The sequence below is a fragment of the Microtus pennsylvanicus genome, chromosome 2, assembly GCF_037038515.1.
Source record: "Microtus pennsylvanicus isolate mMicPen1 chromosome 2, mMicPen1.hap1, whole genome shotgun sequence".
NCBI lineage: Eukaryota > Metazoa > Chordata > Mammalia > Rodentia > Cricetidae > Microtus > Microtus pennsylvanicus.
Window position 1 is genome coordinate 52,355,979 of NC_134580.1, and position 144,179 is coordinate 52,500,157.

Here is a 144,179-nt window from a genome sequence, read left to right on the forward strand (position 1 = left end):
TTTTTACTCTGTTAATCTTACTCATCTATGAGCGTGAGATTGTCCCATCTTCTTATATCTTTTTTTTTTTTTTTTGGTTTTTTCGAGACAGGGTTTCTCTGTGGTTTTGGAGCCTGTCCTGGAACTAGCTCTTGTAGACCAGGCTGGTCTCGAACTCACAGAGATCCGCCTGCCTCTGCCTCCCAAGTGCTGGGATTAAAGGCGTGCGCCACCACCGCCCGGCTTTCTTATATCTTTTTAAATTTCTTTGTTCAGTGTCTTGAAGATCTTATCATGCAGGTCTTTCATTAGCTGGGCCAGAGTTGCGCCTAGATATTTTATATCATCTGAGGCTGTTGTCAAGGACGTTGTCTCCCTACTTTCTCTCTCAGTCCATTTGAAGATAGCATGGCTACTGATCTTTGTGAGTTAAGTTTTCTGAAAGTGTTTATCAAATGTAGGAGTTTCTTGATAATATTTTAGGATAACTTATGTATATTAACATAGCATCTTCAAATAAAGCTACTTTGACATCTTCCTTTCCAATTTGTATCTCCCTGATCCCCTTTAGTTGTCTTATTGCTCTAGCTAAGATTTCAAGTACTATATTGACTAGCTATGGAGAAGGTGGACAACCTTGTTTTGTCCCTGATTTTAGTGGAACTGCTTTGTGTTTCTCTCCATTTAAGTTGATTTTTGCCTGTAGGCGTGCTGTAAACTGCCTTTATCATGTCTCGGTATAGCCTAATCTCTCCAAGACTTTTATCATGAAGGTCTTTTCTGCATCTAATGAAATGATTATGTTTTTTTTCAGTTTGTTTATGTGGTGAATTACATTGACTGATTTTTTTTTTTTTTGTATGTTGAACCATCCTTGCGCCTCTGGGTTGAAGCCTAGTTGATCGTGGCAGATGTTTTTTTGTGGGTTTTTTTTTGTTTGTTTGGGGTTTTTTTTTTTTTTGGTGTGTTCTTAGATTCAGCTTACGAGTATTTTGTTGAGTATTTTTGCATCTATGTTCATAAGGGAAATAAGTCTGTAATTCTTTCTTTTTTTTCGTCTTTATGTGGTTTGAGTATCAAGATAATTAATTATGGCCTTATAAAACATATTAGGCAACACTCCTTTTGTTTCTATTTTGTGGAATAACTTGAGGAGTATTGGCATTAGCTTTTCTTTAAACATCTGGTAGAATTCTGCCCTAAAACTCTCTAGCCTGGGGCTCTTTTTGGTTTGGAGATTTTTAGTGATTGCTTCTATACCTATGGGTTATATGTATGTTTAAATTGCTTATCTGATCTTGATTTAACTTTGGTAAGTGGTATGTATCAAAAATTCCATTTCTTTATGATTTTCTAATTTGGTGGAGTACAGGTATTCAAAGAAAAAAACAATAACTTAAAGAAGTAATTAGTATGAAGGTGTTATTAATATTTCCACACTTTGGTGTAGTGCAGTTGTTTTCTGGGACTGTTGAATACAGTCATCGTATGGTCTAATTTCAACACATATTTCCAAAAACTGTCAACCTTCAAGAGTAGATACTGACCATATCTTTCTGCCGGTGAACCTCTTGGGCTCTCCCAATAAAATCTGGCAAGTGACGGAACAAAGTATACTCAAGGATCAGTGCCTTACGGCAACTCAAAGGCTTCGCGCCATCCTCAGTTCACGGAGGATGCTGGAGGGTCAGCAAACCACAGCTCCACCTGGAATTCCTTCCTCTCAGTTTAACCTGAGAACAGAGGCCCGGAATTATATTAGGAATCACAGAAACAACGGCAACAAAAGTAATGTCAATGTCGCATACCTGGAATAGTACAGGTTCATAGTAAAAGTCTTGAGACGAAAACTTGTGCAGGAAAACCCAAGCGACACTGATGCATCTGGGTCTGACATTCGCAGCCCCATGCAGGGTCTGTGCTCCCCAGCGGCCTTCTTCATCTTCTGCATGCGTTTGTTATGTTCTGTTTGTTCTATCCTATTGCAATGGCTGTATCCATCTCCCCAGCTACCCTGATTCCCTTCATCTTCTTTGATTTCCTAAGTCTAAAACAGCACCTGGCTTATACAAGCTGCTTAATAAATGTTTGTTGAATTAGACTAAATTGAATCCTGGCTCTCAACATAACGTGAGAGTTTCTACTCAAGATCATGAAAATTCAACTTTCCTGATTCTGTTTTCAAAGGACTTGCTAAAGTGGAACAGTATGACATCTTGGCCAACTCTCCCCCAGGCTTTGAGCAAATATGATATTTCTTCTAAGGGGAACCTGTCAATCTCTCTTTAGGTTGAGTTTAGATTTCAAAGGGCAGAATTCAGCGGTGCCTTGAACCTCCAAATGAATTCATGATGACACACTATTCAAGTGCCCTCATTTCTCTAGCTCTACAATGATCAAGTCAGACCAGCTTGGTCTATGACAGCTCTAATCCCTTTCTCAGGATTCTCTCTGCGCATTGTGGGTGGAGGGAAAACTCCCTTCTTGCATTCTTTTTCTGTTCTCAATGTTTCAGATTGAACCCAAAGTTCGGGGGATAAAATTCAAGGTCCTGCACATGCTTAGCAAACCACCTACATTGCTAGGCAAATCCAACATGGAAGTATATCCACACACCTTCTTAAATTCTGACTCCTTTAAGGTCTAGTGACTAGTGTGGCTGGCTATAGAACCTTTAGTATGCCAAATTGTGCAAGCACTTTTATGGCTTGGAGTTTTTTGATCTGGTTTTAAATCTTATCTGTAACTTTCAGTAGCTGAGAAACACTAAGAATTTTTTATGTTTATCTGAGCTTTAATTCTATCACTTAGAAAAATGAAGATAAAATATCTATATTGGAAATGTTGTATACTTACATAAACTTCATAAGACAGTGTTTTTCTTATATGCACCAAGTATCTGAAATAAAATAGTTGCTACTGTCCCTAATAATAATAATTATGCTTATATAATATATAATAAGTTATATATTTATAAATAAGTGTTCATTTTTATTATTATTCTACATCAGTGTCTCCAGAAATGGTACAGCCTAAAATTACCCCTCCAGATAGCCAGTGTGGGTAGTTTGAATGTAATTGGCCACCATAATCTCACAGAGAGTGGCACTATTAGGAGGAGGTGTGGCCTTGGTGGAAGAAGTGTGTCCCTGTGGGAGTGGGCTTTGAGGTCTCCTTTGCTCAAGCTACTCCCAGTGTTACAGTCAACTTCCGGTTGCCTACAAGATGTAGGACTTCCAACTACCCCTCCAACACCACATCTGCCTGCATGCGGCCATGCTCCCCATCCTGATGATAATGGACTGAACCTCTGAAACTATAAGTGAGCCACACAATTAAATGTTTTCTTTATAAGAGTTGCTGTGGTCATGGTGTCTCTTCACAGCAATAAAAACTCAAACTAAGACAACTAGCTCTTCCAAATTTTGAAGATACATGTCTTCGGGTATTTTTCTGTTGTTCCGTGTAGTCCTATCTAGGATGAAACCAGCAGAGCAGATTGTTTCATTTTTCTCCCACAAAACTTTGATAAAAAGCAGCGAGATGGATAACCATGAGTTACATGTAACTTTCCTCTTTAAAAACCTGTGAAGCTGTCCTCCTTAAAAACCCAACTGTTTACTGAGCTCTTAAACTTAAGATCAGCTATTTATTAGCTGATAAATCTGAAGCTAAACGCTTTGGCTTTGTGCAGCTAGTTTGGCTTTCCTTGCAGCAATGGAGCCCCCGACATTATCAGAGGCTTCCTCCTCGCTCGCTAGTCCTGTCCTTTTCCCCATCAACACCTTAGACAAGCGGACTGTTTCTCATTGCACCTCTCCTCTTGGGTGCGTTTTACTGTTGTTGTTGCTGCTGCTGCTGTTGTTAACATCTTTCTGTCAACACACTTGAAAACTTACTTGAAGCAGACAAGAGTAACAGACCCTTCCTCAAGACAGTCTCTGCCTGCAGTAGGCCGTGAGCTACTACTCCATCTCCACGGAGACCTCCATCCCACTGCGTCTGCCTCCTTCTAAACTGCAGAGCACTGAGGGCCATGGAGGTTGGGGGACTTAGGGCAAAGGCTGAGGCTTCTCTGCGCTCCTCCTTCCTCACCAGGGGAAGTTGATCAATTGGCTGCCAAGAGCCCTCTGCGTGCTCCTTCCCTTTGAGAGCTGGAACTCTCACGGAGGGCTGAATCTTTTGAACAGCAGTGTGCAGATTTCCACCACACTGATGCTAAGGGGACCACAGGTTTCTCGCCAGCTCTTTTCTCCGATTTGCCAGCACCTGTGCGTGGAAGGATTTCGAGTACTTGCATTTCTCCCCTTGAAGTTCACTTTCTGTGTGAGTGACTTTTCTATTGCTTTGATAAAACACTACGAACAGGGAAACAGGAGGGAGCATTTATTTTGGTTTAAGGGTCCTGAGAGAAAGTTCATACTGGCGATGAAAGCATGGCAGCAGGCAGGGAGGGCAAGGAGCTGAGGGCTCTCGTCTTCAATCACAAGCACAGAGCAGAGAGAAGTAAAAACTGGAAGAAAAACACGGCTATGGACTCCTAAAACCCTCCCCAAACCCATTGCCGGTTACACGCACTGCCAGATACACGCACTTCCTCAGCAAGGGGGAACCACCTCCCAGGTAGCACCATATCTGGGGACCGAGTATTTAAATGTCTGAGCCTTTGAGGGACATCTCTAGTCTAAACCTCCACACCCTCCTACTTCTCCTTCCTGCCTTCAGCACCATTGGGAAATAGATTTTTGTGGTTTCTGTTTGTTATTTATGGTAAATTTTTAAAGTGTTATTGTTTTTTGAAGTGCACATGTACACATGAACTTGCTCCTGGCCACTTCTTTTATAGCCACTGCTATCTTGTTTTTTTACAACCGATATTAAGTTTATGTCCTCTTTCTCTACTGAAAGGAAAAGAAAACTACACGACAGCCTGAAAGAATGGGACAGAAGGAAGGACCTCATGGTCTTTCAAAACCCAGATGGGCTGGCCTTTGATGGCTTCTTTTCTTTCTTCTCCCTAATGGGAAAAAAAAAACCTTTTTCTCACTGTTACATATACAAGTTCCTTGTCTACGGTGAGACACCAGTTCTGGACAAAAGGTTACTGCAATCCAGAATGATCAGAAAACATGAGCTTCTTAAACTATGGAAGACAGAAGCTTACGGTTGGCCACTGCCAGTACTGGCTGGTATTTCAAAGGAATACTCAGTGCCACAAATAGGAACTGAAAGGTAAACTTACTAAACCCACTTGACTTGTTATTAATGATGTTTTCCTACTGTTTTCAGAAGCTAAGTACCTAAATAAATTGGGTCAGATATCAAAGTTATGTATTCATATATATGTAGGTAGATAGATATGTAGATAGAGGATAAAGATATTCATATATATATTTGTATATTATTAATTCATTGTGTGCATCTTAGCAGGACTTTTGCAGAGACTGATGAGCAGATCTGTAAGTTGTGTGTAAAGCAAAGGACTTAGAATAGTAAAAACAACTTTGAAAGAGAGAAAAATTGAAAACCCACACTATTTGTCTTCCAAAACTACTATAAAGACATAGCTATCAAGAAATACGGCATTGATGTTCAGGTAGACAAGTATATTGATAAACTATAATACAATCCAGAAATTGACCAACACATCACTTTTCAATTTGCAATAAAACATGCAAAGGAAATTTGTAGAGAAAGGATGGGCATTGGGGTGGTTTTTTGTTTTGTTTTGTTTGGGGTTTTTTGGTTATGTTTTGTTTTTATTTTTCCACCATGCATTACTTAAAGGTACTGCTGAGCTCAGTTAAAGACAATGAATTTTCTGGTGGCCACTTCTGCTGGGCAGGTAGCAACCAGGAGAACCATGGAAGTTTCTTGACTTTTCTCCCACGTACAGGGCTGCCAGGCTTCCCAGCAATCTCTTCAAGGAGGCAAGGAGAGGAAGAGCCACTGTAAAAGAGATCAGAACTCACATGTTCACAGGGAATGGGACAACTGGCATAAACCAATGAGACAAACTTAGAACCTGCGAACTGGAGAACTCTTGTCCCTTCAATAAAGTCGAATGATGAAGTATTTTTTGACAAAGCTAATTATTTCATACTTGCGTGTACCTTTTCCCAATGTTTCTTTTTTTATTTTTTAAAAGAATTTTTTTTATTTGTTATGTGAACAGTATTCTCAGTATTCTGTTTGCATGTATGCCTGCAGGCCAGAAGAGGGTACCAGATCTCATTACAGATGGTTGTGAGCCACCATGTGGTTGCTGGGAATTGAACTCAGGACCTTTGGAAGAGCAGGCAGTGCTCTTAACTGCTGAGCCATCTCTCCAGCCCCCTTCCCAATGTTTCTGTGTTGTCAATCAACACCACATGTTTTAAGTGCCACTTAAAATCGAAAGAAGACGTCAAGTGTGTTCCAAGTCACCAACCTTACTTGTTCTATGCTTGAAAGAGGCCAAGATAGAGAACAAACAGAACCTCTTGCTATTTTCTCCTTCTCTGGCTTCTCCCCTGGATCCAGTAGGCAACGGTTGGACTTCTGCTAGCCTCAGGGAAGCCTAGTGGAGTGTTTTTCCATCAGGTTGAAGGAAACCAGGTCACTTTCCTCTGAGTCATCACCTGTGTTATCTACTTAAGCAGAATTGGCTTCTCATTCTCCTCCTAACTCCTCTGTATTCTTCAGGAGTTACCGTGACTCTTCCTCAAAAAATGGTACCTGATTCTCCAGCTCAGTGCTTCTTACCCTATAGGTTATGACCCCTCTTGGGGGAAACATATTGGATATGCTGTATATCAGATATTTACACTACGATTCTTAAAAGTAGCAAAATTACCATTATAATGTAGCAATGGAGATTTTTTATGGTTGGGGGGGTCACCACAACATGAGGAACTGTATTAAAGGGTCACAGCAAAAGGAAGGTTGAGAACCATTGCTCCAACTCCAAGGCTTTTTTTTTTTTCGAGACAGGGTTTCTCTATAGCTTTGGAGCCTGTCCTGGAACTCCCTTTGTAGACCAGGCTGGCCTCAAACTCACAGAGATCCACCTGCCTCTGCCTCCCGAGTGCTGGGATTAAAGGCGTGCGCCACCACCACCCGGCTCCAACTCAGAGTCTTAATGCACACATTTATCCCAATTGCGGTAAATATGGAAGTGTGATTTATTTATTTTGTTTGGTTGTATCTAATGGTTTATTGTTCAGTGTTGGGTACTGACCTCATAAACTTCTTGATGCTAGCTCTGTGCTCTGCTCCTGATATACCCCCACCTGTCCCTATCCAGGTCCTAACAGGTGATATCTTCTGACCTTTAGCACCTCATCCAGCATCCAGCAGATACATATTTATGGACGATGGCATGAATATACATATGCCAAGCTCTTCATTTTCAGACCAGTTAAACTGTTCTGGACTTTTGCTTTTAAAAAAGTTGTAGTACTCATTTACACAATGGAGTACTACTCAGTAGTTTAAAAAAAAAACAATGACATCTTGAAATTTGCATGCAAATGGATGGAACTAGAAAAAAAAAAACATTCTGAGTGAGGTAACCCAGACCCAGAAATTGAACATGGTATGTACTCACTCACAAGCGGATACTAACTGTAAAGCAAAGGATAATGTGCTTATAGTCCACGACCCTAGAGAAGCTAAGTAACAAGGTGAACCCTAAGAAAAACATATGTAGATCCACCTGGTAAGGGGAAATAGACAAGTTCGCCTGACAAAATTGCATGGGGGTGAGGGGGAAGGGAGGGCTGAAGGGGAAGAGGAAAGGAGAAGGGGAGGGGGGAGGAGAACTTGAGGGAACAGGATAGTCGAGATGGAGGAAGGACAGAGATGAGAGCAAGGAAAGAGATATTTTGATTGAGGGAGCCATTATGGAGTAACAAGAAACCTGGCACTAAAGAAATTCCCAGGAATCCACAAGGATGACCCCAGTTAAAACCCTAAGCAATAGAGGAGAGGGTGCCTGAACTGGCCTTGCCTTGTAGTCAGATTGATGAATATCTTAAATGTCACCATAGATCCTTCATCCACCAACTGATGTGAACAGAGGCAGAGACCCGCAGCAGAGCACTGGGCTGAGCTCTCAAAGTCTAGTTGAAGAGTGGGAGGAGTGAGAATATGAGCAAAGAGGTCAAGACCATGATGGGTACACCTACTGAAACAGTCTACCTGAGCTAATGGGAGCTCACCAACTCCAGCCGAACTGGGAAGGAATGAGCATAGGACCAAACTAGACCCTCTGAATGTGGATGACAGATGTATGTCTGGGAAAGATTGCAGGACCACTGGCAGTGGCATCAGGATTTAACCCTACTGCTTGTACTGGCTTTTTGGGAACCCATTCTCGGATGGATACCTTGCTCAGCCTAGGTAGGGAGGGCCTTGGACCCTCCTCAAAGCAATGTGCCTTACCCTCTCTGAGGAGTGAATGGAGGGTGGTGGTGGGGGAGAGTGGAGGGAATGGGGGTAGGGGAGTGAGTGGGAACTGGGATTAGTATGTAAAATGAAGAAAATTGATTATTTTCTTTTTTCAAAAAAGAAAAAAATGTAGTACTTCTAAATTGCACACACATTTTTGAGGGTTTTTTTTTTTTTGCTTTTGTTTTTGTTTTGCTGTTGTTGTTGCTTGCTTTGTTTGTGAGACAGAATTTCTCTGTAACATCCCAGGTTGTCCTGGAACTCACTATGTGGACCATGCTGACGTCAGCTCACAGAGATCCACCTGCCTCTGCTTCCTGAGTGCTGGGATTAAAAGCGTGTGCCACCATGCCTGTACATACGTATTTTAACACAGTCCCATGGAAAAATAAATTTCAGGAACAGAATAGATGAAACAAAGCAAAGGACTCCTCTCCTAGCTACCCCACTGCGAACAAGTTTCTCTGTGCTTACAGACCTTCTACATGTGAGTGCACACACATGAGCGCATGTGCGGTGTTGGCCACATACTTAGGATTATGTTAGAGGATGTTCTGACATTCATTTTTTACTCCACACACCTTAAAGCTCACCCAGTAATCATGCCTGTTTCCCTGTGATGCCTCAATCACCTTTTTTGCTTTTGTGACTGTTTTCTTTTCCAGCTTTAGTTTGTTTGTTTGTGTGTTCTCGGTATAGGCCTGGGTGTACCGAGCCTGCTATGTAGTTCAAGCTGGCCTCACAGTTGCTGGCAATCCCCTCAGCTCTGCTGCTGGAGGAGGAGGGTTTGATCTTGACGGATGCAGTTCTGCAGATGGGAACTAAGCTATGTTTTATTCCACCAGTCCCTGTCAAGAATGCCGAGGACTTTAGCATACTCTTGCTTCTAAGTCGCATTACTCTGCTTCCCTGTTCTGCAAATGCGTAATTGTATTCATGCAAAACAAAAAAGGAAAGAAAGCTGAAGAAGCAAAATATTGTCTCTCAAGAGCCGGCAGCTTTGGCTGACGGCAATAACTCAGTGGTAAGGGGCTTGTCTGCAATCCCATGGCTCCAGATTCATCCCAGCCCTGAAGATAATAAAATAAAATGAGCTCACAGCCTGATCTTTCTGAAGTCCTGGAGGTGCTGCAGTGGCTGGCAATTCAATTCTTCTTTTCTATGGGTCTTCTCTCCAAGCCCCTATCCTGCAGGCATGTGAGAGCAAGGAGCCCCCTCACCCCTCAAGACTCAGCCTTCCCGGTGAGAAAGCCCCAACGCTACCTATCAATTTTAGAGCACTTAGCCTTTGGAACAACCAGACATGTCATTTGTAAAACAGGCTTAGTAACAGTTATGCAATTGAATTGTCACGTGTGGAGAAGTCCGAAGTGAAGAGCTAGCATGCTGCCCACCATCTCCCAAGGTAACTGGAAGTCACAAGAGGGAGAGGTAAGAGTCTCATTTCCTACGTTGTTCTGAATGGATTTCAAACTTCAAGGTAAATAAGAATCATCACTTAAGAGACATACACGCATGCGCGCGAGCGCGTGCACACACATCCACACACACATCATGGAAACAGGAGGTAGGGAGGTGAGGTCTAAAGTGAGAGGACAGACAAGATAGAGCAATGGGAGTATGTCAGCTGTAATCAGAAGAGACTATTTGGAGGGAGAAATGGGACCAGCAAGGGTTATTAATAGGAGGGAAGATTAATAACACTGGTCTGTGTCAAAAGAGTCTTCCCTGCTACCGTGATGCCTTGTGCCTGGCAGGGTGAGAATGTGAGAAATCCAGCTCTTATTTCATTTCTGGTTTTGTGCCTTCATAAGGAGGGGCCTGAAAACTAGCATGAAGGGGCAGTCAGTCCTGGGAAAAGACAGTCTGTAACCTGGGAAAGTGTTAAGCCCCTTCAGCAGCTGTGAAACGCTACCAGGTACTGGGGTTGGGGTTGGGGGGAGCTGAAATTACTGCTCGGGGGCATGGTGTCAGGGTTGCTGGGCACTGGTCTCTCCTGTCAAGCTGTAGGCTTGAGACACCAGGATTTATTTAACTTGTATTTGGTAGATTGTGCTGCTGTCGCTTATTCAATCGGAGAACCAGCTACAGAAAGCTGAAAGGCCTCTTCCATCAGAGCAAACATAACTTAAGCAGAATAGGGAGCGCATATAAAGGCAAAACACTGAAGATACGGGGCATAAAATAAAACCCTGATGCTTCCTATAGAGCCTTATGATACGTGCCCATAATTCCAGCCTTCTGGAGACAGGGGTAGCTCAAGCTTGAGATCAACTGGGTTACATAACGCAGACTCTGTCTCAGGGGAAGTGAAGACAAAGATTAATTCTTTCGTGGAGGTTTGAATGAAGATGTTCCTTACAGGCTCAGGTGGTGCTGTGTGGGGAGGTTTAGAAGGTGTGGCCTTTCCAGAGGAAGTCACTTCGGGGTGGACTTTGGGTTTCAAAAGATTCCCACTGCTCCCAGGGCACTCTCTCAGCTCCCAGCTTGTGATTTAAAATATGAGCTCTCAACTCGTTCTTCCTGCTGCCGTGTCTACCCCCTGCTATGAAAGACTCCTATCCCTCTGAAACCATAATCCCAAGTAACTCTTTCTTCTATAATCTGCCTTGGTCGTGGTGTTTTATCACAGCAATAGAAAAGTAGCCAATACAGCTTTCCTCCCTAATCCATTTAAGACGCACTGTTGAGTCTATCTTTGCTTTGTGCGTATTGTTATTAAATTACCTTGAAGCCTGCTTCAACATCAACTCCCCATCCAGCTTTTCGCCAAGCTCCCAAGAAGAATGATTTTTAAAAATATTCGTAAGGAAATAGGTTTATTTTCTTGTTTATGATCTCTTGCCTATCGAAACAAAGCGAGATTGATGCTGCATGTTCTATAGCCAAAGGGTTTTATGGTTGGTAGGAGTTTTGTCATAACACTAATCTAAGCATAATAAAATTCACGATTTACCTATCTGCTTTCCCAAGTGCATCACAAGCTTCATGAAAAGAGACTGTATCTTACTCATTATTGACTTCCAATACGTGTAGGTGCTCAGAAAATGAGATATACATATCTGAACAGACTCCAAGTAGGTGTTAGAGACTCGGGGAAAACGTACATTTGTCTGCAGTGCTGGCATTGTCTCGAATTCCTCCCAATTTTAAGACTAGCTTCAGAACAAGTTTTTAAAAGCACACTGGAGAACAAGAAATATTAGTGTATCTCACTCTTCCCTTTTCCCTTTAAGCAATCTTAAAGGGATTATAGATTTCTTGCTGTTATATGCAAAAATCACATTCCACCCAAACATCATGCGTCATTACCCTGAAGGTGTTAATTGCCATCTGAAGGGCCTCCATCTACTTTAAGCCTGTCCAGCCATGGAGATTCCTCTCTGCCCCTCACTCCTCTTCTGCTTCCAAACCACATTGTTTTTGAGATCTGAGTTCAAACCTCGGTTCTGCTACAAAATTCTTCCATGTGGGCAAAGTGCCTGAGTTCTCTAATCTTCAGTTTTCTCACTGAAATGGGTAGAATAAGAGTCAATGAATTCTTAGCCTCATGCTAGGCTTCCTTCGCCTCCTTATTCCCCAGGGAAAAGTGAGTGTGCTATCTGCTCTTTCCGCAGCCCTGCAATGCAGGACAATCAGACACGATAGGGAGTCAAGTCAAAGCAGGAACTCAGTTTATTACTGTGAGCATCAGCTTATATAGGATAAGTGACATCGTGTGATGTGGGGGTACCTCCAACCAATGAGAGATAGCCAAGCCCTCCCTCCGGCTGGAGGGGCATCTACCTAGATTTTTCTGTCTCATCCTCACTTGGCTCCCTCAAACTCGAGCCAGGCTTTTCTTTCCTACAAGCCTTGAGGTACAAGCCCTGAGATAATTTTGGCCCAACAACCTCATACTGAGCTTTTTATTATTTCTCAGGACAGGCTTTCCCAGTGTATCCCTGGCTGACCTGAAACTCACTAAGTAGGCCAGGTTGGCCTTGAACTCAGAGATCTTCCTGCCTCTGCTTTCCAAATGCTGGGTGGGATTAAAAGCACATGTCACCTGCCCTGCTACAGTGAGCTTTTTTATTTTTTTCTTTTGGTTTTTTGAGACAGGGTTTCTCTGTATAACAGCTTTGTCTGTCCTGGAACTCACTCTGTAGACCAGGCTGGCCTCAAACTCACAGAGCTCTTCCTGCCTCTGCCTCCAGAATGTTAGGATTAAAGGCATGCACCATCATTACCTGAGCTACTCTGAGCATGTTTTAAATTAAATTTAGTTGACATAATTTACATTATTATTTTTTATTGACAAATCATAACCTTAGACATTTATGGAATACAGGGTGGTGTTTTTGTAAATGTTTATAGTACAGCATAAATGAATCAAATTTATTAATATATACTATTTCTTATTTTTATGCTAGGTATTTAAATTCACTATTATTTTTGAAATTATAATATATTGTTATAGACAATTGTCACTCTATTGTGCATAAGCCTTAAAATCTACTCTTCCTGTTGACTGAAATTTTGTATCCTTTTATCTACACTACCATGCTCAGCACACCCTGCTGGTCTCTGGAAACCATTTAATTATGAGGTTAGCCTGTCCAGACTCCTATGTAAGATCATATGATATTTATCATTCTATGTCTGGCTGATTTCAATTAGCAAGATGTCATCCAGATCTATTCATGTTGTCACAAATGCCTGCATTCCCTCTTCTCTACATTTTAGTCAATGCTTACAATTCATGGCTTTTACTTATTATTTATTTTTTAATTCATTTGTGGAGGATATTATTGCGTGACAAGATTTTTCCTGGGGAGACACAATACACATGTCTACTCATCCCAGACAGGGAGTCTACAACAAGCCAAAGTACGGATACCACCAAAGTCCAATCTGGTGAACCAATGAGTTTCATTTGGGTTGCTTACAGGAGTATGGATGAGGGATTATTTACAGAAGTGGAAATGACTTAAAGACAGCTACATCACCAAAACCTACCCAAGCATGGATGAAAACTCACAAAAACTAGGAACCTACAGGATAGTACACAGCCTGTAGGCAGCTCAGTCCGTGGGAGAGTGTCCTTTCTGAGTGATTCAGCTGGTCTAAACCTCTTCTAGGCAGCTTGGCTGGTTTCAGGGTCTTCATCGCAGTTTGGCTTTATGGCTTACTCTGGGGGCGGGGGCTAATCAATCTGGTCAGTTTCGGGGACTTCCTGAAGATATTTTGAGTTGTTTGCCCTCTTATTTAAGGAACTTCCCTGCAGGATGAAGTGTTTCAGCCTACGAGGAAACTGTTACCCAGCAGATATACATTTCCTTCCATCATTTGGGTCCTGGAGATTGATCTGAGCTCCTCAAACCAGGCAGCTGTTACTTTTCCTAACTGAGCCATACTGTGGTCCCAGCATTCATTTTTTTTTTTGACAAAAGCCACTCTAACCGTTATGGGGTGGTATTTTACAGTTGTTTTAATTTGTATTTACCTAATGATTAGTTATGTTAGACATTTATTCTTGTACTAGTTGGCCATGTGAATAAATGTCAGCTCACAACCTTTGCCCATTTTAAAATTTTTGCTTGTTATCTCTTGTGTATGAATGTATGGCCCATATGTTTTGATGCACCACAGATGTACCTTGTGCCCAAGGAGGCCAGAGGAGGGCTCAGATGGCCTATAACTGGAGTGAGTTATTCCTGTGAGCCACCATGTGGGAGCTGGGGATTGAAATTAGATCTTGGAAGAGCACCTAATGTTCTCAACTACTGAGCCATCTCTCTAGCATACTTTGTCCATTTTTAATAGAACAATTTGTTTTCTTACTATTGAACTGAGTTTTTTTTTTTAAATATTGTAGTCCTTACGCCAGACTGTGGTTTGTCCATATTTCTCTCAGCTGAATAGTTTCCTTTGGTGTGCAGAAGTGTTTTTGTCTGTTCTTCCACTTGCCTACACTTGCTATTGTTGCTTGTGCTTTTGTGGTCATGTCCAATATTCTTGTCCAAGCCAATGAAATAGGTACTAACTCAATGAATACTGTCTAATACGGATTTAAAGTATAGTTTATACATTCATCCCTGCACACTTCCAACTCTTGCTTCTTTTGGCACATTCTTCATACAAGGCAGTGTCTACTTTACTTCCCATCACTAAGGGACCCTTCTCTTTGTATCTATTACAGACTTATAAATTGTGCCTGCAAATTCATATGCTGAGCTCAAACCCTGTGCCTCAGCATGTGGCAGTATTTGGAGATAGGGTCTCTAGCAGGGTGACTAAGTTAACGCATGGTCCTTAAAAAAAAAGATTGCAAATGCAACATGATTGGAATGTCATCATGAAAAGAAATCCAACATGACTGGTGTCCTCATGAAAGCAAATGTGACCGGACTGGTGTTTTTATGAATGGAAATTAGGGCACAGACACACAGAGGTGAAACAAAGTGAAGACCTGGGAGGAAGGTGGTCCTCTACATGCCAGGGGGAGAGGCTTCAGAAGCAACCAACAGCTGGGCAGTGGTGGCACGTGCCTTTAATCCCAGCACTCAGGAGGCAGAGGCAAGAGAACCTCTGAGTTTGAGGCCAGTCTGGTCTACAGAGTGAGTTCCAATACAGCCAGGGCTACATGAAGTCCTATCTCAAAAAAACAAACAAATGAAGAAAAAGCAGGAGGAGGAGGAGGAGAGGAGGAGGAGGAGGAGGAGGAGGAGGAGGAGGAGGAGGAGGAGGAGGAGGAGAAGAGAAGAAGAAGAAGAAGAAGAAGAAGAAGAAGAAGAAGAAGAAGAAGAAGAAGAAGAAGAAGAAGAAGAAGAAGAAGAAGAAGCCATCATTATTAACACCTTGGTGGCAAGTTTTTAATACTCAGAGTGGTGAGAAGATAAAGTTCTGTTATTTAAGCCACCACACCATCTCTGGTACCTATCGTAGCAGCTGTGGCAAACCAATTTAGTACCTCATTGTTAAGATCTCTAAGGAGTGTGAATCTCATAGGTCCATGGTGATGATCAAGATCTCTGTAGAGCCAGCCACAATTTCATTAACCCAGATGATGGGCTCTTCTGATCAAATGCCCCCCTTGTCCAGTTAGCTTTGTCTAGGGCATATGAGGGTCAGGAGGGAAGGGGCATATGTTAACTCAATGGGAGTGTATATTTAAGTGCCCATCCTTGCCAAAAGAGAAAGGACTTAGAACACCTTATATTACTAGGATTCTGGAGGCTAGATAAGCTGAAGGTTGAACCTGTTTTTAAGATTTCTTTCTATGGACCGAGGCAGAGCTAGTCAAAGACACCAGGGTGTATATATCAAGAAATAAGCAACGTCCATCACTTGTTTACGCACTATACCAGCATTCAGGTACGTGGCACCTGTGAAGCACTTAAATTGCCTGCTGAATCCATTTAATATGGCAGCAAAATCCAACCAGAGACTTTCTTAGTGTCACCAGAAACCCTGGACAAGCGGTCAGAAGATCCACACTTCAAGAAACACACTCAGAAATCTGCTCTTAACAGATTCACCTTGATTCCTCTTGGATGCGAAGTAAAAAGAAATTAAAGCAAGAAAAAAAGTTGCTCAAAGGGGATGAAGTGATTTGTAGAGGAGGCTGGAGCTCCCCCTAGGGGCAGAGATGAGGCATCTGTAAAAATGCAGTGCTGGGTTGGATAGGAAATTTCTTTTTTAAAGGCAAAAAACATTATATGGCAGTATTGTTGAAACTACATCACAGAACGACAGAATTAATGATAATCCTTTGGTTACACATTCTTCCAAAAACACATGTCTGTTGGGGGCTAGAGAAATGACTCAGAGGTTAAGAGTACTGGCTACTCTTCCAGAGGTCCTGAGTTCAATTCCCAGCAACCACAAGGTGGCTCATTACCATCCATAATAAGATCTGACGCCCCTCTTCTGACTTGCAGGCACACAAGCAGGCAAAACACTGTATAAAGAATAAATAAATAAATAAATAAACTCTTTACATATATAAATAAATAAACAAATAAACAAGCATAACAATTTAAAAAAAACAGTTAAATATCAAGATGTGGGGCTGGAGAGACAGTTCATTGGTTAAGAGCACTCCTTGCTCTCCCAAAGGTCCTGAGTTCAATTCCCAACACCTACATGGCAGCTCACAACTGTCTGATGCCCTCTTCTGGTGTGCAGATGTCCATGCTGACAAAGTACCATACACATAAAATCCATAAATAAATCTTTTAAAAATCAAGATGTAAGATACAAGGTATTTGAATATTGAAGTTGAAATTCATTAATTTTCTTACATCTATTTATTTATTCAGTAGGGGCTAGGAAAGAGGCTGCGGATGGATGCCATGGCATGGTTATGAATGTCAGTGAATATCTTGCAAGAGTAGATTTTATTCTTCTGCTAAGTGAATCCTGGGATTGAATTCAGGTTATCAGACTTTGCAGCAAGCACCTTTACCACTGCCCCACCTCTATGATGGAAATTATTTTTCTAAAAACAAGTCTTTGGCTGGGCAGTGGTGACACACGCCTTTAATCCCAGCACTCAGAAGGCAAAGGCAGGCGGATCTCTGTGAGTTTGAGGCCAGCATGATCTACAATAGCTAGTTCCAGGACAGGCTCCAAAGCAACACAGAGAAACCCAATCTTGAAAAACTAATAATAATGATGATGATGATGATGATGATGATAATGATAAAAGTAAGTCATTGGTATACACTTATATAATTTAATATTATTACATTTTTATGAGATGTTATAATTCAGTTGAGCTTCAAAGGGAATCTAGTCCTGCCATCCAAAATCCCTATACTGTGGAAATAGCTCTAACACTCAAGAACAGAAGGAGACTTTTGGTTTTGTTACTTAATTCTTATTGCATACATGTTTGTGGGTTGTTGTGGGATTTTTTTAAAATGTGCTTTAAAAATATTTTGGGGGTTCTTTGAGAATTTTATATAATGTACTTTGATCCTATTCACCCCCAATTCCTACCCTTAACTCCTCCTAGACCCACCTCTATCTACCCATACCCCCCAACTTTGTGTCCTCCTTTTAAAAAATACTTATCTATTTAGTTGATGTTCTCCATAAACTCCTCACTGTGGAGCTGTACAGTGAAGTGTGATAGACCTACCAGGAGTCACACCATTGAAGAGAAGTGACTCTCCCTCCTCCAGAAGCTGTCAGCAACTCGAGCCTTGTCTAAGGTTACTATTGCTGTGAAGAGACATCAAAACCATGGCAACCCTTATAAAAGAAAGCATTTGGGGCTTGCTTACAGTTTCAGAGGCTCAGTCCGTTATCATCACTGTGAGATGCGTCACTGTGCATGCAGGCAGATGCTATGCTGGAGAGGTAGCTGATGGTTAAACATCTTGTTTGGCAGGCAACAGGAAATGAACTGTGTCACTGGGTGCAGCTCGAGCATAGGAGACCTCAAAGCCCACCCCCTAGTGACACACTTCCTCCAACAAGACCATATCTATTCCAGCAAAGCCACACCTCCCAATAGTGCTACTCCCTTTGGGGGGAGTGGATTTTATTTCAAACCCCACGGGGCTCTTGCCACTCCATGCTAGAACGTTAACTACTGTCATCTTGCTTTGTGACCTCAGAGTTGCCTGAAAGAAAGTGAATTGTGTTTTTTGGATTTTTTTGGTTTTTTTTTTTTTTTTTTGATTTTTCGAGACAGGGTTTCTCCGTAGCTTTTTGGTTTCTGTCCTGGAACTAGCTCTTGTAGACCAGGCTGGCCTCGAACTCACAGAGATCCGCCTGCCTCTGCCTCCCGAGTGCTGGGATTAAAGGCATGCGCCACCACCGCCCGGCAAGAAAGTGAATTGTGAAGTGTTTTCTGCTCTTACAGAATTTCTCCAAATTATATCCATTTCCTGTTAATTATTTCCTAGGGCCTGAAACCAGATGAAGGGAGAAAGAATGTTGAGCAATAGATGGAGATAAATTGTGAAATTCTTTATTTAGGTGATGGGTATTATCGTAGCCCTTCTGTGTACCATAGCAAAATGTCACACACCGGGTGTCTTACAAACAACAGGAAGTCATTTCTCACAGCTCTGGGGATTGGGAAGTTCAAAACGAAGAAGCCAGCAACCCTGATGTCTGCTGAGGACTCTGTTCTGATTAGCAGGCATGCTTCTGGCTGTATCCACACAAGGCGGACGTGGGTGGCAGCTTCTGGCTGATGAATATTTGAATGTTCTCAACTTCCCATTGGCCCATGCTCAAATACCAACACATTAGTGAGTAGACTTCAACACCTGAAACGGAAGCGAAGGTGACACAAATATTCAGGTCATAGCAAGTATCATCTTCGTCTAATGTTTACAATGCTGCTGAAAGGCCAGCTAATTATACCAAGAGCGCCTTTAGAAATACTGGTAAATATGAGCATATAAAATAACCCAAATAAAATTTTATTTGGGGGGCTGGAGAGATGGCTCAGAGGTTAAGAGCAGTGCCTGCTCTTCCAAAGGTCCTGAGTTCAATTCCCAGCAACCACATGGTGGCTCACAACCATCTGTAATGAGGTCTGGTGCCCTCTTCTGGCCAGCAGGCATACACACAGACACAACATTGTATACATAATAAATAAATAAATATTTTAAAAAAATTTATTTGATTCTAATACACAGAAATAAGCAGCAGCTTCCATTCCTTAGGCAACATGGTACTTTCCCTTGTGCATTTTGGGTGGAGTCAGCTTCGCTGTTCCAGCCATAGTTCAGTGTGTAGCATGACTATAAAATTGGAGCATCAACCCCACGCTTGTAGCTTCTCAAATGGTGCAGGAGCTGTATATTCTTGGGATTTGGTGGGCAAGGAAGACAGAGGTAATCTTTTCTTTCTTGGTCTTGAAACTATAGCCTCTGTAAAAACACAGATGGAGAAAGCATACCTCAGTAAAACCAGTAAAATACAAAGCAGAAGTAAGGGATGGATTCTGAGAAATGAAACAGCTAGGTCCATCTGAGATGGAAGGAAAGTTTTTCTCTGAAGTTTTCTGCTATGTATCCCAATAAAAACTATTTTCTGCAAGCCAGCTTTCTGTCACTTGTAACCATAATCGTTCTGACGACTGGGATTTCCATTTGCCCCGGCTCTAAGTCTGGAAATTGGTTCTGTCAGTGTCACCTGAGATGTCGCCTTTTCTACTTACAACACCGATTCAAATTATAACTTAGATAATGGTATGCTTCCAAAGCACACAGATCTGTGTACAATAAGATTACTATCTTCGTGACTAAAATCTATTAGTAAATCTCTGATTACCTGAATAAATTTCACTTCTGATAATATTTTATGTGGAAATGGCAAACTAACTTGAAATGAAATTCAATTTGACTTTATGGTAGATAAAACATACGATACATAGACTGTTGTGAGAGTGCTTGGTACGGATGTGTGCGTGTGTGTGTGTGTGTGTATGTGTGTGCATGTATGTGTATGTGTGTGCACGCATGTGTGTGGGTTATTTAGAGTGAAAAGACCCACTCTCTGTGTGGGTGGCACCTTCCCCTAAGGCCCTGATAGAAGGAAGTGGAAGGAAGACTCTTTTCCTTGGTGCCTGCTCACCTTCAAGTCCTGCTGGTGAGTTCATCTGCCCTGTTTGTGTGAGCTCAGCTACTCTGTTGCTATTATCTCCTCTGCAGCTGCTGTCTTTTGCCAGCACAGAACCCAACCCCTTTGGCCTTCCAGTGTGGACGCAAAACCAGTGACTCTTAGGAACCCTCCAGGCCAGTGGTTCTTAACCTTCCTCATGCTGCAACCCTTTAATACAGTTCCTCATGTTGTGGTGACCCCTAAACCATAAAATTATTTTTGTTACTTCTTCAAAACTAATTTTGCTGCTGTTATGAATCATAATATAAATATCTCTGCTATCCGATGGTCCTAGGCAACCCTGTGAAAGGGTTATTTGACCCCCGGAGGGGGTTGTGACCCATAAATTGAGAACCACTGCTCTAGAGAACCCTGACTGATACACCAACCATCGTGAAAATAGTACAAAACTAAATTTTAGCTGTGAAGCCGAATATATGTCTGAATTTAGTTCATTTAGTTTACTATTTTTTAAATAATTTTGCTCTAAGAAAATAAAAGACCTACTGAAAATAAGTTCCATGTTCTCATCTGTATGATGTGATGGTCTTTCTTATGATTGTTCCCAGGAAGGGAAGAGGCGACATGTTGTCGCCATCAAACAATGCTTTAGGATAAACTACTGCATCTACAAAGAACTTCAATTTAACACCACTGCTGAAATCATAGCTCAGTCATTGAAATGACACTTTAGCTTAATAGAATGAGTGCGTGAGAAGAACCAAGCCCTCTGATACCAGACCAAGAAGGCCTGCCCTCATCCTCAACGTGCCTGCGGGCTAGTTACAGAGGGTGATGTGTGGATTACCAGCTAGGAACTAAGGTGTAGAGAATAGAGAGAGAGGCCTTCAAGAGAGGCAGACAAATGACAGAGATTATTTATTGCCTAAGTATTTGTGATTTTTCTTGGTTATCAAAATAATATTGAAAACAATGCAAGAAGCTCCACAGGACTCCTGGAATCTAATGCACAGATTAGATTCCTGGTTCCCATCTTGAACTCCTTTGAAAGGGGTCAAGAATGGTGTCTTATCTTCTGGTGATGGTGAGCGAGAGAGGGTCAGCTAAAGTGTAAGAAGCCACCTTTTTCCTATCTCAAACAGTGAAGAGGCAGAGGGGTGGATGGATCTTCATAACCTTGGCTCCTAGCTCCAATAACAGCCAAGGAAGAGTGAGCTCTAATTAACCAGAAAGTGGTCGGAAGACCCGGTAGATAAAGAACTCAGAAGGAGGACAAACACGTGCTCCAGTTGTCACGGGACCCTTGCATTTTGCACCTTTCACTGTTTAGTTTAGGATTTGCTTGAAAGGGAAAAGGTGCCAAACCCAAGTAAGACAGAGCAGACACGGGCCAGCAGGTGGCGCCAAATGCAAGAGTACTTGGGATTCTAAACCCGTTCTTCGTTTTGCTGTAACTTGACCTCATCGTCTGTATCATTTTATACTGATCCAAACCCCGTCTTTTCTAAGACCTTTGGACATAATGAATGCCTTTGGATAATTTTCTCGTGACTAATTACTTTCTTCCTTCGGGTAATGACTCTCTTCTTCACCTTTTTCTGCGTGGGGGTGTGGGAGGGCAAGGTTTCATATATGTCTAGGCACATGCCCATGTGCAGAGGGCACAGCAGGTGTCTTCCTCAGTCAATGTCCGCTTTATGTTTCGAGGGAGGGTCTCTTGCTGAACTTACTGATTAGGCTAGACAGGGTGACCAGCAAGCTCCGGGGAACCCCGCCCCCGCACTGGGGCTACAATCAAGCTGCAGCACCCATCTTTTACAGAGGACCTGGAAATTAAGCTCAGGTGCTCATGGTTGCCTAGCAAGCACTTTAGCAGCTGGTCATCTTCCCAGCTCATCACGGCTCTTCTAAGAATGCGTTCGCACACCCACACTATGGCTCCTAGTCTCAGAGGTGGAACCTCCCTAAGACCTGGCGGCATTTGCCATTTCTACACTTTTGCCTTTTAGGACTGAAAATACCAGGCTATTTTTCCGGCTTGTTCAGCAACCGTTCCGGCGACCCAAACTAATAAGATGATGTATGGCGGGAAGACAGGGTGTTGACCAAAAGACGCCAAAGTGGATGAAGTCACATAAAGAGGCTTGATCCAACTATTGACACAGCTCATAAGTAACATTAAAAATAAAATAAATAAAATAAGATAAAAATAGCCGGGCAGTGGTGGCGCACGCCTTTAATCCCAGCACTCGGGAGGCAGAGGCAGGCAGATCTCTGTGAGTTCGAGACCAGCCTGGTCTACAAGAGCTAGTTCCAGGACAGGAACCAAAAGCTACGGAGAAACCCTGTCTCGAAAAATCAAAAAAAAAAAAAAAAAAAGATAAAAATAAAAAAGCTTGAACCTTCTCCAAGATTCTCTTGTCTTCCTCGGAACTTTATCCTAAAGAACAGAAGGCTCTATACCCATCTCAAATTGTCACATCCCGTCCTACAATAACTGATTTCCATTTGGGGACCTGAGTGGTCACCTTTCACCACTGCAACAGTGTCCTAGTTAGACGAAACAGCTCCACTGCCCACCCCCAACTCCTACCCATACTCCTCAGAGTTGAACATATAATTTAACCCAACATTCATGTAAATTCAGTGTGCTTTCCACAGGGGTTTCCTATTGTTTACAACATGGAATAGGTCTGTCTCATCCGGGCCAATTACTTCCCATAACCTACAGATGACTTTTAGCCTTGTCAACGTGTGTCCATTCAGTGTTTTTGAACCTTGCACCTTTATTAGATTCAGTCGGGAGCTTTTAGAGTAGTCCATAACGCAGATCTCTTCCTGAAGATTCCCATTTTAACATTTTAAGAAGTTTTGGTGAGCGACAACTTTACAACCTACAGCGGAGAGCTCCTGTGACTCACCATGCCCTAGGAAGGAGGGCGGGGCCCAGATCTGCCTTAGAAATATTGGGCCCAAGCCGGGCGGTGGTGGCGCACGCCTTTAAACCCAGCACTTGGGAGGCAGAGGCAGGCGGATCTCTGTGAGTTCGAGACCAGCCTGGTCTACAAGAGCTAGTTCGAGGACAGGCTCCAAAACCACAGAGAAACCCTGTCTCGGGGCTGGAGAGATGGCTCGGAGGTTAAGAGCATTACCTGCTCTTCCAAAGGTCCTGAGTTCAATTCCCAGCAACCACATGGTGGCTCACAACCATCTGTAATGGGGTCTGGTGCCCTCTTCTGGCCTGCAGGCATACACACAGACAGAATATTGTATACATAATAAATAAATAAATATTTAAAAAAAAAAAGAAACCCTGTCTCGAAAAACCAAAAAAAAAAAAAGGTAGAAATATTGAGTCCAGGTGTGCAAGTGCCCGTAGACATTCACTGGAAGAGGTCAGTGTAAATGGAGGCTACCCCTTCGTTTCCGGCTGCCCAGACCTCAATAATGTTCCTGGTTGCCGCTTACAGGACAGGGAACTGAAGGGATGCAAAGGAATACTTTTTAGATCATTGAAACAGCCAACTAAAATGAGTTTTGATGACTGTGTATTGTTCCTGTATGATTATATGTTGGTTGTCCACGAGGAGGCGGGCCCTTTCTCATTTACAATCTGTACTAACTTTACTGTGTACTCGAGAAAACTTAAATTTGGAAGGAGTCTGACAGATGCCCAGGTTCTCCGATCTATTTCTCCGACTCAAGTTCTATATGGTCTACACCAAAGATTCCAGCCAGGCTGCCCACAGAAAATACCTGGAGAATATTTAAATTAAGCAAGTGCCTGGACCCCACCCCCAGTTTAAGGCACCTATCTCTTTTGGTTGGACACTTATTTGGTTTCCTATGATTCCTTTGTCAGGGCTAGATGCTTTATCTCTCAATATTATCCTTCTGTGGCTGATTGTGAAGGTATTTTTGTGGTTCCCAGGTGTTTCAGAAAGTCACCAGTCTGATCATCAGTAAATTCTAACAATGAAGACACTTTTTTTCATTTACTGGTACCAGGTCCTCACTAGGGACTCGAGAATTTCAGAGTGTAACCCCAAGTTACCTCAGTCAGGGATTTATAAAGGCAAAGAACACAAAGTTATATTCTCATCTAGTGCAAGCTGCAAGTCCTCTCAGGCAAAACAAGGTTTTGTTTACAGAAGCAGAAACAGCAGTTGATCTTATGACCTACTAACTCACAGAAACAATACTTTTGTTAAAACTTACAAAACCAGGCAATTACAAATATCAACCCTTAACAACCCTTAACATTTGGAAATTTAATTTTGCTTTATAGTTCTCTTAATCAGAGAAACATAAAACTTTTAAGCATGAAGTCAGCCATCAACATAATGTTAGCTATTGAAGTATGATTTCTGACTTTCTTATTTCTTGTCCATGTTTAGAGCTGTGGGATAATTTTTCTGTACACCGTAAATACATGTTGTTCTCGTTGGTTAATAAAAGCTTCTTTGGCCTATAGCAAGACACACTATAGCTAGGCAGGAAAGCCAAATAATACAGAGAGAGAGAGGGCAGAGTAAGAGATGGAAGTCAGCCACCAGAGGAGTAAGATGTATGAGAGCACTGGTAAAGCCACGAGGCACATGGCAAAAGAGCAATAGAAATGAGTTCCTTTAAAGGTAAAAGCTAGTTAGTAATAAGCCTGAGCTATTCAGCCAAGCAGTTTGTAATTAATGTAAGTTTCAGGACTGGGCGGCCAGGAAACGAAAGCACACCCTCTGTTTACAGTTTAGTTATTTCCTTATCCTTCCTTTTCCTACTTCACATCCTCCCCAAAAAATTCACAGCAGGTCCTGAAAGTAGCAGGGACAAAAATGACAGTACTTCTGGTTGAGGGGACACTAGCCCACTAGTGTATGTGGCTAGGGCAGGCCTTGCCCTTCTCCCCCATTCCCTCTGTCTTGCTAAAAAACTGTTAGATTATATTCCTAAAGCTAGCGACCAAGGTCTCTTCCCTTATTTTGCTGCTTCCTCCTCCTGAGGCTGACTACCAAAGTCCAGCATTCAGAAGCCACCTTTGGTTCATCTAATTAACATGCCCAATTAAAATTAAAATTTAGCACCTCATTGTAACATGGGGTTTCCCCTTTTACCTTTTTTTTTCTTTTTTTTTTTTTTTTTTTTTTTTTTGGTTTTTTCCAGACAGGGTTACTCTGTAGCTTTGGAGCCTTTCATGGAACTAGCTCTTGTAGACCAGGATGGCCTCGAACTCACAGAGATCCATCTGCCTCTGCCTCCCGAGTGCTGGGATTAAAGCCACCACTGCCCGACTTCCCCCTTTACCTTTATAAACTGCCATTTTCTTATGTGCCACATCTGTCTCCTCTCTATCCAGAGGTTGTCCTTTGTCCCTTTGGGACAAATATCCCTCCTCCTTTCCCTTGTCCTCTTCCCTTCCCCCTCATCCCTATCTCCTTTGCCAAGGCATCCTAGCCCATTCTGATAGAACTCCCCTTTTTCTCTGTAGAATGACACCTGCAAGGTTGTTTACTGCTGTTTTTCTGCCGGAGTCAGAAAGCAGCCACTTTAACTTTTCTTCCCTGCTTAATAAGGATTTCTGTGAAAATAGGTGTTTGGGTGTGGTTTGTGCTTAATCTGGGGTCTGGAAGGGAGCCCCTGCTGTGCGGGAGTCTCCTTCACTGGTTGGGCTGAGGAATGTGGGTTGCTGCCATTTCAAGAGGACAGAACAGGTACATGATGGAGAAAGGATAATGATGCATCTGGAGCGGTAAGAATCAAATGCTGGCTGGATAGTGGCTCACTTATCATCAGTCACTTTTGGTTGAGAGAAGAAGGAAGGACACAGCCTTCTGTCCTAGACAGAAATCTTAAATAAATAAATAAATAAATAGTAGATCAAAGTAGAGATGATCTCGCTAAACAGCTTTTAGAATTGCTGGGGCAGAGCAAGGTACAAGGGCTCCCACAAAATAATGTTTAATATGATATGGTGTTGTATTAACAGTTTCCTCTGAGACTGAAATGGTCCAGCCTTCAGTGAAGCTCCCTAAACCAGAAGGTGAACAGCTCAAAATATTTTCAGGAAGTCCCTGGAATTGACCAGATTAACTAGGCCCCTCCCTGCCAGAGCAAGCAATAAAGAGGAAAGAGAATCACTCTCAGACAAGACAAGCTGGAAAGAAGACAGCCATGCACATAACTCGAGCTACAAAGGTGATTCTCAAACTAGCAAAACTGCAAACAAGACTTTGAGACAAGTCAAATTGCCCAGAAGTAACAGACACGAGCAGAGCTGACTGGAAGAGGTTTAGACTGACTAAGGCATCTAGAAAGGACACTTTTCACCCTGTTGAGCAATTTGCGGGCTATATCGTGTGCTCCTAGGGACTCAGCTTTTGTGACTTGCCACCCATGCTGGTGATGCAGCTGTCTTTGAGTCATCTTTGCTCTTATAAGCAAGCCTCCACCATATTCCCATAAGTAACTGCAGCGGGACCCATTGGTTCACCAAGTTGGACGCTGGCGGTATCCAGCTTTAGGTGCTGTGTGGTCCTGTTAGGCACTAGCCATTGTACTGTTCCACACGTCCTTTACTCTCGCTCTACCGTCTGTCTTCTCACCTCGCGAGCAGCATTCTGGGAGGAAGAACCGGTTCAGACAGTGCCTCACACCGTGTGAAGACAACAGTGGCAGATGGGACTTTCGCCTGGCCTGTCTTCGACTGTCTTGGATGGTCCTGGTATTGGTCAACTGTCCCCTGTCCAGTCTCACTTTCCGTCATTTAGGGGGACACTGACTGCCTTACCCAAGCTCCAGAGGAGAGAAGCGGGATTGACTAATTAGAATCTCTGCATTAGGTCAAGAGGGGGGAAATCACAATACTTATGAGACAGAAGAAATAAATGACAGGAAATCCATGAGTGTTAATTAGAATTTCCCTCCCTGTGACAATCACATGAGAGAAATGACGTACAGGGAAGGTGTATTCATCCCCGCTGTTTTGCTGTTTTCCTCCTTGGATTATTTGTTCTTCTGCATCTATGTGTGTTACGGACTCATTATTTTACTGTGTTGAATATGGCGGATTCTTCGTCCTCCTTCATCTATCTATTCCTCTCATGAAATCAGCACCACAACCTCACTCAAGCATGCAACCGTGGTAGTGATCTCTACTGCTCTGCCCACGAGGGCCTGGGTTTCTATTTGCTCACCTGAGGGAAGGAGCAATCCCAACAGCTTCCACTTGACTTTCCCCACCCGAATGACCCTGAATCTATACATGAGAGACAATGGCTGGCGACGCATGCACTTTCTAAGTGTGTCCGACAGTCATAAGTGCTGGAACTGGGGGGAAATAGCAGGGAGTTCAACCTTTCACTTCAAATTTTCAGGGGCTGTTGGTGTAGTCAATTTGTCCCCTCCAAGGAGAAAATTCCCATATAATGTTCCTATAATGTAGTATTTGGGTGGCAAAACTTCAAAAAGATTAAGTTAACATTACTTGCTGGGTACTCTGAAACCAAACAGATGTATTGCAATTTAGCCAGGACTTTTTTTTTAAATCAATTTAAATTGTTTAGACAATTTTATAAATGGACAGTGGCCACTCTCTCCTTCCAGCCTCCTACCCTCCCTGCCCGCAGCCTCTCCCTTCCCACAAATCTCATTGTGACCCACAGGATTAGCCAGGTCTGTCTGTGTAACCACCTGTTTGAAGCTATCCTTTGGGGCATGGCGTCACAATGAACGTGATTCCCCCTCTCTAAGACTCTTTCACTAGCAAACGGTTTGGAAGTAAATGGTAGGACCCACAAGCCCCTCCCTGCACTGTGACTGCTAATAAGGCCTATCTTAGGTGGGCCCAGTACAGCTAATAAGTTTTGAGTTAATGATTGCACTTCACTGGCAAATTGCTGAGACCCTTTCTCAAAAAATAAAGGTAGAGTGTGACAGAGGAAGATGCCTCATGTCATCGCGCACCTACACAGACATTGTCTCTCTCTCTCTCTCTCTCTCACACACACACACACACACACACACACACATACATGCACATATGTAAACCTATACTAGAGCACACACTATACACATACATACTACTTGGGAGGTGGGAGTGGAGAAACAGGAGACAATAATTTTATAATAAAACACCTCTCAGGTGGTGGCGCACGCCTTTAATCCCAGCACTCGGGAGGCAGAGGCAGGCGGATCTCTGTGAGTTCGAGGCCAGCCTGGTCTAAAACAACTAGTTCTAGGACAGGAACCAAAAAAGCTACGGAGAAACCCTGTCTCAAAAAATCCAAACAAAAAAACAAAACAAAACAAAACACTACCTCTCAAAGCAACTGAAGATGAATGGTAATAAAGAAACCCAACCACTCTTTAATTTAGGCAAAAGTGTATGCACCAGTATTAACTTAGAAAAATAAGTTTAGTCTTTGCTGTAAACTCTTTCACAGTTTTCAAGGAAATGAGTCTCCTCATGGCCTTCCAGAGCATCCACACCACGTGTCATCCTTCCACGCCCTGCTGCTCAGGAAGTACTTTTGGGGTAGATCTGTTCCGGATTCTCTTCCGTTTCTTTTTCTTTTCTGAAGCAGGCGACTTTGTGTCCTGTGCTTTCTTCTTTTTCTTCAAGCAGCTGAGAGGATTGGGGCCGCCTACCTTCTTTTTCCTCTTCCTCCTAGGTTCCCGGCTCTTCACTAAGCCTTGCTCCTCCTTCAGCTGCTTAATACTTTGTTTCTCGTGCACTGAGACCAGCTGGCCTGACTCAACCGCTTTCACAAAGGCCACTGTTCTGGGAGAAGGCCTGTCTAAGACCATAGTGTTCTGAATAATGAACATGAGAGGAATCCCAGGAGTTTTCTTTACTTTCACAGATAAATCCTGATCCTGTTAAAAAAGAAAATGGATTTAGTTTCTCAATCAAGTTTAGGTAGTTAAAATTAAGTTTACAGGAATTTCAAGAAGGTTGTATAGAAAAGGGAGAGACTGGCTTTGTTTCCTCACCTCAGTACGCTTTACTAACACGGCATGTCTTATAATAGAGGACAAAAAACAAAAACGGTGCTGAGGACAGGTGGGCAACAACAGTCTGGGCTAGACTGCTCAATACTGGGGCCATGAACTATCAACTAATGCAAAAGAAAATGCATTAGGAAGATTCTCTTGTTTCTGTGCTGAAATATTCACTGGAAACATCAATGCGGGAGGAGGCTGAAGTGGAGAAGTGAGCTGACTCAAGACTTGCTCCAAGTATGGTTGAGCAAATCTGCATGGGAGTGTTTTGATTTCAGCCATGACACCTCCCCTTTGACCTCCCAGCCTTTAAATGCCTTCAACATTCCATGTGTTGCTGGTCTCTTTCTTTTAAGGTTCATTTGTCTTTATGTGTATAGATATTTAGCTACATGAACATCTGTACACCTCATGTATGGCCTTGGAGGCCAAAAGAGGGCGTTGGGAATTGAACCCCAGTCCTCTAAAAGAGCAGCCAGTGCTCTTACCTCCTGAGCCACCCCTCCAGCCCCACAGGATATGCACCATGACTTCTGGAGAAATTATATGAACTGAGGAACATGAAAAGAGTCATGAATACAGAATGCAGAGGCTCTGCCCTCCTCCCCACTGAAGACCTCTGCAGCAGTCAGCACTACTGCAACTATTCCTCATCCTCTCGAGGGAAACTTCTGGAAGTTTACTTAAGGTTTTCTCCTCATATGTTCCAGTAACTGCTTTTACTGGCTCCATTGAAAAGTCTGCATCTTTGGAAGTGCAAACATGAAACATGGATTATAGCTAAGTGATAGAATCCTTGTCTAACACATCACAATAAGTAAATGAATAAAACTCCAACATTGCATTATCCCTTCCACTGATTTCTTTCTGATCACGTGAAGTATACACAGCAACAGTCAGAACCGCAGTTTTCAAAGTAACATCACCTGTGTTGCCACGAAATAATGATGAGGGTTTCCCTCCTCCACCATGGACAGGAGGCATTCCGAGCCACTCACTGCACTCTTGACATGACGACAATTTCGAACCTGGCATTTCTGTGCGATCAGTTTTGCTCCATATAATTCCTTTCCCAGAGTCTCTAACTCCTTTAACACACATCTGGTGGGAAACAAAGTCGAGAGAAGCTCACGATCACAAGTGATGCATTCCTTTTGTGTATACAAAGCACGCAGAAACAATACGCAAGTGTTTACGATGCAAAACTATACCATCAAAATGTGAATTTATAGTACTGTTGCCATTTTCTTCTTAAATGAAGGGTTGAAAATTACATACTCCAAGCGGAAGGGATATCAATGCCAGAATATACTGAGTCATTATGTGTACAGGAAGCAAGGAGAACGCTCTTCACGGGTTATTGCTTAACTTCAAATGACTCCAGAAGCTAGTGATAAACTGGGATTAATTTCTAATTTATCCTCAAGTCTACATCTCTTTGAGAGGTACCAGATACAGTGACCTTCCAGATGTCTGAAGAGGCCTCCAGGTTGCTGGTACAACTTCAAAATATCCTAACACAGAATCCAAAGCAACTTGTGTATCTTATTTGAATCCTGATTTTAAAAAGGTTCTTAAAAATTGTAGGAACCGGAGGGGTTAAGGACACAAGGAGAACGCAGCCCATAGAATGAACTAAGTATGGCTCACAGGGGTTCAGAAACTACAGCAGCGATCACAGAGCCTGCATGGGTCTGTGCTGGGTCCTCTGCATTTGTTAGAGTCGCTACCTTAGTGTTTTTGTGGGACTTCTAACAGTGGGAATGGAGGTATCTCTGATTCTTTTGCCTGCTCATGGAATCCTTTTCCTTCTGCTGGGTTGCCCCGTCAGGCCCTGATATGAGGGTTTGTGCTTAGGCCAAATGTATCTTGTTATGCCACGTTTGGTTCATACCCCTTGGAGGTCTGCTCTTATCTGAAGGGAAACAGGAGGAATGGCACTAGGAAAGAGGGGAGGTAAGGGGGAACTGGGAGGAATAGAGGGAGAGGAAACTCCAGTTGGGATGTACTGTATGGGAGAAGAATGAATAAAAAAATAAAAAATAAAATGGGCAGTGGTGGCGCACGCCTTTAATCCCAGCACTTGGGAGGCAGAGGCAGGTGGATCTCTGTGAGTTCGAGGCCAGCCTGGTCCACAAGAGGTAGTTCCAGGACAGGCTCCAAAGCTACAGAGAAACCCTGTTTCAAAAAACATAAATAAATAGCTGATAAACAACAAAGAATGAAGGGGAGATGCTCTAACCTGAGTAAGAAGGTAGGGAAGGGATGGGGTCAACAAGAATGAGCATCCCAGTACCTGCAAACACTGGGTATCAAGGTTTTCCGCCATCATTCTACTTCTGTGTTGTTCGAAAAATTCCCAAAGTAGCTGGCTGGTGGTGGCGCACACCTTTAATCCCAACACTTGGGAAGCAAAGGCAGGTGGACCTCTGAGTTTGAGACCAGCCTGGTCTACAAGAATGAGTGAGTTCCAGGATAGCCAGGACTACACAGAGAAAACATGTCTTGAACAACAAAAACAAAACAAAAAAAAATGTGTGTATATGTGTGGGTGGCTGCAGAGGCCACAAGAGCAAGTTGGATCCCCTGGAGCTGGTGTTACAGTTATGAGACTCCTGACACGGATACTGGAAACCCAACTCAGGTCCTCTGCAAGAATAAGAAGGAGACTTTACCTTCACTAAGCCATCTTTCCGGCCTGGGGTTAAAGTTTTAAGGTTATTTGTGACCCAAAAGGAGCATTACTTGAGAATTCTTTCTTTTTTCCCCCCAAGACATGGTTTCTCTGTGTAACAGCCCTAGCTATTCCAGAACTAGCCCTATAGACCATGCTGGCTTTGAACTCACAGAGATCCACCTGTCTCTGCCTCCCGAGTGCTGGGATTAAAGGCGTGCATGAGAAATTCTTAATATGGAAGACTAGTCACTGCAAGACAGAACATTCCCACAGCACACAGCACAGCTAGGTTTGTGTTCACATATAAAGAACATTCAAACCAACTATTCATGAGCTGTAACAGTATGACTCATTTTAATTTACTTGCTTAAGCAACTATTCTACAATGCAAAAACCACTAAAACTCTTAAGAGTTGTTCATAGTCTAGCTTTAGTTCACCATACTTTCATATCCCACAATATTAGATACAACCTTTTCTTCTGAGGTCAACCGACTGCATTTGTTCAAAAGTTCTCTCAATCGATAGCACTACCATATCTATAATGTCAAAACAGACTTTCCCCACCTTTAGGTCTGAACAAAACTAGAGCCTCAAAATATGAAACCTTTTAAGATTACACCCCCACCCTCCCGCTCCCACAGTGTTCTGCCCTAAGGGTGCTCACTTCCATGAAGTGAGGAGGCACAGATGTGGGATGAAGACAGCCATCGAGAGTTGACTTTATACACTTTACAGCCCACGAAGGCTGGACCTCTGTCCTGGCCACTAAGTGTTCTCAGGGTCGGGAGCAGTGCTTGACATTTGGTTGGTACTTATAAATGACCTCGGGCATTAAAGTTTCCATCTCCAGTCTTGACTTCTTTTCCTAGGAACCGAAGATAATACCTTACTGGCAGTTGGAAGGCTTGAAAACCTTTGCGTTAAACTTAAAGGTAACAACCACTATAGAAAAGGGGTAGCCTTTGTATGCTGAAAAATGTCCCATGTACACTATACCTCATCTGACCTCGCAGAGACAGGAGGATCTCTGTGAGTTCGAGGCCAGCCTGGTCTACCAAGGGAGTTTCAGGACAGGCTCCAAAGCTACAGAGAAACCCTGTCTCGAAAAACCAAAAAAAAAAAAAAAAAAAAGATGTTATTCCCTTGGGGCTGGAGAGATGGCTCAGTGGTTAAGAGCATTGGCTGCTCTTCCAGAAGATCTGGGTTCAATTCCCAACACCCACATGGCAGCTCAAATGGTCTGTAACTCCAGTTCCAAGGGATCCAACACCTCATACAGGCAAACCAATGTACATAAAATAAAAACAAATAAGTCGATTTTTGAAAAAAAGGAAGAAATCATTCCCTCTACTTCACGATTAACGCCATTTCCTGCCTGAAATCACACAGGAATCAAAGCCAGGCCTGCCTGCTACAAAACACGCGTTCTGATTTCGCAGGGCTAACAGGGACTATTGGCAGGACACAGTACCAGCCGCCTGAACTATCACTCAGTTACCGAGGGCCACACCCGCGACCCCGCCCCGCAGGCCCACCTCGTGGTGCACAGCTGGGTCTCTCCCATAAGGTAGCGGGGCAGCTGGTCCCGCAGCTGGATGCGCCCCCGCAGCGCCGCCTGGCAGAACGTGCCGTCTAGAAGGATCTGGTAGGGCTCACGGACCCCGAAATTGTTACGGAAGAAGCCAAGATACTTCTTGGCGTGTTTCTGCCTGGTGATCTTCATCCCTGCTTAAGTCTCCCGTCCCGGACCCGGCGGCGCTAGCCTCGCTTCCGCACTCCTAGACGCCCGTATCCCCGGAAGCGAAGCTTCTTCGGCCCGGAAGTACACGGCCCAACTCTCTGGTTTGCGTCGCTCTCAGAGGAGCGCCTACTCCCACCTCCAAGCGCAAGCCTTAGGGGGCGGAGCTTCGCAAATTCGCGCGCGCTGGCACGTTCGCATCCCTGAGCGGGAATAAAAAATGTTGCTTTCAACAGATCAGCCCCCTTGTTTCAGTGGGTGGGTGCACCCCTCGTGGTCCTGACTTCCTTTCTCACCTTCTCCTTCCTTCCGTTCCTCATTGGGAGCTCACCAAGGCCAGCTGGACTGTGACTGAAAAAGCATGGGATAAAACCGGACTCTGAACGTGGCGCACAATGAGGGCTGATGAGAAGCCAAGGACATTGGCAGGGGGTTTTGACCCTACTTCATGTTCTGGCTTTGTGGAAGCCTAGCCAGTTTGGTTGTTCACCTTCCTAGACATGGACGGAGGGGGGCGAACCTTGGACTTTCCACAGGGCAGGGAACCCTGACTGCTCTATGGACTGGAGAAGGAGGAGGAGAGGAGTTTGGGGGAGGGGGAGAAGGGTGGGAGGAGGGGGAGGGAAATGGGAGGCTGGGAGGAAGCGGATACTTTTTTTTCCTTTTCTCCATAAAAAAAAAGAAAGAAAGAAACATAAAAAAAATGTTGCTTTGTGCAGCTTGTTGCCTGGCACTTAGGAAGTCTCTAAAACACTAGTAATATGAAAATAACCAGCGATGACGCCATTGCTCCAGGCACTCTGTAATTTGCCATTTACTGTGGTGTATCATCCCATTGAATGTTTTTAATTTTCAAGTGAGGGAGAGGAGCCAGTGTTGGACAGCCTTACCTTGGCAAGTTTGGCTGAGTGCTAGTCTATTTATTATTTATTTATTTATTTATTTTCGAGACAAGATTTCTCTGTAGCTTTTTTGGTGCCTATCCTGGAACTAGCGCTTGTAGACCAGGCTGCCCTCGAACTCACAGAGATTCGCCTGCCTCTGCCTCCAGAGTGCTGGGATTAAAGGCGTGCGCCACCACAGCCGGGGAGTAGTCTTTAAGGAAGCAAAGCGCCTTTGCTAAGGGAACATGGTTCTTCAGCGTCTGGAACCCAGCACTGACTGCCTGTTGTCCACAGGTATTTTACCACACCCCTAAAAATCAACCCCATCAAAGAGCCACGTGTCATGGTAAGAAGGTCTGTATACCCAAGTCGAGGTCACAGTCTCTACCCCATAAGCCTGTTCTGGAGAACACAATTAAAACAGCCAAATTAACAGTAAAAAGATTTAATTAATGTGGCCCAATGGAGAACAAGGCTGAAGAGGTCGACTGAGCAGCCATTTCTGCAGTCAATCTCTGAGGTCCTGAAATGAAATGGAGTGTACATAGGTAGTCATGAATACGAGCATCTAAGGCGGTGATTCTCAGCCTTCCTAATGCTGCGACCCTTCAGTACAGCTCCTCATGTTGTGGACCCCAACCCTAAAAATCTTTTCATTGCTACTTCATAACTGTAACTTTGCAACTTTTATGAATCGTAATGTAAATATCTGATATGCAGGATAGCTGATATGTGACCCCTGTGACAGGGTCATTCGACCCCCAAAGGAGTCGCAACCAATTGCGAACCACCAAAATTCTCACCAACCTAGGTTAATGAATGTTACCGCTCACCACTGACCCCTCATTTTCTAGGCTTCAGTCCTATCCTGCAAGGTGTTCAAACAAGGTGTTAGGACTATGAAATCTATTTTCCAGAAGACAAATTAAGTTTTCCCCTGGGTCCTAGGCTCTGAGACTTTTCCTTCTCAGCACAAGAATCCCCATGGAGATTCCCATTTCTTGGGGTCAGTTGTTTCAATTGAAGGAAACAAAGGAATATCTTTATTTCTGTCAGACCAGTTACAGAGCCACTATTTGTGTCTCCTCATCCTAAAGCCCCTCCTAAATGACTCAGTGTTTTAGAAGAATTCCTGAGTTTCATTTTTTTAAACAAAGTCTGTTGAGTTGGAAGCCCAGTCCTATCACTAATCTGGATCATTTGAGCTTTGTGACTCCAGGACAGCTGTGCCCAGCTTCCTCTTCAAACCAATTGGAAGGTTGATTCAATTTTATAGATGTTTTTCTGTCCATAGTTTCTGAGAGAAGAAACATACATACGGGGTTAAAAATAGGAAGACACACATCTGATTTAAATAATTTACAGGTTACTTAGTCCATTTGGTTAGATGAAGACAATGAACCAGAAGTTTTCTATTTGATTAACCACATGGGGTATCCATTGCCAGGTAAAATAATCAAAGAATGGAGAGTACGGATTTTGCATTTTTGTCTCTGCCTGGAATCTGTCCCAGATCTAGTTTTGGTCAAAAATTGAAAGAATCCTTTTTTAAGTGACTTATAATGTGATTGAAATGTATTGCCTATATTTGGCATTTTATTTCAACTTATAGATTTATGGAATTAGAACTAAGTTATTCTAAAAAATTAGCCCTGATCTGAATCCCAACACTTTCCTGAGATGACGGGTGCTTTCATTTAACTGAAAGTTCAATTAGGAATTTGAAATCATGAGAAATTGTAGGAAGGTTGGATCTGTGGTCCTTAAGCATAATTTCTCACTATTTTCTACTTTGATTTTTCCTCTGTTCCTGTGTGCATGCTCCCTGCCTGAACATACTCTCATTACAAAGAAATATTGTCCCGGCCTTGTAAAACAATGAAAGCTTTATATTTAAAAAAAAAAAAAAGGCTCACGTCTTTCACTCTAGATCTGACTTCTAGACATCTTTTAGCTCTAGAAAGATGCGGGACACCACAAAGGACTTGAGTCATATTCTAGGGTTTTTCTTCTTGTTTTTTTTTAAGTTATTTATTTATTTATTTGTTTGTTTGTTTGTTATGTATACAGTATTCTGTCTGTGTGTATGTCTGCAGGCCAGAAGAGGGCACCAGACCTCATTACAGATGGTTGTGAGCCACCATGTGGTTGCCGTGAATTGAACTCAGGACCTTTGGAAGAGCTGGCAATGCTCTTAACCTCTGAGCCATCTCTCCAGCTCCTTTTCTTCTTGTTTTTTAATTTACTGAACTACAGCACAGTCTTTTTCAAGTTCTGTGTTTGCCTGCCAATTTGCCCTCTTCCTCTCCTTACAAAAGAACAAAAGCGCCTTATAACAGTGATGAGCAAGTTCGAAATTTTTTTCTCTTAATGTCTTCTAAAAACATGATCCTCAGATAAGCAGACAACACCTTAGTGTGCTTGCTTAAGATAGCCATTTTTGATTCAGATCTAGTTTTGTTGGAGAAAGATTCTACTTTAGTTGTGAGTTCTTAAACTCTTCCAGGGGAAACCTAACATGTGGATAGTAGTGGACTTTATATAGACTATGTCTTTTCCATTAGATACAGGCCTGTGATAAACTTTAATTCATAAATCAGTCATGTAGGGAACTGTCAACAATAATAAAACAGAGCAGTTAATACTGTGATAAAACTTATGTGAAGTTCTCTGTGTCTCTTGCCTGAGATCTGACTTTTAGTTTCCATTCCCACCCACTGAAGAACTAACAGGCTGGTAGTATATAGTATTCAGACAGAGAGGCACATTTATTATGATGGAAATTTCTCCAAGTCATCACCATGCTTAGCAGTGTTCCTGACTGGCCTTTTGCAATAAAACATTACTGTTTATCCAATATGATATTTCCACTAGACGATCTACCTAAAACATTTTTGCCCAAATGCCAAATGACCTAGTATTAATGGCAAGTCAATATTTGGTTACAGCCAAGGCAGAAGCTAAATATTACCATTATTCAATAAACTATTGGGATATGTTTAAAATTTTCAAAGAAATGAATTAATTCTTTTGAAAAAATATTGCGATATCATTTTAAAAGCTACAGCAGTCTTTGAAAATATGATTTTATAGTGGTGAGAACAATAATACCTTAACATTGCTACCCTTTAGTTTTGTCTTGGGTTGCTGCACTGTGTACATCCTATGCCAGACATTTACATTCAGCTGAGGTGGATGGAAATTTATTTTTCTTGACTTTTAAAATACTCTTTATATTCATTATTGTGTCTGGATCCAATATAATTTATAAAGTGATGTTGTTGTACATGATCTTGGAGGGTTTTTATTCCTCATGAAAGTTTGATGAAGCCAAGATGACATGAGAATGATTTATTCTTGGAAGGTGTGACTAATACCCAAAAAGGACTATTTCATGAAAGATTCATGGTCTAAATGGAATTAAATAGGCAAACATTAAGTTCACTTCATAAAGGTTATTTTGTTCCACTCATGAATGTTAGTGTAATTTTATTTAATTTTATGGGCATCAAGGGATGCATGTAACATATCTATTGTGATGTTATCTTTCTTGCATTCACATTTAAATATTTATAAACAATTGTTAACATGGCATTAACTCAAAAAAGAATATTACTTTCCTCCTAAATTATGCAGCAAACATTCTCTCTAAATAAATGATTTAGCTGAATAAATTGCATTTTAGAACAAGTTAGGTAGGTGAACTGCTACATAGTGAGGTCCCATTAATGTCTTCACTGGATAGAGAGAGTCATACAGATATATTTTGTTCTATATAACAGAATTCATGTGAGCTCCCTGATCTGTCTGAAGGTGTTATTAAGATTCAATATAAACGTGACACATTTAAAAATATTTTTAAATTTCGAATTACAAAATCGACCATGTCAATCCTATAGCAAGTAGAACAGTAAATATAAGACGTTAACTCTTGCTGTATGGCAGAACCTCATTCCTGGGGAGCCACGGCATAAATGTCTACTCATCCCAGATAGGGAACCTAGAAAGAACGGATGCCAGAAGTCCAGCTTGGCGAACCGATGCGTTTTGTGAGAGTCACTCACAGGAATATGAGTGAGAGGTTACTTACGGGGACAGAAATGACTCAGAGACGGCTGCATCACTGACGTCCACCCCAGCATGGGTGATGGCTCACAAAAGCTGGGGACCTGGAGCACAGCTCAACGGGTTGGAAAGTGTTTTTTCCCCGGTGCCTCAATCTCTTGTTTGAGACTCTTCTTTGTAGCTGTACTCTGCTTGCTCTGGCAGGAAGGAACCTAGAGAAGCTGGTCAGTTTTAGGGAGTTCTAGAAGCTACTGCTACTACTATTTGTTTGTTTACCTCCTTACTTAAGGAACTACCTACCCTGCAGTATAGAATTTTTTTACTTTTCCAAGACAGGGTTTCTCTGTAGCTTTGGAGCCTGTCCTGGAACTAGCTCTGTAGAACTCACAGAGAACCGCCTGCCTCTGCCTCCCGAGTGCTGGGATTAAAGGCGTGCGCCACCATTGCCCTGCTAGTATAGAAAGTTTTCATCCTAACTTTGAAACCTAGACTTCCTAGAATTAATTATCAGATGATGCTTGTCTGATGACTGCAAAATTAGACTAGAAAGCTTATTTGAACAAAAGTATGCAAGATTCCTGCCCACTTGACTAGAGTGAACGAGATTCAGATTTCCACTATGGTTTGGATAGTGCTTGCCTTTGGAACTCCAGAACCTTTAATTTTACTCAATAAAGGAGGGGGGGAAGAAACTTGTAGAGAACAGCGAAGGGCTCAGAACTAGCAGCCATTTTTACTTTTTCCTGTCAGAAACGAAGCAGACTCAATAAGAAAAATGTTTCGTTTTGGTGAAAACACCTTGCCATTTGAAGTTTAATTACATCATAACTGAAATGGGTCAAAGAGTTCATGCTGTAAGGGGGCTATCGTTTTGACCCATCAAAACACTTTGAAGATTAATGAACCCGTGTGAAATTACTCTAGGTAAGCAAATATTAGTGCTATTTCTTAAAGGAGCTTAAAGATTGAAAACGCTCTCCGATTACGGCTTTAAAGGGCCTTTCTAACACCACTGTTTGTTTTTGTAGCGCGCGGTGTTAAAGGCAACCGTTCACTTACAGTTCCCTGTGTATTTTTGTAGCGCGCGATGGTAAAGGCAACCTTTCACTTAAGAGTTCCGTGTGTGTTTTTAAGCCGCAGGAGGACTTTGGGGTAGAGACCGAACTCCTGGAGGCAAGAAAATAAATGCGCTTTATTAATCCAGTAGAATATTATTACAGAGTCTGGTAATTATAATTGAATTACACCAATACGAGGTATTAATTACATGATATTATACAAAATAAGCTCACTCTTAGAATCTTTGACATTTTCCCAGTGCGAGCTCAATTTGTTTTAATACTAGTCGGTAAGTCGTAAATCAACACACGGGGATAGAAAGGTCAAATGTCACTTTAAAAATTATTATTTTAGCAAACCTATAGAAAATGGCCCCACGCTGGGTCTCATGGAAGATCTGAATATTGTTTTCTTTCTAATGGTTCTGCTTTACCCTCCCTGTCGCTCCTTCTGTGGCACTGAAAAAAATCACGGTCACTCTTCCAAGCATACGCTCCTATGCTACACCCAGGACAAAAAAGTAGGTACGTGGGTTCAACTGACACCAATCCAAGCGAAGAGAAGACTTTTCCTGTGACGGGTGTTGTGGTTTGAATATGGGCTAAAGCGTTTAAATACTTAGTCTGCAGGCAGTGGTGTGGCTTTGGAAGGTTCTGGAATCTCTAGATGATGGTCCTGAAGGAAATGGGTAGTGGACTTGGAGGATTTTTAGTCCGGCTTCGCCGTTTGTCAACTTTTATGCCACCGACGTGTAAGAAGTCTTTTTGGGGGGACATTTGTGTTCTCTCTCTATATATACATTTTTGACTTTTCGAGACAGGGTTTCTCTGCGGCTTTGGAGCCTGTCCTGGAACTAGCTCTTGTAGACCAGGCTGGTCTCGAACTCACAGAGATCCGCCTGCCTCTGCCTCCCGAGTGCTGGGATTAAAGGCGTGAGCCACCACCGCCCGGCTGTGTTCTGTATTTCTAAAGATACTTCAAGGAGTTGGGATTGTGTGTGTGTGTGTGTGTGTGTGTGTGTGTGTGTGTGTGTGTGTGCGCGCATGCGCGTGAGCCACACGTGCGCGCAAGTTTCCTTCCTTCCTTTTTTTTCTTTCCCTCCCTTCTTCCTTCTTTCCTTTTTTTTTTTTAAATTTTATTTTAAGACAGTCTCTCTGTGTAGCCCCAGCTGACCACGTAACTCACCACGTAGATTAGGCCGGCCTTGAACTCACTGAGAGTTGCCTGCCTCTACCTCTTGAGTACTGGGATTAAGGCATGCACTATCATATCCAGCTCCTTGCTTCCTCTTGAGCAGACTATTTGAGGTATTTTGGGAAAGTGACTGATTTCTGGCCAACATGGCATCTTTTGACTTTGTTCCTCCATTTTTCATGTTTTAGACTTAGCTCATGGATTGTATTGGCCCTGCCTTAATCTCTTGGGAAGGAGGGGGTAGAAGTTACTATCCTCTCCTCCCATTTCCAAAAAGGGAGGATTTCTGATACTACTTATGAGTAGTGTTGGAAGGCCAACTTGCTACATCCTCCTGTACTCTGTTACTTGAGACTCCCCAAAGGAGCAGCTCAGCTAATGTTTTAGTAGATGCCTGAGCATTGCATACAAAACAGGTCTTTTTCTAGGGAACAGATGATTGTAAACTACTGCTTGTTTCTCTTCACCTCAAAGAATAAAATATTTAAAAAGCCAGAAGAAAGATGTTTGTGTCTCCCCCGCCCCCAATATATAATCTGCACAGACAAGAAAATAACATAAAACCCCAATATAATATCTTGTTCACCGTTTCTTTGTTTCAAAACATTGCTTCTCCACCTTAGGTTGTAATTGGTAGTATAGACCACACTCCACCTCAGGACTGACACTCTGTCTTTTGGAGGTGTAAGAAATAGGAGTGTCTGATCACAAGGTGCAGGTTCCATCACACCAAGGCAAGAGCACAAGCTGAATAGGTACTACAAAGGTTGGCCTGGAGCCCCAACAGAAACATTCCATGTCGTTTTCTTTCTGCCTTGTATTTTTTAATTCCCTTTTGCCTTTTTTTTTTGTTTTTGTTTTTGAGACAGAGTTTCCCTGTAGCTTTGGAGCCTGTCCTGGCATTCACTCTTGTAGAGCAGGCTGGCCTCAAACTCACAAAGATCCACCTGCCTCTGCCTCCTAAGTGCTGGGATTAAAGGCATGCAACACCACCGCCCTGCTCCCTTTTGCCTTCTTGAGGTGTCAGGGTTGTTGTGAGTCTGTCCAAGATGGAGAGTTGAGCCTGTGTGGCATCAGGAAGGTCCAGTCTCTGATGGATTGGACCTCAAACAGTTGTTCAAAGGCATATTTATTGATTGTCACACACAGTTTTTGGGGGGGGGGGTAAACAAACTCAAACTCCTTATGCCAAAGTCTTTGGTTCAATCTATATGTTTTTCTGAAGGAAAACATCACACCCAGCCACTTTAGTCTTTAGTGCATACAGTTTGCAGTACCCTATAATCCAAGAGCTCCAGGTATGCCAGAAGTCACGCCAAGGCTGTAAACGCCCTCAGAAAAACAAGTCTATAAATCATGGAAAACAATCACTGTTCTCCACCATGATTTCTTCCAGGTCAGAGTACTTCTAGGAGGCAGCTATTCATTCTACTGCTTACCCTAGTCAAAGTGAAGACAACTCTCCCTCCTAAAGTTTACCCTAGATACAGTGACTGCTAGATTCCTACAACACTGAGGGTTATTTAAACATTTTAAAGCACGTTTTTTGAGATATTGTCTCACTGTGTAGGCCATTCTGACCTGCCTGGAACTCATCAACCTGTTTTTGGTTCTTGAGTTGTATACTTCAAGTTTGCACAAGTGTACCTTATTCTGTTAGCATTTCAAATAATTATCTATGGCATTTTAACATATTTCTTTGTAAAGCTTCCTTCTCTTGGTGTCATAACCTATAACAGCTTGTTTAAGATAACTGACTTAAAATACATTTAATATACATTTTAACTATAATAAACAATTATTTATTTATTTGGTTTTTCTTCCAAGACAAGGTTTCTCTGTGGCTTTGGAGCCTGTCCTGGAACTAGCTCTGGTAAACCAGGCTGGCCTCGAACTTACAGAGATCCACCTGCCTCTGCCTCCCTAGTGCTGGGATTAAAGGCATGTGCCACCACCGCCTAGCTAAAAATATTACTTTAACCTTTAAAATGCTTTAGAAATCTCCAAAGATGAGAAAAGCCTAATTTTCCTTTCCAGGTTTTTAATTATCATGCTATTTTTTCCTTCATCAAGGTTCAAAATTATTTATTTTCTTTTTTTCTTAAGAGGGAACTTCTTTGATTATTCTTCTAAAATTAGTGACGGGGAGGGGAAATGAGGTTGAAGGAGGGAATTTGGGGAGAGACACTTAACAATGGGAGACATTTGAGGGGTGGTATGGAAGCTAGTGCAATGGAAACTTTCTAAAATAGAAGGCAATTCTAATGAAATTTCCAAATAATCAAGGAGACAGAGCCCTGATGTGGGAGTTCCCTCTGTGTGCTGTGATTACCATTAATAAATAAACAAACTGCTTTGGACTTAAAGCAAGGCAGAACTTAGGTAGACTGGACTGAATGCTGGGAGAAAGAAGGGTGGAGTCAGAGAGATGCCATGGAGCCACCAGAGTCAGACACGCTGAAACTTTGCCGGCAAGCCACTGCCACATGGCGATATATAGATTAATAGAAATGGGTTAAATTAATATAAGAGTTAGCCAATAAGAAGCTAGAGCTAATGGGCCAAACAGTGATTTTATTAACACAGTTTCCATGTGATTATTTCATGGTTGGGCAGCTGGGACCAACAAGGGGCTCTCTCCTCTAACAAATTGGCACCATTATGGCATGGTTGTTAGTCAAAAGGTTCCCATGAAACTTCCCAAACAACTTAGGCTGTTGCCAAGACAAAAGGTTGCTCGCCACATACAGACAGCAAGCCCAATTGCCACAGACAAACACCTACAAGACTCATTGAACACGGAGAAGTTGAGCTGGTGCCTCCATAGAATCTGTGATCCACCTTTGACACTTATCTGTGGAGGTTTTATCTCCGGTCCAGGATGAGGTCTATTTTGCTGATATTTCTTATAGACTTGAAAAAATGCCCTTTGAATCATTAGTAACATGTCCGGTGTCTGCTGTCAGCTTGATGTATAACGACCCCAAATAAAAGCAACAACAAAATCAACATGGTACAACATGGTTTACCATAATGTGACCATTTCATTATTTTTGAATACTGAGTGAAGGAATACTTACTGCGAAAATAAGGAATGGAAACAAAGTCACTTGAATGTAGAGGATTACCTAAAATGGCTTGGTACAATTGATGCAGTAGTTTCCAGACTTGGTATGTATTTCAGAATTGCATGTCACAGGTCGCTTGATTTGTAATGTATTCTGAATACTTACCATTACATCAAGTTCAACAGTACAACACTACATAAAAGAACTTTGGTATTTTATTCATGTAAATCTTTGATCCTGAAGACTGATCGAAGTGAACCATGGTTTACGTATTTTCTGTATGGTCTGAGTGGCTAGAGATGGCAATCTAAAACTTCCTAAGGCAAGCGACTCGATGCTACTTGTCACTAATTAACGGGTGATGTTGTCTCAAGTCTCCTTGACAGCTGGTGAGAGGATTGGAAATTAGAAGTCAAAGCATATTTTTTTTCTTTTTTCTTTTTCTTTCGAGAATGGGTTTAAGTGGGTTACTCTGTAGCTTTGGAGCCTGTCCTGGAACTAACTCTTGTTGACCAGGCTGGCCTCGAACTCACAGAGATCCTCCTGCCTCTGCCTTCCGAGCGTTGGGATTAAAGGTGTGTGCCACCACCACTCGGCTAAATAAAAGCATTTTTACTATGGAAACGATACAAAAATGCGAGCTCTATTATTATAGCCATCTGCCTAATGGCGAGTAAGTCCACACTGAAAAAGCGTAATTGGGCTGGAGAGATGGCTTGGCAGTTAAGAGTACTGTCTGCCCTTCCAGAGGTCCTGAGTTCAAGTCCCATCAACCACTTGGTAGCTCATAACCATCTTCTATAATGGGATCTGAAGCCTTCTAGACAGAGCACTCACTTTTTTTTTTTTTTTTTTTTTTTGATTTTCGAGACAGGGTTTCTCAGTAGCTTTTGGTTCCTGTCCTGGAACTAGCTCTTGTAGACCAGGCTGGCCTTGAACTCACAGGGATCCGCCTGCCTCTGCCTCCCGAGTGCTGGGATTAAAGGCGTGCGCCACCACCGCCCGGCCACTCACACGTATTTAAAAATAAATAAATAAATAAATAAAAGCGTCTTTAGATTTTAAGTAGTGAGTGGGTGATCACAGACTGGGAGACACCAGCCAGACACAACACTCCTGCACCGGGGTGAGGCGTGGCTCTCCTAGACCCCGCCCCTTAGCCCTCCATCGGCGTCACGAAATTCGTCATTCCGCTTCCGGCGCCTCACGCTTTCCTTTCTTCCTGTCTGGCTGGAAACATGGCGTCGCGCAAGGAAGGCACCGGGTCCACCGCCACCTCCTCCAGCTCGGCGGGCGGCGCGGTGGGGAAGGGTAAAAGCAAAGGCGGCTCCGGGGACTCAGCCGTGAAGCAGGTGCAAATCGACGGCCTGGTGAGTGCGGGTCTTGGCCGCAGGCCGATGCGAGATGAGGGACCCAGATCCCCGCCGGGCGTGCTTCCTGTCTCTTTCCCCGTGAGGATGCTGACCGCGCTCTCCTCTAGCACCCTTCTCCTTCATCCTCACTGTTGCTCGAAAGACACCGTAGCCTTCCCTGGTTTCCAGGGACAGAGCTGGGAGCTGATCAGAAGGACCGGAGTTGGGGCGTGAGACAGATTCGCCTGGTCTTGAGTTTAGGTGCTCAGGAAGAGGGCGAAAGGACCGGTTCCAGCAAAGTGGCAGTTGTCATAAGAAGGATGTAGGGCACTGGTTAGGGCTCTGGGGAGGGGAGAGCGGGGAAGGGAGACACCTTGACCTCCAGGAGAGACTTTTGACAAGTGCCTCCTCCGGAGATCTGCTACTCCGTTCCCGTGCTTTCAGCACGTCAGCTGGAATTGCTGGGCTGGGATAGACTTCTGGGCACTGTCAGTCCGAACCACAGGAAGCCGTGGAAAATAGCCTTACATCTGTTTTTGGGTAAGGGGCACCTGTGGAAGCTCGATAGAAGGAAAAGGATGGGACAGGAGATGAGAATCTGAATAATGTGGGTTTCTAAGCTTGAGGAGCATTGCTCCTGCAGCGTGTGCTGGCATACGGTTGTACTCCCAGCTCTGGCGAGGCACAGGCAGGCAGATCTCCACGAATGTGAGGCCACCTGGGGCTAAGGTACTCCCCCTCAAAAAAAAAAAAAATGAAAAAAGAAAAAGGCATTCACTCTGCGTTTTTCCAAAAGCACACTTTCCTCTCAAAGCAGTTTTCTAGGTATATCCATTAGCTAAGACACTTGTAGGAATTTTTAAGTTCGTGTAAAAATTGGGATTACAGCAGGCAGTGCAGTGTATTTTTTTTAATTTTTAGTTATTTACTTTTTAAAAAAGAAAACCGTCCTTTTTCATTATACATACCAACCCAAGTTCCCATTCCCTCCTCTCCTCCCATTCCCTCTACCTTCCCCCCACCGTCACCCCCATCCGCTCCTCAGAGAGGGTAAGGCACATTGCTTTGTGGAAGGTTCAAGGCCCTCCCTACTATATCTAGGCTGAGCATGGTATACATCCAAAGACAATAGGTTCCCAAAAAGCCAGTACATGCAGTAGGGATAAATCCTGGTGCCACTGCCAGTGGCCCCTCAGTCTGCCCCAGCCATGCAAGTGTCAACCACATTCAGAGGGACTAGTTTGGTTCCATGCTTGTTCCTTCCCAGTCCGGCTGGAGTTGGTGAGCTCCCATTAGCTCAGGTAGACTGTGTCAGTGGGTGTCCCCATCAGGCAGTGCAGTGTTTAAGTGGAAGTCATTCATAATTTCAACTCAGAATACCCCGATGTTTAAGGGCTTGGTCTTCTCAGTTCTGCCATCTGCCAGCTCTGTGGCCCTGAGAAAGTTAGCCTTCATCAGCCTCACTTACCTCACAGGTGGGAGTGAGAAGTCGGTATGTATCAGTGTGTTGTTTGGATTATGTGGAAACCCTTGATGTGGCGACCTGTTGTGAGCTTGTGAAACTGAGCCGCGGTTATTGCTGGCTGGAATGGAAGATCTGTGGAGTTTGAAAGCTGTAGGGAATAGCTTTGAACAGCTTAGTCACATCATTTAAATGTCACTTGAAAAAGCAGTGCTATCCCTTTTGCTTAGCTGACACTTTCAACTTCCGTTGGCTTTTTTGAAGCAGGTGCCTTCAGGAATAAAACTTCTTTTTTGTTTATTCTTGTTTTTCAAGACAGGGTTTCTCTGTAGCTTTGGAGCTTGTCCTGACCTTGAACTCACAGAGATCCACCCGCTTCTGCCTCCCGATTGGTGAGATTAAAGGCATGAACCCATTTTCAAAGATTGCAGATTAGTTGGTGGGTGGACTTGTTGAAGTACCAGTTAAACACTCAGAAAATGTTCTGGATACTCGGAAAGTGTTTTAAGTCTTACGAGTTTATGTTTTACTGCATTTACGTATGCTTTGAAAGTACTCTAAATTACTTGGTTTCTAGAGGTGTAGAGGCAAAAAGTAGGTCTTATAAATCCTGGTGGATCTAATTACAAATATTTTAGGACTTGGGCTGGGAATGGAGATGCACACCTGTAATCCTAGCTCTTGGGAAGGTGCAGCAGGGTGCTGGGGAGTTGTCTGTCAGTCTGTCTGGGCTGCGTAGTGAGACTGTCAACCAAGAGAGGGTAAAGTATGCTTTTTAGGGCAGCCTTGAAACTGCCGAGCTGCAACAGTGTCAGGGTACCTTAAGAAAGTTAAAGGAATGTAGTCGCTTCAGGCGGAGACAGACAAGCCGGCAGTGGGCCTAGGAAAGAGATACTTGCTTTGGATTTCTGTCTTCACGGCCACTGTTTTATCCATAAACTGATTCATGCTCTTCACAAGAGACTGGATTAAAAGTTTATAATTTGCTCTGAAGATAGACTTTTCAGTGACAAAGTACTCATGTCTTCAATCAAAAGGACCTTTTTTTTTTATCAGGTTTCTAGGCAGATCGTATTGGGGATTATGAGTGACCCCAAATGAGTCATAAAAAGGGACAGTCAGGTTGTTAAGGGCCTTTACTTGCTGAGCCATCATGCTGGCCCTTAGTTCAAATCTTGATACCCCTTTAATGATATCTTAATTTTTTCTCATTCATTTAAAGTTCAGATAGTGTCTCCCTACATTAGATGTTGTCAGTGAATTCAGGGTCCATCAAGGTGTTGCTTCTTGTGTTCAGGTTTCTTTTCTGTTCGTTCCACACTTTGTCCAAGGTATGTGGCCAGTTAGTTCTTCCCTGACTAGGTCCTGCAGTTTGTCTTCCTTTTGTCTATGGCGTTCCTCTTTGCCTCCTTTCATGTACAGTGTTGCCAAATGTGACTAAATAGAGCTATGGGTTTAATCCCTAGTTTAATTTGAATCTGTATACTTCAGATATGCTCTGTTCTGATTCATTTAGTAAAAATCATGGGTTACCTGTCTTTTTGTTTGTTTATTTATTGAGAATTGGTTGCTCTGTGTAGTTTTGACTATCCTGGGACTAACTAATATAGACCAGGATGGCCTTGAACTCAGAAAGATCCTCTTCCCTCTGCCACCCCTCCACATCCACTATGGATTACCTGTCTTTAGTGACGTTCAGCTCTGCCAGTTGCTGCTTCTGTTGGTGAGCAAAGTAGACACTCCAGTCCCGCTACCATGACTTTACTTAGCCATGCATAGGCATGGGTGAATTCAGATATTAATTTCATACTGATTATGCTTGCTTCTGGCATATCACTAGTGGCTACAACCACTTAATATTATCCTTAGGAATATAAACTGATTATATTGAAGGATAGTTCATGAGACTGACTTGACTTATTTCAAATAGATTCCTTTTTTTTTTTTGGTTTTTTGAGACAGGGTTTCTCTCTAGCTTTGGAGCCTGTCCTGGAACTAGCTCTTGTTTACCAGGCTGGCCTCGAATTCACAGAGATCTGCCTGCCTCTGCCTCCTGAGTGCTGGGATTAAAGGTGTGCGCCTCCACCACCCGTCATTCAAATATATTTGGCCAAGCATAAATTGTTAGAAGGCAAGTTGACCATGTCCATTCAGCAAAGTGGTGAAGGCGGGTTTTGCTCTAGGCTTTTGACCAGGACTACAGTATCAGGCATTCCATTTGTGCCCATGGAGCAGGTCCATGGTTTGTCTGTAGGTTGATGCAGCATGTGGATGCAGCTGGATAAGATCTTTGTTGTCTTTTCTTCCGCCAGCAGCTTGTCCACTTCATATTTTAAAACTAGGCCTCTGAGGCGAACCTGGGACTTGCTGATAAAGTTATGCTGACTGACTGGCCCGAGTTACAGGAATCCAGCATGGTTTTCCTCCCTAGGCCTAGGATGTCAGACGCCAACCCCAAGCTTGGCTTTTTAGGTGAGGCCCGAGGAATTCAGGCCCTCTAGAGCTTTGTATGGCAAAGCACTTTACCAAATAAGCTATCCCCGGCTCCTATTCCAAGTGTAGTATACACATGCTCCTTAACAATGGCCTTACCTCCCCATAAACCTACAGTAAATTGAGAATATTGTAAGTAGGATTGTGTTTTAGCTGAGAGTGGCGGCTTTCCAGATGACACATCTGTAACCCCAGCATTTGGGGTACGGGTAGAAGGATCAGGAGTTCAGTCATTTTCAGTTACATAGCAGTTTTCGACCAGATGAGATTCCACTGCTCGTTTGCTTCCTGACTGCCCAGACCCGAATAATCACACAGAAACTATATTAATTACAGCACTGCATAGTGAATAGCTTAGGCATATTTCTGGCTAACTCTTATATCTTAAATTAACCCATTTCTATTAATTCGTATCGCCACAGACTGTGGCCTACCCAGTAAGTTTCCTGCCTGTCCTTCTCCTTTGATAGCTACATGGCATCTCTTTGACTCTCTGGCAATTGGGATAGTCACCAATCTGATCACAGGAGAGTGCTAGGTCAGGCTGTGCATCCATTATTGCTAGGGGTTATCTTTGTAGATTTGTAGGGGTTTTTCTTGCATCAGATTTCTACCTGACCCCGAAATGCACCCCCCTTTCCAGTCTTCTCTTTCAGAACTCTCCTCTTCCATTCACCCCCAACCCGATCCCTCAAGTTCCCATCCCCTCCCGCCCCTAGTCCACCAAGGAGATCTTTTTCTATTTCTCCTTCCCAGGGAGATCCATGCATTTCCCTTTTGGGCCCTCCGTGTTACCTAGTCTTCTGGGTCTGTGGATTGTAGCATGTTTATCCTTTGCAGCCAATATCCACTTATTTACCCATCCTGTTAATGCTTTAAATTTAAGCATTTCTGATTGTTATTGTAATAACTTACTTGGCTATTATAGATTAGTATTTATGGTCCCCCATATATATGTCTTAAACTTTTTTGTTTATTTGTTCTGGAGACAGGATCCTTTTATGGAGTTCTGGTGCTCTAGAACTGGCTATGTAGACCAGGCTGGTTTCAAACTTAGAAAAATCCATCTACCTCTGCCTTCTAAGTGCTGGGATTAAAGGCATGTACCATCACTGCCCGGCTTGTTTTAAACTTTTTTATTGAAAAATATTTTTATTCAATTCATTTGATTATGTTTTTGTGTCCCACAATCCCCAGATCTTTGCCACCTCTCTACCAACTCCACTTTTTCTTTCTCTGAAAGAAAACAAACAAAATCCAATAAAACCAGTAAACCAAAAAAAAAGGAGCGAGAGAAACTCCAACAAAACAAAAATGGAAACCAAAATAAACAACAAAAGACCAGTAAGACAGAAAAAGTCCAAATAAAGCAAAATGAAACCGAAAGCTACCAGAATACCATTGAGTTACTTTTGTGTTAGCCAGTCATTCCTCAAAACTGGCCCTGCAGTAAAGTGCAGAGTGTGACCAAGGTGGGGAAAACCGATTCTTTTTCTTTGCCAGCGTGTGTCAAGTTCTTGGTTAGGGTAAAAGTCCATGTACACTAACCGGTGCAGGCCTTGTGTGTGCTGTGTCAGTCTCTGAGTTCATATGTGTAGCATCCTGTTGTGTGGAAGACCCTGTTCCTTGGAGCCATCCATCACTTCTGGCTCTAAAAATGTTTCTGCTTCCTCTTCTGTATAGATAGATTCCTGAACCTTGAGGGTTCCCTGTTCTCTTGAGAATACTATGTGTTTTTTTTTTTGAGAATATTACCTTAAGTTAAATCAGTTGCTGCCTTTAGACTTTGAATCAAAGTTAGGTTGCGTTTGTTTTGTTTTCCTTTTTAAAGCCAGGCATGTTGAACCATCCTCTTATGTTCCTTAGAGATTAGGCAGTAGCCTGGTTTGCTATTTCACAGTGTGCATTAGTGATCTAGGAACGTTCCTTGTACGGTTGTCTGAGCAGACACGGCATCCTTTAGTATTTTGCTGGTAGGATTCCTTGCCTTGCTTTATGTCCCGCTGTAAGAGGGCACTGCTCATTTGTCCGAGAAGACAGTTTATAGCAGACTGAGCATTGCACTCATTTCTAGGATCCTGTCAGCACTGGTTCTGGAGGCCTGGGGTTGCTCAGAACCCTGAGGCTACTGGACTGCAGGATGCAGTCTGCTTTTAAGAAGGGATCTCTGTGCTTCTCTTTCCTTTTGCTTCCTACTGTAATGTTCTTCCGGGTTGAGCTGGGCTCTTTATTGGGGTGGTATTTTTGCTTTTATAAATAAAATATTCACGTTCACATGAAGAAAATATTCAAAAATAAAAAGATTTTTGGAGTTTGCATGACATTAAGTAAGGCAAGGAATTCTCACTGTCTTCACTTTTTAGAAACATTGAGAAGTCTTAGAAGAAAGAAAGCTCATGGCATTATAATCTTTTGCGGAGTTAAACCAACAAAATAAAGACAAAGGAAAGCCGGATCATATTCATTAAAAGATAGAATAGGATTGAAGAGATGGCTTCAGTACTAAAAGACAGAATAGGATTGGAGAGATGGCTTCAGTACTAAAAGATAGAATAGGATTGGAGAGATGGCTTCAGTACTAAAAGAATAGGATTGGAGAGATGGCTTCAGTACTAAAAGACAGAATAGGATTGGAGAGATGGCTTTAGTACCAAGGGCACTTACTTCTTTTGTAGAGGACCCAAATTTGGTTTCCAGAACCCATGTCAGGTGGCTCTCAACCACTTGTAAGTCCCACTATAGAGTACCCAGTAACTTCTGGCTTTTACAGGCTGTTCATACTCAGGAGCAGATATCTACACTTAGACACATATAGCTACACTAATTTAAATAATAACTAAAATAAATTAAGTTTTAAGGTGTTAGAGTCAAGTAGGATGATATAGTCTAGTCACCTGGAGAATCTAAATGCAAAACATCCCAAACAGTATACACACCCAGCTCAGACTCTGAATTCAGAGAGTATGATTGGGTGCAAGAATATTTTAGGGCTCCCTAGATGCCTCTTTATATGTAAATAGGGGCATTTATTTATGCTGAAAACATCTGTTAGATCATTTGTTAAACGGAGAGCAAGTGATGTAAGGTTCTGGAGTATGTGGGCTCAATATCAAAATATATTATGGGAATATGTTTTTGTTTTGGAGAACTAGTAAACCTTCCACACATCTGCTTTTGAAAGTAAGGACAGGTAACCTGACTTTACTAAACAGGACTAATTAAGTATATCAGCACTGTTTTGTGGGAAGAGCCATGGTGGGTGGTGGGAAAGAAAGTAAATAGTTGAGCATGGACAGGTGAGGATTTTTATGGGTGGGTATTCCTAATTTGCAACTCATGAGACTGATGTGTAAAAGATTCAAAGCTGTGTTGCATTCTTGGAGTGACTGGCACTTGTTTCAGCGACCAGGGCTTTAATTTGATCATCATCACCATTCTTTCACAGACAGTTGCTGCCTGATCTTGTATGTTGTGCTGTGTGCATGAACCCCTTAGTGTGTAGTCATAGTTACAGCGACACCATCTAGAGATGCTGACTCTGTATCATGATGGTCTAGCCTGTTATAAGCATGTTTAGCACACCTTCACTTTCTGAGTTATTGCAGAGTAACTTAAAAGTACCAAGGTTTACATGAATATGCTCATTTCATGTTAGCTTAACCATTTCCTTGGAGAAGACAGGAAAATAGTACAACTGGCTTTGTAAAAAGATGGATGTAGGGATTGAATTAAGTCATTTATTGCTTGTAAGACGTTGAGCAGAGGATTTAGTGTATCATGAGTGATTGGTAATTTTTTTATGCATTCCTTAAACTACATTTGGAGTATCTTTCAGTCCTAGCTGTCCTGGAACTAGCTCTTACAGACCAGGCTAGTCTCGAGCTCACAGAGACCTGCCTGCCTCTGCCTCCTGAGTACCAGGATTAGAGGTGTGAGTCACCACTGCCCGGCTCTTTTTTTGTTTTTTCAGATAAATAATTAGAGGGGCTAGAGAGGCCAGCTGTTAAAAGGGCTTATTGCTCTGTTTGTATGCCTTGAAAGGGTGTCAGGGACTATAGTTACAGAGTTGTGAGCTGCCGTGTGGGTGCTAGGAATTGAACCCAGGTCCTCTGAAAGAGCAGTCAGCACTCTTAACCTCTGAGCCATCTATCGCTCCAGCCTCCAGTTTAATATTCTTATGGCTTAGGTACGAAGCTGAATTGTGACCAGATGGGCTTTGGGAAGTGGCTGGGTCATGAGGGTTCTGACTTAGTTAATCCTGTGTTGGAGTCATCCTTTATGGTAGTGTTGGGAAGAAGTGGAAACTTGTGTTATGGGGCTTGGCTTGCGGAGTTAGTATCTGGGGGTCTGCTTAGAGGGACTACAGTTGTCCCTGTTCCTTTCCTGTCTCTATTTGTTGCCATGGAGACATTAGCTCAGACAGCTCCACTATACTGTCTACCATAATGTTCTACCTCACCCTCCAAAACATGGGCTAGAACCCCTGACACTGAGTTCGGATAAACTCTCCTTCCTACAAATTGTTAGTCAGGCTGCTCCAGCAGCACAGCTAACATTGTGGGCGGGTATATGACTTTACATTGCTGGGGCAAACACCAGAGAAAAAACACCTTAAAGGAGGAAATTTAACTTTGGTTTTTGGTTTCAAATGGTTCAGTTTGTGGTTGCATGCCCCGTGTGTTTGAGTAGACACCATCATGGTGGCAGAAGTGGATGAAAGAGGAGATGGGGAGGCACTGAAGGGTAGGGATTTGGGCCCGGGTATGAATTTCAGAGCCGTGCCTCTAGGAACGATATCCTCCAATTAGGTCCAACCTTCTAGCGTTTCCAGAACCTCCAGAAATACTGTCACCAGCTGAGGCACAACACTAAACACAGGAGTTTGGGGCCATGTGTATTCCTATGATAGCAGTAGGGGAGTGGAAAGACCATACGATTTCAAAGGATGAATGAAGGTGCTTAGGTTTGAGAACGATGTGGTTTGACTAATTTTTGTGTGCTTTATTTCAGTAGGTTGAAATGGTGAGACCATACATTTATTACGTTGGTGGAGTCTTTCTTGATGAGTTTATTTTAGCCAGTCTTGAATGCTGTAGATAATTTACCCTTAAATTTGAAATTTTATTTATTGAAATGAACACAAGTAATTTCCAGGCTTATCTTTCCACCTAAAGTTAAAGGAAATGGTTTGTGAGACAAAATTTGTTGAGTCCTAATATGTAGTTTTATGGTTGTGGAAACTCACTGGTAGAGTTTTTTTTTTCCTCTTAGAAATAAGTAAAATATAAACTAGTATGTCTTTAAAGTTCTCTTTTGTATTTTTTTTCAGGTAATATTAAAGATAATCAAACATTATCAAGAAGAAGGACAAGGAACTGAGGTAGTTCAGGGAGTGCTCCTGGGTCTGGTTGTAGAAGATCGACTAGAGATTACCAACTGCTTCCCATTCCCCCAGCACACAGAAGATGATGCTGAGTTTGATGAAGGTAAGGGTCTGGACTGGCGTCAAGTTTGTCTTTACAAGATATACAAGTAATGTTGACAAATTTTCCAGTTAACTTTTGATTATATGCTATCAGAGTTTTATTGGGTTAGCCTAAATCTCAACTTGACTTTTGAGTTTCTTGGAAACATTGCATGTTCTGTGCAGTGAGAATTTGTGTAATAAGGTTTATGACTTTGTCCTGTTTGGCAGCCATTGTCTTCTGCTTTGAAGGGTTTAAGAAGAGGTAAGTTTCAAAAAAGACAAAGAAAGAGATACGTATCGATAGCTGCTTTATAAGAAGATCATCCTTCTAGTTAAAAGATCATACCAGACACAAACGCAACATCTTTAAAGATTTTTCTTTTAAAATCTAGTTGAATTTTCACTTTTTTTGAACTCTTAGGACATAATTTATATATAATTTTTAAAAATTAGAAATGTTTGCTTATAGTATATGATCTATTTTATTACCATAACTTTTTTTTTTTTAATTTGTACCATAGGTATGTGAACTACATGAATATTGTCAGTAGATCTCTGAAATTTCTCATAAAAGTAACACTATTGCTGGGTGATGGTGGCGCATTGCCTTTAACCCCAGTACTCAGGAGGCAGAGGCAGGTGGATCTCTGTGAATTTGAGGCTAGCCTGGTTTACAGAGCAAGTTCAGGACAGCCAGAGCTACACAGAGAAACACTGTCTCAAAAATTGGGAAAAAACCCCTTAAAACCCAAAAGTGATACTATTAATGTTTCTTTTTTTTTAAATATTTATTTATTTATTATATATACAATATTCTGTCTGCGTGTATGTCTACAGGCCAGAAGAGGGCACCAGACCTCATTACAGATGGTTGTGAGCCACCATGTGGTTGCTGGGAACTGAACTCAGGACCTTTGGAAGAGCAGTCAATGCTCTTAACCACTGAGCCATCTCTCCAGCCCCCCTATTAATGTTTCTTTTTTAAAAAATTATTTATTTTTACTTTATATTGATTGGTGTTTTTGCTTTCATATATGTCTGTGTGAGCATGTTGGATCCTCTGGAACTGGAGTCACAGACAGTTATGAGCTGCCATGTGGGTGCTGAAATTGATCCTAGGTCCTCTGGAAGAATAGTCAGTGCTCTTAACCTCTGAGACATCGTTCCAGCTCTCTATTAATGTTTCTGTTACTCTCACCCCTGACAACCACTGCTGTGAATTGCTTTCAATTTGACTGCCTTTTAGACATCTGGCAGGCTTTGAGGCAATGTTTTCAAGTTTCATCCATGTTGTAGCATATAACAGGATTTCTTAAGACTTTTTGTTTAAAAGATCTTGTGTGTGTGTGTGTGTGTGTGTGTGTGTGTGTGTGTGTGACCTACTGGGTCCAGTTAAAGCCACCAGCTGGAAAGTTGATGGATCTTGTTGCCTTGATGTTCAGGTAACGATAGCATCAGTAATCTCCTAAGCACAGTGCCAGTATCAGGTCAAGAAGACAGCATGTCACAGACTCATCTTCATGCTCTTAAATTCTTTCTGCCTCCTCTTAGATGATATTTTCTCAACCTTGCGTATGTGTAGGGGGTTTGATTTAGATATTCATTTAGGGCTGAACCCTGAGTTTCCCTTTCTTAATACTTTACCAGTTATGACCCTCTGTGTCGCTGCCCACAGCAGAAAGAAACTTTTTTTTGGCCAAGACTGAGAGTAACACCAATCCATGAGTATAGACATTAATATTTAGAAGACAGTTTGACAACATGTCCATGTAGCAAAAGTAGTAGGCTCCCACCTATAGCTTGGGCTTTTGACCAGGTTTGTAGAACTAGCCATGAATTCCCTTTGGAGCATCCCTCAGATCTAGTAATAAAGTTGTTTCTCCCATAGCTTTCATGCCAATGTTGCACGAGCAGGCACACTTTGTCTGGCAGGTTGATATTGTAGAATTTGGAGTCCAGCCGTGGGTATTGATATGTTTTTTTCTCAGTGGTGTGCATGGTAACTTACTGATGAACAATGATGCTGAACCTCTTTTCATGTCTGTCCATCCTTGTTTTCTATTAGGGATTGTTTCTAGGACCTCACCTTAAATATAAAATTTCTTATATGCTTATTTCCTTTTATGTCAAACAGTATAGTATTTACGTGCCACCTGTGAACATCCTTCCTTATGCTGGAAATCTTCACTTTACGCATTTGCCTAATATGTGAGTAGTTGTTAACAGTATATTATTAATAGCTGAGAGAACAATAAAGGGAAAATGTCTGTAAAAGTTCAATACAGACACAAATTCTTTCCTACATACTTTTGATCTGAAATTGGTTGAATCCCTCCCTAGTCATGGGTCCTGTGAATATGGGGGGCCTGTTCCACTTGATGGTTTGAATAGCTTTTGGAGAAAAGATTATTCAAGTCCTTTTCCCATACAGTTGTGTAGACAAAAGCTGCTTGTTTGTTCCAGGCTGCCCAGACCACAAAATAATCACACAGAAACTGTTTGCAATACTGTTTGGCCAATAGCTTCAGCGTATTTCTGGCTTACTTTTAAACTTTAACCCATTTCTATTAATTTGTGTATTGCCACATGGTTGTGGCTTACCAGCAAGGTCTGTCTGCAGCAGGGCTACATGGTTTCTCCCTGACCCCGCCTTCTTTCTCTCAGCATTCAGCTTAGTTTTCCTGCCTAGCTCTATTCTGCCAAGCCACTGGCCGAAACATTAACCAATACAAGCAACACATATACAGAAGGACGTCCCACACCACAATTGGATTTTTTTCTTAACAATTTGCAATTTTTTGTAGTTATTAACTCTTCTCTAGATAATCATTTGCAAAATATATTCTCTTCTGTGGGCTGCCTTTTCATTCTCTTGATTCCCCCCCCCCCCATCTTTGGTCTGTCGTTGTAAAGTCTGTTGTAATCTTGTTTTACTTTTGTTACCTGTGTATTTAGTTATATTGAAGAAACCTGACAAATTTATTATGAAACTTTTTTCCTGTTTCTTCTAGGAGTTTTATAGTTAAATAATAAAGTGAGTTATTTTACAGTTTAGAGTTAGCTTTTATGTATGTAAAGTAAGGATCTAGATTTCTGAGCTTTAGTTTTTTGGGACAGGGTTTCACTGTAGCTTTGGAGCCTGTCCTGGAACTAACTCTTATAGACCAGGCTGGCCTTGAACTCCCAGAGATCTGCCTGCCTCGGCCTCCCGAGTGCTGGGATCAAAGGTGTGCACCACTAGCTTTAGAGAAGAGATACTTTTCCCGTAAGTGGTCCTGGCATCATTGTGTCTAATTTGACCATATATAATGCTAGGGGTTGACTTTCTTTTCTATTCGTCTGGTTCAAATGTCTGTCCTCTTTTAATCCCACCGAATGAGAGTAAAGATCATCCCTCAAATTCTTTGGTCAAATTATGCAAGCTTTATTTTCTGTTAGACAGGGCTATCTCCCTAAAGCAGAGTTTGAGGAAATAGCTTTGAACATATGAGACAGTGGGGTTTGTATAGTTTAAAAAACAGCATGAGTGAGGGTTTTCAGGTGTTTGGGGATTTCCAGAGGTTTTTTGATTTCATAGGAACTTTGCTGAACATTGCAAAATATTGGTTAGCGTATAGGGCGTGGGACATGTCAAATTCCAGAAAAGACCTGGTTAAGACATGATCAAATCCAAGTTTTATAGATAATAGGAATGGATTTATTTTGACTTTGTAATAGATGGCTTCTAATCTTAAAATGAAGTCAGGCTGTTCCATCAATACAAGAACATGCCTTAGGTTTCTTAGCTTTGTGATGTCCTTTTTGTTTCGGTTGGTTTTTGGGATAGTGTAGTTCTTAGCTGTCATGGAGTCCTTTGGACCGGGTATCCTGAAACTCACAGAGATCATCATACCTCTCTGCCCTCCTTATGCTGGGATTAAAGGCGTGCGATATTCAATTTTGTATTCAGAAAGTGTGAGATTTTTAGTTTTGTTTTTCTCTTTTGAGGCTATGCTGCTATTTAGCTTTGTTGGAAATTCTGTGCATATTTACACTTTTTTAAAAAAAAAAGAAACGTATTTATTCATCTATTTTATGTTTACTAGTGCTCTGTCTAGTATGTTTGCAAGCCAGAAGAGGGTATCATCAGATCCTCTTATAGATGGCTGTGAGCCACCATATGGCTGTTGGGAATTGAACTCAGGACATCTAGAAGAGCAGCCAGTGCTCTTAACTGCTGAGTCAACTCTCCAGCCTGCATTATTTGACTTATTAAAATATTAGAATTTTGATAGTGATTACATTGAATATGTAAGTCAATGTAGGTAGTGGTAAGTCTTTTGTCTCCTTGGTTAAGCTTATTTCTAAGAATTGTATTTATAATGCTATAAATTGGGTATTTTTTTACGCATTTAATTCATTCATTCATTCATTTATTTATTTTGGTTTTTCGAGACAGGGTTTCTCTGTGGCTTTGGAGCCTGTCCTGGAACTAGCTCTGTAGACCAGGCTGGCCTCGAACTCACAGAGATCCGCCTGCCTCTGCCTCCCGAGTGCTGGGATTAAAGGCGTGCGCCACCATCGCCCGGCTCATTCATTCATTTATTTATTAATTTATTTGAGACAGGGTTTTCCTCTGTAGCCTTGGCTGTCCTGGAACTTGCTATCTAGATCAGGGTGGCCTTAAACTCAGAGACATCTGCCTGCCTCTGCCTCCATATTGGAATTAAAGATGTGTGCCACCAGTGCCAGCTAAATGTAACTTTTTATTATTGTGGTTGGAGGCATGTGTGCCACCGCATGTGTGTATAGCTTAGAGGTTATTTTTGCCTTTCCGTCTTTGTGGATTTTGGAGCTCTGTCTTGGGCTATCAGACTTGGATGGGAAGCATTTTCCTTCCCTACTGCTCCATCTCGTTGGTCCATCATGATTTTTAAATAACTTTTAGCCAATTACTTTTAACTTATTAGAATGTCACTATTTTATTCAGCCTTTTCTGTGAAGCAACTTGAACATATTAGAAATGTACAGTATATTCTTGCAGAGGCTGATTTCATGATACTCTCATTCTTCTGGGAATAGTTTTCCATTAATTTAATATCTCTGGAAAATCATGTATCTGCCTTTGTTTGAAACACCTGACTGCCTGTGTGTTAATTTGTAAACTTCTATACATAATGCATTTTTTTTTCTGTTCTAAACAGGCCTGTTTTCACTTGGGTTTCTGTAAAAACACCTTTGATAAGGATAATCTTGGGTTTGTGTAGTCTCCTAAAGCAGTATCAGTAGAGATCAGTTTCTCTAGTAAGCATATCTGGAGATGCTTAGTTGTAATTTAATATTCACTATTTCAGACCAGGGGACAAGTGGTTATTCATATAGTTGTTTTCTCTTAAAAATGAAGAGCTTTAGATGTTTATTGAACCAATGTGGTTGGTTAGAATAAAAACCATCCCAGAATATATAATGCCTGATTTTGTTGGGTAGGTATTTTTTAAATAACATTCTTTAGAATATAAAGAAATAATGTTTAGTCCAATTATGCTGCATAAAGTGTTACATATTAATTTTAGAACTTGACAATTGGAAGGTAGTTAACATATACTTTAAGAAGCTTGTTTAAGGCTTTAACAGTTCCAAGATAAGAAGAAACTGTACTTAGCATTTAGTAATACTAGTAATTTTTAAATCCTGGTCATTATATCCTGTCCCACACAGGATATAATTTTTATCAGCCCTATTTTCTGTATTAGGAAACTGAAGTGTGTGTCAGAGATTAAAATATATTGGATGTAAAGCAATGTGATTCCATATTTGAAATCTCTATGCAAAACAAGCATTAATTTCTTGGTTTACCTGTAAGAACTAATAAGGGGTTGTGAAGGTGGCACAGTCTCTAAAGTACTTGCCTCCCAAACTTTGACAACTCATGGTAGCTCCCCAGCTTTCAGTAAAAGCATGGCTCTGTAGTGTGTGTCTGTAACCCCAGATCTTAGTATAAGTGCATAGCATGGAGGAAGGAGGGTCCCTGCACTTCCTTGTCATCAGTGAAGCTGAATTGGTAACTCCAGGTTCAGGGAGAGACTCCTCCAAGTATAAGGCAGAGAGTGATTTGCTGAAGACACCTGCCATTGACCTCAGGTCTCAGTATGTTTACAAAAGTGCTTGTACAAAGAACTAATGGGATCCATCCTTTTCAATATACACGTGAAAATGTAGCATGACACTCTATTTCTTCATAGTCTTAGGTGAGAAGTTTGAATTTTAGGTTCAGTTACCTAAATCCATTTATTCTCTTAATAATCATGAGAATATGGTCATCGTTAGAATTTTTATTTATTTTTTATTTTTGTGAAATAAAATTTTTTACTATGGTTAGGTGTCTTAGAATATTCCTAGATGTGGGTTATTGTGCGTCATAGTAAAGGCTGCTTGTTTTACTCACTGGTTTTCCATTATTCTGTGTCCTCTTCTGCTACCGCTTTATGAAACGGAAATGTCAAATATTTCATAGTTATGGTAATTATACAGTTTGGGTTTCTTAAGAATTTTTGGTAGGGATATGGGCTTGGTTTTTTGTTTTTGTTTTGGTGCCTCATGTGAAGTGAGGAATTTTAATCTGTGGTACAAGTAAAATATTAGTAAATGTTTTAAACCAGGTTGCAAACTGACCTGTGTGCCTGCTGCTGTAACTAAAGTTTCATTGGAAGACTGTCCTATTTGTTCATATATTTGTAGCTATATCCTACTACAGTGGTTACAGTAACCATATGGGTCTTTAGCCTAAAATACCAAAAGTTTTGGCTCTTTGAACAATTTTGACTGATAATATAACTTTCTTATTTCTTTTTTTTTTTTTAAAGATTTATTTATTTATTTATGTATACAACATTCCTTCCATGTATGTTTGTATGCCAGAAGAGGGAACCGGATCTCATTATAGATGGCTGTGAGCCACCATGTGGTTGCTGGGAATTGAACTCAGGACCTCTGGAAGAGCAATCAGTGCTCTTAACCTCTGAGCCATCTCTCCAGCCCCCAACTTTCTTATTTCTTATTCTCTTTATATGGTTTGGATAAAAAGTAAGATGGTAGTTTCTCTTTTTATTTTAACTATGTATGTGGTGGTAGTTGCTCAGTGCTTATTTCTCCTGGATGTTGCACATAGTATTACCCAAGTTTTGAATGGGTTGTGAACACCAACCTGAAAATTCTAATGCTATTGGATTTATTTCACTGGCAAGTATCACAGTAGATTTTCTTAATTTTAGTGCATTTTCTCTTAAAGAAAAAAATACACAGAATTGTTGATGTTTGGGGAACTAACTGTAGATGACAGGGTAGGTGCTCATGGGTGTCTTGTGGCAGCCTTATTAAAGATGCTCCTGTTGACGCTGGAGCTCCCGTGACAGTGAATAACTTGAGCACTTCTGTCGGATTTGGTGATGCCTTCCACGTAGGAGATGCTGCTCGCTCCGTCAGTGAGTACCAGAAGTGTGAAGAAAGACTGTCCTTAGATAAAACTGTTTGCCTGGTGTTTGCTTGGATTGTGCTTTAGAATAATGTAAAACCTAGAAATGTGTCATTTGTTTCTGTTATTCACAGGGTTTCTTACCTTTTTTTTTTTTAATTCAACATAGGTAACTCTTTGAGTGGTCCAAATTTTGTTAAATTTATATTAGATAATTTTCTTTTTGGTGAAAGTGAGGTAACTTACCCATTAGAGAATATTTGCTTTTTAAAAATGTGAGTAAACCCCTCAAGTCAAAACCCCCATTAGGGGGCACTATTATCACGCTTAGAACTGGAGACTAATTTGTTTTCTCAGACATACAACCCGAGGCTTGCTAACAGCGAAAATATTTTTATCTGATAAGATTCAGATCCTATTTTATACAACTGAATTTCTTAAATATGTTATAAAGTGCACTGAATTAAACACAGATTCAATAACTCACTGTCTTGTTTTTCAGCACACTAAATCAATTTAATATTGCAGGTGCTATAAAAAGCTTACCTTGTCTGCATCAGAGCCAAATTCCTAATTTTTATATTTGAAATGGACAAAGTTTAATTTTGCTTGCCTCAGGTTTGCCACAAAGTGGTCATTGACTTGCAGAAGGGGTCTCCTTACCAAGGAATCAGGAGGTTGGTAGGGGAACGACTTACGTCCTACTGTGTGTGGTTGGCAGTACTACAAAGATAGCAAGTTATGTGATGTTTGAGACTTTGGGTAATTTGTGTTGTGGCAAATTTGTTCTCTTTGTTAAAAGTGTAGTGTTTGTTTTAAGAAATGCTAGTACAGACTGTTTTACAGAATTAGCTAAAAAAAATTCAAATAGGAAGTGCTGGGACTCCTAAGTGGACTTCTCACAAAAGAAGAAAGAAGTTGAATGAAAATAAGGTGCTTTCAGAGTAGCGAGTGCTTCACAGTGGCCGCGCCTTTCGCACCCCTGGGTTTAGGCAGAGCGAGATCTGTAGTTGCCTGTTTTGCAGTGCTGTGTGAGAATCTGTGCTCGGTGGTAATTAAGTCTTGCCTTAATTACTTGTTGCCTTGTCTCCTTCCTCCCCTTTCCTTAGGCTGCCCCAAATGCAGACCCGAGCCAGGACTGCTCAAAACTTAGAGGGCGGGATCCTTCTTCAGTCTGTGTTGCTTCAGAATTCCAAGCGTGGTCAGGACAGAGCATGGTCTCTAATTATCAGACAGATGGAGACATTTTGTGGAAAGATGGGCTGTTTGCTTATTATTTTCTTGATTCGCCTATCTGTAGTTAGTAATCACTGTGTTCTTTTCAATAGATTCATTCTTTTAAAAAATCTGATTGTTTTGTTAATTTTTTTTACAAAGAACCTTTTTTGATAGAAACATTAGACAATTCATGATAGAAATATTAGACACTTTGAGGGGTATGCTTGAAGCTTGCTGGAAGGATAGGGACATTTTTAGTGATCTCAAGTCTTCAAGTGCAAGAGTGTGATAAAATGCTTCATATATTTCAGGGGATAAGATTGATTGCCCACAGTAGTTTATTTTGGCATTTATGTGGAAATGATATTGTATAGACAGTGAAAAAAGAAAGATAGCAAATCTTGTTATAGCCATGAAAGGTTTTAAGTAGGAGAGACAAGTGTGTAAATAAGAAAGTTTGAAGTGTACTTGATACATCTGGAAAGAGATGGAGAAAATGGTAGGAAGGATCAGATATCAGTGTGGTTTCTTGTTTGGGATGACCTCACAGAAACAAAGCTTGAATTTGTAGGTAGATGTCAGTTGCAATTTTAGTTAATTGTTAAGGAAGGTAATATGTTTGTTCTTAGTATATTCTAATTATCCGTATTTGTGGGACATAGTAAATAGCGCTGATATCTCAAGAAATAAAGAGTAAACTGATGTGACAGTTTGGCTTGATACTTAGTCAGCGAAAGTTATATCCTTTACAGGACTTCTGATGAGGGGCTCCTGTATTCAAAGTGGAGATGCCTTTGATGGTCATGCTTGTGATAAGCAAAGGACCACGCTAGTGTCAAGTTTGTGGGAATTTTAGTCCATAGAACAGAAGCTCTATTTAAAATATGTAGGAAAATGTTTAACATAAATATTAAATAGCTCATTTTCACTTTGTCCAGGCAGCAAACCGTGGGACTGTATACTAAATTATGATTCTCTTGTTTTTTTGTTTTTGTTTTTGTTTTTGTTGTTCATGGTGGTGTTTGAAATGTTAAATCTTAAATATTGATTTTTCTGGTGACCGTTCAGAGCAGTAAGCTGATTTAGATTAATGCCTTACCAGATTATTTTGACCATTCAGATAGGCTGTTTCTGTGTTAGACATTAAATGATATGTTTTATTTTTGGTTCGTTAAGGTGATTAGAAAATGAGAAAAATCAAAAGATGAAACTGAAATCTCAGTTGATTCTGGTCTCTTTTTTGTTGTTCTTTTGAGTTTTCAAGAATAACTATAGAAGTGCGGTCAAAATCTGGCTTTATTTTAAAACTTTCAAAAGGGTCAGGGTATGCTTATTTCATATTTTAAATTTCACTTTTAAAAAATGAGTTGAGAAACTCTCGTGTGAGGAAGGATGCACTATTGGAAATGCGGTCCACGTGAAAGGTTTTTCTGCTTAAAGAAACCGAAAGCAGTGGTCCCCAAAGCGTAAGTGCTATGGTTTGGAAAGAAGCCAAGGAAAACCTGTTTGAATTTTGTGCAGACTTAAAGTAATACTGTAAGATTTGAAAATTACAGGTGAATATATTACTTAAATAGTAGTTAAAATTCCTAAGTTTCCCAAGTCTAAAAAATGTAATCCTTAAATTACTGTTCCCAGTGGTTTAAATTTTAATTAAATAAAACCTGTTTTACTTTTGACCCACAACAGCTCTAGGTAAAGATATTTGAATCGTTACTAAATTTCAAACTGATAACCATTAAGAATGAACTATTTAATACTAATTAAGATGTCAAAAAGCCACAATTAGGGTATGTAAGCAAAGGTCCTTGTTATTTCTGTTTTTCTATAAACCGTTTCCTAAGAAGCAAGTTTAAGCTCGCTTCCTTTTTTGCCCAGAAGTATTGGCTAATTTCAGTCTGACAATTAAACATATTACCTAATCTGTGAATTTTATATATTGCTAGGCTAACTATAATTAGATTTGATGTTTTTGATTCTGATGCTGCATTTTCCGGAGCTCCCTCAGTCAAGGACATGACATCTGTTTGTAAATTGGCCTTTCTCTGCTGAAATCGCTGTAGTTCTGCATGCACATCCACTTGAGACTGCTCCGAGTGGGCTTTGTGTACCTTACCATTCCAACGTGTTATTTATTCCTTTTTAGAATCACAAACATTCATCTGGTATATTTTATCTACTTTCCAACGTAGTGAAGCACAAAAGCAATGTTTGTGTTGACCACTATCATAGTACAGGTGATTTATACACCCTGGATCACCTCCTGGCCATTCCCTTGTGCACATTTATCACTGTCTCTAACATCCAGCCTTCACACATCTTTTAATATGCAGACAGCCTCTGAGTCTGCTTGAGTAGGGAGAGGATTGTATGTTTATATCAGCAGTCTTTGCAGAAATGTCCACATTGTTTCAGTTTTACAGAACTAGATAGGTGGTAATGCTGTACGCATGTTTGATAGCAGGAAGCTAACCTTAGGAGCCAGCAGCAATGGCTGCAGGAGTCTGACTGCAGAACCTACTTGGGACGCCTGGGATTTGTGACCTGCCATTAGCCTGAGCAGGCTGCAGGGATGACAGCAGTGACACCAGCTGGACCTCTGCCACTTGTCCTGGGCGTCATAGCTCCCAAGTTCCATTTATAGTCTCACCCCTCCCCATCTCTTTAAGTTGGTTGATATTTGAACGAAAACTATATGCCTGGCATATTTGATGCCTACAGCTCTCCACATCTCTACTATGGATTTTTTTTTTGGGGGGGGATGGGGAGGCCTGGAAGAGTATTATTTAAGGAACTTAGCTGTTCTAAGCAGCACATTAGGTTTGAAGCATGCGGAAGCCTAATAGATGATGTTAGTAAATCAGAGAAGTATAAAATGAAGACTGATAAAGTGAACATTCTAGATTCATTCTCTATCTATCTATCTATCTATCTATCTATCATCTAATTGTTTATAGATGATCTATCGTCTGTTTATAAATAAGTAGGTGAATGACTTGGGTGAGAATGGAAAATATATTTACAAAGCTCTACATCATCAATTCTGTGATTTAAAATGATTCTCTATACAAGGTAGTTTGTTGTTCAAATATTAAAATTGAACTATTTGGCTAACGAGGTTAGCTCCTAGTGCTTTGAAATGTATTTGTGCATTGTTTTGTTGCTGCTTGTCTTTTGAGAGTGTCTTATGCAGTTTAGGCTGGCCTAGAAATCTTAATGCAGCAGAGGATCTCCTCCTCAAATCCGCCATCCTCTGCTCTCTACTTCCTAGGTGCTAGGATTACAAACAGGAGATGTAATACTACCTGTACTTAGTTTTCAGCGTGTATTACTAAAGTTTCTACTGTTATGAATTATTTCTCCTTAAATTTTGTAGTTTAGTTTGTCTTCTATCAAGTGCTCAACTCCTCTCCCCAACCTTCAAATATTGCTAAAACAAAACATTAGGAAGATCCTGGACTAAACAGGGTGAAGAATAGTGAAGTAATGCCTTTATTGGCACTAGTCTTTTTCCTCTGGTGATGAAATAAGGAAAGGGATCGTATAGGTAGGCATGGCATACTCGGATCTTAGGGAATAGCCAGGGGCTTCCTACTGCCTTGGCTGGTACTGGGTGTGAGGGGCAGTGAGACTGCTCTTGCCGTCTCAGAATCTAGCTTTGTGTTTCTTTCCAGAATGTCTCCTCCTACAGAAACTGATTAGAAAAATATACTAGTAGCCAATTACAGGAGCTGCAGACATACACTATTATAGTTTTCACTTGAGAAAATTTCTCAAAGACACATTTCCATCACCAGCCTTTGAAAGGCATGAAAGGAAGGAAGTCCAGTGTTAGGAAATATTGTTTTAAGGTGTATGACTTTTGTTTATGCTGCATTTGTTTAACTCTGTGAAGCTGTGATTCTTTGCCTGTCTAAAACACCTGATGGTCCTAATAAAGAGATGAATGGCCAATAGCAAGGCAAGAGAAAGGAAGGATAGGTGGGGTTGGCAGGCAGAGAGTATAAATAGGAGAAATCTGGCAGAGAGGAGGAACAACCCGAGAATGAGGGGAGGAGATGTCAGGGGCCAGCCACCCAGCTACATAGCCGGCCACCAGAATAAGAGTGAAAGTAAGTTATACAGAAATAAGAAAAGGAAAAAACCCAGAGGCAAAAGGTAGTTGTGATAATTTAAGAAAAACTGGAAAGAAACAAGTCAGACTAAGGCTGGCATTCATAACTAAGAATAAGCCTCCATACCCCCCGCCCCCCCAAAAAAGCCAAACTCTAGTTTCTCAATTGTTCTGGCTATCTGACTACAGTTGTAGATTTGCCACCAACTGTCATCTTTCCTCCAGGTAGTTTTAACGTTGGTAATGTAGATCATTATGGATACTTCCCTGAATCTTTAGTAGGTAGGAAATGGAGGAAATAGAAGCACAGGGTTAATTAGGTAGTGACAGGAGCCCCAGGTAACAGACCTGTGCACTGAGGTCCAGTTCAGGAGAGCTGGAGTGACCCTGCTGGTTTGTCAGAATGGTTGTCTTGAGTGATGCAGACCCTGAAATCAGCCTACAGGCATGTGTTCACTTAAAGCCCTGCTTGGTGTTACCATTTACTGTTGGTGCAGCTGAAGGAAATGGTTGTTAAATTTAAGGTAGATTTCAGAAAATGTAGTAAGTTGTGTATGTATACCATACATTAAAACTCTAGGGCAGCTCTAAGCTTTACATTAGCCATAGATGAGTGGTGGCTGAATCAAGTCAGACATTCTAAACAGACAACTCTGGGTCAATCAAGTCAGCTCAGGCATTCTAAACACAGTTGCTGAGAGTCAACATAGCCTCTAGTATTTGCTACATGGAATGGAGAAGCTAACTGAAGTGGAGATTGAGCCGAGCAGGGTGAGTTCTTATTAAATGCCACGCACTGCATTTCCAGATAGCTTGAATAGATGGATTTACTTAGTATAAGTTGGCTGACTGATGGCACAGGCTTTCTAGAATACATTGCTTTGCAGATGACTTAAACAGACAGTACTGAGAAAGCCTGTCATGTGAATTTCCTTCTTTACTGAGTACACAGTATGGTTAAGTGATATGTTGTGCAATGCTTCCAATCTGCTACTTCTGCCATCTGGGCAAACAGAATGAAAGAAAAGAAAGCACAGGAAGGAAACGGGTCCCTCAGCTGTAAGGAATCTCTGTGAACACTGGGTGCCACTCACAGCACACTGAGCTGTGGCAGCTGTCTTTGTGAAAATGGAGGTCTGTAACGTGAACAGCTCTCAGTCATCCCTTTTGGATGTCCTGGAACCTGTGGTTTAGACAGACACTAGTTTCAGCACCTAAAACACTCACAGCTAGACGAAAAGGCCGTCAGCTCATGACTTCACTGTTCTTCAGCCAGCCCTTCACCCTGTTCCAGCACGGAATCCTCCTAGGAATTTGTTTTTACCAGTGTTTTCGGCACGGGGGTTGAGCTGGTGAAAGAAAGCAGATAAAACAATTTCTTCCTTTTTAAAATACAGTCTTCGCTGCTGCTGTCTTTGGCTCATATGTTGAGGTAGATGTAATGTCCACTGACACTTTAGCTTCACTTTAATGAAACCTTTTTGGAGCCAAATTATTCTCTAAAGCAAATTTCCCAAGATACTTAAGTCCCGTTTTAGAAGGCAGCAGGACATACAGATGGGAAAATCACTTCAAACCTCACCAGTTGTACCGCTGGGGAACTTTTTGAATTAATGATGAAGTTGTATTTGTAGTAAGCCGACACTTTTGTTAGTGGAGACATCTCTTTTAATCTTCGGGATTGTTAAACAGGTTTTTGTGCTTATGTTTGCTTTTTATACTTCAGCTTCTTGTTATTATCATAAACCATGTGAACCCTTACTAAACTGTGCTAACCATGCTCATCTGGAACCTCCTTAGGAATTAACATAGCCTTGAATAGATGGCTAATAGTACAAAGCCACTGTGGTTTCTGAGGCTTACCAGCCGTGCTCAGTTCTCAAACATTCAAAATTAGATCCACTCCTTTTTACTGTACTTTTTTTTTTTTTTGCAAAAAGAGTTATCAAAAAACATGGAAACTTAAACAGATCCATAACTGGGAGGAATTAATAACAGAAAGCTGTTGTTGACACCAGGAAGTAGGTTAAATAGTGCAGTGTGGTAATGAGGACCATCTATGATAAGGCCAGGCCACCTGGGTTTTATTAGGCTGCTTGATACTTTGATCACAGTTATTCCAAGGCTTGTCTCTTTAAATTGCTAAGGTTTCTTGTCATTGTGTGATTTAGACCACAATTTCGTTCATTGCAAAGAGGTTTTTTGTTTTTGTTTTGTTTTTATTTTTGTTTTTAAAAAAGAAAGATTTTGGCCAAGCCAAAATTTGGAGGAGGTCAAGTTCAACAGCTAGAGGAACCTTAGGACAAGAGAACCATTCCACAAAGACATGAAAGCCACTGAATATCAAGTTCGTCTGACCTTCTTTGCAGTTTCTGCTTAGATCATAATTACACTTCATATGGTAGGGAATGCTGTAAGGATGACTGGTATAATTCAATTAATTATTGTTTGATATAAATATATGCATTTAAAACACGTATCTCATGTTTTGCGAAGGTACTGCTGCTCTCAGCTTTCCTCCCCAAGTGCTAAGTGGTTTTGATGAACATCTTCAAGAACTTATGGAATGATTTTTAACCGCTTCAGCCATAATGACTGAATTATAATAATCACAGAACTTAATTTGCTTGATAAATTGTCTTGCTTTGCCTTTGAACCTGAAATGTTTAAACTTCAGTTAGCTTAATGTCAGTAAATGAAAATTTTACTCATCAAAACCATCAGAGTTTCCTTCTACTGATTTTCTTTATTACAGAAATAGCCTTTTCGCTAATATTTAACAGTTCCTTTGATATATGTTGAAGCAATTTTTTTAACTTGGAAAAGCGTTTTGAGTGGTGACGGGAGGACGGGAAAAACTGAATAATTTAAGATAACTTTTACTAGCATGGTAGTAATGATAATCATTCAGCAATCTTCTAACTTTTATATGTAATACACTTTGTACATTTGTTCACATTCTCACTAATTATCATTGTTTTGATACCCTGTTATAACTGCTATAAATTTACCTCTAAGTTTTCCCTTTCCCCATGTAACTTAAGTCTGGTTAAAAATATTCAAAAATGTAAATCCTTGATATTTTTCCTTTAGTAGTAAAAGGACTATGTGGAATTGACACCCAGTCTTACTTTTAGTTTCTCTCATCAGAAAAAAAGAGGAAAAATTAAAAATAGGTAAAAGACTTGAGTATTGGAGAGATTGCTTACCAAGAGGTATGATACTCTTGTTTTTGAAAGTAGGTTTGTATTTTATTTAACTTGTCATATACAACTTATTGACTCAAGAAAGAGGATCTTGTGGGACTAAGGAAACTTCTAGCTACACATAGATTGGGAATATATGTGATACAGGCATAGAATGGGAAGATCTGTTAGTTGAAGCAGAGATTTACTTTTGGAGTAGACTGAAAAAATAGTAGGTAGAGTCAGATTTTAGAATATTTGAAAATGAAGTATAATTTTGAAGTAGTAGTCAGTCTTTTTTTAAATATCTATCTATCTATCTATCTATCTATCTATCTATCTATCTATCTATCTATCTATTATGTATACAATGTTCTGTCTGTGTGTATGCCTGCAGACCAGAAGAGGGTGCCAGACCTCACTATAGATGGTTGTGAGCCACCATGTGGTTGCTGGGAATTGAACTCAGGACCTTTGGAAGAGCAAGCAATGCTCTTAACTTCTGAGCCATCTCTCCAGCCCCGGTAGTCAATCTTTATTCTGTAGCATAGGTGTGGTAGTGTGAAACCAGCATTTTGTGGTTCACAGAAGGACATCAGAAGGAAGAGGAGAGCTTGAATGAACTAATCATGGGTGAACACTAGAGAGATGGAAGATCACATAAGGTGGAGCCAGTGCCTGATAGATTCCAGAAAAAGGAAGAATTAAGTTTTGTTCATTATCCCCTCCTTTAAAATATTTCATAAAAATACCCATGATGATGGTGAGTGTCAAAGAGCAGATGGGTGTAGTAAATGAAAGCAATTGGTAATAGGCCAGGAGGTTCATATATTTAGTAGTAACAATATCATCTTTACTGAAATGAAGTATTTAGTGTTTTTAGATTTGGTAATTGTAGAGAATTGTTTAAATCATTTAAAATACATAGAGAATGTGGAACAGTTAGTGCCGTGCAAATGTGAGCTGATACTTTAAGGATAGCTTCAAACAGAGCCCAAACCTAAAAATAGAAAGAGGATGCTATTTCTCAGTTACGCCATCTCAGATACAGTTTTGCAGCTTGTTGAGCTGATTGATTTGTTCAATGAGTGTTTACTAGTATCCCTTTACTATGTTAAGGGATTCCATAGTCAAATGGAACAGAAAACATTAGACTGTAAAATAAGGACAGTGTGCTAAGTAGAAGAGCTAAACAAATGTACTTGTGGGGCTGATCCTTAGGAAAGGTACAGCCAGATGACACCTGAGGGATAAGAAGATCTAAGCCGACAATTCCAGCACTTGGGTGGCTGGTGCAAGAGGATCACTGTTAGTTGTAGGTTATGAGTACCAGGGTAGCCTGGGCTACAGAGTCAGATCCTGTGTGAACAGATAGACAGAGCTACTGTGCAGAGCCAAGAGGAGAGGAAGAACAGTGTAGAGACCCTGCACTGGGCTAATGTTGCTTAATGAATCTTTTTCGATGGGAAACAAGGTGCTGTTATTCAGAACCCCAGAGGATGGTCATGCACTCTTTAATTCCATGACTATACTAAGACTTTGCCTTCTGGTCTTTACAGTTGACATTTGAAATGTTTATGGAAACCCGGGTTGGGAATTAGATTTATTGGTATTTATTCTAAGAAAGCGTAATGGGTACTTAGATACTCTTCACAAGTAAGAATATCTGGAGTCTTTTGTAAATAAACTTACATAATAATTCAAAATCTGAAATTCCTAAAGCATTATGAACACTGATAAGGCTTTCTTACTGGTAATGTTTGGCCTGCACACATTGGAGTCCTGGGCTTGATCCCTAGCACAACTACAAAAAACCAGGGGGAATCCAGATTTCGTAATCTTTCCGGTTCTCTACTGCCAGAGGTAAGATGCTCTCAGGACATTGTTGGGACGAAATGACAGATGGGAGACATGGTTGAGTAAAGGATATCCTGGCAAGAGGTTGTGGTTGGTATGGTTGGTTGGTCTACCTGGGATTCAGCTGGATCTTGAAGACGGGTGGTTCCTCTTATCTTGTTTCTCTCATTCTTCCAGTTGTACGGAGGCACTTGTTTACCATACAAATGCAAAGTCTACCTTGTTCCTAAATAGGGATCCTCTCTAATAACTCCTGCTTCTATTCCAGTTTAGATATTATCCCAGGCCGCACACACATAGTCCTGAGACAAGCCCTGGCCGCATGCTCCCACAGATCACAAGTTTATTCAACAGTGGTGATCACTAGATTACATATATTGAAAGCCGTTATTCTGAAATTAGATTTACAGAGCTTGCAAAGATAGTATATTCCTGGTATAGCCTTTAATCAGCTTTTCTTGATGTCATATCTTCTTTTTTTCCCTATATGGAGATACTCTTTATTCTTTTTTTTTTTTTTTTTTTTTTTGCTGCTTCAAAAGGCTTTATTTTTACTTGGTCCAAAACTTGAGAGGGGCTCCAGGGCGTTACAAAGCTGCCTAGTGGCTTCTTGAGAGGTTCGGGTGAAGGTCCTGAGGCAGGCTGGTGCAGAGCAGAGGTGGGAGCCCCTCGGAAGGAGAGGCCTCCTAGTCATGCTTGAGAGTGAGCCGCTCAAAGAGGTACTCGCCCAGAGATGCCTGGGGCCCAGTAGCCAACCTACGGAGGTTGGTCAGGTGGTTGCCCATCTTCTTGATGACCTTCACCTCCTTATCCAGGAAGTGGTTTTCAAGGAAGTCACAGAGATGAGGATCTGTGCGGGCAGAGCCCAGGGAATGAAGATCCAAGAGGGCCTGGTTCAAGTTCTTCTCCAAGGCCAGGGCAGCTTCCATGGCCTCCTGGGTTTTACCCCACTCATCTTGAGATGGCTTCTGCACATCCTGAAAGAGTGCACGGCCTCCGCGATCGTTCTGCAACTTGAGGAGACGCTGGGCACCCTCGCGCTTCTCCTCGGCCAATTCGCGGAAAAAGTGGCCTACACCCTCCAGAGCCACGTCATCCCGGTCAAAATAGTAGCCCAGGGAGAGGTAGGTGTAGGAGGCCCGCAGGTGCAGGTTGACCAGGCGGTTCACGGCAGCCTCCACTTCGGTGGAATAATTCTGACGAATCTGGGAGGTCATGGTTGAGACGCAGTCTGGAGCTACCCGCAAAGAGACGGTGTTAGCTGGTCCTGGGAGCTGAAGGCGGCGAGGTGATGGTCCCGGAGGCTGCGGCTGCAGATGAGGAGCAGTGGAAGCTAACAAAGGGAGGCCCCGGGTCTGTTCCGTCCAAACACTGTTGAAGCAAGACACAGATCCACGGGATCTCCGAAGGCTGCTCGATACTCTTTATTTCTGACTCTCTGTTGTTGGGGTGGGAGTGTTGGAGACAGCATCTCACTGTATAACACAGTCTGGCCTTGAACTTGATATTCCTGCCTGAATCTCCAAGAGTGCTGGAGTTACAGGTAGTAATGGCTACATCTAAAGGTCATGCTTCTGTTTGTGTTATCCCTGGTCCCCACACGACATGGTCAGCAAGTTAACAGCTCATGAGCCCATTCAAATAAGAAATTACTGGTATATTACCAAAAGCTAAACTATAGGTTCTAATTGGATTTCTCCAGGTTTTCTCCCTCAAGTTTTCTCTGTCCTTTACCTGTTACAGGGTCTAGTCTAGGATAGTGTATTACATTTAGTCATTGTATCTCTGGTGTCCTCTACTTTGTATATTTTCTTCCTTTTCCTGAACTTGACACATTTATTTTTATCAGTTATTTTGTATGTTTGCCACTTTGGGTTTATTTGTTTTCTCATGGTGTGTTGAGATTTGGATTTGGTAGAGGAAGTGGTGAAACCGTCTTCCTCATTGCTCCCATCCTGGACAATGCTTCCGGGCACACAATGACAGTTATGGATCATGTGGTTTGGGCTGTTACTGTTTGGTTTCTCCACTAAACAGTTAGTGGTCTTCTTTCCTATACTTATCTAATGCAGGATTTAAATTCCATGTCGTTGTGGGAGGAATATCAAAGACCTGAAGATACATGAAAAGCGCTGTATAATTAATACACATTATGAGGACAGTGAGATCCTATCTTTTTAGTTATTACTCAACTTCTGCTAGACTGGGTTCTCATTGAACTCTTGGGCCAACACTTATTTATAGTTCCCTGTGTGTAGAACAGTAGAGTGAACTACATGCTAAATAAAATATATGTTGAGTGAAAAGGGGGAGAGTGTAAACTGCATCTATGCCACAGTGGTGGAAACTGGCGTACAGGTAGGTAATAGGTTGCTGATTTTTTCCATCTGACACGTATGTGCTCCAATAGCTTATTTTGTTTTGAATTTATTTGAAATTAGGCAGTTTTTAAATTTTTTCTCATTTTAACATTTTTCTCAGTTTTGAAGGAAAACTGATTAAATCCTTTTGACAATATAAGAAGTCTTATGATTAAAGATAGTTGGTTGAGTATACCCTTCATTTTAGAAGGGTGGATTCAGCTTGGGAAAGCTTATAATTTGTACGTAAATTAGTAGTGTTAGAAAAATCCCCCCCAAAGGTGGTTAAAAAGTCCTAGTGCTGTTTTAACTTCATTTTTGCAATATGAATGAACTCTCTGAACCTCAGGCAAACCAAATTTAACTTCTACAGTTCATGCCAGCTTGTCTCATGGATGCTGTCTGATTTCTTTTCAAACTGCACTTACCTTTTTGGTTTTCTTCCTTCCCTTTTGGAAAAGCCTGTTGGTTGCCGCACCAGGAACAGAAACAGTAAGCCATGCTTGCATGTAACATCAGTTTCCCTATTGGTAAGACATAGCATAGTCGTTACTGACAGCAGTGTTTATAAGATATCATTTAATCAGGAGTTTGGCTGGTCAATACATCTGACAGTGGGTGGCTATGAAGGCCTTTTATACCATGAAAATGTTCAGATTTGTCTAGATAAAGCTGTGGATTTGGGAAGATCAGTTAGATCATTAGTGGTGGCAATGAAGAGGAGATGGATATGAGAGGTGGTGGCTGCTGAGTAAAGGGCTAATTTGCATTTGTGATTGTCAGCTAATTTGACTTGTGAGCTAGGCTTTTGAAAATTGGAAATTTTTGAATAAAATGTATATGATTTACCCTTTTGAATAATAAATGTCAAATTTGTATCAGTTTGACATTATAAAAATTGTTACTAAACTTACTTAGCATGTGAAATCATAGCTTCCTAGTTCCTAAGGTGCATTTAACTGTGATCTTAGTTTGATGAAGATCCTTTGCGTTGTTCTGGGGATTAAGAAATTTAGCTGTGATTTGAGTTTGATCATGATTGCTGTAGGGTAATGCTCTTGTACACTGTAAAGGTTTGTCACTTGTACTGGTTTAATAAAATGCTGATTGGCCAGTAGCCAGGCAGGAAGTATAGGCGGGGAAGGCAGACTAGAATTCTGGGAAAAGGAAAGGCAGAGACATAGTTGTCATCCAGAAGCAGAGGAAGCAAGATGATGATACCTTACTGAGAAAAGGTGCCAAGTTACGTGGTTAAACGTAGATAAGAATTATGGGTTAATTTAAGTCGTAAGAGCTAGTTAATAATAAGCCTCAGCTAATAGGTCAAACAGTTTATATAATTAGTTAATATAAGCCTTAATTAATATAAGCCTCTGTTTCTTTGGAGCTGAACAGCTGCGGGACTGGATAGGACAGAAACTTCTGTCTACACATGTTAATACTGTCTGTCCTTTGGGTTATTCTGGGGATTAAGAAAGAACACAAGCAAATTATTGAGACAATGAGTGGTGCATGTTTATGTTGTTGTTTTGTTTTTGTTTTTTTAGAAAAACATAGGAACTGGACACATGTGCCTTGGGGACATTTGAACTATACAGACTCTATCTTCCATTGGAGCATAGTTTAACTTAATCAGTGGAGATTATACTTACCAAATTTAAGGCCCAAGACTTGCTGAATAGGTTAATTTACATTGTATAATTCAAACTAATCAGCAAGTTGAGATTTAGAAAGTTTTTAAATAGGCAATATTTTTTTTTTTTAGGAACAAGTTAAAGTTTTGGCCCCAAGGAAAGGAACATAAACCATTAACCAATTTAGTGTAATGAAGACAGGCAAGTGTAGAGGTTTCTTGGTGAAGGTGAGTATAATATCATGCATCAGGAATCTGACATTGTTACAGTGGTTTGGGGTATAGAGACAGCTGCTCCAGTATAGACTAGGCTTTGATCATCTACAATTGCAATTTATTTTTGTTAAATTTTCTTAATTTTGCATGTGTTTGTGAAGTTTGCATGCAAGCAGGTGTATAAATGTGTTATGGTGTGTGGAGGGCAGAGGACAGCTTTCAGGAATCGCTTCTCCTGACACGACTTGGGTATTGAATTTACATCATCAGGCTTGCTTGGGAGGTGCTTTTATCTCCTGAGCCATCACACTGGCCCTTTATTTTATTTACATTATTTCAACTTAATTCAGAATTTGATAAAAAGCATTTATTTCCTCTGCTCCTCTTACCTTAGGTAATGTAGGTAGTAGACCTGGAGGAGAGCCCTTGGTGACTAATACTATCTAAAAGCCAGGAGGGTTAAGGCACCATGCTTAATATTGAACACACACACGGCACAGTGAGAGATGAGCAGTAGTCAACAATAAAGTAGAACAGCTATCACTATATACTGTTAACAGTGATATCATTTGCTAACTGAGAAGGCTGAAGTTCCCAGAAAAAAACAAAACAAAACAAATCTGTTTGAGGATAGTGCAAGGCTAGGCTGATTGACCCATTGGGATATGATTATAGAGTTACAATGCTACAGCGTCAGAGCCAAAGTTACCTTGACTGTCTTTATTTTCCTTCAGAGCTTACACTCAATATTTAATCTCATGCCACTGATTTCTACAACCCCAAAGTAAAGAATGTTATCACATAGTCTCTGAAACCTATTATAGCACTGCCTACACCGTAGCCCATCAGTCTGTCCTCACCACTGTATTTGGAAATAGTGTTGATACATGACTCTTCTTTTGTTCTTTAGCTGTAAAATGCTCAAGTGAGCACAGTAAGGATTGTGCAGTAACCCATACTGAATTAGAGCAGCAGTGTCTGTAGTGATATGTGTCCGTCATTCTGTAACAGTGAACCAGTATTTCCGGACTGAAGTCACTCATACTTGGTTCACCCTAAATTCTCTCTTTATTTTTTAGGTGAGAATGTTTGGGATTGATAGTGGCTGTGCCACACAGTGGGATGGTTCCTGCTCAGAAAGGCAGGGGAATGAAAATGTAAATGGATCTGGGCTTTTCCATTTAATAGTTTGTACAGATAGGGGGCTCGTTATATGTCTTTACTCTGTTCTTTACTTCAGCAGGTAAAGAGAGGTAGTACTGGGGAGGATTTCTGAGGAGGTTACAGAAAGTAGGCTCTTATTTGCCAGATGGCCATATGAAATCGTGAGTCAAAAGAAGATATTTTATATTAGTGTTAGCACCAGCTGTTACACAATCTCTGCTCCAAGTGGAATAATGTGCAAGGTGTTTGTTTATTCTTTGAAACCTTAACATTGAATAGAAAGTAAAGATATTTTCTGTCTTTTCTTTTCTAGCTAGAAGGACACTGCTTTTGGAGGCTTTCCCCTCCTTTTTTGAGACAGTTCAAATTACTGAAAATAAAGTATGAGAGGTGAAAAGATTTAGTATATGTTAAAAGATTGAAAGAAAAGATAGTTATATTTGGAGTGTTCTTAGACTTTCTCAAAAAGCCTCCATCCCCACAAAGTCACATTTAGGGCTCAGGAGTGAATATAAACTGGGGTGGCATTTTGGCTTCAGCTGCAGTCAGATGCTGTCACTGTTAACAGTTTGAAGCGTGCTATCTCCGAGTTACGGACAGCCTACAGATATGTTGTTTATGGGGTGACGAGGAAAGCCATTCTTTTTCTAAGTGTGACAGCTGACTCTTAGGAATCACTGCCCCCACCCCCAAGATTGTAGCAGGATGGAGGGGTGCTTAGATTTAGAACAGCAGGACACAGCTTCCCTGGATGATGAATGTGAGGCTGAGTGTTCTCTCCAGAGACACACTGGTGTCAGTTCATTTGGACAGGAATTCGTGTGAACTTAGGACTGCGGGAGGCTTTCACTCTGCTTGTGAGACTTCACTGTGTGGAGAGTGATGGGCTGCGTACACACTTACTTCATGTAACATTCTTAAATCATGTCATACCTCTCTGTTTCCTCTGTCCTACTTAAACGATTACAGAGAGCAGAACTAATGTTTGAATATTTGCTGTGTCCAAATTATATTAGACTCCCTCCACTGTGTGCTGAGAATATAAGAAAAATAGCTTATAATTAAAGTCTTATGTAATTCGAGCCTAGAAATAATAGTTAGGATTAAAGTAACACTACAGCAGCCTGAAAGAATTGATAACCCCAGGTCTTCCTTTCTTAGGCTTCCTTCCTACAGCCTTTTCCGAGTGCACCTCAGACAAGAACATTACATTTTCATGGGGGTTTGCTAGCTTATTTCTCTGTGGTTTTGGTGGTATTGGATACAGGAATTGAGGAATGAAGAAAGGGATGGAGGGATAAAGGGAGAGTAGTTTTTTCTTTGAACTGCCTTAAGCCTTCGTGTTCACTACTTTCAGTAACACCTGGTGATTTCTGTAATAGCTGTTTGTGCTTCATAGGTTTGTTCTAGGTCAACTCTTCACTCACTCCAGGCAAATAGAACGTTAGGAAACAAGTGAATGGAGGTCCATTGGGAGAAAGATGTGGGCTTGGCGTCTTCAGTGATAGATAGGGTTGTTCTTTAAGACACCTGTCAACAAACTTGTTTTAAACAGATACTAAAGTCATGGGGACCATATTGGCATATATGTGGAGGTGGGCGTGGCATCAGGATGTGAGAGTCTTTGGTCTTTCTGGGCTGCATCATGTTGCATGCGTTCTTCTTGGTGCCACTAATTATACCCGCAAAATACAGGAAGCCTCTTCAATAAAAGGGTCTCTCTCCCTCCTTCCTTCCCTGTCTGCCTCCCTCCATGGCCTCCCTCCCTCTTTCTTTCAAGGTATGGCTGTTTGAGACCACATAGGTCTCAGTTCTTGATTCTGTATGTAATGATGTAATGATTCGGCCTTTAATGCTGTGCTGTTAATGATCTCAGACAAATCATGTTACTGAGTTTTTAAATATTATTTTCTTGAGCCTTAGTTCTAAAAATTCTCATAATTGTTTAGTGAAAGGATAATATTTGTGTATGTATTCAGCTCTTAGATGTGCTTATTTAATTTAGAATTATATTTAAAAATAAAATTTGTTGCACTATATTTTTTCTGAGCAGCTGTGGCATTTTCCAACACATTCTCCTTACACATGCAACGTACCCATTCGAAGTGAGTTTCACAGACGAATATAGCCAGAGCCAGTCCATCTTAGAGCCAAAGCAGCTTTGCTACTCTTCAGCTTTGCCCTGCTCGTCTCCTGGCCTTCTGTCTTCTCCCTAAGTCACCACTGGCACACTCTCTGCTGCCATAAAGGTACATTTTGTATGAATGTAATGATGCAGTTGTGGTTGTTCATGATTGGTTTCTTCCACTTGGTATATTTTCAGAATTCTTTCCCACCACAGCACACACCAGTACTTTATTAGTTTTTTAAATACTTTGTTTTCTGACATACCACCTTAATTTTTTAGTATGTAATTAACTGATAATGGCTATATTCGTGGTGTTGTGCAATAATCATTTTCTATTAACTTTCTAATCATTCCAAACGGAAACTCTTTACTGCTTAAAAAATATAGCTTCTTTTCCCCCTTTCCTTCTCTGATAACCTTGTCTGATTTCTTGTGCTGTTAGTTTGCTCTTATGTTCTGTAGGGTGGTCGCACAGCATTTGTGCTAGGATGTCTGGCTTCTTTAATTAAGCATACATTTTAAGGGGTTTTCCACATGGCACCTCAAAATAACTCCAACAGAACTCAAAGGTGCCTTGTTAGGACCAGGAAGAATTTCTTTATGTGCACACATTATCTTTTGCTTATTCATCACTTGTGAGTAGTGCAGTTGTAAACATTTGTTAGTGTAAGATTGTGTATTCTCTTTAGTGTATTCCTAGGAAAAAAGGGCTGGGTTACATGGTAACTACATGTAATTAAGGAACTGCCTGGTTGTCTCCCAAAGCAATTATATCACTTACACACTGTTTTTAGAAAACTGAGATATACTTTGCCCATTAATTTTGAGATCTTTGCATCATTTAAAAATATCTCATTTAAGGGACTGGAGAGATGGCTCAGAGCACTGGCTGCTTTTCTAGAGATCCTGAGTTCAATTCCCAGCAACCACATGGTGGCTCATAACCATCTGTAATGAGATCTGGTGCCCTCTTCTGGCAAGTGTATGTATAATAAATAAATTTAAAAACTATCCCATTTAAAAGCATTTTATTGCAAAAGATGTTTGCAGGAGAAGCACATAAAACAAATGCATAGCTTGGAGAATAATTAGAAAGCACACATCTCCATAACCATTGGTTTGGTTAAGAAATAGACCATGATAGTACCACAGACTCTCCCTAGAGTTTTCTTGCTTGATCAAAATCTACTTGTTTTCCCGTTAGAACTAACCAGTATTTTGATATCTATGGCATTTCATCTTTTCAGTTGTTGCAGCTGTGTTTATATACGTTATAATTTGTCTGATTTTTTGATTTTATAAAAGTATATCTTTTCTGTCTTGCCTCTTTTCATTGGCACTAACATTTTAGGCTCATCCTCTCTGGTTCATCCATTTTCATTCTTACATCCTTGGATAGGAATATGTCGTGCTTTGTATTTTCATTCTCTTCTCAGAATACAGCTGGGTTGTCCCCATTTTTTATGTAGAATTTTCAGATTTTTAAAAAGTATTCCATGTCAAGACACTTGTATGATAAAATTGTCTCGTGTAGTTGGTAATTTTATAGGCTTTGTCTTAGTTATGAGTACTGGGTGTTTAGCATGTCTGTTACTCTGTGAGTGCGTTCTGTGGAAGATTTTTTACTCTAGCTTGTGGTTGCTTCAATAAGCAGTTGCATGTTGCAAAACTCTTTGAACTTTTCCATTGGATTGCTTCAGTTTTCTCAGTCATATGAATAATATATAGATTAAAGTGAGGAAACAATGGGATAAATTGGCCTATTAAATACGATATTTGTTAGTGTATTTTTTCCTTTGCTCTCTGTTTTTTGTTTGTTTGTTTGTTTGTTAAGACAGAGTCTCTCTACATAGCCCTGGCTGTCCTGGAACTCAGTATTTAGACCAGGCTGGTTTTGAACTCACAGAGATAGATCTGCTTGCCTCCTGCATGTGAGAGAGCTGGATGCCAACACACCATGCTCTATTGTCTCGTATTTAAGCTGTAGTCAGAACATGTCTATTGACCTTCTGAGAGAATTATTACCTTTAGCTAGCTTGTATTATGAGGATATGCAGGCGGTTGCCATACCTTGTGTCATTTTGGAGTGGCTTCTGGACCATTTTCAATTCTTTGGGTTTGTTTTCTGTCTTTGCTTGTTTGTTTGCAGGATCTCACTTAGGTTAGTCTGGTAGCCAAGACTGACCTAGAACTGGCTGTCTGACCCGGGCCAGCCTGAACTTCTGGCAGTTGTCCTACTTGAGCCCATGGAATGACAAGATTACCAGCTTAGTCTACCATGTTCATAATATTAGATTCTTTTATGTGAATGAACAATTGCTTTTGTGACTTTAACTATCTTTAAAAGGAATCGTGTCATACGTAAATAATTGACAAACCTCATTTTAACAGACTTGACTTTATTCCAGAAATAAATGCATCAATGGGAAATACGTTCTGGAAACTATATTTTTTAAACCCCTTAAAAATGCCTTTTATCAAATGAATTTTTCTTTGTCTTTCTAGCTTAAAAAAGGACCGGGCAGAAAACAAAACATGAAGTAGTTGGGTAACTTATCAATATCATACATTATACAACACATTGTGATTATAAATCATGCCAGTTGCTTATTTAAGAATATTCGCATTGTACTCTGACTGGTGGATTTTATGATGCCAACCTGAGGTTGTATTTTTGCTGCAGCGCCAGAGTTGAAGCAGGTAGGATGCAGATTTGCAGTCTCCTTGTGAGTGAAGTTGTCTGCAGCACACCCTTCATTATTCATTCTGTACTGAGCCTCAAGTGCCTTCTAGAATTTGCTTGTCTTTCTGATGTTGTCATAGACTTTTTGACAGGCCCACGTTATAGGTAGCATGCGAAGTTGTGGAGTTTCTTCCAATTCTTATATTGATTCTTTTTAGCCTTTTGGCATCACCTCACCGGTCACCGCTGTCTTTTCTTGCAGTTTTCTTATGCAAGTCTTCCCTTTTGACTTATCCCTCATTCCACTCCAGTGTCTAAAGCTGGTAGCTGAGAGTCTTCATTTCAAAAACCAATTTTGTAAGCAGAGTCTGTCTCTCTGGCCTTTGGCCCTTTGAGATGTGGTTCAGAGCTATCTACCATGCCTCATTTCTTGTTCTTTTGCCATGGCCATTATAGAATCTGAGATTGTTAGACACCTTTAAAGTTTGTATTCATGCTCTGTGCCTTGCAGAAGGCTCAAAGATTGCCGCCCTGACCTCTTCTGCCTGGCTAACTTACCCACCCTTCAAAGTCTAGCACAGGTAACATTTTCTGAGAAGCATTTATCAATGCCTTCTCTTCTGTAGTTCCTTTTGCATTGTTTTGCCTTATATCAGTTGATTGTTCTTTGCACCTGCCATTTTTTTTTATGTGTGTGGATACTTGAAGGCAAGGATTGTGTTGTCTTTCAAGGCTGGCTGTTAGCTTTTACTGTAGTGTCTAAAGGGATAGGTACTCAGGAATACTGGTTGGAATAATTTAGTAATCAGCTATAAAGTGACCTTTTTATTCTTTTGTAAATCTGTCCTGGAACTCACCATACAGACCAAGCTGTCTTGAACTCAGCTCCTTCAATGCCTGTGCTATTACACCCAGGCTGAGTGTGACTTTGGATTTGATTTCACATCCTCATGTTGTTCATAGAGAGGATGATAGTCTCCTAGGCAGTCACTTATCTTTATTTTCAAGATATGTAGACTGTCTTATTCTTGCTGATATCCAGGTTCTTTATAAAACCACCAGGATGCCCCAGCTTCACTCTAAGTAATCAAGAATGACCTTGAACTCACGGTTTTCTTGACACCACCTCCTAAGTGCTGATGTTACAGCAGCATAGTTTCTGTGGTGCTAGAGTGCAACCCAGAATCTCACGCTTCCTAGGTAGGAAGCATGCCATAATCGTTGATTTCAGAAGCTGGGTACCAAAATGCTCCATAAATTTGTATAGATTAAGGCTTTTTAAAAATTATTATCATTTACAAAAAAAGATTATTCCGTAACATTCCTCTTGTTGGTGCACAGCATTTCCCTGGAGAAAAGCACTCAAGTGGGACTAACTAAATAAATGACTGTAAGCATCAAAAAAGTTATTATTATTAAACTAGTTGTTTATCCTAGCAATAGAAGAGCACAAGTGCTGTGATTTCCATTATGTTGTGTTGGTGATGGTTACTTGTCTTTAGTGAAGCTTGCTATACTGAAGTGCTAGGTAATTCCTTGTCTTTATCCTGGGCACTAATGGAAGTGGCTGATGGTATGAGGTGATGGAAACAGCATTCTGAGGAGTTTCTAGTCTGCCCTTGGTTTCTGTTACTCCAAGAGACTAGTTCTCACAGCTGTGAGGAAATCTAAGTGGGTTCCTCTCCCACTGTGCAGATCATTCCTTGTTGGGGAACCTTTCACAGCACAGTTGGGGCTCTTAAAAGTGTCAGAACTGTTAGGCAATTTATACTGCAGCAAGCAAAGGTTTTTTTCTTTCCTTGTTGCTGTTTATGGCACAAAACTGAAAACTGGAGGTAAGTGGAGAAGGACCGCTGAATGTGGTTGGGCTCTTTTGGACTTTCTCAGATTTTCTTTACTGCTTTGTTTTTTGTTGTTTTTTTGTTTCTTCTATCCCAGATTCTTTTCTTGGTATGTTTCAGAACAACAAAAAGAGCAAAATTGATGAATCACAGAGAAATGGCATCCATCCTGTCTTGAAAGCTCAGCTGATATATGTGGAGGAGGGATGTAGTCAGAAGCCATGGGGTAAAAACAGTCTATTGAACTCCTGCATGCTTTGAAGGAACGTGTGGGGATGTTTCTCCTAGTTCTCTGTGAGCCTCAGTTGTTAACACATTGCCAAGAAAAGAAGAAAGTGCTCTATGAAGCATGTTTTCATATTCTGCATTGTGCTCTTACTGTTTGCATGGAGGTTGCAGCAGCAGCAGATGTGGTCCTTAGGCGTGTAAGTGCTTCACCAGATGCTCCGCTTCTCCTTCAGGCTCCCTTCTGGTCAGTGCTTATCACACACTGCTGAGAACACAGAACTTCAAGTGTTCTCTAAACAAATAGGAGGAAATGATGTGATTTGCCTTATAGTAAAAAGGTTGTGCTACAGCCACGTCTTGTGAATATCCTCCTGACATATCCATATTCTGCATAAAAAAGTGTGGGAAAAATCTTTTTCAGGAAGTATCTCTGATGAATGTCTGTTAAAGTATGATTTACATATTCTCAAAAAAGTGGTAAATATTTCTTTTTAATTTAACAATTTAAAACATTTTGTAATTGGGCAGATTTTCGATTTGCTTAATCATAGCATCTGCAGGATACTGATTTACAAACATTGTAAAGTGCTGTGTTGCTTTCATGCTGCGCACATCCTCCAGTGTATGTTTACAGTTCAAAGGAGTTATCTCCCCTGTCTGTTCCTCCAGTCTTTGAATTTTAGCACTGGTCATAGTTCTGAGTCTGGAAAGATTGTGTGTATTCCACATTTCCATCAGGAAAAGTATAGCAATTTTATTAAGGACTGTGCCTTATAAAAACAGCTACGTGGTTAAGAAGAAATGCAGAAGTGTATCACTTTATTAGGTATGATAGGATAGGATAGCTATAGGTAATCATAAAGTTCTTCCTGGAAATCTTACTTTAAAATTGTGCTTCTTGTAAGTCTCTATTTTAGAGGGTCCAGCAGGAACAGCCTGCTTGAATGTGTTATGGATGATTACAATTTTCAGCCAAAATGCCCCTGTCTGTGGAGCTTACCATCTCATTCTGGCCTTCTTTCATTTTGGTTCTCTGTACGGCAACAGTTTCTCTTGGGAATTAAATATAAGACAGGGGTGACAAGATGACTGAGCTGGTAGTGCTTGCAATGTAAACCTGGAGACCTTAGTGCAATCCCTCGAGCCCATGTAAAGATGAATGAAGAGAGCCAAGTGCACGAGTCACCATCTTAATTTCCCGTGGATGCTGTGCTGTGTGGATGCATTTCCCACGCTTACACTCTTGTGTACCCACAAAAGATAAGCTAAAAATAAAACTCATGGTACAGAGGAAACCCCTACTTTTTCTTCTCCCTCCCTCCCCCTTTCCTCCCCTTTATCTTTCTTTGATAGCCCCAGAAGATTAATGTACAGGTAAAGTCCATATTAGAAGTAAATAGGTATGCAGTCAGCTGTGCTATATTACACTATGGAAATAAATTTGTTGTATGAAATATTGTAACAACGAAAAGTCATTCTGTTTAGTGAGGGGGTTATGGCTTTATTTACCACCACTTCTGATAGCGTAGCTATTCGTTGAAAGTTTTGTCCTCTGAAGCCATCTGTAAAATGTTATTGTAGGTGGTAGGTACCCTAGATGCTTCGATTTTTAACATTTGTGCAACTTTAATTGATTTTCCCCGGGCCAGCATTGAATGTACTAGTCATAATTCAGTGTCAGATGATTATCTTCTAAGTAGAGTTCTCTAGACAAAACTTCATGGCTTATATTATAACTGTAGCCAACCATGTAAAACAGCGCTTCACTGTGTATATTCTCTTGATTAGGGTGCTGGGTAGAACAAGGGGAGGATTACTCTGGATACTCCTAATAAATTGGCTTTCACATGGAAGGTCAATGTTTTTGGGACAGCGCAGAGCAAACAGTAATTTTACTTCATGTTGTGAGTCTTTCATCTGGCAGCGAGAAGTCCTTATGTAATATTATATAAGTAAACATATAATCTCAGCTATGTGGAAAGTAAAGGAGAAATGCTTGGAGAGAAAGAAGTGATAGTTACAGCACAAGCAAGCGAACTTACTTTCTATCACATCAAATAAGATAGTGTCTCTTACATGATACTTTTGTGTCTATATGTGCATGGGTATGACGAGTGGATGTGTAGACACCAGAAGCTGAGATTGGGTGGCTTTTCAGTCTTTCTCCAGTTTTGTTTCTGAGCTTTGTAGTGAGCATCAGGAATCTGCCTGTCTCCCCAGTGCTAGGATTACACACATGTACCAGAGTGCTCTGCTTTTGACATGGGTGATCAAGATGAGAATTTGGGTCCTCATCCCTTACAGACTGAGCTACCTCCCCCTCTCCCTTAAACTATCTTTTGATCTCTGTCTTGACTTGATTGCCAGTGTTTGTTTAGCCAGTAAAGTGCTTAAGAAAATGGTCTTCTCATATTGCCAGTAATTTTTTTTTTACTCAGTCTTCAACCGACACTACTTTGACTTTTGCTGAAAGTCCTCCCTGTGGTGGACATTTCTGTAGTGGGTGGGTCTTTTATGGTTTTTGATCTAAACGTAGCCTTTGACATTCTGAATTTCTCTGCAGAATAATCTGCTGAAGATCCACAGGGATGTCTGGTCCACCTCTTGAGCTTCTTTTGTTTTGCATGTCTCTTGCTTATCCGGCTTTTAAACTTCATTCTGACTAGAGAATGGACTGTAGTTGAACTTTGAGTCTTTACTAAATTTTTTTCTTTACTTTTTTTGCAGTTTTTAAATTGATTTTATTGAGCTATACATTTCTCTCTGTTCCCCTCCCTTCCTCTCCCCTTTCCTTCAACCCTCTCCCATGGTCCCCATGCTCCCAATTTACTCAGGAGATCTTGTCTTTTTCTACTTTCCATATAGATTAAATCCATGTATGTCTCTCTTAGGATCCTCTTTATTGTCTAGGTCCTTTGGGATTGTGAATTGTAGGCAGGTTTTTCTTTACTTTATCTCTAAAAGCCACTTATGAATGATTACATATGATATTTGTCTTTCTGGGTCTGAATTACTTCACTCAATATTGTGTTTTCTAGATCCGTCCATCCATTTGCCTGCAAAATTTAAGATGTCATTTTTTTTTCTGCTGTATAGAACTTTATTGTGTAAATGTATATTTTCCTTATTCTTTGGTCAAAGGGCATTTAGGTTGTTTCCAGGTTCTGGCTATAACAAACAACGCTGCTATGAACATAGTTGAGCACATGCCCTTGTGGCACGATGAGCATCCTTTGGATATATACTCAAAAGTAGTATTGCTGGGTTTTGAGGAAGGTTGTTTCTTAATTTTCTGAGAAATCGCCACACTGATATCCAAAGGGCTTGTACCAGTTTGCACTCCCACCAGCAATGCAGAAGTGTTCCTCTGACCCTACATCCTCTCCAGCATAAGTTTTCATCAGTGTTTTTGATCTTGGCCATTTCTACAGATGTAAGATGGAATCTCAGAGTTGTTTTGATTTGCATTTCTCTGATGACTAAGGATGTTGAACATTTCCTTAAGTGTCTTTCAGCCATTTTAGATTCCTCTGTTGAGAGTTCTCTGTTTAGGTCTATACTCCATTTTTTTTTTTATGGATTATTTCTTCTTTTGATGACCAATTTTTTTGAGTTCATCACTCTGTCTGATGTGGGATTGGTGAAGATCTTTTTCCATTCTGTAGGCTGTTGTTTTGTCTTGTTGACCGTGTCCTTTGCTTTATAGAAGCTTTTTAGTTTCAGGAGGTCCCATTTATTAATTGTTTCTCTCAGTGTCTGTGCTACTGGGATTATATTTAGAAAGTGGTCTCCTGTGCCAATGTGTTCACGTGTACTTCCTACTTTCTCTTCTATGAGGTTCAGGGTGGTTGGCTTTATGTTGAGGTCTTTGATCCATTTGGACTTGGTAACCCTGCCCCATCATCCTGAGTGCTGATATTGTAGTTCTGATAAAATATGCCTACTTCATATGGTTAGTTTTTTCATGACCATGGACATAGTTTTCTTTCCCTTAGAGTTTGAGTTATAACTTTACTTTGTATTCATATGAAAGGAATTAGTCACTGGACGTAAACATTATTATAGCGTATTGAAAATAACAAAGTCTTGGCAGTTTGGAAAGTTTAGCCTTGAGTTATAGTTGTCAGGTTCTTATTGTATGGACAAGTTATTCTTGAGTCCATTGGAAAAACAAGTATCTGCCTTATATAGGAAATGTAGAAATGTCTGATTGATTGAGTGAAATACAGGCACATTGTAAATGGAACCTTTATTTAGTGCCAACATTTTTCTTTTGGGCTTGTTGCTCTCAGTATGTGGGAGTTCCATTTAACTGTGCGCATATAATTTATCATGTAGTATTACTTTAGTCAGCTAAGGGCTGAGCTCTCGATGTTAGGACAGAATAATATACTGGACTCAAGCATTTTAGAACACATGTTGTATTGTGACTAAACCACATTTTAATTGCCACTGAGTGGTCTCTCCTCCCCTCCTACATTGTGTACATTTTGGATGAGGATTACACTGTTTTAGTTTAACTGCTGTTATAGATGGTGTTGGTGGAAGGTGATGCTAACTTGAGCAAGGCTACTGGGTCAATATGCAGCACTTAAGCGAATCTGAAATCGTAATTTTCCTACAGTGCGTTTTTCTGGGAAAATAAAAGTAAAAATGGCTTTATAATCCCCATTCATCTGTTCTAAATTTAGAAAGTTTCATATATAGTTCATATTGATATCTGGGAAAACTTGAAGTCATCACAATATTTTAGATAGTCTTAATCACTGAATAAATTAGTAAATGTTATTGTTATTATTAGGTATCATAAGAACGGCTACTCCAGAATTCATCTGTGTCCTTTTAGCAGAAATCCACTGTTTTCTGGTGATCATCCACCTTGTTAAGGACATAGTAGTTTATTTAGAAAAATAAAGGCAAAATAGTATAGAGCATTGTGAGACAACTTTCTCAAAGCACGTGGTCCCCAGGATGGAGAACTGCGATCCTTTCTGGAGAGCAGGAACTTTGCAAGGAAAGGCATGAAGGATAGGCAGCAGCTCACGCCTGGCCTTTCTCTTGCCTGCCTGTCCATTCGCATTGCCACGCTTGCTCTGGCTTGTGGTCTGCTGACCGTGTGCTTTGTTGGCTAATATACACCTGCACTAGGAGGTGTGATTAGAAAGACTGCTCTATGTGTGTATTTCATTGTCTTTACCTTTTTATTCTGCTGTTGTGTTCGTAGTCCCATCTCAAAAGTATACCATAGAGGATCATTTAGGCATCAAAATAGTGTCATTGTTGTCTCAAAATAATGTGACACTTGAATACAACTCCGGTGCTTAAATTAGTATTTTCAGGACAAACTGAGGCTTGCTTTCCAGTAAGATTAGGCAGTTTGGAAACATTTTTGACGGTACAACCTGAACCTGAGTGTGTTCAGCTCCTACTCCACCCACACCCCAGAAAGAATTATTCAAACAAAATGTCGTTGTTGCCCATGTTGTAAAACCTTGTTCAGGAATGGTATATGGATCTGCAGCTGTTGAGAATGAGAATATTTGTGTGACTGCAATTGAAAAAGAAGTATGAACAGAAATTATAATGACGTGTGTCTGAAGATAGGTTTTATTGGCGCATTTAGTCATTTGCTCTTCCCCACGGCTTTGGTCTCATTGTAAGACATTGTTAAGTTGTGGCACAGTGCCACCAAAGTGTAAGATTTAAAAGTAAGTTATACTTACATTTGACATTTGTAAATCAACTGAGTTTTTCTTACGTTTTCTGAGGGATTATTCTTTAGATGATGAGTCCTCTCTCTAAAGATAAGCAATCTCTTCTGCCAGAACAAGATCCAGAACAGGACTTCTGCACCAGCAAGTCGTGCTGTGGCAAAGAACATTTGAAATTGGTTACAAAGTTAGTGAAAAATAGATTTTGGGAGAAAGCAGAGGAGCCATGTCATTTCCTTTACAAAACTAGTGATTGAATAATATTGCAAAAAAACATTCACTAATAAGTACACAGAAACATTCACACGCTGAGACCCACAGCTAGGCTGAACACGTGTTGCTTCCGTGCAGAGTAGTTCCTGTGCTCATTGTGGAAAAGCTGATTTTAGAGAAGAGTTTCTATTTTGTTAAGGTGAACTGTGATACATGGCTGGAAAGAAGTGTGTTGGAACCAGCACTGATGGTGCAGTTGTGCTTTTAGAAGGTGACTTCTATCACAGAATACCCGTATACTGCTTCCTTCATAAGGAACGGCTTCCTGAACATCACTGATAGCCTCATGTTACTCTGACAGAAACACCTGGCCTAGAAAAGAGGGAAGGGAAGGTTTATGTTGCTGATGGATTCAGAGGTCTCAGCCACAGTAACTCGACCCCATTGTTCCTAGGTGGGGAGGCAGAACAAATTTTGAGGGAAGGATAGGGCGGGCAAAGTTGTTTATTTTCAGGCAGTAGGGAGTATTGACAGGCCTGGTATAATTTCTCGTGCCTGCACTTACTTCATTCGGTTGCACCCTGCCTAGTCACTATCTCTCATTACGAATCCAGCAAGGGGGAAAGACACTGGTTATATCCAATTTCTCAAGATCCATTTGTTTCGTAGATGCCCATTAGCTGGAAACCAAGCCTTCGGCACGTAAACCTTTTAGGAAATTTTCTGTACCTGAATTATGAGAGCAGCCTTTAGTCCCTGGTTGTCTTACAGTTAAAGTGGTAGGCCTTTCCTTGTCACTCTCGGTGGAGTTTTAGACTCGATGAAATAATGTTATGCTTTCTGGTTTAACTCAGTATAGAAGGAAATACTAGAAACAATAAATTCCAACTTTTGGTCTCTAAGTGTTCTCTTTTACAATGTGCTTGACCTCACTTTTCCAGATCAATTGTGAGAAGGTTACACAGCTACGTTTTGCCCTATGTTTACGGCACACTTAATGCCAGTAAAGCCACCCCACATTCTTTCAAATAAGATGGCATGCTGTAGCTAAACATACAGTGCTTGAGTGTTTGTACTTGAAGTAAACCGTGATAATTTTTACTTACAGAGGACAAAGTTGATGAGATTGCTTAACATTTTTTTAAAATATCTAAATTCTTCAGTAGGGTGCATGTAGCTCCCACAGCTTAATTAGGTCAAGGATAAGATCTAATTTACATATTTCCCTAATTAAACTATGAATTTCTCGTTTTGTCCTGTTCTTTAAACAGCCAGTGTGAAATCACCATGATTCTCTGTTCATTTGTCCAGTGTCCCCTAGCAATGGCCACTGTTCACTGTTGATGGATGCCCTCTTAGTCTGAGTAAAGAGCTTTGCAAGCAACCACCATTACTCATGCAATCCAAACTGAAATGATAGCTCAGGAAGCTCAGTTTCATGAGTGTCCATTAAAGGTGCGCATCTGCTAAAGGCTTGAGAAATGCTACTTGTTTGTCTGAAATAAGATTAAGCCTGAGGACAGTCATCGATGTCTGTATGGTTGGTTGATACTCTCATTCTCCCCGCTTTCCCTCTCCCCCCTCCACAGGATTTTGTCATATAGCTCAGGGTAGCCTGGTACTCACTGTGTAGCCCAGGATAACCTTGAATTCATGGTCAAGCTTACTGATGTTTTGTGAGTGTCCGCTTCAGGATAGTCAATGCGGAGAGCTCCCCTAAAACTCCTTGGTCTCATCTTATTCTAAAACCAGTGCCCGTGTGTGTGTGTGTGTGTGTGTGTGTGTGTTAGTTATACATGTTTTTTCCTGATTCTGAGCACACATCTGTTACAGAGGTATGTCCTGTCAGTTCAGAAACCAATTCCTGTTCTGTCTTCTCTTTGCTGACATCTGGTCACTCATGTGAGCCCTGTTTTCATTTCCTCTTTATTTGTGATTGCTAGGGTGATAGAACAAAATTATAATGAAACTGGACTTTTAAATTTATTTCTGTGCATTATTAACACAGTAATAACCAGTTGATTCTAATTTTATAAACCCAAACAAAGAAACAACGAGAATTCTGTTTATTTATTTGGCCCCTGCTTTTCCTCTAAGATTCTGCCTTACAAAAAAGTGGCGGTTGCCATTTGACTGTTCACTGCTGTCACTATGATGGTGTAAGCATCAAACCAAATCATTCTCTTTTCATTGCATGAATTGAATGTACATGATTTAAAACCATAGTTTTAGGGAGCGTCTTGTCATATGAGTATTTTCTTTTACATTATTTAGTCACAGTGTTGCAGTGTAAGCCTCTTGTTTGCTTAGACTGCAGTGGTTTTCTTACACTCTACTAACTTGGCCGGGGCTGATGCCAAGCCTTTCACTTCTAAGCTTTAGTTCCTCATTGCTCCTGACAGCAGCTTGTTCACTTTCATGGCCTGGAGAACTGTGTACAGATTGTCCCTCACGCATCTGAGGGGACCTTGATTGCTGGCTGCCAATCCCCTGTGTGTTTTATTTCCCTTCCCTAAATGCCGCTGTGTGTGTCTTGTCTGTGCTCCATGCTTCTCAGCACCTAGCTGGTCTCCACGTTTGAGCTCAGGTGAATACACAAAGGAATGAATGTATGGGTTACTCTTTCTTTTTCTTTTCTTTTTTTTCTTTTCTTCTTCTTTTTTTTAAATTCTGATTCCCAAATATAAGGAGGAAGTATAGGAGCCCCTCAGTGCCTGAAGGTGTAGTCCTTTGGCAGGAAAAGATACCTGTCATTTTAAGAGGAGTCTGCTTTGAGAATGCTTTGAAACACTGTATCCTGTCTCCTGTACTGCTGGCTCTGGCATATCTTCACCTTGTGATTGGGATAAATTGCCCACTGTATAACTCGGGGGAGAAATGCCCCTGCTGAACGGCTAATTACACTTACCTATGTGCGTGTTTGTAGTTTTCGGCTTATTCCTGTCGTAACTATCCCTGAATTCCTTTTTGAAGCTCGAGCAGAAACAGAACAGAGAGCCCCTTGGTCTGTTTTGTAGCTTCCAACACATTCCTCCAGTCATTTTCTTAGAAGCCTTTTAGTAGCAGTTGCTTCCCAGCTCCCTGTGGCCAAAGTCGCCTTCCATAGAAAATTATCTCTATGAGCTTCAGGACAGCTCATCAGACAGGTCTCTCTAATGAGTCTTAGAAGTCTCTTTAAAAAAAACCGCTACAGGTTAAGATCAGTGTGTTCTTTGAGAAATATGTTTGGTTGTGAGACTGTACTATTGTCTTCAGTACATTCATGGCAGCAGAAACAGAAACACATTTTTCCTAGAGGCAGGGCTCTTCTTTCCTGTCTAGCATGGGAACTGCTCACCTGGGCCACAGAGGAGTGGAGTGGAGCCTCCATTCCTCTTAGCCCTGTGCTTATTTACTTCTGGTTCTTGTTGGAGGAAGAAGAGGGTTGGTCTGGGAGGTATGTGTATGACAGCTGGTATTCTCTCTGAACTCTGTCTCCTTGGTGGGCAGGCCAGTGCTGTCTGTCTTACTCCACGACTGTCCCCAGCTGGACTTTTTACTGCCTACACCCAGGCTCCTCCCCGTCTCCTGCCCCCACAGAGGACAGGCTCTCCTGACAGCCATGTTCACTCAGTCTTGTTCTTAGCCTACACCCAGGCTCCTCCCCGTCTCCTGCCCCCACAGAGGACAGGCTCTCCTGACAGCCATGTTCACTCAGTCTTGTTCTTAGCCTACACCCAGGCTCCTCCCCGTCTCCTGCCCCCACAGAGGACAGGCTCTCCTGACAGCCATGTTCACTCAGTCTTGTTCTTAGCACCTGTTAACCTCTTTTGGATCTTTAAGCCTCTTTGAGAATTTGGTGAGAGCTTTAGGTTCTCCTTCACAGAAGTTATATGCCTGTGATTCGGAGAAATTTACCCTGAAATTCCAGACCCCTGGGCTGGGAACTGTCTCCCTGAACAGTATCTGAACAGGAAATGAAACGTGGTGTTAAAAGGAAGCATGCATTGCTCAAGCCTTCAGATTTATCGTGAAGATCTCAAAGATCTCTGCCTGACTGTTTGTCTCAGCATGAAATTCTGTGGTCTTTATCCCATAAATAAACGTTTGGATGAAGCAGAATGTGCAGGGAAGGAGCTGGAGACGTAGAGAAGTGGGGCACGTGACTATGGAAACATAAACGCATTTATTTAATGAACCCATAGGTTTTCTCTTTCCAAAGTGTCCTTGACAGTAGCACTGTCTCTTTCCAGTTTTGCCAACCTCTCTTTCTTTAGTTTGCAGTTGAGGATCAAAAATCGTAGACCTGGAACTTGAATCATAGTCCTGGCTGATCTCAGACTCACAGAGATCCTTCTCTTGAGTGTCTGGATTACAGGTGTGTGCCACTACAGCCAGGCTCATATTTAGTGTTTTTAAAACTGGCTTTAAAATCTAAATATTAATATTTGAACTTACCTTTAGACAGTTAAGATTGCAGTAGTGGACCAGCTCCATCAGCATGGTGCATTCCAAAATTCTTTGCCGTTTCTGGTTGAATTAGTACTTTGCTTGGATGGTCAGGATTCCCAAGAAGCCCCTGCTGAGGTCTCTGAGCTGGCTGCCCAGACATTCGTGTGCTGGCACCATTGGCCCTCACCCACCAGTGGTTTTGTTTTACTCACCTCTAGGGGGCAGAAGTTTATCCCCTCTCTTTTTAAAGATTTAAAATGGAATTGGGAGATAGAAACTTGTGTAGTACAGTGTAATTATATTGTTAGGCGCACAGTAATACCAGAATACTCAAGATTACCTATTCCTGAAATTGAATTTCTGTAGCTTGTCCCTCTCTTATTGAATCTGTTCTTAATTGTATGGAGTATAATTAGCTTATAGTTTTAATACTAGCAGTATTTTTCCTTTTGAAATCTTTCTCATTGTAGATGGTTTTCTGGTCACATTTGTATTTATACACAGGAGTTTAGTTTCATGAGATGAGTGTTAATGAAGTCACACTTTGTCTTTTGTGGTCAGGTACAATCTCCTTTGTCTTTCTGTTTTCTGTATTTCTAGTAGAGAAATGGAAAATCAGGACTTTTTATAATACCTGGTTGTCAAATTAATCAAACCTCGTGTTCAAAAACAATTGATTTTGAACCCAGGTAAGTGTCAGTTCTTTGAGATTCTAATCTAAATATTTCCAAGCACCAGGTGATAGTGACAAGTTCTTGATTTCTTTGTGAGGTAATCTGCCATAGAACAATTGGAATTAATTATACTATTTAACCCTAGAGTGTTTTATTGCTGTCACTAGTGCTACCAAAATAATCAAAAGAAAATAATAGTAAAAATTATTTTAAAAAACCCAAAACTTCTGATCTTTCTCCTGGAGAGAGCTAGTAGCATTACTAGTTTTAGCCATTGTTTTATGGTGTTTGTTTTTAGGGTATGGGAGTAACCCAGGTTGTTTCCATGTAGCCATTTGTATCCTGACAGACTCATATTCTACCTTGTTTCTCTTTGTGCCTCGTGATTATTTTCTCATGCCATTATTTTCCCCTTAAGCTTTGAAATAATTTTGGCTGTAAAAAAAAAAAACGAATTCTTGGTTGTATAAGCTAGTAAAGGAGTAGTAGACTAATGGCTCATAGTGTTCATGTACTGAAGAAGAAACTGGAAACAGCAGGGTGGGAGTGATGGTCACTAAACTGTCTGCTTTCCTCTGGAAGTGCTCGTTCAGCAAAGGGCCATTTATATAGGAAGTCAGCTTCTGAACTTGCTGTCAATACCATGTTTTTGGAAGATGAAATCAATATTTTATAGATGAAATTAAGAACGTGAAAAACAAATATGCTAACTGATGCACAATTAGTAAAAGCTCAGGTCAGAAATTGGGGTTCAACTGAAGATCTGAAAAGCAAAACAGCCAACCACTGGCTCTTACCTCGACCTCAGTCTGAAAATGGTGATCCTGCCTCCAAGAATCTCAGAAGGAAACCATTCCTCTCTAGGACTGGGATTAAAGGTGCATGTCATTGTAGCTACTGGGATTAAAGGTGTGTGTTAGCATATTCTGGTTTGTAAGGACTGGTCTGGCCTGTGGAACTGTTTTACTCTTAGATCTTCAGGCAGGGCACTCAACTTTCCATTCCTTCAGATTTTTTTTTTTTTTGCAGCCTCTAGTTTTAGTTCCTCATAGATGGCTATAAATGTGAAGGAGATGCCACCTGCCTTTTGAAAGGAGTTCATGTGGTACTTTTGTCCACACCCAGAGATTATCGTTTGGTCTGCCTTATACCGTGTAGTCATTTTGTAATAGTTTTTCATGGAGTGAAGAATCCATGTCCTTGATCCTGTGTGTGTAAATTAATTTTGTACACAAATGTCAAATGACATTAACTTCCCAGTGCTCTTGTATTTACTTAGTGAGTACGTTTTATTGACTTAAACACAATTTATTGACTATATTTTATGACCTGATTAAAAAGACATTGTGTGTTACAGAATGAAGATGTGATTTTTCTCTTACTTTTCTTAGTTCATGGACAACTCCTTAAACACACCAGCACCCCTCTCAAAAAATATTTTAGATATTGTCAAAGGCTCTAAGTAGTTTTAAAGATAGAGTCACCCTCTCACCTCCCTCTATTTCCTGTCCCCAGCCTGACATTTAAAGGAAATTATTTTGACAAAATTCAAAATCAGTTTAAGGAATATATCTAACCACTCAGGACAAAGCAGTATTTTGACATTTCTTTTGGTGGTTTTTAGATAAAGAAGAACTTATATTGGACATTTTATTGTGAAAAATTGAGCCATTACCAAAATTCATAAGCCATCATAGGAGTGGCATTAATAACAGTTGTGTTAATTGAAACAAGTGATGGATACATGGTATAGACGGGGTGAAGAGACTATGGAACTTTTGAGAAATCTGTGTATTCCATAATTCTCTCCATTTAAAGTAGATTGTATTTAATTCTTTTTTCAAATGCACATTCTGTTTGCTTAAATCTACATCTGCTACTAGCTTTGAATATTGCCTGGAACGTATGTGCGGCTTGGCAGAAAGTCTCAATGTGAAAAGGAAAAGCACAGAATGAAGTTTGTCTTGCTAAATGCTCACAGGCTGTGGGTGCTCCTTGGCATCCTTGGGCGCTGCAGGGAGAGAGGCTTGTAATTGTTTTCTCAAAGTCCTCTCCAGCCACAGTGCCTGGACAGATAGGTGATGTCTATGCTCTGCGCTTTGACAATATGACAGTATTTGTTGAAATCACTGGTTTGTTTCAGGGCCATTGTATGGCTTTGCTTGTTTTTAAAAGCTGTTTGCATCTTCTGACTGAGTTTTTTGCGGTCAATGTGTGGTCCATTGCTGACTGTCTCCCTGCTTGTTCTGAGCCAGTGTTTAATGACAACTCAATCTTGACCCAAGTTTCAAAAAATGTAATGTCTTGGGAGTCTGGTTTCACATTGCTTTGGCACCTAAAAGTCTTTGGTAGTAGCCGGACCACTTCTTACTGGCTGTTGATTTGGTAGAGTTACCTTGTGCATGAGAAGCCATGGTGACTTTTCTCTGTAGCTTCTAGTGCGTGTCTGCTGAACTTTGAGTCAGATGTCGATAACCACGGTCCCCAGCCAAGGCCTGTGATTGAGGGACTGCCTAGGTTTTAGAGTCAGAGTCTAAAGGCAAGTTAAAGTCAAGGCTGTGGTAGACCGCTTTTCTAAAACCTTTCCATGATTGCGATTAGCATGTTATAGTTATTTTGAGTTAGAATATGTGTGGGCCATTTGGGAAGTCGAACTAGTAAATGATTAGTCAGGGCTGGTGTCTTTTCTCATGCCTAGATGTATCCTTTCCCATCCAGGCTCTACCTGTGGGTTTATTTTATATAATATTGCCATTAAGACAGTAGGCCTTTAAAGTGATTTTTAATTTTTAAAATTCAGGTTGTTTTGGTCTTCAGGAGTTCCTTAATAACACATCTGTGCAACTTCTTCCTCTCAATCTGCTGGACAGACTAGTTTTTGTTTTCATTGTGCTACAGCTTTATTTGATATTTAGGTCATCCAGCATAGTCAGCTGTTCCCATCCAGCAGTGAGGAACTGTTGTACAAGTGTTTCAGGCAGTAGGGGTAGTAGGAGTGCTCGCTGCTCAGCAGATGACCTGAGTTCAGTCCACACGACCTGAATTGTGGAGGAAGAGAGCCTTGACTTCCATACACACACATATACACAATACATAGCCTTGAAAAATGGTATAAAAGAGGTGTTACTTAAATGTGAGTGAGGAATTGGAGGTGAAGGGAGACCGTTAGTAATTCCGGAGTGATAATCCTCTCGTCCATGTGATGGGCTGCCAGAGCTGCTCCTGATGTAGCAGCCCAGTGTAAGGTGACATTTACTTTCAGGGTTCTCTGATTTGAAAAGATAAAAAAAAGCACTGGTATTTTTTTTTTTTTTATCTTTTAATTTAAGAGTAGTTACTGGGCAGCCTAAAGGCAGTTGTAGCTCTGGGTATTTGAGTTCTCCCTGGAAAAGTGAAGGTGAGTGTATTAGTGCCAGACCTGGAGCAGCTACTAGTGTTGCCCCAGGTTCTGTGTTGCTCAAGAAGGCCTAGGCCTAGATAGTTAAGATGATGGTAGGGGTTGTCGTGATTTGTAAGGCTTCGACCCTTATAATAATAAGCTGTTCATATTATTGGCAACACCTCTCTTGTATCTGTGTATAGACTTTGTATTAGAATCTGAGCTGGCTTAGTAATAACTACCAGCTTGCAACATTAATTTGCTGCTTGCTGCTTTTTTTCAGTTGGTTAGACATTTATTTGCCTTGCTTTTAAATAGTTAATTGCATTTTCTTCATTGTGTGGAGGAGCTAGGAGTGTGTAAGTGAGCATCTGTGGAGATCAGAGGGCAACTTAGAGGAGTCCATTGGTTCTCTTTTCACCCTGTGGGTCCCAGGGATAGAACTTAGGTGCCACCAGGCTTGGCAGCTGCTGCCCTTACCTGCTGAGCCAACTCTCCAATCTGAGTGTTTTATTTTTTTAAGCTAAGAATATTTTAAAGGTTCTCCCGTAGACTTCTTATAATGAAATTCTAAGCCCTTCTCTTGAACATTATCATCAATTTAAAAGTAGTCTCTTTTCCGAAGGATTTTCCTGTTGCCGTTGTTCCTTGGAAAATTCCCAGGAACCCCTAGTCATTAATTCAGAAGTGAATACCATTGGATGACTGCTTTTACTGCTTCTTTATTAAAGAGACATTTTCACCCAAGATGGAAGTGTCTGGCCGTGGACCAGCTTTGAGAAGTTGGCAGCTTGTAGTTTCGGTGGTCTGCATGAGTGCAGCGATGGCAAGTTATGGCTGTTTATTAGGGGCCCTTTTTCATTTTCTCTTGTTTCCTTTGGACTTGGCCTTCTTCCTTCTGTTGTGAGCCATTGTCTACATAGGAATGGCTAGATGTAAGCTAGGATTCAGTCATGTTTCCCAGAGCTGTGTGCTATAACTTGGCCTCATCCACATACTTTGGGGCTTCTCTATTGAACTGTGGTTTATACATCAGTGGATTCCATGCTCACCTTATCTGCTCACTGCTGGTGGACTAGCACAGCCACAAAAGCAGTGGTGTTAACTTGGCAGTCAGAATCTAAAATGGCCATTCTCGTTATTAACAGTGTAAAGCCTATTGTAATGACCGTGCCACCTCTTCGTGATTGGTTTATTATGTCTCCACAGTGAGGTAAGTGGGTGCCAGCTACCGTGCTCTGAGTTGACAGATGGTGGGTGCTGGGAGTGTTGCTTTGGTCTTGAGGTTAGTGGTACTGTCCATCGCTTAGTTCTACTTAGTTTTAGCAACCAATTTTTTAGAAATTGGGTTGGGAGGAAGAAAACCTAAGTGAGGAGATAAGGACCACATGTTTCTGTCCACATGAGAACAAGGACAGTCCTTAAATATCTGCAGATAGACTTGGTCCACATGACTATGTGTGAGCTCTGTGTGGTTCCTCTGCTTGCACATAGTAGGAGCATCAGTCTCTAAGTGGAATCCAAGTGACCTCTCTCAGACAGCACATGGATGGGACCTCTGTCTCAGCTTCACAGGAGAGCTACCTCACGTACACTAGAGAATAACCACTATTTCTTCTGGCTGCACAGCCACAGACTTTTGTAAAATGCAATGCATGTATTTAGTTTGTGACTTGCTTTTGAGTTGAGGCTCTCTTTGTAGTCCAGGCTGGCCTCAAATTTGAGATAGGATCCCCCTTGCTTACCCTTCTGAGTGGTGGAGGTATTTCAGCATATTATAACATGTGATTTCAGAATTCTGACATCTTGTTTTTGTTTGTTTGATTTTGGTTTTTTGAGGCAGGGTTTCTCTGGGTAGCTTTGGAGCCTGATCTGGAATTTGCTCTGTAGACTAGGCTGGCATTGAACTCACAGAGATCCGCCCGTCAATGCCTCCCAAGTGCTGGGATTAAAGGTGTGTGCCACCACTGCCTGGCAGAATTCTCAATTCTTAAAATTGAGTCATGAGCTCAGTCAGGATAGATAATGAACTAACGCTTTGTACAGAATGGGCGAAGCACAGATTTTGTTGTAAAATTCCAGTGGACTAGAATGTTTTGTTCTCATGGTTTTGGGGTTTCTCCGTACGTCTCCGACTGGGGCCTGAAGGCTCACTACAGAGATCAAGATGATGTTCAAGTCAGCAGTCGATCCTCTTGTCTCTGCTTCCCCAGTGTTGGGATTACAGGCATGCAGTGCCCTCTGTAGAATTCCACAGAGCAGCCTTGTTCATCCACTGCCCATGCTCTTGGCACTTTCATTTTTATAGTCATAAAGATAGTTAGTGACTTGTGAAGGAATATGTTCAACCTCCAGAATCTTAGCATTCTCTGAAAAGGAGGGCACATTGTTCCTTTGTTCCTGCCGTGATAAATAATCAGCGTTCCTACTCTTAGTCCCTAGATTTAGTTATGCACCCAGTAGCCCTGGGGCTTGTGTCTCTGACTCTTTCGGTTTAGAGAAGAACTTCATCCTTATTGGTCTTTTTGGAGGGCCTGTGGAATAGGGTAGAGTGAGGGGAGCTGGACACTGGAGTTTTGCTACTGATCTTAGAATTTTTTTAAACTCTGTGAGGTATTCTGAAAATGCTTTTGTAAAATCCATTTTATCCAAGCTATTTGAGTGGAGTCTTAGTTAGCTTATAGACTTTTTTTTCCCCAAAAATGCATTTTGATTTAAGTTGTAATGCATGCCTGCTTTAGCTAATAGACAAGTCATTGTTTATAATTAGCATATCCAATGAACAATGTGGAGCCCTAGCATTTTGACTGGGATAAGTTCTCAGATGTCTTTAGAAATGAAAAAACTAAAGATCAGAGACAGCAAGATCCCCACAGGGAAAATGTCAGAGCCGGCAGGGGCACTCTTTTTTTCTTCTGCTCTTCCAAGTTGGTAGATGGCACTAAGGCTCAGCTACTCACTAGCACATGTGTGGTGGATGCTGCTCTTGTACTAAGGCTCAGCCACTCATTGACACTGCTTTTCAAGTACTGACGTGGTGTTTGTTTTTTAATGGTATTTGTTGTCGACTATTTCATAGTTCCTCCGTCTCCTCGTCACTTTCGTTTTAAAACAATCCAGCAAATTTCATTTTATCTCCCATTTTACTGATAGTATTAAGGTATTTATTTGTAAGTTAAATTTGATTAAAATTTGTCAAATAAGTTTATATTAAGAGTCTCATGCTAGAGACCAAAGGAATGATTGGGTTGTTGAGGGAGAATCTGCTAAGTTGGATGAAGGAATAGGATAGTGAGGTGTTTCTTACATCACAGAAAAAGATAGCACTAAGACAAAAATACTTGATATAAAGTTATTGATTTGGTTGTAGCTTGCTAATTTACTTAAAAAAAAAAGATTAATTAGGTAACTATTGAACTGAGAGCCTTCCATGTTCTAGGAGGATGCTCTACCACTGAGCTTTCTCCAACCTCGTTGTGGTGCTTTTAACTGTGGTTTAAATGTAACATGGGTTATAGGGCTTTGTTTTTACACATTATTTAGAAAATTGCAAAAGATACAGAATTTATAAAATGTATAGCATATTATATACCTTCTTTGCCATACCCTTTACTTTTTTGTATGTATGTATGTATGTATGTATGAGTACTTTGAGTATATGCCTAGTGCACATGGAGGCAGAAGAGGGCATCCGATCCATGGAACTGAAGTTAATGGAGTTAGGGATGGTTGCAAATCACCACGTGTGTGCTGGGAACTGAACAGAGGCCACCTACAGGAGTAACAAGTGCTCTAAACTGCTGAGCCGTTTCTCTAGCTCCTCCACCATACCCTTTAAATAGGAACAAAAGAAGTAGTCCAGCCAGAGAATAATGAATGAACGAGCTGACTTTGAAGAGAGTTGTTTGCATTTGTGTGCATCTTAACAGCAGTACAGCATCCACCTCTTACAGATTTACTGTGGAATGAAATTTGGTTCTTCCAAAGAGTGTGATAGGTGTATTGTGTTTGGGTCGTTTCTACAAGAGGTAGATGCTCTTTGACAAAAGTCTATTAATTTCTTTGCCTAATAACATGTTGGAAAACATTGTGATCTGAGTCTTGTTTGATTTTTCTTTTTTGAAACCATAGTGCTCTGATCAGAGGAATAGCAATAATAAAATTTTTGGTAAAATTTGATTGTTTTTAAAATGAAGTTGTCAGGCTCAGTGTTAAGCAGTTATGGCTACTCTATGCAACCATGCCTTCATTCTTCATTATAGAAATAGCTTGGCTAGTGGGTTGACTATAAAACTTTTCTCCATTTTATATTAAGTGTACATTGTTAGGATGTAATGTTTATTTTTAAAGATTTATTTTTATTGATATGTGTGTGCATGTGTGTATGCACTCGCAGAGCAAAGAGGGTGTATAATTCTCCTTAGAGGTGAAGTTAGAGCCAGTTGTGAGCTACCGTGAATGCTGAGAGAGAACTAAGAGAACTAAATCCAGTTCTCTTAACCTTTGAGACATTTCTCCAGCTCTGTGTTGCTTTTTAAAGGCATTTATTACTTTATGAATTTGTGCCTCTTTTTCTAGTACTACTACTTTAAATAAATAATATATATTATACTCATTAATTCAGCAAAAGGAAAAGTCATCACAACTTTTCCTTGTATATATGGTGATTAAAATACAACCAGTCTGATAAAAATCATCTACTAATACAAATGAATGCAAAGAGAAGAAAAGAGAATGTCTTTTTAAAAGTAAGTATATGCAGTAGGGGGCACTAGATGAAGGCAAAAATGAATTCTTATGTTGAAGCAGCTGTAGCCTGTGTCTGGTTCATATGTAAGTCGTGTGGTAATTGTTTTCCCTTAGTTTTCTTGATGGATTTAGTTCTTAGTTCCAAAAGTTACATGTGAAGGAGACAGTAACTGCTCTCACCATTAATTCAGATGAAGCTATTACACTCTAACACTTGTATACCTTTTCCTTATACATTTACTGTTTTTAGGGTTTTAGAAAAGAGAAGTATGAGCTACAATTAATAATTCCTTGTTTATAATAAGACATTAACTTTGTATTTCTAATACCTTTTGTATAAAATGTGATTTGTTAAATAACAAAAGGAAAAGACCAATTATTTGAAGTGATTTGAAAATGTTCTCTTTTTGTGTAAATGAAAAAGTCTTATTTTTAATGTTAGTGGCATCACTAAATGCTTTGCTTTTTGTTTGGTGAGCTTTGTATGAATTCTGCTGCTGTGTCTTCTAGTTCAGTATCAGATGGAGATGATGCGAAGCCTTCGCCATGTGAACATCGATCACCTCCACGTGGGCTGGTACCAGTCCACGTACTACGGCTCGTTTGTTACCCGGGCGCTTCTGGACTCCCAGTTCAGCTACCAGCATGCCATTGAGGAATCTGTCGTCCTCATTTACGGTTAGTAGGAGGCTCCTTATTATTCTTTTCCTCCCTTAATATTATTACTGCTATTTTTGCTTTCTGTCTTTCTGCCTCTTGGAGCAGTGCTGGCAGGCCCTCTCAAGTAAATATCAGCCCCGTTCTGCAGCAGCCTCAGCAGCAGCTATGTCTAGACAGGGTTTCCTTCTTTCTGTTTATTTTTCTTGCTATCAGAGCCCTGATGTGTACGTTTTGGAATGCTGGAGTAGCTGCTTCATTTTTTTCCTCATCTCCCTCCCTCCTTGCAGGGGCTGGTGGAATGAGACCAGATGTCTAACAAACCCCGATTGCTGGCGTGTCTGGTTTTGTACGTGACTGACCAATCATAATACAGTGTGCCAAGTTTTCCTTTCCTTTTTCTTTCTTTCTTTTTTTACCTCTGACAGCAGCGTACAAAACCTGGACTGTTTCTTAGCACAAAGATTTTTTTCTTTTCGGCCTATTTAATGGTGTTTCCTCAAGCTCTCCAGACCAGATGTTCTGTGCTATATCAGAACCGTAGGCAATTTAACAGCTTTATAGCCTCCCCCTTCCCAAACACTCACAGTTTGCCATATCTGGCAGACTTGCATATAGTTTCCAGCTGAGAAGTAAATGTAACGTCCTGAGTATCTGTCAGAAAAAATACTAATGAATACGATCAATCTTATGAGCTGCCCTGAAATTGTTTCAGTGTGTTAGCAATTGGATTACAGGGAGAACAAGTTGTTAAAGGGCACTTAGATTGGCTGGAAACATTGCATCATCAGACCTTGATGAATTTTCCACTTGCTTCAATCTATTTTGGTTTTCATTTTATCACCTATTGCTAAAAGTTTCACTGTGTTGAATTTCAGACAACATGAATGTTGACACAGGTTTTAGGCAGGCGTTGGCACACCAGAGCCGTTATCATGCAGCAAGTGCTCAGCTCCCTTCCTTGTGGACTGTTTAAGCAGTCAGTTTTGACAAAAATTTGTTTCTCTAAAACCGAAATGACGCTTTGTGATAGCGCTTTGACATAGTGGTTTTGTTTTTACAGTCTGCCTAATGAAGAACCGTGAGCAGCACTCCCTGGGATGATGTGCTTTGTTCCCCAGCTGTTTGTTTTCAGTTTATTGACTGAAGGGCTATAGAAGCGTACACAGAGATTTTCTATGTTCAATATTCATGAGTATTTTCTCTTGTTTATGCAAGACCTATAGAACAGATCATACATTTAATTTTCAACAAGTTTTCTGGTTCTAGCTGAGGGATGGATTTGAAGGTATTCCACCTAGATTTTGACTCTTAGTTTTTGTTTTAAGGAGGAAGCTGTTCTGTTTTTAATCAGCTTCAAATTATGTCCTGATTATTTATTTTGGTCTTCATATTTCAAAGCTTGTGTGATTAGTAACAGTTTCCTCAGAACTAGTACTGTACGAGCACTAACAGTGGCAAACTTGTCAGTAATACCTTTCTCTTTTTCTTTTTTGAGATCCCATAAAAACTGCCCAAGGGTCTCTCTCACTGAAGGCATACAGACTGACTCCTAAACTGATGGAAGTTTGTAAAGAGAAGGACTTTTCCCCTGAAGCGTAAGTGTTCCAGGCCCATGAGGCATGCAGTAGAGGACTCTGTTTCTTCTAGAATTTCAGTTCGCCACATGTATTGAGTCCTCAGTTGGCCTATGGTAATGCCATTACCGTGCGGATGAAAAGTTTTCTGCATTGTGCAAGTGCCACTTGATTTCCCTCTCCGCATAAATAGTTTAAAAACTATTCCGTGTGGAAAGTCTCATCTGCTGCTCTCACTGGGTGAATTCACTTAGTGGGAATTAATTAGCCATCATATTTGAAGCATTCTCCAAGTGGTGGAATAAAGGAAGGTGAGAAGAATGGTTAGCCACCATCAGAGTACAAGCTGTAGTCTGCTTCTGCACCTCATGGCCTGTTTGACGAAGAAGTGGAATAAATCTCAATGTTTTAGGCATTCAGAGAAAAAAAAAGTGGCTTATTGGAAATTTACGGGGTAACAAGTACACATCAGATTAACTGTTCTGTGATCTGACTTTGTGACATAAGAGTATGTACATTTAAAAAATATTTAGAATTATTCTGTTATTGTGAAGGTTTTTTTGGTTTTTTTTTTTTTAACTTCTTATGAAACTTCATGCCGGACAGTTTATCTCTAGTTTCCCAGCTGGCCCCTAAAATAATGACATGTGTAGGTTGTTCAAAGCAAAGCTGACTCATGACCAGGTCTGTGTGTGGAGTTGCAGCCAACCTAGGAGAAGCTGTGTCCTGCACTTGGTGTGGAGTCTCCTGTGCCGGTTCTTGTGCAGTCACCTCTCTGAGGTGCAGACAGCACGGCCCTTCCCTAGTTGCCATGCGTGTAGATCACGTCACAGCTCACAGTGACCTCTCAGTGTCGCTGAAAACCTAAGAACTCCTGATTACACTGGATGAGCAGGTTCTTTTGCCAGGGACCTAATTTTTGGGCTTACAGCTCAGATTTAGATCATTTTTAAAGTTACTCAAGTCACTGGACTTAGGCTTGGCAATCACCTTTTACCCTAAGCCCCTAAAAGACTAATGAAGCAAAGTCTGTGGAGAGCGCCGTGATTGGTGAAATGTGGTAAACACTCAATTAGCACAGTGCTGACCATCAGCCTCAAGTGTCTTTAACGTGCTTCACAGGTTGAAAAAGGCAAGCATCACCTTTGAGCACATGTTTGAGGAAGTGCCGATCGTAATTAAAAACTCCCATCTGATCAATGTCCTGATGTGGGAGCTTGAGAAGAAGTCAGCTGTAGCGGACAAGCACGAATTGCTCAGTCTTGCTAGCAGGTAAGTGACGCTTCCTAAGGAAAGTCCCCTACCTTGCAAACAATTCTTTCATGTAGATGGTCCTTGTGAAACAAGGAGAAATTACTGCAGAGCGCTTGGAGGTTACTAAGATGTGGAAGAGCGTGTAGAGTTTGTCTTGCCCCGCTAGACCGTGAAAGCCATCAGTGATCTGTTGTGAGGACCCTGGGCTGCCTGCCTTACTGTGCCATTTGGACCCTGGTAGGGAGGGGTTGTGGAAGTTGAGTTTGATATTGTTGTCTGTGCTCGATCCCAAGAGACAGGCATGCTGCTCTGTAGTCCCTGATGTGCTCGGAGCAGAGAAAGACACTTCATTTGACTGCAGTGGCCCTTGTACAAATGGAGACCTTCCGAGCAATAGACTTGCAGGTATCAGAGCATGTGACCAAAATTAGCATTTTTGATCCTCATTGGCTTTTGCTATTTTAGAAGTTACATTGAGGATGCAATTTCCTCTAGTTTGTCTGTTTTAGCTGTCGAATTGGCAAGATAATATTTTTATTTTGCTATAATACTGATTGAGATGTCCTAGAACAAATTGTGTTTTTGAAATTACTTTTCATCTCCCTAGGTCCCCAAATTCTTACCTTTTTTTTTTTTTTTAAAGTCATGGGTATTGAGTGCAGGAGCTCACACATGCCAGGCAAGTGACTGCTTCAGTCCCAGTCCTCTTAGTAGAAGTGTTGGTGAGCTCACAGAGAGCTCTTTGACATGCCCTTTTCGGCTTCAGTGGTTGTCCTTTGTGGTAGAAGGAGGCATCAGTAGACATATTATATAAAACAAACACACGGAGTCGATAGTCGGGTGACTGAAAGAGACGGTTTCCCCTCAACTCCTAAGTGGCTCTCTCACTGGGTAGCTTAGGTACTCAAAATTCTTCTCCCTTAAACTATAGGTGTATGCCACCATACTTGGCTACGGTATATTTTCTTAAGCAATCAGTTTGTAGCAGAACTTCAGTTGTTTGTCAGATTTGTAGTTATCATTCAATAGGAACTTGTTAGGAAAATGAAAAGCTTTTTAATTATGAGAGGAACAAAGGACAGGAAACCAGCATTTTCTGTGTTCTGTGTGAGCAGCACTGTAATTCAGGTAATATTGTCCATCACATTAATCTACCACAAAGGCCACTGGAAAGGCCTTGAAGGGCAACAAGATGGAAACCTAATGGTAACCAGAATGCTAAATGATAAAGCCAGGTTTCAAGGACCCAAAGAGTGTACTGTTTAGTTAGTTGCAAAGCTATTTTTATAACAGTCCTTACACTTGTCTGAGAAGATCAGATTTTTTTGTTGTTTTTACAGAGATACTCAGCACACCTATAGTTAAAGAACCAAGCTAAGGACCTACTTTAAAGGCATCTGAGGTTACAGTTTGATGTCCTAGTACAGAGTTGTCTAATTCCATGTCTTCCCTTCTTCCCTTTCTGTATCAGACATAGAAGACAACACAGCCTTTGTACAGCTATCGGGTCTCCAGTGAGCCATTCTGTAATTGCTGTTGTTCAGCAACAGTTGTAGTAGCCAGGAATATTACCCTAGCTTGCTCCATCACCAAAAATCTCCAAGCACTGTTTTATTATGGCTTTATCCTCTGTATTGTTGTGACTTTGAAAGAGAGGCCTCTGCTTTCCCTGTTGTTCAAGGGTAAATTAGTGTTGTGGGGCAGGAAACAATGCCTACCTATCCTATACCTGTGAATCCTTAGATAGAGCCAGATGATACCAGAGTGTACATTTTGTATATCCTTATTAATTTGGGGCATTAGTAGGATAGTAAGATCATACTTGGGTATGTGCCTCTTCCCTCTCCCTCCCTTCCTAGAATCCTGATTAGAAACTTTTATTACACAGTTCCTTCCTTGGATATTAGGTTTATTTTCTCTTCCATGACCCATATGTGGGTGTGAGTTCTTTCATTTACAGTTAATTTTTTTTTTTACACATGTCTAAGATGTGCAGTTCCTTTTGTTCAGAGCCTTAGTCGTGTTCATTTTACTAGATGGGCATTCTAAATCAGTCTTGGTAGAGCACAGGCCTTGGGCTTTTCACACATGGAAAGCCATTCTCTTTCCTTCTTTTAGACAGTAAACTAGGAGTGAGCATCCTATATTAAGGATAATAAGCATGAACTGATGCTTTGGGGAGAGCCGGCTTCACACTGTCGTGGTTCACATCTGTTTAAGTTATCTATTTTCAGTTCTTTGTTTCCTTGGCAATAAAAGACAGAACTGTGTTATAGAAGCTCCTCGCAGGAACTCCCTATTTCCTTATACTGGCTAAACCAATACTGAAAAGATTGCCTCAGAAAATTGCTCCTGGTGATGGATCTGATTTTCTGTGAATGGTATCTGAAATTGGTATGAAATGTTAATTGCAGGTGCCTATACACTGTCTTTGAGTATGTTTCTAAAGACCACTGTTCTGGTATATGTGTTGCTGTATCTTTGATGGCAGTCTTTTACTGTGATTGCATATACCATATACTTTTTAGCACATGGCTTAACAGTTGAAAGACATCAATGGAAAGTAAGATTTAGGAATTTGGGAGGGTGGTTTTTGTTTTCTTCCTCCTCCTTCATATGAGTGTGTACGTGTGTGCGCGCGCGTGCCTGTGCTCAGGTGCTCTGGGGGGGGGGTCAGAGGTGTCAGATCCCCCTGGAACTTGAGACAGAGTTGGTTATGATACACCCTACATGGGTGCTGGGAACTAAACTTGATTTCTTTCCAAAAAAGCACATAGTCTTAACCAGTGAGCTACCTCTCCAGCCCCAGCAAGGCCTAATTTTTTTGATTGCTGAAGTGAGTGTAGCTAGTCTCCAGGATTAATCGCTTCTCTGCATTACCAGCATCTCTCCTGCTCTCTGTTTAATCTTCCATCCCTACCCCACCCAACAACCCCCCCACCCCCACCTAAGAGTTTGTCTTGTTTAGCAACCAGTCATGTGAATAGTGTTTCTCATACTTGACATACTTCTGGTCATTCACTGTTGAAATGTTTGCCCCCAGACAGTTCTACCCTGTCCCCAACTTCTATGCCTTCACTGAGTTGAGGGGCTCCAAGTATCCATCTTCTGCTTAGATTTTTATTTCATATCATTCCTAGTTTACTGTCATTGCCAGGCCTTCTCTGTTGCAGAAAGAATAACCTTGACTTCATGCTATTATTCTCCAATATTTCACCCCTTCCTTGTTTTGTGTTTAAATTTCTTGATAGGGTTTTCTGTCACTGTCTTTATTGCCTTATTTCCCACTGTCCCCATATTACAATGTATGTTGTTGGAACTTGTGGTAGTTTAAATGTAATTGTCCCCCATAATCTCTGTGAGGAGCTGTGACTTTGTTGAAGTAGGTATGGTCTTGTTGGAGCGAGTGTGTGATGGTAGGGGTGGGAGGACTTTGAAGTTTCCTATTCTCAGGATACCACCCAGTATCTCAGTTGACTTCCTGTTGCCTGCAAGATGGAGCACTCTCAGCTCTAGCACATCTGCCTGCATGCTATCACATGATGATCATGGACTGAACTTCTGAAACTGTAAGAAGACATCCCAGTTAAATGTTTTCTTTATAAGAGTTGCCCTGGTCATGGTGTCTCTTCATAGCAAGGAAAACCCTAAGACAGAGCTCTCATCAAAGTTTTAAAAATTTGTTTGTCCTTGGATACTGTCCATCACTTGACACTGAGTACTGTTGGCTAATTCTTTATGGGACTCTTCCTTTGGGATCCACTGATTCAGTAAGGGTTGCTTTTTATACACAGTGAACTCTTTTGCTCTCCCCTCCATGTTAGTGCTGTTCTGGATCTGTCTTCCCTGCCATGTACCTTGAGGGGTGACTTCACCTTATTGCCATCAACTTTTTCTACTTCATTATCTTTCCTTGACTTATTTTGGTCTTAAAACTTAGTGGGTTTTTTTTTTCTCATTTGTTTTAATTTTTTCTTACTTTTAATTCCGTTTTCAAAATTGTTATCTTGCTGTGTGCAGACAGGATGCTCATATTGCTCCTTTGAAGTCTTTGCCGGGTTCTTTTGTCTTTGGATGGGAGCCCAAGATTACAAAGGTCTGGTGTGTGTGCTGCCCGCCTCTCCACTGCCCTAATGCTCATGTCCCCAGTTCTCAGTGGATCTCCTTCCATGAACCTCCTCTTTCTCACTGGGGTCCCAGCACACTGCTTTTGCCCAGTACCTGCAGTATGCTTTTCCACTCTCTTGTCTGCCTGCCACCATCACGAAAAACCCAAAATGTCGTTGTCAGATCATCTGGGAGGGTCTGACTTTATCCCACCGAACCATCTTTCCTAAGCATCTGTGGTGCATCTGTGACAGCTCTTAACCGCACTTCTGTGCTTATCTCTTTACCTTCTCGGCACAATGTGCAGAGTGCAGCAGTGTCTTACAGATTAATCCTTACTGTCTAAGGGAGTGACTGGCAGTGAAAGTGTGGAAAGCATGAGTGGGAGATGCAGTATTGTTAAATTAATCCTGGAGTTATTTGGGAAGCAATGTGACTAATCAGTGGTTCTGGACATTTGGTTAGCTACCAGGAAAAAAATCATTCTCATTCCTCATCTTGCACCATATGCCCAAACACTTGAGTCTGGGTGGATTAAACTCAAACTATTAAGAAATTAGAAAACAGCAACAAATACCCAATTCTCAGAGAAGAAATACTTTTCAAGTTAAAAATTTCAATGAAATACTATAAATGTGAATTAAGTATTAGTATTAAAGTAGCACTTGAATCCAGCAAAACACCAGCAGTAAGGAGATAAGGGCAGGAAGATGGGGAAGTCAAATTGATTCAAGGTAAACCTCATTGACAAGTATGAGGCCAGCTTGGTCTCCATGAAACACTGCGGGGAGAAAAGAAAAGGGGAGAGGAGGGAAAGAAGATGGAAAGAGATTAGGCAGGTGGAGTTACTGAGTCAAAGTTGTCTAAGAACTGCTTGACTGGAATTAAAAAGTAGATTTATTCACCCACACACATCTCATTCTGTTATAATACCATTTAAGAAAGAACCCAAACTTTCTAATTTTCCGGTTACAGATGGAATCCATAATTTAGTTAGATTTACTTTGATTTGGTCCCAAGCTTCCCAGCCTGTTTCTTCTTGAACCAGTTGGCTGCTCAGACCAGGAAGCTGAGCCACCAGCACCCCGCTCCTCTGTCATACCCCGTGTGTAAAGCGGCAGTTGTGCTCACTGGGCGTGGGCAGGCTAAGGGCATTTTCCCCTGGGATGGCCCATCACTAGTTGTGGTTCTATTTTATGTTTTGGTGTTTAAAGACATAGTTTCTCTGTGTAGCCCTAGCTGTTTGGGAACTCACAGAGATCTACGTGACTCTGCCTCCCAAGTGCTGGGGTTAAAGGTGTGGACCACCACAGCTGGCTCACATTTCCTATTTTTAACATAGACACGATTTCATAATGCTAACCATTTTAAAAGAAGCAGTCTTCATTAGTCTTTAATTGGCCAGGATGCTTTCACACTGTAGTCGAAAGATTCATTCCCACAAACCACGTGAGCAGGCTGGAAGGGAGGTTTGATGCCTCTGGGCTTCTTGGGTGGTTGTTGCTTTTAAATTAAATGGATTTTAAGATGCCTATTTCTTGCCTGTCTTCGGGCCTTCATCACTTGTACTTATCTTTTCTCTGGAACATTTTTTTGGCATAGTTGACACCTAATCCTCTGTTTTCAGGCTGCCATCTCCTCAGAGATACTCTGACATACGATCTAAAGCATCTCCTCAGCTCTCCAGTTACAGGTCCAGTGAAGATGGAGACTGTGTGTGTCTGATGCCTTGCTGTCTCCCTCTTTCCTGTGACTGAGACTACCATGTAATAAATGTTAGCAAATGTCTGTCTGTCTGCAGCAGGCGAATGGAGCACTGGTTGTCAGACTGCTGCTGCTGGAGTTGTCTGTCAGTTGTCCGGGCTTCCGTGTGGCAGCAGATGTTTGCAGGCAGCAGTGGTGTGTATTGTGGTCATTCTGTCGATCACTAGCATACCTCTACAAGAAGTTAGGAACTGAACTGCATTGGAAGTTTCTGGAAAGAAAAGTATAAAAGACTACGTACCAGAATTCTAGGAATGGTGAGAGACAGAGCTTCGTGCAGTGCGGAGCAAAGGCTGGAGTTGTGTTTGGAGCCTGCTAGACAAGAACTGCAATTGGAGGAGCTTTACTTGTTCATGTGTTCTTTTCTGGTGACTGCTGATTTAAAGTTCCTGCACAAGAGGGGAAGGTTTTAAGGGAAAACGTTCAGGAGTACAGAGTTTAAATTAAACTTGGACTTTTAAAAATGCCCATTGTAGATGTCTCACTCGCTATGCTGAACCTGGCCCTCATCCCCATGCTCTGACAGGAAGAAACAGAGCTAAGGCAGACACTCCTGGAGATGCTTGAGGTTGACTGGGGAACTTAGTACAGACTCTCACTATCGGCTGCCTCTGTTTCTACATAAGTATGGGCTCGTGCCTTTAACAAAAGGCAGGTTCGGTTAACATCTCAGAACTGTTCAGAAAAGAAATAGCCTGAAGACTGCATGCCAATGCACCTTGTTTTTCAGCAATCATTTGGGGAAGAATCTCCAGTTGCTGATGGACCGGGTGGATGAAATGAGCCAGGACATAATCAAGTACAACACGTACATGAGGAACACCAGTAAGCAGCAGCAGCAGAAACATCAGGTGGGTGTGGTTTTCAGGAGACTCTAGTCGTCATCCATCTTTAGGTGCAAATGCTTCAGGCGCCTCTTTCAGAATTGCTGGGAAAGCGCTGGCTGCTAGCCTGATGACTATCGTGTTTAAAAAATATTCTTTTATACTCTTATTTATTTATGCCTTATACTTAAAAATACCTGACTTACAGAGAGCAGGCTGTTTGGCTGAGAGTGTAATGCTAAGGTTATGCAAATAGGTGATACATTATTGAGAAAACCAGAGGCAGAAGAAGGCCGAAGAGTCACAGCTCATTTCTTCCCTAACTGTAATTGGTTTGGTAGTGGCTCATTGCGGCGTACTTAGCAATCTTCAGTTCATTTAAAAACTGAGCAACTGTGATTAAGAGCAAGCAATTTTGATAGGAAATAATAGACCAACTGCTGTGAAATAGATAGTATAGTCCAGATAAAACCCTAGGATTACCCGAATATTCTCATATGCACATACACAGTCTTTTGTGCATATAATTTTTCTTTATTCGTGTAACCTGATGGCCACAGAACTTTAATGGTGTCTTGTGTTACTGTTTTTATTACTGTAGTGTTCTTAGTCTTTGATTCATAGATAAGTTGACTCTAGAATGTTTATCTGTTAAAATGGTGTTTAAATATGACCACTCTGCTAAAATGTCTTATATACTAGGTGTTGTTAAACACACTATGCTAAGCACAGCTAAGTATTTCTGACAGTGTTATATTTTTAAAAAAATCTTAGCATCAGTTCACATATATAGTGAATTTAAAAATACATGGTTTTGCCACATTTGAATGGAGAAGACGTGTGTGCGCTCATTTGTGTGCACAAGGTCTTTGTTTTCTTGATTAAGAAAAATGAATCATTTTCCCTTTGATTTTAGTACCAGCAGCGTCGCCAGCAGGAGAATATGCAGCGCCAGAGTCGAGGGGAGCCCCCACTCCCTGAGGAAGACCTCTCCAAACTCTTCAAGCCCCACCAGGCCCCTGCCAGGATGGATTCGCTGCTCATTGCAGGTATTACTGACCGCGGGGGCACATGTGGCTTCTTGTCGTCTTTAGAGATCAGTACATAATAAAAATTTCCCAAACAGTCATAAAAACTAGTGTTTTATAAATAGTAAGAATTGAATTTGTGTCTAGCACCTGTAGTTTCTGTGGCTGAGAATTTGTAACCCATTTGTGTCTTAGATCCTTCCACAGTTTCCCTCAGTATATGTGTATCTAAACACTTCTGAGCTGGCATTGCAAGCTTTCTAAAATAGATTTTATGTGTTGTATCGTAAATGGAAACCTAGACAAAGGTTTATACCCTCATAATGCAAAAGACCATGTGATTCAAGCCCTCTTCATCTCTTTCCATGGTGAACTGAAAAGGAGTTTGGAGTGTGAAGAAAATCCCACCTTTTCTTTGACTATGGCAATGCAAAACGGAGCCTTCTTTGTGGGTATTTGGTTTTGGCATCTCCCTTCTGTGGGTGGATTTGTTTTGTTTGAGGTATGGTCTCACTGTGTAGTCTGGCTGGCCTCCGAAGTGCTGGGATTAGGGCATGTACCACCACTGTCCGGCAGCATGGTTGATTTTAAAATATAGCACCGATGCTCTTACTTGGCTATAATATTCCTACAGAAATTTTAAGTGTGATTCTTCAGTCAGCTAGTGTCTTTGGGAACTGTATTAGAGTTAAAACATAACAACTTATTTTCCACAATTTACTAATTGAGAGGGTGAAAATTCAGATTCCTTTAAACTCAATATTCATTGAGACTACATGGTTTCTGTGAGCACCATGGTGAAGGTGTCTGTGTGGTAGGAGGACTCCTTGTGCTTATTGTTAATTCATGGTCTTCCTGTGTATCTGTAACTTGTACTGTAACCTGGCTCCAGGTCAAAGTGAGATGATGGCCCATAGTCCATAATCTGTAGTCTTAGCTGAATGATATGGCTGTCCCAGCTCCTTCAGGAACAGGACTTTTGAGTTCTTTCATTCTAACTTCTTGTGACATCCAGGCTCAGGATTATGTATTCTCATTGGAAGTTCAGTCACCTATCATCAGTACAGTTGGACTGCAGTTTTAAATTCTTCATAAAGGTTTTTATTATTATTATTATTATTATTTATACAATATTCTGTCTGCGTGTATGCTTGCAGGCCAGAAGAGGGCACCAGACCTCATTACAAATGGTTGTGAACCACCATGTGGTTGCTGGGAATTGAACTCAGGACCTTTGGAAGAGCAGACAGTGCTCTTAACCTCTGAGCCATCTCCAGCCCCAAGGTTTTTTGTTTTTGTTTTTTTTTTTAAATAAATATTCTGCGGTTTTTAGATAAGAGGAACTGAGACATAGATCTTCCTTTAGGTCAAGTTCAAGTGGTTAAGTTATGTGTAGGTGTGCTAGCTTTCTGATATCAAAGCTCCCCTAACAACCTTCAAGAGGGCTGGGCCCTGGCTCAGTTGTAACCTAAGGATAGCACTCCTATAGGTCATTCCAAGCATTCACATGTGGGCCTGGTGAACCCTGATAAGCTTCAGGTTTTCGTTATTTTTGTTACTCCCCTGTCCACTGAGGAGAGCCTGTGCTGCTTTCTCAGTTGTCTTAACATAATGTCGGTCCGCTCTGAATAGTTAGTTGTTGATGGACAACGAATACATTGGGGCTGGTGGCTGATGATTATTAGAAAGGTACCATTTTTCATCGTTCTTTAGGGCACCGAGAGTGGAGGATAGATTCTTTGGCAAAGATATTCTTCATCTCCTGTGGAAAAGTATCACTGGGTTTATTTTTTCTTTATGGAATTCTTGATTTTGATTTAAAACAACACAGGTGATTGGTGTAGGAGGTTAATGAACAAAGAAACTGCCTTGGCCTTTTGATAGGGCAAAACTTAGGTAGGCGGGGAAAACAGAACTGGAGGCTGGGAGGAAAAAAAGCAGAGTCAGGGAGACGCCATGGATCCTCTGCCCGAGACGCCGGTTAGAATCTTGCCAGTAAGCCACAGCCACGTGGCAATACACAGATAAATAAAAATGGGTTAAATTAAGAAGTAAAAAATAGCCAATAAAAAACTAGAGCCGGGGCTGGAGAGATGGCTTAGAGGTTAAAAAGCACTGATTGTTCTTCCAGAGGTCCTGAGTTCAATTCCCAGCAACCACATGGTGGCTCACAACCATCTGTAATGAAATCTGGTTCCCTCTTCTGACCTGCAGGCACACATGCCGACAGAACACTGTAAACAAAATAAATAAATAAATCTTTAAAAAAAAAACAAAAAAAAAAACCTGGAGCTAATGGGCCAAGCAGTGTTTTGATGAATACAGTTTCTGTGTGATTATTTCAGGTATAAGCTAGCCAGGCCGATGGGACAAACAAGTGGGTCCCCTCCCTACAACAGGTGATTTTGGTTTCAAGATTCTAGGAAAATTTTGCAGTTTGTTGAATATTAATTGTGATCTGTTTTTCTCAAATACGCAGGCCAGATCAACACTTACTGCCAGAACATTAAAGAGTTCACTGCCCAAAACTTAGGCAAGCTCTTCATGGCTCAGGCTCTTCAAGAATACAATAACTAAGAAGAGAAAGTTTGCAGAAAAGAAGTTGAGTGGAAAACTGTTGAGACTCCACCAGAGTGACTCTTGGAAAACTATATTTCTGTACTGCAGAGTGGAGAGGGGTTCTTTAATGTCACTGCTGCAATGTTTTTCTAACCAGTAATAAAACCTTGATTGTGCACTTGCCTGCGTATTATATTTTGTTTTGATGTCTTTATTTCCAGAAAGATGAAAGAAGTCTTGACTAGAGGCTATACAAGCTCAGTCTTCAGGTGTTCAGCTCACATTCAGTGCATGCTCATGTGGCATCACAGCTGTCCGTCTGTCTATCCTGTTACCCTTCTTCCTCCCCTCCTCCCCTCCTCCCTCTCCTCTTCCCACACATCACCCTTTCTGGGCAACTGGGCCTTCTTTTTGTCCTCTGCTCTGGAGGTCTGTGGGCACTTCGTGTACTTGCAGAGGTATTCTTCCCTTTCTTCAGGTGATGCACACCTGTTTCCCAACTCACAGACCACTGAGCAGAGGGATTTTAAACAGTCACTTTGTCAGATGATCATAGAAATTCATCTTTTGTATATTGTTTAGGACTCCATATTTATCTTCCTATACTACAAATATAGCTGGAAAAGATTCATAGAGAGAGTAGGCGGAGTCACGGAGAAGCTATGTAGCCACTGCAGGGGACAGATGCCAGACAGAACCTTACTGGTAGGCCACAACCATGTGATACATAGATTAATAGAAATGGGTTAATTTAAGATATAAGAGCTAGCTAGAAATATACATAAGCTAATAGGTCAAGCACTGTTGGATTTTAGTATAGTTTCAGTTTGATTATTTCAGGTCTGGGTGTCTGGGAAACAAGCAGCCTCCACCTACAGTGATGGACATGGATGAGCATCACTGATTTCAAATCTTTTGGGTAGCGTCCAGAAGTAAGACCATTATATCCCTTAATGTAAATGTTTGAAAGATGTTCCATTTTTTTTGAAGCTTAGAAATTGAAATGTGATTGATAATTAATTGGCTTTAATATGATTTCTCATTTCCTACCTTCTAAAATGTTACTACATTGTTCACATTGTGGTTTTGTGATCTTAGAAAACTTGTGTGAACTTCATTTGCTGGCACTGAACTCTGGCACACTGATAATCAAATGTTACAAATTGCGTATTTTAGTTGTAAGTCCTGTCTTTTTAGAGTAAATAATTCTCAACCAACTTAATGTAGTAAACCATAGCCCGTTTCCTTTTCACTGAACATCGTTTCCTCTGTGAAAGGTCTAATTTTTTCTGATCCTTTTTGTTTTCCTGTAACAAATATTTTAAGCATGTACTATGTGTCAATTACTTATTCTGCTAGAAAGAAAATGAGAACACAGATTCTGTCCCTGAGCTTGGTACAGGAGCCAGTAGAGCTTCTTGTAAAAGTCCCAGAAGAGGAAGATGGGTAGGTGGCCTTGGTACCTTGGCAAGTGCTTCAGGCTGCTTTCTTGCTGGAGCTGTACAAAAGGGATGTTGTGCATAAACCTTAATTGTGATTTCAGGGATATGTCCATGGACACAAGGATAATGTTCAGGAGCTTTTATCTTCAGTTTGGAAATTGTCTTAATTTCTGTTCTGTTGTGACAAGACACCATCATCAAGGCAACATACAAAAAGCATTTAATTGGGCATTTTCTTACAGTTTCAGATTAGTCCCTGATGGGAAGTGAGACGTGTAGGCACGGCACTGGAGCAGTAGCTGAGAGCTTACGTCTTTTTTTTTTTTTTTGAGACAGTTTCTCTTGTGTATATTTTGGAGCCTGTCCTGGAACTTGCTCTGTAGACCAGGCTGGCCTCGAACTCACAGACTCACCTGCCTTTGCCTCCCAAATGCTGGGATTAAAGGCATGCACCACCTGACTTGAGAGCTTACATCTTACGTGCAAGATAGAGACAGAGAGATGGGGGAGGGAGGGTGGGTCTGATGTGAAGTTTGAGACCTCAAGGACCATTCATAATGACACACTTCCTCCAATAAGCCATACCTCTTGATTCTTCTAAAAGGTCCACCACTTGGAGCAAAACATTCAAATACATGAACCTTTGGGGGCCGTTCTTACTCAGACCAGCACAGAGAGTTTGGACCATTCCAAAGAGTCTGATGTATCCCAGATAGTTACTTCTGAGTGCCTTAGTCAGTCCTGGCCCTCAGATGCATTGTCAAATAAGTCTTGGCTTTAGCTGTCATATGATCAGCTCTTCACAATACGGGCGAGTATATGGGATTACATGCTGAAGTCTTTTTGCATTTCTTATAAATTAGCCATTCTTTGTTTTTGTTTTTCAGAACAGTTTTTCTGTGTAGTCCTGGCTGTCCTGGAACTCACAGAGATCCACCTACCTCTGCCTCCTAAGAGCCGGGATTAAAGGCATGGGTCACCACCACCCAGCGCCATTATCTTTTCTGTCTCTTTTTTGTCTCTTCATTGGATTAATGGCCAGAAGTCTGTCAAAGATGGAATAGGTCCAGCCTTATTAAAGCAGTAACCACTACCTGGTGCATCCCTACAGTTAAGGGACGAAGGACAAAGAGCTCAACATGTCTTACTCTAAAAGTCATTCCCTGGTTTTCAGATACATGAGTTTATGTTCATTTCCCAACCCTAAAAGAATCCTAATTCCCAAGGAGATTCTGTAAAGCATAGATAAGTTCCTCTTTCAGTTCATGGATTACAGTATTTACATTGAACACTCTAGTCCAGCCGCTTCAATCATGCAGAATGGGCCATTTCCAAATGTCCTAATTTAAAGGTGACTGTACGAGAAAAACACTGCTTCCGGCATTTCTGTCACCCTCAGAACACAAGCTCGGGAGGCACTGTATTTCTTTCAGTAATATTTGGCTCAGACTTCACAGCACAGTCATTTCTATCATCTTCCACCTTCCCTTGGGGGAACTGAGGCAAGGATTTGTTTAACCTTCAGTTGGGCTTACTGTCTGGCAGTAAGTGACCCTTGCCATCTCTTCTCAGATTCTCAGACTGTAGTCTCTCAGCAGCATCTTACTTACGTAAATTGGAAAGAATTCTTACTTTGTCAAACAACCCTGGGTCCTCTTTCCTCACCTTTGTTTATCTTGTCATTTGGCTATCACTGGCCCAACTCATTCCTAATTTCAACCTGCCTATAATGTTTCGGTTTTTTGATTGTTGCTCTTCTCCAGGTAGAGATTTTAAAATTGCGTGCACATGTGCACACACACACACACACCTTTTAAAAATAGCCACGAAGATTTTAATTTGTTCCTTAATCTAACCATGCATCTTAGAATGTCATAATTTCCCGTCAGGCAAGCAAGTGTCCCAATAACCTCGTCGGTGTTACAATGGTGAGGGCCATCTTTCTCTGTGAGCCGTGCGGCTCCCATTATTGCTAATGAAAGGTCTTCATGTGCATTAAGGGGAAACTGGGCCTCTAATGAGATACAGAGGAGAATCGCAGCTGATGATGACTTCCACTTCTAGCCCACTGCACTGTAGCAGAAGTGCGCTCTCAGAAGGCAATGGGCCAAGGAAATACAACATGCATGTGCTGCCTACATAAAATATCTTTTCTGATGGGAGGGTTGCTTTGGCTTGTAGTTTGTGATGTTTCATCCATCCTGAGGGGAGTTTTCTGGAGGTAGAAGAGCCAAGTTTGGAGAAGAACGTAGAGACAGATTACATCATAGGCGAGATAGCTTCAGGTGCCGTTCCCTTTGTATTGTATTCCTTTACAATGCCCAGAGTTCTTGTTCATATATTTTCTCCTGTTCAGATACATTGGGAAGCAAGTGTCCTTGGTCCGGAGAATACTGAGGGACTGAGATGTCAGCCCTAAGGGTGATGGAACTAGACTTCAAGCAGACTGTGACAAGCCCACCTCAGATTGCTGCCCCGAGACTGGGTGCTGGAAGTGACAGGTGCTGTCTAACAGTTGGCTTTCTGTTTCCTTTCCGAAGCTGTCCTTGCATCTGTGTCCTTGGGTTTTACAAAAGGTTTTGAATCTTCTTAGTAAGTTTCCCCTCCACCAACTGAGTTGGTGTCTTTCAACATCCTCATTGTTGTCCCAAGACTTATTTGCTGTTAGGTAGGCTCCAACAGTTTGGGGAAGATACGGTCTTAAGAGTGAATGTGATAATCAAACAAGATGTTGGGAGACCTGGTCCAGTCCTGGCCAGCACTGACACCCATTCAGAGGCAAAAATGGGTCCCTAGGACTCTGGTGAGGGTCCTGAAACATCCTAGGTCCCCAACCCTTTCAGATGAACCTGTGCCACAGCAGTTCACAAAGCCCAAGAGTTGTCTCTTACGTGATAGGCTGTTCTATTCGGGAGTGGGGATGCAAATACTGCATACTCAGAGAGGAACAAGAACTTAGGATATAAAACTCCGTCGTCTCCCCATCACCTTGACTGCTCCAGCTGGGATGTGAATGGGAGAGGTGAGCTATGACTGCTTTGCTGGAGACTGGCAGTAAAAACAGGTGGCAGGGGATTCTAAATTTGGTCTGAGATGAAAACATTTCAAGCAAAACAGAATTCAGCTATATTCTCTTGACAGCAAAGTATTTCTTCAGAGATGCAGATGTCAGTTTTAGTGAAGTACAAATCAGTTTTGGGAAGAAAACATGTGAGGGTGTTTGTGTGTGTTTAAGAGCAGTTGCTTCTTGGGGTGGGGGTGGGGGCCTCAGGGTAGCCCGAAGCCCCTTTGCCCTCGCTCCTAAGCTTAAGGTGATTCTGCAGAGACCCTTCCCTAACACAGAGGAGAGAAACCAGCATGATTTGTTAGCAATAAAGACATTTGCATTTGTGACGCCCCTGTCATCCTCTTCATGTCTCTGTGAATTCACAAATGCACAGCGATTCAGAACTCATCCAGGGTAGAAGAAGGAGAAAAGGAAGGTGTCGATGTTGCATGCTAATGAAGCCCTGATGTGGCAAGTCTCAGATGTCAATCTTCTGTCTTGTATTGATGGACCGGAGCAGTTTGGGGGTTCTGCCATGAAGTGCTTAGAGGCTGACAAGGCAACTCCTGCCTGAGTACTGACTATAAAATCGCTAGCACTGTCATTACTCTCAACTGAAGCGCACTTGGAAAAACGTTATCTTCTTCCTTCTTAGGTGCTACCGACTAGCACTGAGGAAGAAAACCCCACTGGCCAACCAGCAATAAGAAATCAGAGAGTAACTTGCCTGTCAGTTCAGCACCCCGGTCTCTCGTCGCTTATCAGACTTGCTTCCCTAGGCAGATCATTGGCATGGGCAGAAAGTATAACTTCAGACTTAGACTTTCAGGAATCATGTCGTCTTCGGACCCGTGCCATGCTTAGAGCACTTTGGGAGCGCAAGCAGCGAACACGTGGATCAGACCCAGCTCAGTGCTGGGGGTGGCAGGGATGCTAAAGGGGCTTGCCAAAGGTAGTGGCTCTCAAAGCACTGCCGCCATGAGCATCGCCTGCAAGCCTGTGAGGGCAGTGAGTTCTCTGGCCTCAGCCCAGATTCATTGGATCAGGAGGGTCCAATGAATTGGGGGTTGCGGCTGGGGGCCCTGGCCAACCTCCTTGTGGCTGATGGACTTTGCCCTGGAATCTGGCTAGGTCGCTTCCTGGGAAGGTTTTTCTGTGTTTTTTTTTTTTTTGTTGTTGTTGTTGTTGTTTGGTTGGTTTCTGTTTTTTTATCAAGTCTGAAATAAGCCCATAAGGTCTAGAAATCCTCACCTCCCCCATCTTATCAAGTCTGAAATAAGCCCATAAGGTCTAGAAATCCTCACCTCCCCCATCTTTAAGTTGCCAGGTGATATGAAGAAGACTTTCCGTAATAACTTAGGGCCTCACTGGAACCTCTACAGGTTGAAAAGGACGACTATGCTGGGCCTCGAAGGAGGGGGGCTGGCAAGAGAAGGGGGCTGGGAGGGTCTCGAATCCTGAGAGCCTTCTAGCTGTAAGGCAGTAGCCCGGGTGGTCTATATTGGCAGTGTAGCGCCCAAGACAAAAAAGGATACCATGTGACATTTTACAACCCTGCAGTGAGGAAATTCCTCCAGAGACCTCGGCTGTGTTCTGGGATCTGTTTTGAAATATAGCATGGGGTGGGAAAAAAAGGGAGAGCAAATCTGTTCCCTCCCCTCATTCTTTGCTCCGCAAAATTAGGGTCAAGAAGTCAGATACAAAGTGGAAAAAAGATTAGAAAATGTGGAAGAGTTTTGTAGCAAAAGCACACAAAAGGTAATTGATGAACACGGCCTTGCACTTCACACTGAGAGGGCCCCTGATGTGGCTCAGAGGGTAAAGGAGATTGCTGCCAAGCCTGACAGCCTGAGTTTGATCCATGGAACTCCCATGGTGGAAGGAGAGACCTGACACCTGCTTGCATATGTTCACATACCAAAGTCTCAGTCTCTCTCTGTCTCTGTCTCTCTGTCTCTCTCTCTCTCTCTGTAATAAAAATTCTTTTTAAAAGAAAAAAAAGACATGTTCATGTTGACCAAAAATATATATAGATATCTATGTGTATATATATATATATATATATATAGATATAGATATATAGATATCTATGTGTATACATATATATATACACACATACTTTTCTCAGTTTTGATATTGGATTTTCTTTTTTTGTATCTGAAGTATCTCCAAAATACTGGAGTCTTCTGAGGATTTCTTATGTAGTTAGATACTATCAATAGAGTATTGTTCCAAGACCAAAACCTGCATAGCTTATGGCTATGAAACAGCCTTCCCTCCCTGCCCAGGTGCAGGAAATGGACTTACCACCTCTTTACCAGTGTCCCTCTCTCCTCCATTCCAACTTCTTTTGCGGTGCTTTGTGATACCAATCTTTCTTTGAAAGAGCAGAAAGGAGTTTAGATTTAATTTGCTACCGTTTGCATATAGGGGTCTGGGAAGTTGAGAAGTAAGTGCAAGAGAACGGTAGCAGCTGCCTAGCCAGTCGTTTCAAAATGTGGCAATAAAATCTTCATCTCCAGACTCGCTATTTTTGCGTGCGGATGTCTGTCATGGGTTGTGTCAAATTCTGAACCTGCTTACCAAGTGAATGTTTTCGGAAGGTCAGCGGAGAATGCTTGTGACGGTCCAGACCTTATTCCTAAAGAAAGTGCTATAATCAGGGCCCGGCTAAACTTTACATATATAAAAATTGTTCTTTCCTTTGAAAAGGAGAGGCAGGGACGCTAATTATCTACCAGGTTGTTTAACTGACTTGTTCTGGAAGGCAGCCTCAGTTTTCTGTACCGCTGCTGGAAAAAAGTCTGCAAATGATTCGGCACATAAATTCAAAGGGCACAGACTTAGAGGAAGAAGGGCCATTCTGATGGAAGATACGGTGTATTTGCATCACACATTTGAGGTGTTGGGATGGGTAAAGAAAAGTAACATCCCTCAGCACACTAGGCTAGAGCTTCATTATCCCTGTAAATGGAGTTAGCCCCCAGCAGTAGCATGGACGACATAGGCTATTGCGGTGAGAATGAGGTTTCATTTGCTTGTGGAGCGAGGCACCATGTGCCTTTAATTGGGCATGCCCCAGCCTATTTGCATGGGTCTTCAGGGAGGCAGGGGATGGCTGGAGCCCTGGAGCTTGGTGACAGCCCCTCAGTGCTGTGGATTGTCTGATGGGGAGGAGGGAGGGAGGGGGCGTTCTTAAGCAGTTCTGGAAAGCAGGGGCTGCTTTTGTTCACTATGTCTGAGCGCTACTTTGTGGGGATAGGTAGGTGGGAACTTTCCTGGCCAGACACATTTTAAGCAGTAGTAGTAGATGACAGTGATCTTTAAAATGAGTAGGATTCCTTCCATAAAATGAAGCGTGACCTATCAAAAGGGACCACATAATAAGGTGGATGGCCCTAGACAAGTGGTTCTCAACCTGTGGGCCACGACTCCACAAAAACCTCTATTCCCCCAAAGTATTTACAGTTCATAACAGTAGCAATATCATGGCTAGGGAATAGCAACGAAAGTAATTTTATGGGAGGGGGTCACCACAACATGAGGAACTGTATTAAAGGGTCCCAGTGTTTGGGAAGGTTGAGAACCACGGACCTAGACTACGGCTGGTCTGGGCCTGAGCGCTTGCCCTTCTTAACTGTCTGCTGCTGGCCACACCTCTCCTGCTCTCTCCTCTGCTGCAGTTCTCCAACTCATACCGTTAGCTTGATTTTCATGAAATTGTCATACTTTGTTGAAAACTATATTAATTACAACTCTGCTTGGTCAATAGCTTAACCGTGTTTTTAGCTATCTCTTACATCTTGAATTAACCCATCTCTATTAAGCTGTGGGTCACCATGAGGTTGTGGCCTACTGGCAAGGTTCCAGCAGGCGCCGGAGGCCCTCTTTTTCTGTTGGCAGCTACATGGCATCTCTCTGACTCTTGACTACTCTCTCTCTCTCTCTCTCTCTCTCTCTCTCTCTCTCTCTATATATATATATATATATATATATATATATATATTCAGATTCCACCTGGCTATATTCTTCCCTGCCATAGGCCCAAAGCAGCTTCTTTATTAACCAATGGAAATAAAACATTCACAGCATACAGAGGGCAATCCCACATCACCCCTTGATCTATAAAAAGATGACCCTTTCACTTGGTTGGGGCAAATCCCTTTATCACACCATATAATAATACATACAGTAATATGGGCTTTTAGGATTAAATTAAAGCACTTGTTAAAGGATCGACTGTGTGACCAAGGAACCAATAGAGCCGGTTGCTAGCAGTAGTTCCCAGGGCTGATGGGAGATTCGCGAGAGGAGCTGCAGAGCAGGGAGCTGGACAGCTTTTCTCTGGAAGGGGCCATATACCGTACACTATTTTAGGCCTTGTCAGCCAGGCTCAGGACAGCAGCTGCTCAGTTCTGAGGCCGATAAGGCCGCTGCAGACAGGATAGAAACGACCGGTGTGGCTGTGCTTCCGAGAAATGTCAGCTACAGACCGGCCCAGGAGTAGGGCTGGGCCTGCTGTGGTTTTGCTGGCCCTAGCTGAAGGCATAGGCAAGCAGTGGGTGTGGATGTAAGTTAAGGGAGAGTTTGGAGACCCCCTCACTTGAGTGCCAGTTCTGGCGCTGACCATCAAGAGAACGTCTCTGAAGCACAATTAACTGCATTGCCAGGTGGTTTAGCATCAACTCATGAAAGAGCCTAGAGGAAGATGCATTTCCAAAGCCCATGCAGATCTATACTTTTATTTATTGAGGATTATTACTTTTTATAGCAGGAATTACTACCGCGATGGTCCTCAAGAATAAGATCATAAATATAAGACTAGTTCCCCGCTATCTGTACAGAGCCTGCCTGCATTCTTTTGGGGCGGTTTCCTTGCGGAGAGTTGTATGATTTAAACGGAAAGTGGTTCCGTGGCTCTGCAGACACGGCTCCCCCTCCTCGTTTCTTCCACAGTGTTGTCGTTAAGGATGGTCAAAGCCATCTAGACGAGAGCAAGCAAAGAACTTGACTTGGTGCTCGTGACAGCCAAGGGCTCAGCACCCCGAGGGGCCGCAGCTTTCTATGGAAGAATCCACGGAGCTGTTTACGCAGCAGACTGCTTCCAGGAGCAGCTGTTTCCGGCACCTGGTTAATTAATCCGGGAAAGGCCAGCGCTCATTAAGATCCCCTAGTCCCAGAGCTGCGTTTTATGGGTGGGGAAACTGAGGTACTGCAAGGGTTATGGGATTGGCTCGGCTCACAGCCTGCTGGAAGCTGAAGGCGGGATTCAGGCCAGCACAGCCGGTGGGCCTTAGGAACTGGACCAAAGCCTCTTTCTCCTGGGATGCCTCCGTCTCAAGGGCAGCTGAGACTTCTCAGACCCACGACTCCAATTAAGTTTAAGATGGATTCAGAAGACCGGAGGCCCTGCTGCAGGAAAGGGGTGTGTGTGTGTGTGTGCGCGCACCCGCGCGCTGCTTTGACAAGGGAAGGGTTCCAATTGGGAAACCAGATGCCTCTTCCGGACCAAAACACTTAAGAACTTGGCAGCCTCAGAGGCGAGAGGCGGAGGCAGCAGTGTAAGGACAGTCCCTTTGTCATTTTTCCCTGCAGGAGCAGGTTAGGGCTGTTGCTTAGGGGCACGTGGTACTGCTGTCTCTGCAGAGAACTGCCCTGGAACCAAAAAACGGGATTCCCGCCTCGATGGTTGTGGTTCTCCGGCTTGTGCGAGGTTTCAGAGTTGGAACAAACGCTCCATCCTCCCTTCCAGCCACCTGGAGTGAAAGGTGTGTTGCCTCTTCTAAAAATAGCAGGAAGCAGGAGTGTTAGGTGCCTTATGAATCAGCTTACTCATTATGGTTTTTCTGTTCGGCAAACTCAACCCCCTTTGTTTTGGGATTTGCTCCCATCTATCCAGGGTCAGGCCCTGCTGATGTCTCATAGTTATCTGTGATAAATAAGCAAGTTTAAAAAAATCATTACAAAATTAATTTTAATGTTTATTCAAATAAAATCGGAAAAAAAGGAGCGGGGCAGGAGGAATATGCCCAGCTTAGAATAGACAGCTACAGACACTATCACAGTGATACGAAGAAAGCCTAAAATAATCAAACGGTATATCTTTGGGAGGGCCGAGGGCAAGCCAGCTGTCCTCAGAAATGGCAGTGCATTGACAAGGGGGTCCTGCAACAGCTCCAGAAGCCAGTTGATCGGAAGCCAGTTTGCCACAGTGGCAAGGGAAAGGTAAATGTGGATCTTTATGTCCAGCAAAAAGGTTAAAGGTGTTCTGTCGTGACAGGTGATGGGATTTTGAGTCTCGGCCCCAGCACTGGAGCCTCCCCCTACTCCAGATCTGAGATTTCCCACCGAGTTCTCACCAGGTTGGCTTCCTTCTGTGGAGGCAGGGTGACATGGCTAGAATTTATATTTGCATAAGTAGCTTTTTGTTTGTTTTTGAGAAAATATCTCTCTACATATTCCTGACTGTCTGGACTGTGGAACTCACTATGAAAACCAGGATGGCCCTCAAGATAAACCGGGGATGTGGGTGGAGGGTAGTGGGCAAAGCCTCCAGATTTGGTCACATGATTGTTCCTGGGAAGGAGATTAAGCTGGAAGGAGAGGAGAAGAGGGGAGTCTGGGTCTGCAGCCCAGATCTTGGGAAGTTGGGGCAGGTGAGGAGGGGCCCCTATGGCAGCCTGTTAGTGGCCACAAGAGCCTGTTTTCAGTGCTGTTCTGAGAGGCTTGGAAGCTCCTAGGGGTGGGGGCACTGCCTTGCATAGGCTGCTATGGGTTCAGAGCCCAGCAGACTAGGGCAGCTGTTTCCACAGCAGGAGACTGAAACAACACATTTTGGAAGACTGCCACGCTGCTTGCTGCTTACCTAGAGCTCATGGTCTAGAGGGGAGACAGGCATTTAGTAATGACATTGGTGTTCGCTGATGGGCAGTTGTCTCCAGCACCCAGAAGTAGAGAGGTCATGTCATGTAACAGCACCACAGAGGACCTACTGCTGGAAAAGTTCAGAGGAGTGTGTCTGGAGGGGTCTGGAAAGCACACTGGACTGCAGAGACACAGGAGGTGTAGTGATTTTTTTTTTTTTTGTATTTTGATACAAAAAAAAAAAGCTTGCCTGAAGATTAGAATGCAAAGCTAAGCCATTAGAGGCCAGGGAGTGGTGGCACACACCTTTAGTCCCAGGACTCAGGAGACAGAGGCAGAGGGTTCTCTGTGAGTTCAAGGCTACCCTGAATTACGTAAGATTGATCCAAAAACAGATCCGGGTGATGGTTCACACCTTTAGTCCCAATGTTTGGGAGTCACACACCTCTAGGGAGGTGGAGACAGGAGTGCAGACCTTGGCTCCTGTCACTGCGAAGGGGTCACAATTGGCAGGAGGGTGACAGTCTTCAAAGACTTCTTCTGGTGGAGAGTCCAGGGAACGCATTGCGGGTATTGCTGTTGGCAACGCCAGCAGAAAAGTCATTGATGTTGGAGGTCTCATGGAATCCAACCAGACATTGGGCATTGTCTAGCCCTCTGCCACCCCTTGGGGTCATAGGCCGTGAGAGTGAGGTGAGGAGAACTGAGAAGAGATGGGTGTGGCCCTCTAACACTCACTCCCATTCTCGTCTCTGAGATGTTTTCATCTGCAGAAACCTTGTAGAAGTTGGAAGCCAGGCGCTATGCTACCAACAGGTGCTCTTAGTGTCTTTGTCTCTGTAGACTGGAACCTGCCTCCTCACTGCCCTCTAGAGCACTGTCTGTTCTTCCAAAGGACTCAAGTTCAATTCCCAGTACCCACATGGCAGCTCACACCTGTCTATAATTCCAGTTCCAGGGGATCTAAAACTGTCACACATATGTACATAGAAGCAAAACATGAACATAAAATAAAAATAAATTATAAAAATGAGTACTTAGAGAAGAGACAAATTATGAAGTTTGTGGAGCATACAGGGAAGCCTCAAGGGATATAGCAAATCTCTGAACCCAGGGGTCGGTGTCATTATTACTCATAGGTCTGAGAAGGCAAGGAAAGTTTACCAGTTTATTTCTTATGTGATAACTGAAAGTCTCAATAGTTCAGGGACTTGTGGTAACATGTAATACTTTACAGGCTCTATGAGAGCTACAGATTGGCTGTTTACTCATGGTCTTGACATTGCTATGTGTATCTTCTCATTTGAAAACTGAGCTGATATTGGTCTCTTGGAGGGCATGCTTTTCTCATGGTGGACAGTAAAAAGAGGGTCAGAGTCAAAGCACACAGAAAGCATTAAAAACGTCTGCTTTGTTGAGATGGAAGTCACCTATGCTCACATTCCATGGACCAAAATAAGTCAAATGGCCAAGTTCAAAGGCGGTGAAGTGGTCACTGTACTTTGCAGATAAAGACTTGTGACGAGTTGATTTAGTCTATCACAGCAGAGGTGGGTGATGGACCCGAGGCACGGAGGATACTGCCAGCCAGTGCATACTCAGCCACGGAGCCCGGAGGAGCCCATCTTTTCCTTCTAGCCATTTCTGATCTATTTGCCCTTTGCCCGAACCCCACTAGAAGCCAAATGCATGGGAGATTATTCTGCGATCCTTAAATGTCAGTTTCCGGAGACAAGAAACAGAATGGAAAAGGGCAGCGAATTCACTGTACAGGCGCAGAGAAGATGGCTTGATTGTGTCTGAGTCATGATAAAGCTATTAAAGCTGCAAAAGGCACCACAAAGCTTTTCTTAAAAAGCAGCAACTCTTCATTTCTAAATGACCAAGGAAAAATTCCAGGCTGGCTGTTCATAAAGTTAAAATGGGGGAAAAATTAAGATGGCAATAAATCTTCTATGAGATCACACTATAAATCTAGGGAGAAACCCTTTTGGGTGACATAAGGCATAACCTTTAACAGCTAATAGTCTTGAAACTGTTTGTGTCTGACCGTGCCGAGTCCCTAAGTGGACTTCATTCCAACATTGTCATTTATCTTGTGATATTTACTTTATTGTGGTAGGTTCCAGTGGTTTTTTTCTTTTTTTTCCTCAGTGAGTCTGTGATAAAATAAACTCACCCGAGTAAGATGAATGCTGCCTTATTAACAAGCTTCACTTAGAAGGGAACGGGGCTGGGCTGGCCCAGCATGAGATAGGGGGGCTTGCAAGAAAGGAACACAGGGGTTGAGAGTTCAGGGACGCGGCCACAGTATCCATTGCCTCGGAACTCTGCTACAGGTTCCAGACCCACACCTGCCAATGGAGATTCTCTACTATGCCTCGTGCTCCCAGGAAGAGTGCACTGGACACGAGGACTCTCTGCAATGTTCTCACAGCGAGGTTAAGGTCCCGTGAAGATGCCACTCGGCAGCAGCCTCAGAATAACAAGCTATGAAGTTTATGTCTTCATTGTGATTTTCAAATCTCATGTCTTTGCTTGGCTAACCTAAATCATATTTAAATTTTAGCTCCAAGAGTTTAGAGAAACTACCATTGTTATTTTTTTCCTGAGTTTTGCAGTGTGGGAGGATATGCTAAGATGAAGGGTCTGCTAGGATAGTGGGGTGTTATTTTTATTAGGAACTCACATTTAATGATATATTTAAACTTACACATGTGCTTCAGGCATATGTAAGTGTACATATACATGTATGTGTGGGCTCATAATGGTTTGCAAGCCAATCCTAATCTGTTGTGTACAATAAAAAGTATTCCTTTTTCTTTTGAGACAAGGTCTCACTATGTAGCTCTGGCTGGTTGGGAACTCACCACGTAGACCAGGATGGTTTCAAACTCAGAGATCTACCCGATCCTGAGCGCTGGGATTAAAGGCAAATGTTGCCACACACACAGCTAAACCACTCTTGTTATACCATATTTCATTCAATGAGTTCCAATCAATCCTTTCCCATCTTATTTATATAAAGCTAGATGTGATCATGGACTTTTAGATCTCCCATATGATTGCCACACCAAATTGACAAACCCTACCCAGAGGAAAGGTGATGGCAGGGCCCCAGTGAACTGTATGCCCACTACATGGTCTTCTCTGGAAAGGTCTTTGTACATTGCAGGGTTCTGGGGTCTACATGAGGCTGCCGTTCTGAATCCCATTTCTTCCGTCCTCATGCATTGTGTTGGTTCATTACTATAAGTGTATTAGTCGTTTCAGATATCACTGTTCTCAAGAAGCATCCATGATTTTGACACACGTCTCTTTCTATTGACTCTTCACTCCAATTCCGTGTCGTGGGCTTGGGAAATGTCAGGGAGTTGATCATGCTCAGCTGTGCATTCTCACAAAGTACCCATCTTGCTTGCTCCCAGGTTGGTGGTTGGGCTGGGCTCTTGATTGGAGCTCTTGAAACCTGTAGTTGGAAGACCTGTGAATTGCAAATCTTACTGAGAATTTCATACACGCAAACAATGTGTTTTGACCAGAGCCACAACACCTCCTTCCCCTCCAAATCTCTCATCTTCTCCTCTCTACTTTGTCTGTTCTTTTCCTCCCTCCCTCCCTTCACTCCCCTGTCCCTTAAAATCTGCAGAGTCCACTTAGTGCTGCCTGTAGGTACAGAGCCAAGGACTATCTACTGAAACATAAGTAACCTTTTGGGGCTTTATAACCCTGAAGAGATCCCATTCTTCCTCCCCCAGTGGCCATCATTGCCAATAGCATCTCAGCTATGGATGAGACTTGGTGAACACCTCCTTTACCTATGCTAGGGTTTTTGGATGGCTTGATCTTGTGCATGCAGTCACAAGCCACTGTGAGTTCATGCGTGCGATAGCCTGTCATGTCTAGCAAATAGTGTTTCCCTGTAGACATCCACTATCCATGACCCTTAGACTCTTTCTGCCTCCCTCTTTCTCATTATCCCCAGCCTTGATGGGGAGGGGGTGCAATATAGATGTCCCATTGTGGGTCTCTTTGTCACAGGGACTTTCTGCTTTCTCACTCCACCAGGACGCATGAAGGTTGTACACATTCTGATTCATTTTCTGTACTGTGTCTAGCAGCAGAGGAGAACAGGAATAATGACCGACTTTATTATTTATTGAACACTTATCACAAACAGGACTCGGCAGCAGTAGGTGTTTTGCAAACTCTCTTATTAGTGGTCGCTGTTGCCTGTTCTGTAGGAGTTCCTATCTGCACTTTGCAGGTGAGGAACGGGAGGACCAGAGAATCTAAATGACTTAGCACTGTAGACTCTGGTGTCAGGGTGTGGGAGTAGTGAGGGAGGCACCCAGAGAAGCAGGGCGTGCTTCTAATGTCCTTGCCATTGTGTTTCCCAGAGAAAACATGTAAAACCACCTGGATCGTAGCATCATATAAAACGAGACTTGAATAAACTAAATAAATTGCATAACATACATGTTTTTGAAAAAATATTGAAAATATTGCTAATTCTTTTTTTTTTTTTTTGGTTTTTTGAAACAGGGTTTCTCTGTAGCTTTGGAGACTGTCCTGGAACTCACTCTGTAGACCAGGCTGCCTCCCTAGTGCTGAGATTAAAGGTGTGTGCCACCACCACCTGGCTTAATTAATTTTTTATAGCAATAAAATTATGATCCTATGGATGGTGGATGAACTCTCTCTCCCATGTCTGCTCCACTGTCTTCTCCATGAGTACTATTTCTTTCACCCCTTTGGATATGTTTTCCCCCTAAGCATCTGAGGTGGAGACCGCCAGTTACCCCCAATATCCAGCCCTTTTTTGCTCAGGGCAATAAAAACCTTGATTTTTTTTTTATTTCAGCTAAGCACATTGCTACCAGTTCCGACTCCATTCTTCAGCCTTTGGGCAGAGAGATAATCCTGAGACTGCATTTTGGGTAATGAGACAGAGGGATGTAGAAGTATTGGTGAAAAATACATGCAGCATGCTCTAGAGGAGGAAGCAGCCCCTTGGGTTCACTTCTTGGTCTGGAGTGCAGGTAGGGCGGCAGGAGCTCTGGCGGTCACCCTGGGCCCAAGAGTGAAGTGGAAAGGCAAATGGAAACTGGGTCGTGTGTGACTTTGTGATAGTCCCTAGAGAGTCAATAGGCTTATTTATTTATTATGAGAAAATAACATGTAGAACTTTAAAGCTAGTATTAATTTGGATTTTTCCTTTACACTATCCTTTTATACTCAAATAATGTGACCTTCCACTGGCTCAGCAGTGATTTTTTTTAAAAAAGACTTATTTATTTATTCATCTATTTATTATGTATACAGTGTTCTGCCTGCATGTATCCCTGCAGGCCAGAAGAAGGCACCGGATCTCATTACAGATGTTGTGAGTCACCATGTGGTTGCTGGGAATTGAACTCAGGGCTCTGGAAGAGCAGCCAGTTCTCTTATCCTCTGAGCCATCTCTCCAGCTCTCAGTAGTGATTTTGACTTGACTTGAGAGGTATCAAACTCTGAGGTCTCTCTGAAGTGAGCATGCCGAGTGCCTGGGGGTCAGAGTCTGATGCAGAGATACAAAAGAGTTTAAGAGGCCAGGCTTTCCACATTTCTTCCTGGAGATGGCAGAGTATCTTCATTCTGTTTTGCAAGGCTTGCTCCTATCCTTGAGACTATAACAACTTAGAAATGTCTTCCTCTTGTTTTTCTGGTAGTCACAGGATATGGATAATCTACCTGCCGAGAACTTAGCCACTTTTTCTCAACCAAAAGGGAGGTCTGAAAACCTGACTCCTCACCTGGGGTATCCTAGACATGGACAAAGGATTTCCTATGATGTCGGTTTATCCTGCAACACGGGATCTACATAATATGAGCTGTCGAACTGGTAAAAAGAAGTCAGAGATGTCCAATCAGACACAAACAGAAGAAAAGCAAATTTTAGAAACAAGTTGGAAAAACTAGAAAGGGTCAGATCTTCCATAATAACCTGGCTTCCTATTTACCAGAGTGATGTTATTTCTTGACCAAGGCACCCAGTGATGGCTGTGTTTTCAGCTATAATCCCTGAAAAACAGAAAGCAAAACAGAACAGAATATACCAGGACATCCTTAGGGGAAATGTCTATATCAGGGGAAAACCAAGAAGAACCCATATCTTGAAGTCGCTGGCAGACCGTGACACAGGTCTGATCCCGGCTGCAGAAAAGAGGGAAGAAGAGTCAGATGAGTAACTGATGTGAGGCCAGAAAGATGTCTAGAACGTGGTCTTAATTCCAGTGTAGCTCACAGTGAAGTGGGTTTTTCGGATTCCTAAGCAGAAAATCAAATTCTTTGAACCAAGGCAATCAAGGTGAGTCGAGTGAAAAAGAGCCTGTCCTTTCCGAGGCCCTAGGACCAGCATCAGCTGTAGGGCTCAGGAGATGCTTTCTGGGGGAAGCAGTAGCAGAATTCTAAAGGAGGAACCAGAAAGTCTCCAGCGAAGGATGAGGTTAAACTGCAGACAGTTTGTGGCACCCCCGAGACCCCTTCAGAGATTCATGGGGTCTCATTCTCTCGTGGGTTTAAGGTTTAAAATGGGCTTTTCTGAATGTTATATGAAGTGTGATCCCCCAGCAGATTAAATGCTGAGCCTGATGAAAATCTAGCTGTCTGCTGTCTAGCCAGACATTTCTGAGACGGGCAGAGAAGTAAAACAATGCCACCCTTCTATACCATTCATTTATTTTAGTTTAGAAACTATAGCTACCTCTCATGATCTATAGACTATTGATTTAACACGTGTTAGGTTTATTATTGTTAGCTTAAAATTAAAAAAATTAAATTTCTAGTATGGTAAAAAATGATAGTTGTGATTCAAATAAGCAATAGCATCTTGGATTTCTCAGTATTTTTTTTTTTTGAGGATGGAAAGCATTGCCATGACATTACATGAAAGGGAGACTTTAATGTGCGATGAGGGACCGTGAGATGGGAAGATGATGCTTGTCTATATGGATGGGTATGGTAGTCCCAAGGGTTTTTCATAAGAGGGAGACTGGGCCAAAGCGCAAGAAGAGACAGGATGACGGGAGATGCAGTCTGAGCCAAGTGCTTTGGAGATGCGGGATGGCCTAGGCAAGGGATGCATGGGTGGCCCTGAAAAGCTGAAAAAAAGCCAGGAAGACAAATGCTCGCTGCAGTGTCACCAAGGAACATGAGTAGTCTTGTGGACATTTAGCCCATAAGACCCGTGCCCAGACCTTTGGTCTCCAGAACTCCCAAATGATGAATTCCCATTTTTTTCTTTTGGGTTTTTGAGACAGGGTTTCTTTACTAATACAACTATCTCCCAGCTCAGACTGGTGCTGAATTTCTCTCGAGGGTGTGCACTTGTCAAGCCTTTCGTGAAATCTGCTGGCTGAGAGTTTTTATATTGCTTGAATTTATCAAAGGTGATAACAAAAGAGAGCCCATTCAGAGCCTAGTGTGCCCGAAACAGCACTTCACTGTTCTCAGAGTTGCTTGAATTTCTCTTTTAAACTTATTTCATTTTATAAGAGGGGTGATTACTGGGATCATTAGTCGACTAATTTATGCATCTACTTAACAATTGTCTGTTGAGCACCCAGCATACCACCAGCCCAGGCCTGTTCTGGACCTTGAAGATGGTGCTATGTGCTGTGACGAAGTTCTGTGAAGGCTCCAAGTCTAATGAATCAGGATGACTCAGGATGTTATTGTCATCAAGGTGGCTAAGGAACACTTTTTTGAGCAACTGGCATTTATATCAAGACCTTTAAGACTGACAAGGAATTGGATAGTTGAAATCTAGAGAAAGCTGGCCTCAGAATTCTTGGTAGAGGGAACATCAATTTAAAAAAAGAACCCCAAAGTATAATGAAAGAGCTGGGAAGGAGGCTAACATGCCTGGGGAGGGATGTCTGAGAAGACAGAACAAGAACAAGAAGTATGGATTCTGAGTGCCATGGGAAGCCTTTGAGATTTCAGAGGAGAGAGAGAGAGAGAGAAAGAGAGAGAGAGAGAGAGAGAGAGAGAGAGAGAGAGAGAGAGAGAGAGAGAGAGAGAGAGAAAGGAGAGGGGAAAGAGGATTTGAGGTTTGTTTCAAAATATCAGCCTGGCTGTTCGGTGGAAAATGGATCACAGGAAGGCAGGAATGGGAGCAGGGAGACCCATTCAACTTGTTTATTATAGTCTAGGGAGATATAATGATGGTCAGGATTAGGAGAACAACCAGAGAGATGGACATAAATTGCCCAGCTCCTGATGTGCTTTGGAGAATGTGCTGATGGGTCTAGGAGACAAATTGGATGTGTGCATGAGAAGACTTGGGGGGGGGCAGTGAGAGAAAGATTGGATGTGTGCATTGGGACTCCTTTTACTGGCATGGAAGAGGGACAGAATTTTTTTTGGAAGCAGAACAGGAAATTCTGATCTTTCACTTGGAAATGTTGAGTTTAAAACTGTCTCCATGTCTCCAGGAGGCGTAAACAGAGATGTTGCCACTGAATAGGTGCGTCTCCGACTCCAACACAGATGAAGCCAGGGCTAGAGAATACACTCAAGAGCCACGAAGACACTGAGGCCATTAGCATGAGGCTAAGAAGGTGGTACCCTTCTACCCGTGTGAGATCACCAGTCAGTGATGGTATGATCAAAGAGGCAAGGCTGAATAAGGGCTGGGTGAACCTACACATACAGGTTCACAAGCAGCCTTGTTGAAAACAGGCTAGGCAGTGTACTAGAGTTTGACAAAGATGGCTTCCTTTTCCATTTACTCTCATTTTGTTCCCTACTGCTGTTGGTTAAGTCTTTGCTTTTCTTCTCAGACTTGGCCACAACTGGGGAATCTAGCCAACACATCTCCAGCATTCCTACCTGTGGACTCAGTCACACACACACACACACACACACACACACACACACACACACACACACGTCTTCTATAACTGAGTTTTGACATTTGACAATTGCTTCCCAGACCTTACTGTGAGACGAAGCAAGGAATCCAGTTATGGGAAAGAGTGAGGTGCGTGACTAGAAGGAAGCCTTCTCATCTTTCCTGATGGGATAATTGACATTGAACTTGCCTCCAAGCAGAGGAATGGCCAGAAACCTTGGTGCTGTCAGGGGTCTTTGGAGCTTGCTGCTGTCTCCTAAATGTTTGGTTAGCTCAGGCACTAAGCCATTGGTTCTCAGCCTTCCCAATGCTGTGGTCCTTTAATACAGTTTCTCACGTTGTGATGACCCCCAACCATAAAATTATTTCATTGCTACTTCACAACTGTGATTTTGCTACTGTTATAAACCATAATGTAGACATCTGATATGCACAGTATCTGACATGCGACCTAAAAAGGGGTCTTGACTCACAGGTTGAGAACTGCTTAGTGACTAAGCTTAGAAAGAAAGGATCACCCTTTGGTGGATTGGTGTGGCAGATCAAATACGGGGGACATTTGTCTTTCCTTCAAGTTTCTAGCTGTCAATCAAGATGGCATCCATGTCTGCAAAGAAGTAACTCAAGTCTCCAGTTAACTCCACAGATGAGATATGGAGCCCTGGGAATCCTGTTGCACTGAGCACTGTAGACGAGCTTGGCAATTCTGTTTGACATGGTGACAGATGTTTGGTACAGCGGAAGTGTCATGTACCTTTGTTTAAAAGATGTCAGAGAAGAGCAGTTGACACTTTGGGACACACTTAAAAGCAGAAAATTTCTGGTAAAAAAAATACTAGACTTTCTCTACTGTCTTTTATCTTCCTATATAGAACTGTAAAATATTTATATTTCTGTGCATTCAATTTTAATGGGAGACAAGTATTCTATAGTTCAGATCAAGGACTTCTGAATTCTGTATGCCTTCTTCCCAGCAAATCCTGGGCTCGTACATAGAAGAGTTGTGGCCTAGCCTTTCTTTTTTTTTTTTTTTTTTGATTATTTTTTTTTATTGATAAAAGAATAAAGGAAAAAAAAAAACAAATTTCCACCTCCTCCCAGCCTCCAAAGAGCAGTCAGGGTTCCCTGCCCTGTGGTAAGTCCTAGGTCCTCCCCCCTCCGTCCATATCTAGGAAGGTGAACATCCAAACTGGCTAGGCTCCCACCAAGCCAGCAGATTGCGTAGGATCAAAACTGCGTGCCATTGTCCTTGGCGTCTCATCAGCCCTCATTGTTCGTCATGATCAGAGAGTTCAGTTTTATCCCATGCTTTTTTTGGTAATAGTCCAGCTGGCCTTGGTGAGCTCCCAATAGATCAGCTCCACTGTCTCAGTGGGTGGGTGCACCCCTCGTGGTCCCAACTTCTTTGCTCATGTTCTCCCTCCTTCTGCTCCTCATTGGGACCTTGGGAGCTCCGTCCAGTGCTCCAGTGTGGGTCTCTGTCTCTATCTCCATCCATCACCAGATGAAAGTTCTAAGATGATATGCAAGATATTCGTCAGTATTGCGCTAGGATGGGGTCATTTCAGGTTCCCTATCCTCAGCTGCCCAAGGAACTAACTGGGGACCTCAGCTTGTGGCCTAGCCTTTCTATCTCTTGTGATTTGATGACCTTGAGCAAGTCATTTGCTTTGCTGAGTCTTGGTTTATCAGTGGAACAAAATGAAGGGCTGGTGAGGTTGATGCAAAAGTGGACAAATGTTCCAGAGCACTGCAAAGACTGTAAAATTAGCACATATAACTGACTCACTGGAGGAATTTAGGGAAATGGAACCACCTGGAAGGCTTAGCGCTCAGACTGTTCTGGATCCTCACACAGAATAATCTGCTAATGAGTTCGTTTTGTTTGCCGGCTATAAGCCATCTCTTCAGACAGCAAATTAGGAGATGCTTTCAAATCAATTCTTCCAATTGAAATAACAGAGAAACAGCAAACTTGGCAAAAAGTTGTGAGCTATTTCTATATCTCTGTCCAGAGTTAGCTGGTGATTTATTTCCTTACATCCTTTGGGCTGTCACATGGAGTGACACATTTGGAGCACTGTGTGCCACTGTGCCTGAGGTAAGGAGTGAGGCAGATCTTGGTCCTCATGAGGCTCATGGACTGGTGGAAGCCGGATAGAAGAGAATATCTGCAGAGTGTGGGAAGTGCTGCGAATGGAGGAATGAGGAGGAGGACACTATTGCTGATATGTTCATAAATGTGTCACGGTGGCATTTTATGCTGTTGGACTGCATGAAAAAAAAATGCCACCAACTATGGACTTAAGCCCTAGATAGTTCCAGGGGCTGGAAGCATTAGGTCAATTTGCAAGAAGATTCAGCTCCTGCCGAGGTCTCCACTTTCTGCTTTTAGTTGATGATTCTTAGGTCCTCATATGGTCCTTTGACATCTTTTCTTTTAAGGGTACTAATCCCATCCTGGGACCCCACTCTCCTGCCACCACCTGTCTCTTATTACCCCCCAAAGACTCCACTTCCAAATCCCATCACAGTAGGGACCAGAGATTCAACTATGAATTTTGGGGAAGCCCAATACAGTGCACGAAGGAAGGCTTCCGAAGGAAATGAAGTTGAAGTTCAGGCCAACTGAAGTTCACCAAGGAGAGTAACTTGGTGTGAAAGAGGGTTGGAGCAGGAAGTAAGAACTATTCTAGCTGAGAATTCTAGATCACTACTGATTTTCCTGCTTCCTAGACTTTAAAGAAGGATGTTCTTACCGTGTGGATGTCTCCTTCCTCTAGACTTTCTGAGGAGGCTGTGTCTGCCCCTCTGCTCTCTTTTTCCAACTTCTCCCATCTGGAATCAAGATAACCTCAGTGTCCTCTCTCCTATTGCAGTCTGGAGCTCCTTGGCGAGCTTGTTTTGGTCCATCATTTCTCAAAGTTACCTAAGCACAGCTTTCCTGGCAGATCTTATGAAGAAGAGCAGGATCTTTTCTCTTTCTTATATAGCTCCAATGGTGGAGCTACACTGACTGGTCATTAAACATTTTCCTTTCAATAAACTATCTCAAAACTGAATGGCTTAAAACAACAAAGTTTTATCCAATTCCTGGGCCATTTTGGAGGCTCCTGGGGATGGGGCAAGGTGATCTTTGCTGAGCTCTTTCAGGTGGGTAAGGATAACAGGTAGGCTGACTGCCTCATTCACACATCTGGCTGATGGAAGACTATAAGCAAACCGTGTTTTTCCTCTGTGTGGCCCTCCATGGTGGAGCCTCACATCACCATTTAATACTTTGACCATTTTCCTGAAGGAGGCGAGAACGGTATTTTCTCTGCCCGGAGTCACTTACTATTATTGAGTGAATAAACGGAGACTCCTGATACAGCTGTCCTGGTTGGAATTGTCCCCTGTTCCACCCTCAGCTTAGGTTTGAAGGTTTAAGGATGTGGAGCCTTTAGGAGATGCCTGGCCGAAGGTCACTATGGGTAGGCCTCTGAAGGCTGAAGCCTCTGATGGCGCCATCAATTAATTGCCTGAGGATCTGAGCCACGTGGCTTCATCTTTCTGTGCTTCTGATTCCTCTTCAGGTGGTGACAATAATGGCTTCCCTCATTGGCTTTATAGTGAGGATTGCTGGTGCCGGCACTTGGAATGGTGCATGAATGTTGAGAGAGGTTCTCCCAGTGCCCACTTCATGCAGGGTTAAGTGGGTACAGTGCACACAGGGAGCTGAAGTTCCCTTAGCAAGTGGTACATCTTGGGTAGGGCTTCTTTTAGGATGGTAAATCTTTCCCTTAGGCTATGTAGCTTCTGTCCCCAATACTTATTCTGGTTGTGTAGCCAGGCTGGCTTTAAGCTGGTGATCCTCCTGCCTCAGCATTGAGCACTGAGATTGTGGGAGCACACTGCTGGAACCTGCAATGTGTGTGTGTGTATGTGTGTGCATGTGTACATGTGTATTTCTGGGCATCAAACTCAGTTCCATGTGCTTTCTAGGTACTCATATATCCCTTAGTCCTCCTACCCTAAGTTCCATCTAAACTTCTTTTCTTAAAAAGATTTATTTACTTTATGCATATGAGCGTTCTATCTGCATGTATACCTGCACACCAGAAGAGGGCATCAGATCTCACTATAGATGACTATGAACCATCATGTGGTTGCTGGGAACTGAACTCAGGACCTCTAGAGGAACTGCCAGTGCTCTTAACTAATGAGTCATCTCTCCAGCCCCCATGTAAAGTTTCTAAGCTGAGGTCTGTACGTTGATGTGTGTGAGCGAGAGCTCTCACACCTGCTTTTCACTTACACACGTCCTCTCCTGACCCAGTGCTCTCCAGGATTCTCTGTGAGGAATGGCAGAAGTTTTCATGCATGTCCAGCCACTCCTTACCCCCTGATAAGGGGACACGGGGGAGACCAGCTGGGCCATATTAGAGCATGGCGAAGTTACACTGCCATGGAATGGTGTTCTGATTTCTCTGCTCTATAAAACACCCCATATAAACTATAAAACGAAATATTTACATTTTACATACCTACAAGTGCTGGGTTGATCGAGTGAATTGATTTGGTAGATTTCCAAGTCCACAAGGCTTGCAGGATTCTGGTTTTGCTTCATCTGGTGCAAGCCGATACTCTGGCTTCTAGACGAGTACATTTCCATGGCTGGGCCATTACCATAGGGATCTGGAGGCCATCGTAGTGCTGGCAGAAGGTAAAGAGAGGCTGTGGTGGCGTTCCCAGTGAGAGGCCACTCAAGTTCTTGATAACCAGGATGGGGAGTGTGTGTATATAATTAATTTTTGTATATATTATATACGTATATGTGTGTAATTAATTTTCCTGATTCTGTGAAAGGAAGTTCTAAGGTCATATAATGTCTAAACCTTTCTACTCACAGCTGGTGAGGTTTTGGAGATGGTATGAAGACAGAACAAACACCCCGTCAAGGCTGAATCATAAGGCATGAGTTGTAGATTGGAAAAGGGAGAGAGAAAGGAATAAACAAACAAACAAACAAACAAATAAATAAACAAACAAATAAATAAATAAATAAATAGAGCTATAAGGTCTAATTTAGCCATCCAACAGGTGACTCAAAACCCACAAATGGTCATTTACAGTTTAAAAACTTTCTTTCTTTCTTTTTTAAATTTATTAGATTTTTTTTGAAATACCAATCCAAGTTCCCACTCTCTTCCTTCCTCCCATTCCCTCTACACACCCTCCCACCCCAACCCCTTCTTATCCTCAGAGAGGGTAAGGCACATTGCTTTTTGGAAGGTCCAAGGCCCTCCCTACTATATCTAGGCTGAGCAAGGTATACATCCAAAGAGACTAAAATCCCCAAAAGCCAGTACATGCAGTAGAGGTAAATCCTGGTGCCACTGCCAGTGGTCCCTCAGTCTGCCCCAGACATGCAACTGTCAGCCACATTCAGAGGGACTACTTTGGTCTTATGCTGGTTCCTTCTCAGTTTGGCTGGAGTTGGTGAGCTCCTATTAGCTCAGGAGAAAAGAGGGTAAAGGGGAAGAGGAGAGGAGAGGGGACAATTGAGGAGAACTTGAGGGAATGGGATAGTTGAGATGGAGGAAGGACAGAGATGAGAGCAAGGAAAGAGATATCTTGATTGAGGAAGACATTATAGGGTTAGCTGAAACCTGACTCTAGAGAAATTCCCAGGAATCAACATGGATGACCCCACCAAAAACCCTAAGCCATAGAGGGGAGGGGGCCCAATCTTGACTTGCCCTGTTGTCAGATTGATGACTATCTTAAATATCACCATAGAACCTTCATCCAGCAACTGATGAAAACAGAGGCAGAGACCCACATCAGAGCACTAGACTGAGCTTCCAAAGTCCAGTTGAAGAGTGGGAGGAGTGAGAATATGAGCAAAGAGGTCAAGACCATGATGGGTTCACCCACTGAAAGAATAAGCTTCCTATGTTTCTTTTTTCTTCTCTCTCCGCTTCCTATGTTTCTTTCTTCTCCTCTCTCCCTTCCTTCCTTTTTTCCTTCTTTTTTCCTTCCTTCCTTCCTTCCTTCCTTCCTTCCTTCCTTCCTTCCTTCCTTCCTTCCTTTTTGAAACAGGGTCCAGGTAGCCTTAGCTGGTCTCAAACTCCCTATCCAGCCAAGGATGATCTTGAGTGTCTGATCCTCCTGCTTTCCCTCCTGAGTGCAGGGATTATAACCAGGCTCTGTTACGCCTGGTTTGTATGCTGCTAGGAGTCAAACCCAGAGCTTTGTGCATGTTAGGCGACTACTCTGCTGAGTGATCTAGAGTCCCATTCCCACTTTATTTTGCAAGTGGGGATGGGGGCCAGGAGAGGGCTTACTGTGTGGAATGTCTTCAAATTACAGCTTCTCCTACCTTTGACTTCCAGGTTCTGAGGTTTCCGATCTGTGCCATGTGCTCATCACAGGTGAATCATTCTAGTCTTTGGCTTAAGTCATCCTCACAGTTTGACAAGCCAGGGTAACATCTTCCTTATGTTATAG

The 144,179-nt window shown here is 41.8% G+C and overlaps 2 protein-coding genes across 2 annotated transcripts; one reads left to right on the forward strand and one right to left on the reverse strand.

The window, feature by feature from the left end:
* Positions 1-28,113: 28,113 nt before the first annotated feature.
* Utp23 (UTP23 small subunit processome component) lies at positions 28,114-33,451 on the reverse strand. Its single transcript, XM_075961030.1, has 3 exons — positions 33,189-33,451; positions 29,901-30,075; positions 28,114-28,848 (listed from the first exon to the last, which is right to left on the reverse strand). Exons 1-3 carry the CDS (start codon positions 33,374-33,376, stop codon positions 28,468-28,470), a joined length of 744 nt encoding a protein of 247 aa, XP_075817145.1. The 5' UTR covers positions 33,377-33,451; the 3' UTR covers positions 28,114-28,467.
* Positions 33,452-44,865: 11,414 nt separating this feature from the next.
* Positions 44,866-117,622, forward strand: Eif3h (eukaryotic translation initiation factor 3 subunit H). Its single transcript, XM_075961031.1, has 8 exons — positions 44,866-45,031; positions 54,298-54,454; positions 104,180-104,347; positions 105,825-105,924; positions 107,026-107,175; positions 113,759-113,879; positions 114,769-114,901; positions 117,360-117,622. Exons 1-8 carry the CDS (start codon positions 44,900-44,902, stop codon positions 117,455-117,457), a joined length of 1,059 nt encoding a protein of 352 aa, XP_075817146.1. The 5' UTR covers positions 44,866-44,899; the 3' UTR covers positions 117,458-117,622.
* Positions 117,623-144,179: the final 26,557 nt, after the last annotated feature.

Coding starts and splice junctions, on each gene's coding strand:
- Eif3h (XM_075961031.1), top strand. CDS start 44,900: ATGGCGTCGCGCAAGGAAGGCACCGGGTCCACCGCCACCTCCTCCAGC. Junction 104,348..105,824: donor ATCTGTCGTCCTCATTTACG/GTTAGTAGGAGG, acceptor TTCTTTTTTGAG/ATCCCATAAAAACTGCCCAA. Junction 107,176..113,758: donor TTGCTCAGTCTTGCTAGCAG/GTAAGTGACGCT, acceptor CTTGTTTTTCAG/CAATCATTTGGGGAAGAATC.
- Utp23 (XM_075961030.1), bottom strand. CDS start 33,376: ATGAAGATCACCAGGCAGAAACACGCCAAGAAGTATCTTGGCTTCTTC. Junction 30,076..33,188: donor ACCCAGCTGTGCACCACGAG/GTGGGCCTGCGG, acceptor GTTTCCCACCAG/ATGTGTGTTAAAGGAGTTAG. Junction 28,849..29,900: donor ATTATTTCGTGGCAACACAG/GTGATGTTACTT, acceptor CTTTTTTAACAG/GATCAGGATTTATCTGTGAA.